Source organism: Narcine bancroftii, chromosome 12 (assembly GCF_036971445.1).
Source record: "Narcine bancroftii isolate sNarBan1 chromosome 12, sNarBan1.hap1, whole genome shotgun sequence".
NCBI classification, from domain to species: domain Eukaryota; kingdom Metazoa; phylum Chordata; class Chondrichthyes; order Torpediniformes; family Narcinidae; genus Narcine; species Narcine bancroftii.
In genome coordinates, this window is record NC_091480.1 from 7,905,362 (window position 1) to 8,049,540 (window position 144,179).

At 44.8% G+C, this 144,179-nt stretch overlaps 2 long non-coding RNA genes across 3 annotated transcripts; one reads left to right on the plus strand and one right to left on the minus strand.

The window, feature by feature from the left end:
- The first annotated feature begins 21,637 nt into the window (after nucleotides 1-21,637).
- Nucleotides 21,638-52,022, plus strand: LOC138746929 (uncharacterized). Its single transcript, XR_011347192.1, has 5 exons — nucleotides 21,638-21,811; nucleotides 40,314-40,604; nucleotides 41,734-41,843; nucleotides 43,704-43,804; nucleotides 51,690-52,022. It is a non-coding gene; the product is annotated as an uncharacterized lncRNA (long non-coding RNA).
- LOC138746930 (uncharacterized) lies at nucleotides 38,464-78,435 on the minus strand. Of its 2 annotated transcripts, none has more exons than XR_011347194.1 (3): nucleotides 78,362-78,435; nucleotides 41,518-41,589; nucleotides 38,464-38,687 (listed from the first exon to the last, which is right to left on the minus strand). It is a non-coding gene; the product is annotated as an uncharacterized lncRNA (long non-coding RNA). The 2 variants fall into 2 exon arrangements; XR_011347193.1 differs by lacking the exon at nucleotides 78,362-78,435 and adding an exon at nucleotides 55,053-55,359.
- Nucleotides 78,436-144,179: the final 65,744 nt, after the last annotated feature.

A 144,179-nucleotide genomic window follows, 5' to 3' on the forward strand; every position in this document is an offset into this window, starting at 1 on the left:
TGCCTGAGGAAGCAGTAGACGCTGTCTCGTTACATTTGTTCATGACACAGGTAAAAACATTTTAGAAGATCAGGTCAGTTAATGGTTATGGGGAAGGGGTGGGTAAGCGGAGCGGAGTGCATGGCCAGATCAGCCGTGATCTTATTGAGTGGTGGCGCAATCTTGGTGGGCCAGACTCTTCTTCTTAAGCCAACAGATCCCTTTTATCACATGCCCTCCCCAATTTACAGCGATGCCATTCTTGCAGTATCCTCCAGCTCGGTGAGGGTCATGTAGTTTAGCGAGTCCAGGAGAAGCTTATGAAAGGAAGCTTTGAAAGACTCGGTCTTTGAAGAGAATTGGATGGAGCAGTGAGGCGGAACATTGTACTCCCACCTGTAGCAACTCTGTCTGTATGCAACCCAGTCAGGAATGTTGGTGGGTTACTCTCCTATCTGAGATAGTGGTTAATGGTGTGCTGTGAAATGACTGTGGCCTGTTTCAGCCTATTACTCAATGCCCATTAGCTCACAGCATACGGCAAACTTCAATTCCATACCTATTGACCCCACAGTTCTGCTCTTAAAGCATCTGAAGCTGTTAATTCATGCCATTTTCCATTCCTCCCCCACCATTATTGGCACTGTTCTGATCTTAAACAGTCTTGTATTGTGTGAATCCCACAACCTGTTTAGGCGTTCCTCTGTAGATCTCTCTCTGTCTCTCTTTCTATTTCTCTCTATCTCTGCCTCTGTCTCTCTCTCTCTCCCCCCCCCCTGCCTCTGTCTCTCTATTTCTCTCTCTCTCTTTATCTCTGTCTGACTCACTCTTTTATATCTCTCTCTGTGTTTTTAACTACCTGTATCTCTGACTCTTTCTGTCCACCCGTCTTTTATCTATCTTTCTCTCCTTCTAGCTCTCTCTCTGGCTCTTTTTCTCTCTTTCTCTCTCTCTCACACACCCTCCACAATGTCTCTTTCTCCCTACATCTCTTGCTCCCTTTCTTCCCTTTAATTCCCTTTCTGCCTCTCTCCCAAATCTCACTCCCTGTCTCTCCCTCTGCCCCTTTCCCTCCCCTCCCTGCATTCTTTCTGCCTCTCCCCTCTCTCTTTCCCTCACTTTCTCACCTCAGTGAGTGGTAATCGCATTTCAAAGGTGGGGAGTTACGTCCTCAGCTTCTGACAAGGTGCTACAGAAAGGCATGGGAAGTTCTTGTGCTTTGTTTTTAACCCATGCTCTTGGCAAAACAAAGAGTAAACATGGGAGAGAAGGATTTGCTTTTATTTACAGTGGTATCCTTAAATATTTCAGAATGAAACACAGACAATGCATTACCTGGGATGAACATTAATCAAATAAAAAGTAATCTGCTAGACTAGTGTTGCTCAGGGTTACAAATCATCATTTCTGCTCTCAGACTTTTTCTTGCAAGGTATATTTTGCAAATGCTCTTGTCAGCTCCAATGCTCAAACCACCTCCACACCCCAAAGAAAAATATAAAACACAAAAGTCTGCAGACATTGTGCTTGAAGTAAAAATGCAAAGCTGGAGTGATGCACAGTACATAACTCAAGAGACCGAGTCACTAATCTACAGGCTTTAATTCACAATGTACTAGGACCTCGTCCTGTGCTGTGACCCAGGCCTTTCTGGGGAGGTGTCAAGGTGTGAGAGGCTTTATACAAGGTCAAAGTAGGAGGAGCCACAGGTACGGGGCAGAGCCAGGTAATCAGGAATACAGCAGTTCACCACATGGAGAAACTCAACAGTGAACTTTATATGGCAAAGATAGCTACAGAACCAGTGTTTTGGGCTGGAGCCCTTCAGCAAACCTGCTGAAGGGTTCAAGCCTGAAGCGTTGGTTCTGTATCTTCATCTTCGCTCTATAAACTTCACTGTTTGACCTGCTGAGTTTCTCCAGCTTTGGGTTTTAAAAAAATATAAAACTTTGATGTTAGATCTGTTTTAATTTCAGCCAGTTGAAATGGGAGTTAGAGAAGAATTTTAAATCTCTCTGGTAAGCAGTGATACGAGTACAGTGAGGTTGGGATAAACAGTACAATATTTGCTGGCATGTGCTTCTATTAACAGAACATTATGAGTGGCACTGCGGGGACTAAGGCATTTGTAAGTAGGCTACGATTTAATTTGAAATTGAAAAATTAATTTTTGATTGCTTAAGATAATTTAATCTCACTGTGCCATCCATTTCCTGGGATCTGTGCTCCACATCAGCTCAACTCATTCACCGTTTTATAGTAAGATTGGGCCATTTACTGTCGAACATCTGAAGTTATTAAAGGATTGTAATCTGCATGGCTCGCTGGCCATATTCACCTTCCTGTCGGGGGTAAAATGGCACAATCTTAATTAGCTGGTACATTTTAATGGGTCAAGGAATGTAGCATAAGACTTGTACATTGAGCATTACAACACAGTGCAGGCCCTTCTGCCAAAGAAGTTGTACAGACCTAGTCTACAATAATCTAACACTTCCCTATCTCAGCCTCCATTTTTCTTACATCCATATGTCTGTTAAGAATCTTTTGAATGTCCCTATTGTACCAGCCTTCACCACTACACCCAGCAATGGATTCCAGGCACCCACTACTCTCTATAAAAAAAAAACTTACCTCTGACTTCTCTCCTCAGCTTTTCTCCACTCACCTTAAACAGATGTCCTCTTATATTGGCCACTTCCACACTGGGAAGAAGGTGCTAGATGTCCACCTTATCGATGCCCTTTATAATCTTATATTCTCTATTAAAGTCGCCTCTCATCCTTGGTCACTCCAAAGAGAAAAGCCCTATCTCTTTCTGCTTTGTTTCACATTGTTCTCCAATCCAGGCAAAGTCCTGGTAAATCTCCATTGCACCTTCTCTGAAGCAACTACATCCTTTCTGTAAAGAGACATCAGGAACTGAATTTAATACTCCAAGTGTGGTCTTACCAGAGTTTTATAGAACTGAAACTACCTCACGGCTCTTGAATCCCCCAACTAAAGGTGGCCACCAAATCATACGTCCCTATTAACATGCACGGTATCCTTGAGGAATCTATGGACTTGGACCCTAACATCCCTTTGTTCCTCCACAATGTTAAGACTCTGCCTTCAAGTTTGATCTTCCTAAGTGCAGTACTTCACACTTAATCGGGATTGAACTCTAAAGTTGTGTTGTACAATTAGAACCATAGAACATTATAGCACAGAAACAGGCCCTTCTAGTCTGTGCTGAAGTATTATTCTGCCTAGACCCACTGACCTGCACCCAGTCCATAGCCCCCCATACCTCTCCCATCCATGTACCTGTCCAAATTCTTCTCAAATGTTAAAATTGAGCCCGCATTCACCACTTCAGCTGGCACTCATTCCAGACTCCCACAACTCTCTGTGTGAAGAAGTTCTTCATCATGTTCCCTCAAAACTTTTCCCCTTCCACTCTTAACCCATGACCTCTATTCTCAGTGGGAAAAGCCAACCTGCATTTATTTTGTCTATCCCCCTCAATTTTAAATATCAAATCTCACCTCATTCTTCTACGCTCCAGGGAATAAAGTCCTAACCTGTTTAATTGTTCTATCTTTCTGATATCTTTCCTCTAGTTAGGTGACCAAATCTGTCCACAATACTCCCAAGTTTGGCCTCACCAATGTCTTAAACAACTTTATCATAACAGACTAACTCCTGTACTCAATATTTTGATTTATGAAGGCCAATGTGCCAAGAGCTATCCACCTGTGACGCCACTTTCAGAGAACAGATCCCTCTGATCTACTGCACTCCTCAGTGCCCCACCATTTACTGTATATGTCCTACCTTGGTTTGTCTTTCCAAATAACATTAAGTTCAAGTTTATTATCATCTGACTGTCCATATAGAACCAGATGAAACAGCAAAATGTTACATGCAACATGGATTGGCCCTTCACAGATCAGTTTTTGAACACTAAGGGAATGGAGGGCTATGGAGAATGGGCTGATAGGTGGAACTGAGTCCACAGCTAGGTCAGGCATGAACTTATTGACGGCAGAGTAGGCTTGATCGAACAGATGGCCGACTCCTGCCCCCGTTTCTTATGTTACATCACCCCTTTCATAATGTCTGAAATCAAGGTAAAAGTGTATAGAAATGCTGGAGGAACTCAGCTGGTCTCACACTGTCCATAGTGGGTAAAGATATATAACTGACACTTCAGCCTGAGCCCTCCTTCAAGATGTAAGCAAAAAGCAGTCAGGACTAGAGATTAAGGAGGAAAATAGGAGGGGGAGAAGTCCAGACCAAAGAGCCAAAAGGTGTTCATTGGATAGGATAAGAGAGGAGGTGAGAGTTGATTTTGGCTCTGTGAAAGGAGACAAAGGGAAAAGGAAAGAGAGAGAAAGGAAGCTAGGGGAAAGGGGACAGGTGGAGGAAGACACTGGTGACGTCGATGTTGATGCCATCCTATTGGAGGGCGCCTTTACAGAAGATGAGGTGAGGTTCTTCCAATTTGCGGGTGGTTTCAGTCTGGGAGTTCATGGGACCATGGATAGACATGTCAGCAAGGAAATGGGATGGGGAATTGAAATGGGTGAGGGGCACCAACCAGATATCTCTGCTTTGGTCTCCCGAACCAGGCTTGAACTTGTAACCTTCTGATTTAGGAACAAGGGTGCTGGAGACTGAGGTCAAGATCACATGCACGAGGGACACAGGTGTGCATGCGCAAATCCATGCAGAGATGTGCGCATGTACACACACACACACACACACACACACACACACACACACACACACACACACACACACACACACACACACACACACACACACACACACACACGGCTACTCTAACCTATTTCATTGTCCCCGCATTTCCTTTCAACTCCTCCCAGACTCACCCAAGTGACAATTTTAATTTGCCAAATGATCCCTTCACCCACTCATTTTTGGATGGGGAGGACACCAGAGCAGCTGGAGGGAAACCTACTCAAGGAGAACATAGAAAGCACCAGAGGTCAGGATTGAACCGGGGACTCTGGTGCTGTGTGACAGTGACTCTACATGCTGAGCCACCATGCTCCCCAGTTTGAATACTTGCCCATTTTCCTGCCACTTAATGATGACAATTCCTGCCTCCAACTTTGTGACAGATCGCTTCAGGAAGGTACACCTACATTATGTGAAGGAAGATTATGGGACCTGTGTTGCTTGGAAGGTTTGCAACAATAGAATATTTCTTTATCCTTCTAATTGATCGTCTTACTTATGGTTTGACCCATGCCGCTCCCTCTTCTGAACTCCTGATTAAGTTTCCACTATGATGAATTACACTCTCTTTTCAAGGTAGTTCAAATAAAAGACACATTACACCAGAAACATAATCCTTTTATTAGTGTTGGCAAAGAACAAACCTGGTCAGATTATACAAAGGAAAGGAGTGGCAGATTTGTATCGAATGTCTATTAAATATGTTTATGAAACTTGTCCTTTTAATTTGCTCACCCCTGTGTTTGATCCTTGGACCTTCTGGCAGTGTCTGCAACTGACAGTGAGATGCCTCCCATAACTGCTCAATATCGATATAGTTCAGCGAAGGCTTTGATTAAGGGGAACAGCAAACTTGAGCTCCAACCTGTAACTGTTCAGAGCTGGCACTTGTCAGATATCCAGCAGAGGCAATCTAGTCCCAACCATCTCCATCAGAATACGTGGACAGCACATGCAAAATTCTTAAGGAGCAGATGGATGCAGGCCAGACTTTTCTCTGGGCTGGCTTGTCGAGAATCAAGGGTCCCCGTCTCAAAACAAAGTTCAAGTTTATTATCATCTGACTGTATATGTACAACCATTGGGCGACACGGTTTGCGTAGCGGTTAGTTTAACGTCTTTACAGCGCCAGTGATTGGGACCAGGGTTCTAATCCCATGCTGTCTGTAAAGAGTTAGTATATTCTCCCTGTGTCTTTGTGAGTTTCCCCCGAGGGCTCAGTTTCCTCCCACTGTTTGAACCGTACCGGGGGTTGTAGGTTAATTGGGTGTAAATTGGGCAGCACGGACTTGTGTGCCGAAATGGCCTGTTACCGTCTTGTCTGCCTGATAAAACACATGTGCATATATAATCAGAATGGAGAAGAAATGTCTTCATCCAGAGTACAGTGTACCTTTGTAATGTAGTAGTCAAAGTGAACTAGGGGATCAAGCCTCAAGATTCAGGCGGGTAGACATCCGACAGGGACTAGGAGGAACTGCTTCTCCTAGAGTGAATCAGTTGAACTGTCTCCCAATGAAGCAATAGTGGCTGTCTCATTAAATGTATTTAAGACAAGTTAGATTTTTGAATTAAAAAAAAAATTTTTAATGATACAGCTGGGTTAAAGGCCCTTCCAGGGCCCAATTAGACCCAATTACGCTACTGATCACAAGGAGATGAGGAGCTTGAATGTGACTTCTTTTAAATAAGTTACAAAATCAAGCAAAAAAAATTGAAATTAAAATGGTGTCATAAGGTACACCAGGATGATTCCAGGAATGAAAAGGTTTGTCGTATGAGGAGCATTTGACAGCTCTTGACGTGTATTCGTTAGAATTTAGGAGAATGGTGGGGGGGGGGATGGATTTCATTGAACCATTTTGAATGTTGAAAGATGTGGACAGAGTAGATCTAGAAAGGGTGTTTCCCACGGTGGGAGAGTCTAGGACAAGAGGGCACAACTTCAGGATTGAAGGGCATCCAATTAGAACAGAGATGCGGAGAAATTTCTTTAGCTAGATGGTGATGAATCTGTGGAATTTGTGGCCACAGAGGGTTGTGGAGGCTGGGTCATTGGGTGCATTTAAGGATATAAACAGAATAGAGAGAGCAGAGGAGATTTACAAGAATGTTGCCGGGGTTTCAGGGTTTGAGTTACAGGGAAAGGTTGAGTAGGCTGGGACTTTACTCCCTGGAGCATAGAAGATTGAGGGGTGATTTGAAAGAGATATTTAAAATTATGAGGGGGGCAGATAGTGTCAATGTGGACAGGCTTTTCCCATTGAGAGTGGGGGAGATTCAAACAAGAGGATATGGATTGAGATTGAAGGGGGAAATTTTTAGGGGAAACATGAGGGGGAATTTCTTCACTCAGAGGGTGGTGGATGAGCTTCCGGCCAAAGTGGTGGATGTGGGCTCAATTTTAATATTTAAGGAAAAGGTGGATTGGTATATGGATGAGGGAGGTGTGGAGGGTTATGGGCTGGATGCAGATCATTGGGAGTAGGTGTTCAGCATGGACTACAAGGACTGAACTGGCTTGTTTCTGTGCTGTAATTGTTATATGAATAGATTTTTGATCAAAGGCTGTGGGGTGAAGGCCTGGCAGTGGGGCTGAGTGGGAAAGTGGATTGAATGGTGGGATAGACTCGATGGACTGAACAGCCTATTTCTGCTTCTATGTATTTGCAAGCAAATCTGCCAATGGCCTGCCCTGGCTGTTGCTATTAAGTGGAATTGGTTATCTCCCCTTCTCTGAATCCCTTTTGATTCACTTGCCTGCTCCTTCTGCAGGATGGCAAGTTATCATAAGTGATTGTTCAGCAGGAAATCCATGGCACACCCTGCCTTAACTGTGCTTGTACAGCCAGTGGTTTAACCCACTGACTAAAGATCCTCAGCATTGCTGTGTCTTGTTTTGACCCATCTTGACAATCTGCATCAGGCAGTAATGACTGTCACCCACCTCTTTGTTGAATGCAGAAGGATGCAAGGGTCCTTGTCACGGTTCATCCCCAGCAGCAAGGTGACAGAGGACTCTCTGATCTCGGGCTGTTCCTGGGGATGCACTCAAAGTCAGACATCCAGAACAGCTGGAAGACCATCATCTGGGTGGAAGGTGCACTTTGGTCTGGCTGAAACTTGTTGGTCTTTCAGCACGCGGAGATATCAGTGAGGAAACTGCCAAATGGCACATTCCAGGCTGCAGGAGTTCGTGCTGAGGGGCGCACTGAGGCCTGGTGCAGCCAATATGAGGGCACTATGGGGAAAGACCACAGTCTTGAGTCCTCCCAGTACTAGGCATTGAGGGGCTGAGACTGAGGGCAAGTCCATCAACCAAAAGAGGGGAGAGAAACAACAAGGTGCCACAGGGGTGGTAATACTGTACTTACAGAACAAAGGTAACAATGTTCATTGATGAGAATGCATAGATACGACTGACATTATGGGTGCAAAAAGATGAAGTTTTCTTTTTATTTTTGGTTAAAAAAAACAGGCAGTAATTCATTCAGTGATACCAATACCCCCAAGTGGCAAGATGCCAAGCGTAGAACTGAAATACTCTGAGCAGCAGAGAGTTTGCAGACACCGTGGTTGAAGTAGAAACAAAATGCTGGAGAAACTCAGCAGGTTAAACAATGTCCTTCATAGAGTAAAGATAAAGATACAGAACCAATGTTTCGGGCTTGAACCCTTCATCAAGGTCTGTAAAAATGTCGGCAGGTGCCATAACGAAAGTTTCGGACTTGAGCCCTTCATCAAGGTTTGAGCAAAATAGAGGCGAGTTCCCAAACCTCAGTCACCTGTTGACATTTTTCTGATATTTTAATGAAGGGCTCAAGCCTGAATCATTGGTGACGTATCTTTATTTTTGCTACATAAAGTCCATTGTTTGACCTGCTCGGTTTCTCCAGCATTGTGTTTTTACTTTAAGATGTTGCTGGGAGGGCTGGCATGACAGTAGCCACGGTTTAGAGCTCACAGTCGCACTCTCTTTAGTTCCCACCTGAGGAGGAGGCCCAGAGCAGATTCCGCCCGGTCTCCTCAGGGGAGGTGAAATCCTTCAGTCATCACGGACCCATCAGCCGGATCTCTCCTTAATTTTCCTTTTACGCTAAAAGACGGAATTCTTACTGGTGTTCGGAAAGTTGGGTAAAAGTTGCTCCACTTCCAAATCAAGCCATCTGTTAGGTATTGCTGTTCCATTCTCGGAGGTATTGGGATGAATGCACAGAAACTGTTATAGCGTACCGGCAGCTTAAACATTCATGCACCAATGGGGTATCTCATTACGCCAACTATTCAACCTTCCAGCCAATCGTTTCCATGGGAAGTTCTCTCACAGATGGTGAAGATGCAGTTCAGGGTATGAATCCATGGATTTTGGCATTTTCCCATCTCCTTTCTGCATTTTTTTGCACTTCTTAGAACAGTGGATTTCAACCTTTATTTTCCTACTCACAAAACACCTTAAAATAATCCCATGCCATAGGTGCTCTGTGGTTAGTAAGGGATTACTTAAAGTGGTATGTGAGTGGGAAAGAAGGTTGAAAACCACTGTCTTAGAACATTATAGGACAGTACGGGCACTTTGGCCCACACTGCTGACACATTTTTTTTTCTTTGGCTTGGCTTCGCGGACGAAGATTTATGGAGGGGCCAAAGAAAAAAATATGCTTACCAAAAAAATACTAAACCCTCCCTACCTTATAACCCTCGATTTTCCTTTCATCCACATGCCTGTATAAGAGTCTCTTAAATGCCCCTACTGTTCCAGCCTCCACCACCAGCCCTGGCAAGACATTCCAGGCTCCCACGACTTTCTGGCTCAAAAACCTGCCCCTTAAAGCAACTTGGCCATCTCTCCCATGTTAAGATGCCCCAAGCTTTTTATAGGCTAGTCAACAAACTACATCAGTGGTTCTCAACCATTTTCTCTCCACTCACGCACCACTTCAATTAATCCCTATGCTATCTATCAGTGCTCTGTGATTAGTAAGGGATCGCTTACTATGTGGGTGGAAAGAAAAAGTTTTAATTGTCCCTCATTGACTCGTTATGTGCACGGTTTCATAACTCCAAAGGAAATGGGCCAATGACAATTTTTCTCAAGCAAAATCTTTCAGTAACAATTGGATCTAGAGCAGTGTTTCTCAACCTTCTCTTCCCCCTCACGCACCACCTTTAGAGAGAAAGAGATAGGGAGAGAGAGCTACTGAAAGGAGACATAAGGAAAGGTGGGGAAGTGATGGGGCTAATGGAAACCGAAGTCGATGTTCATGCCATCCGGTTAGAGGGTACCCAGATGGAAATGTTGTTCCTCCAATTTGTGGGTGGTCTCAATCTGGCAGTGCATAGGCAGACATGTCGGCAAAGGAACGGGACAGGGAATAGAAATGGGTGGCCACTGGGAGATCCATGCTGTTGCAGCAGACAGAACTGAGGTGCTCAATGAAGCAATCTCCCTGACTGCGCCCAGTCTCTCCAATGTAGATGAGGATTGCTTGCTCCTGCACTCAGTGCCCTGACTGCTGAAGGCAAGAGCATCAATCGTGTTCTACAGCACCCTGTCTGACAGCGTTGTGTGATGACTGTTCAAAGGCCATGCATGAAAGAGTGGAAGGGGTGGGGGAGGCACAGTATCCCAAAGGAACCCACCCTCTCAGTCAGACATCTGCCCCCCTTCCCCCCACCTGCTGAAATCACACTGCCATCTTCAGCATGCCTGGAGCCCACAAAACAAGCCACCTTTCTTCCTGTAGAAGTTTCTGCCCAGTTTGTACATTTTTTAGACATACAGCACAGTTACTAGGCCCTTTTGGCCCATGACCCTGTGCCGCCCAATTACACCCAATTAACCTACAACCTGTGGGAGGAAACCTTACCCCCCCCCCCCCCGGGGAAAACTAACGCAGACATGGAGAGAACATACAAACTCCTTACAGATAGTATGGAATTCAAACCCCGGTACTGATTTCTGGCGCTGTAACAGTGTTGCGCTAACTGCTACACCAACCGTGTCACCCATCTTGGACATTTATCACTCTCTCCTTCGTTGTTGGTCCATCAAAATCCTGAAACATCATCTCAGCTCCACCTCACCCCCTCCCAGGAGCACAGCACTGACACCTATCCCACTCAATCAACTGAGGTTCAGGCAGGAGGCATCATCTCAGGAAATGGGAGATAGATGCTGTCCTTGACAATGACGCCCACATCTCATGAATTAATGATAACAAGAAATATTACACAAAATTATTTTTTCTGTTACTTTGCGTATTGATGTATTCTCTGTCTAACAAGACATCTCCAACCCCATCAATTATACATCTGACAGACAGTTATCTCAGTGTGGAGTGAAGCATTTCAAATCTGTCTCTAAATGTGCTTTGGAATGCTTAATGAAGGAAAGTAGTTAGATCTGTATCTGAACCTCTCCAGACTATGTACTCTCTCCAGTCAGAGAGACAAAGACCCTGCCCACTTTCTCTTATGAATCTTATGAGACAAGGTTAGTAGAGCTGGGACTCTTCTCTTGGTAGCTAAGAATGATGAGAGGAGACTTAATAGAGGTCAACTACAAGATTCTGAGAGGCATAGGTAGGGTGGACAGTCAGTGCCTGATTCCTAATAGCAAACACCAGAGGACATCTGCAGAAAGTAAAGGGATGAAAGTTCAGGGAGACAGGTTTTTTAAAGCAGAGAGTGGTGGGTGTCTGGAATGCCTTGCCAGGGATGGTTGAGGAGGTTTAAACATTTAAGGGCATTTAAGAGACTCTTAGACAGACATATGTTGGAAGAAAAATAGAGGGTTATGAGGTAAGAAGGGTTTAGAAGGTGCATAATTCACTTGGAAGTGACACCTCAGTGGACAAGGAGGTGAAGAAGGTGTTTGGAACCCTGGTCTTCACCGGGCTGGGTATTGAGTACAGAGGTTGGGACCTCATGATTCAATTGCTCAAGGCATTGATGAGACAACATTTAGTGTACAGTGTGCAGTATTGATTGCCCAGTCACAGGAAAGGACATCTATAAGTTGGAAGTGGTGCAGAGGAGATTTACCTGCTCTCTTGGGCTTGTTTTGTCAGGAGAGATTAGATAGGGTCTTTACTCCTGGATTGTAGAAGTCTGACAGTTGACCTTATAGAGCTTTAGAAAATCATGAGAAACATGGATAAGGCAAATACTCAGTCTTTTTCCCAGGGAAGATGATTCTATCATCCCATAGGCCTTCTTAACTATCCAATCAACCTGCGTGGTAATTTGGAGAGATGTATGGATTTGGACTCCAAGGCCCCTCTGTCCCACTCACTGTTAAGTATCCAACCTTTAACCCCATACTCAGCCTTCTGGTTTGACCTTCCAAAATGCATCACTTCACACTTATCTGGATTGAACTCCAACTTCCTCTTTTCTGCCCAACTCTGCATCCTCTCTCTATCCAACTTTCAGCTCCATCCACAACTCTTCCAACCTTCATATCATCCACAAACTTACTGATCCATCCTTCCGCTTCTTCATCTTGGACATTTATTTAAAAAATCCACAAAGAGCAGGTGTCCCAGAACAGATCCTTGTGGAACTCTACTATTTGCTGGCAGAATATTTTCCTTCCACTACTATTCTCTGATTTCTACATGTAAGTCGATTCTGTATCCACACAGCCAAGGTTCCGTGGGTCCCATGCCTCATGACTCTCTGAACGAATCTATCTGGGATGGGGGGAGGGGGAAACGACACCTTGTCAAATGCCTTACTAAAATCCATATAGACCACATCTACCACTCTATCCTCATCACTTTCTTCTGTTACCACCTCAAAAACTCAATTAGACTCACGAGGCCTGACCTTCCCCTCACAAAGCCATTCTATCCTTGAGCAGGCTGTACTTATCCAAATGCTCATAGATCTTATCCTTAAGAATCCTCTCCAATAGTTTGCACATCACTGACGCAAGACTCACTGGTCTATAATTCCCAGGATTCCCCAGTTACCTTTTTTAAACAAGGGGGTCACACTTTCCTGCAGTTCTGCCTCCCTCTCTCTTCCCTTTTCCTTCTGTCTCACAGAGCCAACCTTTCTTTATTCCATCCAATTAACACCTATTGCATTTCACACTTTTTGGTGGTCTGGATTCCTCCCCCTCCCACTCCAGTTTTTAATTTGACACCTTCCTGTTCTTTGCTCAGGCCCGAAACATCAGTAATATATCTTTACCTCATTTGGATGCTGAAGGACCATCTGAGTTCCTCTAGCATTTCTGTATGTTTTTACTCCAATCACAGTGCATGCAGACTTTTGTGTTTCACTCCATTATCGTTAATACCCTCACTTTGTAACACCATACCCTGTCCTCTTTCACTCACTGGAACACTGCACTCTACACCTCTGCTTTATTATTGAATGTCCTGTTGTTCTAGAGTGCAGGTTGACTTGCCTGGATAGCACACAGAACGAAGTTTTTGACAGGATCTCAGGACAACAAACAATTTAATTAAATTTGATAATCTAACTGGAAACTCTCAGTGGGTCAGCCAGGAACTGTGAAGAGAGGAAGAAGATTATTTTTGTTAAGATGCAGGATTGGAATGGGCCAGGTCTGGATTAACCATTAAGCAAAATAAACCTGTGCTTAGGGCACCAAGGGAAGGGGGGAATCCTTCCAAAGCCAGATTTACCATGGAGCAGCTGAATTTGGGCCCCACAAAAAGGGGCTCCCCATAATAAATATATACATACCAGTTATATTTAATATAGTTGTGGGTTCTGGCCTGGAATTTTTAATCTTTTATTTCACTTTCAGCATTTATTGAGTCTTAATGTCATCAGTCAGACCATGGAAGGGTTGAGGGGGAACTATTGTTGGGCTGTACTTAGGGCATCACTTGACCTTAATTTGGCCCTGGAATGGGGGCTGTGATTGAGCTGCTACCTATAGCCTTGGCCGTGTGATTCCGGTAGACAGGCACATCACCTAGTGGATTCTGAACAGAGCTGAAAACTCTCATGGGTTTTGGGTAATGGGTCAACTTTACAGGCTTCTGTCTTTTTTTTGTGTGTAATATTTTATTTGTCAGTTTAAGAATATTTAACAGTCAACAACTACACTAAATGTCGAAAACACATTTCCCTATCTCCCTCCCCTCACTTGTTCAAGTCTAATTAAAGAAAAAATAAAGAAAAATCCCATTGTCAGTGCATACAGCAAAACACATGATATTACCACAGTGTTATAGTCTTTACAGATGTCTGCTGGCTAGTCAGAAGTGATTGCAACTCTATGTTGGTGTCAGTGAAGTGCCTTTATGTTCTAGATAAGCCTACCAAATTTTTAGGAAGCTGTTGTATCCTTTCCTAAGACTATATGTGATATTTTCAAGAGGAATGCAGCTGAATGCAGTGAAAGGTTAAGACCTAACGGGGAAGCTAAATTGAGTTAAAAATTTCCTGCCTGCTATCTCATCAATAATTCAGGGTGTGACAAAATCCATTGTAAGCGGAAAGTGGAAGCCATGCTGATAGGCATATAGTGTTCGACAAACTTAACAGCAGTTCCAGTCTCTCCGACGAGCAAGCATGTTAAATCCGTCAGAGCGTCCATGCATTGGAGTGATACGTCCTTTCCAGCGCAGCCTAGCTGGTCTTGAAGGGCTTTCCCCTCCCCACCTCTCATGGCATGCTGAGTGCCTCTGGCACACCGGTGTCATTAGGGGGGTGCGGGCAGACCACACCAGGTGACACCATCAGAGGGGGTGACACCAAAACAACTGTCTATAAAATTTTTGTGCAGTGTTTTAGCAGAAATGTACTATTTTTAATAAAAAATATCCCTGTAGTTATAACAGCAAAAACATTTTTTTGTAAGCTCAGCTTACATATGTATTGTCTCACCACTAGGCAGGCAAATCGGCCCCACTAATAAGCCACGCGGCGGGGCAGCCGGCCAAAATGGCGCCATCGGGGGTGTTCCCTTCCTCCCAGCACAAGGTTCAGAAGCCCGCGCTGGGGGACCACGTGACGCCTGGGTGACGTCAGCGCCCTCCAGCGCAGTTCTCAGCCAGGTCCGGGCTGGGAGTATTAAGTACAGCCCAGCAGCCTGCAATAAACCAGTCTGCTCACTGAGCTTGTGTGTGTTATTGCAGGAGCAGTGGAGCTGCCACTGCAATCCCAACTGGTTCAAACGTCTTTGAACCCATCATGAGCGAGCCTGGGATCAGCGCTATAGCCGTGAAACTGCCTGAATTCTGGGTTCAGTAGCCAGAGACCTGGTTCGGCCACACGGAGGCTCAGTTTCACCTCCACCAGATTTCATCCGACACGACCAAATTCTACCATGTGGTCGCTGCCCTGGACCAGGCCACCACCAGACGCATGCTGCACCTCGTTCAGCACCCACCCACTGAAGACAAATACGAGACCATTAAGCGAGTGCTTCCCGAATCCTTCGGACTATCCAGGCACCAATGTGCCGCTCGGATGCAGCACCTCGGCGCCCTGGGCGACAGGTCCCCGATAGAGCTGATGGACGAGATGCTCACGCTCATGGGTGAGCACACCAACTGCCCACTCTTCGAGCACACTTTCCTCGATCATATGCTCGGGGACATCCGGCCGCTGCTGGTTCAGGAGAGCTTCACTGACCCGAGGGAGGTCGCCCAGAAGGCCCAAGAGCTATGGCTCGCACGATTCCCAGAGGGCTCAGCGGTCCAGCAGGTCATGAAGCACGGGCACGACCATACCAAGTCCGCCCCTAGCGCTGCGGTAGAGCATCTGGCCCCTGCAGGGGCCCCCAAGAGCATAACCAAGACCACAGCATCCACTCCAGGCCTCTGCTTCTACCACCAGCGCTGGGGAGCCGAGGCTCGGAAGTGTCGTCAGCCCTGCTCATTCCAGGGAAATGACTAGGCCAGCCACTGTTAATGGCTACAGCGGCTGGCCAAGGACACAGCCTTCTCTATCTGCGGGACTTGGTCAGCAGCCGGAGGTTCCTCGTTGACACTGGAGCCCAGATCAGCGTCATTCTGGCCATGGCCGTTGAGTCCAGGAACCGACCTCATGGACCTCCCCTCTGTGTGGCCGACGCAACAGAAATCTAGATGTATGGAGACAAGACAGTCCACTTCCAGATCAGCCAACAAAATTTCGCATGGAGGTTCATCATCTTGTCCCTCCTGACTACCATCCTGGGTGCAGACTTCCTCCTCACACATGAGCTTCTGGTGGACATTCGAGGTAGGCACTTGATGGACACCTGTACCTTCCAGGCCGTTCGCCTTGACGCCTCCCGCTTGGAGCAACCGCAGATGGCCACGATCAGCACGCCCAGAGATGAGTTCCAGCAAATCCTGGACGAGTTCCTGACATTCCTCAAGCCACAGTTCTCCACTGCCTCGCCGCGGCATGGGGTATTCCACCACATCTCCACCCAGGGCCCACCAGTTCACGCCAAGGCACGCCGGCTCCCGCCTGACAAGCTCCAGGTGGTGAAGGAGGGGTTTTCGCACCTGTTGGAACTGGGGATCATTCGGTGGTCCGACAGCCCATGAGCCTCACTGCTCAACCTGGTCCCGAAAGCCTCCGGCGACTGGTGTCCCTGCGGAGACCATCGATGGCTCAACAATGCAACAGTTCCTGGCTGTTACCCCATCCTTCACATCCAAGACTTTTTGGCCAACCTGCACGGTGCAAGGGTTTCCTCCAAGGTTGACCTGGTGCGTGGATATCACCAGTTCCCGGTGCACCCTGAGGACATACCCAAGATGGCCGGGATGTGGATCATAGGCATATATGGCAGGGAAACCGGCTCTTCAGCTGTCATCTTCATGCTGATCACTCTGGACAATGAAGATTTTGCTTCCTGAACACCTTTGGGTGTATTTTATGGATACTGGGCTGCTGATCACGAAAATCACCTGAAAATTTTCCTATCATGTGCCATTTCTTTAGATGTAACCTATTTTTGTAATTTCCTATCCTATTTTAAGTCTATTTCAAGTATACAAAACCACGAAGTGCAACATGTCATCGAAAATTCATTTTCTGCATTTTCACTTGAACTTCTTCCCGGCTGATCTTGGTGCCATCATTTATGCTTCAGCAGGACATTGCGACCATGGAAAAGCGGTATCAGGGCAACTGGAATCCATGACTGCTGGCCGACTATTGTTGGACACTGACATGAGAGGCATCAGATGCTGAGTACAAATGAAGATGAGCAGCAAAACATTTTTAGGACAGTTGAACTGATGCAACGTGTCGGCATCATTATGCGATTAAACACTCTACATTCAGTAACTGTTCATTTCATGTTTCTCCAACTTCCTACTGACACAGCCAATGTGAAGTTATCTTTGTTCAGCTTGAAGTTCTCTATCATATCCCCAATTAATTTTTAGGAAGCAACCCTTCTGAAAAAATGTGTTGTCCGGCATTAATCCCATTTTTTAAAATTCACCCCACATTCCTATCTACTCTCCACTCATTTCTGCAATTAAGATTTAACCCACAAACTGGTACTTCTTGGAGATGTGAGAAGCCCTCAGGGGAAACCCATACAGTCACAGGGAATGTGCAAACTCTGCACAGACGGTGGTGGATGCCCGGATCTTCATTGCCGTGAGGCAGTAGCTCGACAAGCTGAGTCCCTGTGCCACTACCCTTGTGGTCAGTGGAAGTGAATGAATGGGACGGAGGGCTCAGGCTCACACATTGGAAGGTCCAGGGGTAAGAACGGCAGCTGAAGGGTTAACTCAGTAATCCTGGGCTCCTGAATTCAGACAATAACAGCCTCAAACAGTTTATAGCAATGAAACAAGACAGAAATGTTAGGATTAAATTTTGAAAGACATTGATGCTCTCCAGACACTTTACATAAAACTGGTTTTAACCCGCCTGACATTTTCTGTGCAACATCCTTGCTCATGTTGGCAATGCTGAAATGATGGGCCTGTCCCAGGCTCTTCATCCCTCTGGGCCTATTCTAGCTTGTGCTATCACAGCCGTTCAGGATGAGGTCTTTGAATGCATTGGCTTCATGGTTCACATATATAAGGGCAGATTCCACCAACTCCATTGCCTCTCCAGTCTTGTTCAAAGTTCAACACTGGAAACACAGATGGATCCCACAAACAGCCCTGAGCTAAACCACAAGCTGATCGAAGAGCAGATTTTAAAAATATCACGTGGTAGAAGCCGATCCGGCCCTTGAAACTGGTGCCGCCCAATTGCAACCAAATTAACCTACCACCCCGTATGTTTTGGAATGTGGGAGAAAATCCAGGCGGAAATGGGGAAAATGTACAAACTACTTACAGACAGTGCCAGATTTGAACCCGGTTCACTGACACAGTAACCGGTTGATTTTGTTAAAGGTGAATTCTGCTTCATGCTTGCAGCATGAGCCACTCTTTTTCATGCAATAGACGGGCCAATTTGCTGCTTGTTTCTGGATTCTCAAACTAATGCGATTATCCACTAATAGAATTGGGCTCCAGTTCCTGAAACAGAACTAAACTGAGGTTGACATGCCAAGCAATTCCATCAGCCTCATTACTGAGACACATTCCTAAGCAGTACCATTTCCTATTACTGGAAGACCTGCAGGCGTGCCAAGAATGTTTGCTACCCATCTCCTAATTCCAGTGCAATGTGTCTGGTTAACTAACCTGCCCATTACCCCATGACATGTCCACGCAGAAGAACATAAGAAATAGGTTCGTTGAGACTGCTGCACCATTCAATGATCTGATGATGGCCTCATCTGCCTCCCTTTTCCCCAACTATGTAGACATCTATCCAACCTTGTCTTCAATATATTTACTAAAGTAGCCCCCACTGGTTCAATGGGTGGTGAATTCCATAGATTCACCACCCTCTGGAGGAAAGCAGTTCCTCCTCATCTCCATCCTAAATCTATTCCCCTAATTCTTGAGACTATGTCCCCTAGTTCTGGGGAAATAATTTACCTCCCTCTATCTTATCTATGCCTTTCATAATTTTATACGTTTCTATAGAATACCCTCCCATTCAAGTACAGTCCCAAATTACTCAATATTTCCTCATAGGCTCATCTCTGGAATCAACCTGGTGAACCTCCTCTGCACCGCCTCCAAAGCCAGTACATCTTTCCTCAAGTCAGGAGAGCAGAACTGCAAGGAAGGAGTCAGTTCAGAAAGGTGTTGCCTTCATTCACTTGACAAACATCAATATACCTGGGTTGGGGGGGGGGGTTTGCTATTGACCAGAACTGGATGAATCACTGAAATATCTTATTCAGGTAGTCAGCTGGTGGGTATCCTTTGGTGAATGGCTACTCTACCCTCTGCTCAAATCATTTTACACTTATGACAATGTGGCCCAGTAGCACAACAGCACCATCTACAAATCTACTGACAATACCACAGTATAAAAAGGGCCAATGAGTCTCTGAACAGGAGGAAGATTGAAAACTTGGCCGAACAGTGCACCAACAACAACTTCACACTCAATGTCACCAAAACCAAGAAGCTGATTGTGAATTTCAGGAGGGGAAAACCAAAGGTGTTCATTGCACTGATCTTTGAGGGAACAGAGGTGGAGAGGGTGAGCAAATTTAAATTCCTTGGAGTCACTCTCTCGGAGGACCTTTCCTGGACCCAACACACAAATGGCATCGTGAAGAAAGCTCGGCATCGTGCCTACTTCCTCAGGAGTTTACAGAGGTTTGGTATGACACTGAAAACCTTGGCAAACTTCTACAGATATGTAGTGCAAAGTGTGCTGACCAGTAGCTGCCTCACAGCCTGGTATGGGGGTGCCAATACCCCTGAGTGGAAAGCCCTGCAAGACATAGTGGACACAGCCCAGGACATCACAAGCAAAACCCTCCCCACTATCGAGAACATCTACAGGGAACACTGCCATTGGAGAGCAGCAGCGATCATCAAGGATCCACACCTCCCAGCATGCGCTTTGTTCTCGCTGCTGCCATCAGGAAAGAGGTATCGGTGCCACAAGACTCACATCACCAGGTTCAGGAACAGCTGCTACCCCTCCACCATCAGACTCCTCAACGACAAACTCAATCAGGGACTCATTCAAGGACTCTTACTTTGTGCATTATTTATTACTGAATATTTATTTTCTCTATTGCAATTATTTTGTTTTCTTTCTTTGTTTAGATTTTTCTTTTGTGTACAGGGTACTGATCTTTCTTGAGTGCATTTATTTTTGCACTTCTGATAAGTAAAAATTCTGCCTGACTCACAGGAAAAAGAATCTCAGGGTTGGATGTGATGTCATGTATGTCCTCTGGGAATAAATCTGAATTTTGAACCTCTGATCACTCTGAGGGCTAGCCACCATCCACAAGGCACCTCAGAGGTGTGATAGGAGACTCTTGCCTGGATGAAGTCCAGTTGCCCAGCTATGGGAACAAGATCTTCTGGCTAGAAAGGGGGGAGAAAAAATTCACAAGGGCGCTGGTGGAACTGGAAGGCTGGAGAAATGAGAGTCTGGTACTTTTGTCCCCGGATTTACAGAAGTGATCCTATAGAAGTTCATAAACTCAAGAGGAGTATATATAAGGTGAATCTTCAAAGTTTCGATCCCAGGGTAAGGGGAGTCTAAAACTAGAGGTGAGGGGGAAGTCATTCAAAGAGACCAGTTGAGAGGCAACTTTGTTGTACAGTGTGTGTGGAATAAGCTCCCAGAGGAAGTGATAGTGATTACAGATACAATTACAGCATTTAAAAGATATGTGCATGGACTGGAAAGGTTGAAAAGAATAGGGGCCAAGTGCAGGCAAATGAATCACCAAGAAGATGAGTGGTTGACAGTGTTACGGGCCCAAAGGACCCCAAAACCCAGCAGCATTAGACATTCACCAAGACAAGTGGCTTTCAAAACAAAAGTTATTTTTAATCAACTTTAAACATGAAAATAGAATCAAACATAACTCTATACTTAACTAACCCAAATTAACCACCTTCTAATTCTAAGCGCACGTGTATGTATAAATTCAAGAAAACTTATTTGGTTCACAGTTCAACCTCACTTCTTCCAACTTCTCTGGTTGCAGGCAATCACCATTCTGTGCACAGAATTTAACATGTATAAAGTTCACCAGGCTTGGTGCTTGAAAGGTAAATATTTACTGCTCAGGAAGGTTCTTGTAGGGTTTGCAGAGAAAGATACTTGTGGCTCCAGGATTTCCACAATTGAGGGACCACCACTAGTCACCTCAGGGTCTCGCTGATGAAACTTGTCCCATCAGGGTCTTCTAGATAATAACCTCTTTCTTCAAGCTACCAGAGAGTTCCATTTCTTCCTCTATTTGAAGAGAAACATCAGACAGATAGCACTTCCAACCATCTATTGCTTTGGAACTTGTTTTCATCAGTTTTCCCTGGATTACATTTTTCATTTACTCATCAGTGTCCCACACACTGACGGACTGACTGAACTGTTAACTCTCTCTCTCTTTTCCAACTGAAACTCCAGCATGTGACTCACCTCCACCTTCTCCAACAAACATCAGGAGTTCTTTCTTCTGCTCTCATCTGTTGTTAGATAAACAAAATCCAGGAGTGACCTTTCTGTGAGCACTTTGTAGAAAGGGTACTGATAGACAGCATGACTCCAGCAAGACAATGCAAGCATTTTATGACATCAGATCAATTAACACCTACTTGTGAAAGGTGCTTAGCATTCTCCAGAGATCTTGCAGTGTAAATTCTTCAGTCTTTCAAATAAGATCTGTTTTAAAATGTGTATATGTATGTGACCTACTCTAAATCTTATAAAATTCTCCCCAAATATTAATATTGTTACAGCAGGTGAGTGACAAAGGTTCCACCGATGAGAGCACCGAATGCAGGATTACAGTGGTTGGCGACACATCGTGGGCTGAAGGGCCTGTAATGTTCTATGCTTATGTTCCAGCATCTCCAAGTTCCACTGTGAGAGGCATCGTCTTCCCCGAGGGTATACCGCCACTCCTTGATCAAATCCTGGAACACCCTCCCCAGCGGCCTGCAGGGGGCATCTGGACCTGAGAGATTGCTGCGGTTCAAGGAGGTAGCTCCCCTCCACCTTCCCAAGGGCAACTCAGGATGAGCAACAGGTACTGGCCCCTACCTCTAATGTCCACTTGCCTCAATGTCCACTTGCCTGATCACTCTGCCTGTCACGATCATTGTGCTCTTTAGAAATCTGTGATTTCAACCATGTTGAATAATGAAAGAATGCATTGTTAGGACGATGAAACAAACCCTCTCGTCTCTGGGTGCTTTGGGTAGTGCATTTCCTATGAATAATTTAAAGGAACATTAAGGGACAGATATAATGATATCAGCATTCAACAGGCTGTGTGTATTTCAAAAACCCTCAAGGGACAGAGCTGACTCATTTAGTGAAAGCACTGTCCAAAATCATATCATTTTTCAAACATCTTGTCTAACACAGAGAGATAGAAAACAGGAGCAGAAGGCCATTCAGCCTCTTGAACTTGCTCCACCATTCAGTACCATTATGGCTGATCACGCGACTCACTCCCTTATTCCTGCTCCCCTTTAGGCAGTAGGGCCACATCCAACTCCTTTTTGAATATATCGAATGAACCAGCTTCAACAATGTTCAGTGGCTGGGAGTTCCAGAAGTTCACAACTCTCTGGGTGAAGAAGTTTTTCCTCATCTCACTCTTAAATGGCTCCCCTCTTATCCTCCAACTGTGACCCCTTGCCCTGGACTTCCCCAACATCAGGTGGGCACTTCCTGCATCAAATCTGTCCAGTTCTTTCAGTATTTGATACATCTCTCTGAGATCCCCTCTCATTCTTCTGAATTCCAATGGAATTGGAATTTAATGCAGACAAGTGTGAGGTGTTGCATTTTGGAAGGGCAAACCAAGAAAATAGTGGGGAACTGAGGAGAGTGGTAGAACAGAGGGATCTGGGAACACAGACACATTATTCCCTGAAAGTGGCATCACAGATGGATAGGGTTGTAAAGAAAGCTTTTGTCATATTGGCCTTCATAAATCAAAGTATTGAGTATAGGAGTTGGGATGGCATGGTAAAGTTTAATAAGACATTGGTGAGGCCAAATTTGGAGTATTGTGTGCAGTTTTGGTCACCTAACTACAGGAAAGATATCAGTAAGATTGAAAGAGTGCAGAGGAGATTTACTAGGATGTTGCCGAGACTTGAGGAACTGAGTTAAACAGGTTAGGACATTATTCCCAGGAGTGTAGAAGAATGAGGGGAGATTTGATAGAGGTATTTAAAATTATGAGGGAGGTAAACATAGTAAATGTAGATAGGCTTTTTCCACTGAGGGAAGGTGAGGGCATGGGTTAAGGGTGAAAGGGGAAATGTTTAGGGGGAGCGTGAGGGGAAATTTCTTCACACAGAGCGTGGTGGGAGTGTGGAACGAGCTGCCAGCTGAGGTGGTGAACGCAGGCTCAGTTTTAACATTTAAGAAGAATTTGGACAAGTACTTGGAGTTGAGACTAGGCAGAATTATAGTTCGACAGAGATTAGAAGGATAGAGAACCTGTTTTCTGAGTTCTAATCTTCTATAGTTGTATAATCATGATCTTATCCAGTCTCTCTTCATCTGTCAGTCTTGCCATCCCAGGGATCACTGATAAACCTTCACTGCACCCCCTCAAAAGCAAGAATTCTGAGAAAAAATTCCAATGCGATGTTCTCTGCATTTGGTAGGAACTGTTCCCTTTTCCTCCTGTTGCATTGGCCCTGCTGATGGCTACAAAGAGAATCGTAAGATCGTACGCTGATTACTGTTGAGAAGGAGGTTGTTCCAGATCATCATCCAGCTACCACCTTAGTTCCATTGCATTGTCTTCTTCCGCAAGTTCCTAATCAGCTCTCCTTTTGAAATACCTCATTGATTTTGGCCCCATCTCTCCCCTCAAGAAGTGAGATCCATAAACACTCATAGATCATGAGGTGGTACAATTAGTGCCTCGCTCTCACAACACCAATGACCCAGGTTGGAATCCAGGGCTGTCTATAAGGAGTTTGTATATTCTCCCCTTGTCTGCGTGGGTTTCCTCCAGATGCTCCAGTTTCCTCTCATGATCTAAAGACATATGGGGGATTGTAGGTTAATTGGTCATTTGGGTGTATTTGGCAGAGCAGGTGCGTGGACAGGAAGGGCCTTTTACTGCTCTGTATGTCTAAATTAAATTAAATCAATAGAGTTGGTGTTACGATCACTCTGGCCCTGTTGGGTATAATCTGGGGGGGGGGTGGGGGGGCAGTTGGGGTTATCTTTTCACCTGTGGTTTATATACCAGTTTTCATTAATTTTTAAATGAAAGGTGTGCCCTCGCGTGCCAACTTCAACACGAGCTGGCTGGATAGCACGCACATCTTGGCTTTTCATTTCACCATTGTGGCAATGTACAGGCCCTACATCCCACCATGTCTGTGTAGGCCAGCACTTCATCAGCAAGGCTCATTTCATTTTATGACATTCAGCTTTCAATGGCACATCCTCAACTGTATAGTTCTTCAGCACATGAGAAACAGGAGCAGGAGTCGGCCCATGGAGCCGGCTCTGCATTCCAATAAGGTCATGGCTGCTCTGACTATGGATTCAGCTCCACCTACTTGCCTCTTCCCCAGAGATCTTAATTCCCCGACAATGCAAAATCAACCTATCTGCACCTTAATCATTGAACATTACAGCACAGAACAGGTCCTTCAGCCCATGATGTTGTGCTGACCCATACAAGCCTAATCCAGACCACACAAGAACTCCCTATTTTCCCTGATGTATCGAACAGCTTTATCATTGAGGGGAGGTTTGCACTTTGAGAGGAATTGATGCACTATCAGTGGGAGTGTATGCTGTCAGTGGGACCGTTGCACTGAGAGGTTTGTACTGTCAATGGGACCGTTGCACTGAGAGCATTGAACTGCTGTCAGTGGGACTGTTGGACTGAGAGGTTTGCACTGTCAATGGGAGCGTTGCAGTGAGAGCGTTGTACTGTCAATAGGACTGTTGCACTGAGAGGTTTGTACTGTCAATGGGAGTATTATACTATCAATGGCACCATTGCACTGAGAGCATTGTACTGTCAGTGGGAACGTTATACTGTCAGTGGGAACGTTGTACTGTCAGTGGGAGTGTCGTATTGTTAGTGGGACCATTGCACTGAGAGGTTTGTATTGAAAGTGGGAGCATTGGACTGTCAGTGGGAACGTTGTACTGTCAGTGGGAGTGTCGTATTGTAAGTGGGGCCATTGCACTGAGAGGTTTGTACTGTCAGTGGGAGCGTTGCACTGGAAAATTAAATGTATTATTTCTTTTGCAAATTTATTTAAGGAAGGTTGTTTAATATATTTTGAACATCTGGCAAGTAAAAATGACTTACCAAATATTCATTTTTTTAGATATTTACAGATTAGAAATTTCTTAAATACCATGTTACTGGACCTTCATTTGTATATCCACCAGATCTAGTGGATAATATTTTTCAACTGAATCCTTCGTAAAGGATTAATTAGAAATATATAGATCATTGAATTTATATCCAGTATTTCACGATAAGATTAAAAAGGCTTTGGAATTTGAACTTGAAAGACTCTTATTGGAGGATCTATGAGACAAGATTCTTAAATTGGTGAATACATTTTCAATATGCGCCCGACATTCATTAATCCAATTCAAAGTTTTGCATTGTATTCACTTGTCCAAAGATAAGATAGTTTGTATCTTTTCTAATACTTGTGACAGATGCAAATTTGATATTGCTACATGGACACATATGTGTTGGTCTTGTCCATCCTGAGAAATCGATCGGAAAGAATTTTTAAAAATCTTTTCAACTATATTTCAGGTGGAGCTACAACCCAGCCCAGTAACGGCTCTTTTTCAGGGTTATTGACCCAGACATAGGGAGTTTTTCTGTACCTGCACATTGTTGGCTAGAAGAGCCATCTATTTCAAATGGAAAGACTCTAGACTTCCAACAGGGTTTCAATGGTTCTCTCATATTATGTCCTGTTTAAGTTTAGAAAAAAATTGGATATCATGTATTTGAGTCATCAGTGAAATTCGAAGATACATAGTGACCTTTTATGTCTTATTTTCATTTGATGGAAATGTTTTTAATGTGATTAGATGGACTCACTCTTCCAGATGAGATATAGTCAAGGATATAGTTCACGGTCTGAATCAAAAGCTACAAAATATATGTAGCCCTCAGGATAAGATGCTCAGATGGGGTATTTTTTCGGTTAGTTTTCTTTTTTTTAATACAGTGGATTAGATGGGGTTTTATATATATGTATATCCATTGGATATACTAACGTCGAAGTACTCGAGATGGCAGAGGTCGACAGCATCGAGTCCACGCTGCTGAAGATCCAGCTGCGCTGGTTGGGTCACGTCTCCAGAATGGAGGACCATCGCCTTCCCAAGATCGTGTTATATGGCGAGCTCTCCACTGGCCACCATGACAGAGGTGCACCAAAGAAAAGGTACAAGGACTGCCTAAAGAAATCTCTTGGTGCCTGCCCCATTGACCACCGCCAGTGGGCTGATCTCGCCTCAAACCGTGCATCTTGGCGCCTCACAGTTTGGTGGGCAGCAACCTCCTTTGAAGAAGACCGCAGAGCCCACCTCACTGACAAAAGGCAAAGGAGGAAAAACCCAACCCCAACCAACCAATTTTCCCCTGCAGCCGCTGCAACTGTGTCTGCCTGTCCCGCATCGGACTTGTCAGCCACAAACGAGCCTGCAGCTGACGTGGACTTTTACCCCCTCCATAAATCTTTGTCCGCGAAGCCAAGCCAAAGATATGTATGTATATATGGATATATATAATATTTTTGATGTCTTTGCCGTCTTCAACCAGTGCAGTGGAGGGGGGACTGAGTTCATACTGTTTGAAGTTTTATCTTGATATACACACACATATGTGATATTGTATTTCAGTTTTGTTGAAAAAGAAAGAATGAGCTGATCTATTGCCCTCCTGTATGCTTCCACATTGCCGTTTGTGATTCTGCCGACAACAGTGGTATCATCTGGCCATCCACACTAGTCCCATTTACCTTCCTCAAGGCCACCACCTTCCGCACCCTGCCTATTTCTGCGCCGGTCTGATCCAAATCCTGTAAGTGATTCCACTGCCTCTTCTGACAGTGAGTTCCGGATATCAACCACTCTCTGTGCAAAAAAAATCTTACTCCTCAGGGTAAGTTTTAAAAATCCTTTGTCTCACCTTATACCTATAATCTCTCGATTTTGATACCCTTGCTTTTGAACATTCTGCAGTTGTGAGACATTGCAGAAATGCAAAATTAATTCTTCACATGAATATCTTCTTTGTTTACTAATCCAGTAAATAATTCTACAAGCAACACCTGTGCTGTTTTGCTTTTCTGCAATTAATCTCACTATTGAATTTAAAAAAATTTGGCAATGATTTTGTCTAATTGATGTATTGCATCTTCAGGCATAATCTTCACAGTGTGAACAGACTAATGCATAGAAACTGGTGCCAGCAGAATGATTAAACAAACGGTGTGAAAAATGATGTGGTTGAAAATATTTGGAGATGCATTCAAGCGAAGAGAAAATTCAAGGATGACACTTTGTTATAAACTGTCCTCTTACATTCTGAGTTGCAACTCATCTGCTCTGCAGTTCCCCGTCTGTTCATTGCTTTGAATAGGAAGGTATGGAGTCAGATACCTTGCTTTCTTCTTAGTGGAGAAGCTGCATTACTCCATTGGTAGTTCAAGTTCACGTTTATTTGTCATCCGATTGTTCCATAACAATCCAACGAAACAGCGTTCTCCAGTCCACGGTGTAGAACAGTGCAAAATGTGTATAGGCTTGACACGCGAACAACATATACACAGTACATATGTACTTGCTTTAAAATAAATAGTATTAATAAACAGTAGAGTCATGGAGAGTTGTTTGAGCAGTCATTTAGCATTCTCACTGCCCGTGGGAAGAAGCTGTTCCTCAGCCTAGTGATGCTGGCTGTGATCCTCCTGGATCTCTTTCCCGATGGATGCTGTGAGCGGGGTGGTAGGGGTCCTCCTTGATTTAAACAATAATCCCATTAAATCACATTGATGGATTGGGGGATTGGGATGGTGGGAGACCCCAATAATCTTCTCTGTTGCTTTTATGGTCTAGTGGATTGACCTCTGATCAGGTGCTCTGCAGCAATCGTGACGGTCTCAATAGAGCTCCTGTAGAAAGTTGACCAAAAGGTGTCCGGTCGCCTTGCCCGCTTCAGTCTTCTCAGGAAGTGCAGTCACTGTTGTGCTTTCTGACAAGTGAGGAGATGTTGTGCGTCCAGGATAGGCCATTTCTTAAATGGGGTTATAGTTTTGGATTATTGATCCAGACACACATATTCAAATCTTGCCAAAATATCTTGAGGATTAAGTTAAATAAAATTTGAAAAATTAATTAAAAAGTAAACACAAAATATTTTGATAAATTTTTAAAATCTCAGCAATGGTACAGATGAAACAACTGGATGGATGCAAAAATAACCAGTTTCCTCATGAAGTTTCCCAGCAGAGGGCCCAAGCTTGAAACGCTGGTTACCCTTTACTTCCTGTGGATGCTGCATGGCCTGCTGAGATTCTCCAGTGTGTCTAGTTTCTTCATGTTGTTCTGGAAAGAAACGATACCCAACCTACCTTAACCCAAGATCCAAATGGAGCAGGATAGGATGGACAGTGATGTGTGTTCAAGTGGGGGAGAGTCTAGTGCGAGCAGATGTGGTTTCAAGATACTGGACTTGTAATTTGTAGAGAGATGTGCAGAAGATGTGCTGAAATTCACTTCTCCTGAGCAGTGAGAGGCAAGCTCATTATTGGCACTTAAAGTGGAGATGAATTTGTTTTTGAAGGATTGGAGGATCTGGCGCAGAGAAGGAGATGAGATGGAGGACAGATCAGCCATGGATTGGTAAGAAAAGCCTGAGTGGCCAATGTAAAAAACCCCTTTAAAACTCATTGCTCTCACCTTAAACCGATATGCTCTTGTTTTTAATCCCCCAGTCATATCTCCTGTATGTTACAAAGGAAGGATTTATCTTATGTCAGACAAAGCTATCAAACAGTTTTGGAGCTGTTATAAACCCATTCCAGCATTTCAAGTTCACTTCCTTGAATGGGCGTTCTCTGTTGGGTTCCCCTCTGATGGTGAGATTTGGGCTCCAATCCCAGGCTGAATGATATTGAGTTAGTTGTCATACACATTGTACAGGGTACATATGCACCATAATTCTTACTTGCTGCTGTGACACTGACCTCTGGGTTTGAGATCAGTAGCTTCAGAGTCAGAAGAAGAATTTGATGTTTTGTGGCAGCATTTGCAGGTGCAAATATTGCTATAAATTTTATTTTTTTTTAAATGTGGAAAAGAAGAGAAAATGAGATGGTGTCTGAAATTCATTGTCCATTCATAAGTCTGATGGTGGCAGGGAAGAAGCTGCTTTTCTACCACTGGGTGTTCATCTTCAGGCTCCTGTACCTCCTTCCGGATGATAGCAGAGTAAAGGGGGCATGGACTGGGTGGTGGGGGTTCTTGAGGATGGAGGCTGCTTTCTTGAGACACCACCTCTTGTGGATGACCTCAATGTAGTGAAGGCTGATGCCCATGATGGTACTGGCTGTGTTCACAGCTGCCTGATATCTGTTCCTGTCCTGAGCATTGGCACCTCTTTAACCTGCTGCAACCAGAATGCTCTCTGTGGTAGAAATTCGCCACCCATGTTGTTATGATGAAGGCAGCCAACACCATCAAGGATCCCCATCCCCCTCGTCACAACCTCCTCACTGCTGCCTTCAGACAGAAAGTACAGGAGCCTGACGACCAGCACCTCTAGGTTCAAGAAGTTTCTTTCCAAAGGCTATCAGACCCTTGAGCCTCCCTTTGCTGCACTAATCAGGGACTGCTCTGACACCACAAAGGTTTCATCTGCACTAATGCTCATCATATTTTTGCACTAGAATTATTATGAATTCAGATGCTGTGATTGTAGTAAAAACACAGAAATGCTGGCAGAACAGATGGCGATAGCCTTTGTAGCACCAGCGATCGGGACCGCGGTTTAAATTCTGCGCTGTTTGTACGTACTCCCCGTGTTCTGCATGGGTTTCCCGCAGGAGCTCCGGTTTCCTCCCACCCTTCAAAATCGTACCGGCGGGTGTAGGTTACTTGGGTGTAAATTGGGTGGCACGGACTCGTGGGCCAAAATGGCCTGTTACTGTGCTGTATGTCTAAATTTTTAAAAAAACTCAGCAGGTCTCGCGGCGACCATCAGAGGTAAAGAGTTCTGACATTTCGGGCCTGAGCCCTTGAGTAAGAATTAGGTGGGATCCTGAATAAACAGCTGGGGAGAAGGGAAGAAAGAGTGGGATATGGGGAATCTAAAACGAAAGGGCATAGAATTAAAGTGAGAGGGGAAAAATTTACTTCCTGAGGAGGGTCAGGCTACCGGCCAGCACCATAACAACGTTCTGCAGAAGTACAACGGAGTGTCCTCATTGGCTGTGATATGGTAGCTGCAAGGCATCAGATCGGAGGTCAGTATGGAGAGTGATTAAAACTGCTGAGAAGATTACTGAGGTCTGCTTTCCCTCTATCAACAACATCTACAGGAAGTGGTGCTTAAAGAGGGGCCAGAGAATCATTGAGGACCCTTACCATCCAGCCCACAGAATCTTTGAAACATTACATTCAAGGAAGAGGTCCAGGATTATTTAAAAAACAGGGGCTGGGAGATGGCTTCTTCCTGCAGGTGGTGAGACTGATGAACAATCCTAGGAACCCATAAATTATTTTTCTCTCTATTTATTTTGGATCGCTCTGTATATATGTCATTTGTGTGTTGGGTGTACTGTGCGTATGCACTATGGTCCGGAGATGCGCTGTTTTGTCAGGTTGTAGATGTACAATCAGATGACAATTAACTTGAACTTAAAAGGAAGCTGAGGGGCATCTTCTTCACACAGAGGGTGGTGAGTGTGCAGAACAAGCTGCCTGAGGAAGTGGTCAAGGCGGAGTCAATTGTGACGTTTAAAAGACAGTTAGGGAGGTAGATGGGTAGGAAAGGCTTCGAGGTGTATGGAACAGAATGGGACTCACTGGGCCAGCATGGATGATGGGCTGAAGGGCCTGTCTCTGTGCTGCAGCACTCTAAGTCACAGAATTGTAAAGCACACAACAGGCCCTTCAGCCCATCTCATGCATGCTGACCAATTTGGCATTCTGGGCTAGCCCCGTTCGCCTGTGTTTGGTCTATATCCAACCCATCCATGGGTCCAAATGCCAAAGTTGTGCCCCCTTTACACTTCTAACCACTAACTCTGCTGCACCAGTGACAACACTCCAGCCTGCAAAGCAGGCACTCGATCCCTCACTAAACTTGCACAAACTTTTTCCCTGAACAGAATGAAACGTTTCATGCTGTCTCTCATACACTTACAAAGTGCCGTTACTCTGTAGCCTGATCAAAAATTCATCAATGGGTCATTAATGCGTTGGAGGCTGAAATTGATTACGTGATTACAGATTTAATAAAAGAATAAATGATACAGGCTGACGCCATAATAATCCTTGTGGTGAGAAAGGGACACGATATATTTTGCCCTTTGTTTCGATCCAACACAGGCTGACGTTTGTAAGCAAACTAATTATGATTTGATTTCAGCTCAGATCCATTCTAAAGAGGTTGCCTACAGGAATCATTAGTAATTTGACTAAATTGATTTTTGGGTCCTGAATCTGGCTGTAATAATGCTCCGATTCACAATTCCCACTGCATCTCCTGATATCTAACCTCTGCTTTGAGTCAAAAATAAGTATGCAGTCCTTTCAAGGTAAATAGTTTTTTATCAATTGATAGCAGAATTGATGACATGATTAGTTTCTTAATACGAGAGTAAATTATAAGCAGGGAGGTTGTAATGGACTTGCCGTGATGCCTCTCCCTCAGCTAACATCATTGCTGTTTGAGGGATTTTGCTGTGTATATCCATTCCAAAGTTGTCCACATTGAAGTGGCTCATTTGCGATGGGCTCTAGAGAAATGGAGGTCTTTCTTGTCTCTTGCAATCCACTGCCTAATGATTTGGGCTCTTTTTTCTGATGGATGCTCCTGCTAATGCTCCTCACTTGGGCCTCAGACATGGCCCTCCCACACCCTCACACTGAAGCCTACACTGCACCCCTCACACGAACACACAACGACAGACCCCCCATCTCACTCAGACGCACACAAGCATGCAAAAAATGCATTGACGCGCCCACACAACTAGAGAAACACCATCTTACACACACGTACACAAAACATGCATATATGCATGCACACAACTACAGCAACACCATTTTCTCACATTACATGCAAAATGTGCATCTACACGCATACACAACTGCAGAACCACCATCTCAGTCACACACACACACACACACACCCCCACAAAGCACGTGCATGCACAAACACAAAATGTGCAGAGTGCTCCAACCAGCACATAGGCACAGAAAAAAAAACACAAATACAGATGCACACACCCACACAAAGATCATCCAGAAGAGAAACACACACGGATATGTAACCACACTCAGGCACAGCTCCAGTTGAATAACTACTCTCCCTGTATTTGCATGCACACACATTGCACACAGTCTTCTTCTTTGGCTTGGCTTCGCGGACGAAGATTTATGGAGGGGGTAAAAAGTCCACGTCAGCTGCAGGCTCATTTGTGGCTGACAAGTCCGATGCGGGACAGGCAGACACGATTGCAGCGGTTGCAAGGGAAAATTGGTTGGTTGGGGTTGGGTGTTGGGTTTTTCCTCCTTTGCCTTTTGTCAGTGAGGTGGGCTCTGCGGTCTTCTTCAAAGGAGGTTGCTGCCCGCCAAACTGTGAGGCGCCAAGATGCACGGTTTGAGGCGTTATCAGCCCACTGGCGGTGGTCAATGTGGCAGGCACCAAGAGATTTCTTTAGGCAGTCCTTGTACCTTTTCTTTGGTGCACCTCTGTCACGGTGGCCAGTGGAGAGCTCGCCATATAACACGATCTTGGGAAGGCGATGGTCCTCCATTCTGGAGACGTGACCCACCCAGCGCAGCTGGATCTTCAGCAGCGTGGACTCGATGCTGTCGACCTCTGCCATCTCGAGTACTTCGACGTTAGGGATGAAAGCGCTCCAATGGATGTTGAGGATGGAGCGGAGACAACGCTGGTGGAAGCGTTCTAGGAGCCGTAGGTGGTGCCGGTAGAGGATAATTATAATTATGTATTCCACATATAAGTCCTCAACTCTGCAAGAATCACACAGTATTCACATGTGTACGTACATGCATACCTCTATAGACGACACTTTCCTTATTCTAATATATCCTAATTTTAGAGGATCATCTTCCAAGGTGTGAGCTGCGAGATCCAAAATTTTGATCTCTTTAATCCAACAAATCAAACTCTGTGGCTGTTACTTTATGTAGTTTTAATGTGTTGATAGAACGGATAAACATTTTGCACAGGTTCGCAACAAGACTTTCATAATGGTAAATAACAAAGCATTTACTGTGTAATGGATACAAAGAGATAAAAATACTTAGAGATACAAAAACCAAGATATACAAAATTTAAAGAAAAATTTCTTGTGCTCACGCTTCCTTCACATCTTGTAGAAAAAGAGCAAGCCTTTAGCCTGGTGGATATTATGACATTGCATCATAGTCACTTTGGTAACACGACAGACAATAGTTCTCTTAAAGAGACAGGCACAAGATTAACTACAGAGTTAAAAAACACAAGATTCTTATTTGTATGATACACACATGTACATACACAAATAAACACATGCACACAAGCGCATATAGATATATATATATAGATATATATATATATATATGTGTGTGTGTGTATGTATATGTGTGTAATATACATCTGTCAGGTCATTGGTCTGAGTGCTACCAGTACTATGTAATACAGTACTACCTGTCGCATGGTCGGGTGGTCAGCGACTAAAACAGCTCCCCTTGTGTGGAGGGTGGCTCGACACCCTGCAGGATGAACCCTCTCGTGGGGTCAACGCCCATCTAGCAAACACGTGCTGTGAAGTGTGGAAAGGGCATCCCTTGCATCGAAGCTTGGTCTGGACATTCACTGCAACACAATTTTCCTCCAGTTGTCTTGGACCTCACCCTGCCACTGGATCAAGGAGGGGATGTCGAGAGGGTGAGTCTGCACCTGTGCAAACCCCTACTCACCTAAAATCCATTCACGCATGCTGTTCCTTTCTGCGGAATGGTGTATAAACCCCCCCAACTGACTGAAAGGAACCATCATCTTCCTAAGGGATGGATAACCAGAATGTTTATATATACCCACACACATTTTTCTTATATATAGATAGATATGATATGAGATTATATATATACCCACGCACGCATTTACACACTCACATGCACCTTTTCCACCTCAGGCTAGGCTGCACTGCGGTGCTACTTAAGCTTCCTTTGTATAAACACCATCCTTGATGTCTTGATTGATGAGTTTCTTTAGCACAGTTGGGGATGACTCAGAGCTAAATAGTTTAATTCACTGTCAGTCAAACCGGCAGAGCCCGCCTGAGATGCTATTGAGTAGAGCCACACTGGAGCAAGTAAAAATCTGTCCAGGATGTAGCCCCCTCTGCCATCCATCCAGAACCTGTGGCCAATTATTGTGCATTCACTCTTCGAAGAGATCATTTGGGGATCGGAGGGGGAGAGGGTGAGCAAATTCAAATTGCTGGGAGTCACTATCTCGGACAATCTTTTCTGGACCCAACACACTCATGTACTTCCTCACGAGTTTGTGGCGGCTCGGAATGTCATCAGAAACCTTGGCAAAATGCTGCGAAGTATATTGTAAAGTGAATCACACCCTGGTATGGAGGCACCAGTACTCCTAAGTGGAAAGCCCTGAAAAAGGGAGGACATCTCAGGCGGAACCTTCTCCACCCTCTAGAACGTCTAGGGGGAACACAGTCATGGGAGAGCAGCAGCGATCATCAAGGATCCCCACCACTCAGCACACGCTGCTGCCATCAGAAAAGAGGCCACAAGGCTCACCCCACCAGGTTCAGGAACAGCTGCTCCCCCTCCTCCATCAGACTCCTCAATTACAAACTCAATCAGGGACTCATTTAAGGACTTCCTTTCCACTTTTTTACTGAATATTTACTTTTTCTTCTGTATTGCACAGTCAATTTGTTTGCATTTCTCTTTTTACATTTCTCTCTTTTGATATGTATTGTTCCTTGAGTCCAGGCTTCTGCACAATCAATAAGTAAATGTTCTGTCTGCCAAAGGAAGAAGAATCACAGGGTTGTATGTGATGCCATACAATAACAATAAATTTGAACTTTGAAGGATGAGTATGTTTGCCCAATTGCCAGCCATCAGAAACTCCCAGAGTAATTAATGGTGTTGACTTTAAATGGATTGTTATACTCCTGAATGATGAATCATCGATTTTCACAACCATATTTAAACACACACAAAAAATGTGTTACTTCAAGGTTGCAGTGCGTTGAATCGGAATGTGGAGATGTTAGGGACGTGTATTTATGCACTCAGCATGCAAAGCTCCCAATCCACCTGCCTTCATTATCCATTGTCAAAGCTATTTAAGGACTACGTTTACCAAATCACTTTTTTCATTCTGTCCTTAGAAGGGGTAAATTTGTCAAAAGTAACAGTATTTTGAAAATAATATTTATACAAGAAATGGTTTATCGTGTCAGAAAGAAAAGGCAATCTTCTCTGCAGCAGATTAACAGGTTGATATGGAATTACTTCAAAACTAACAGAAAAGTTCAAATAGAAATGACTTGAAACTGTCTCAAATCTCATCTGGAGATTTGAGTGTGAAAGTCTCGGGCGAAGCAATAGAAATTGTCCACGGGAACTGCTCTGCCAAGACCGCGAGAAACTGCAGGGAGTTGTCAATACTGATCAGGGCAACATGAACGGCCCTGCCCCCATTTATCGACTCCATCTACATTTCCTGTTATCTAGGGAAAGCAAGACTCATCCTACCCCAGTCACACTTCCCTCTCCCTCTTCATTCATGAAGAAGGTACATGAACTGGAAAATCCAAACTTCCAGATTCAAAGGCAGTTTTGCCCCTGCTGCCATCAGATCATAGAATGGACCTCTCATGAGTAAAATGCTGCCCTTGCACCATTTGAACTGAATGTTTTCTCTCAAACACCATACTCGGCTCTTTTATTTTATGATTGGACTATCTGTTGTACAGAAGATTGAGTCATTGTCTGGGTAGTACACCAAATAAATATTTTCAATACAATCGTGTGTCTTCAGAACCCACTTACTCTTCATACCCCAGAATCCCTTTAGCCACAAGGACCTCATCCAACTCCCTTCTGTATCTATCAAACAAACCGGCCTCAACAACTTTCTGTGGCAGGGAGTTCTATGTGAAGAAGTTTCTCCTCATCTCAGTCTGGAATGTTTTCCTCGCGGTGCACGTGACAAGGTACAATTCAAATGAGTTTGATTTCATTCACCATCAGAGGGCATTTGAAGGAGGGCCACACTTCTGCTGGAGCTGTCATTACCCGAGTCTTTGGGCTTCACCCATTGGATGGCAAAGAAACAGATCACCAGTCCAGAGTGGTGCAGAGACGCAGCGGGTAGATCCACTGCTTTGTGGCCTCAGGAACCCCAATTCAATCCTGACCTTGGCCTCTGACTGCGTGGAATTTGTCCGTTTTTCCTGTGACTGTGCAGATTCCCATAGGAGTTCCAAAGTTTGTGCAAGATAGTGGGTTGATTGTCCCCTGTAAGTTGTCTCTGTTGTGTGCATCAGTGGTCAAATCCAGGGCAAAGTTTATGAGAAGGCGTGAGAGTATAAAATGTGAAGATGCCTTTGCACTTTACCATCTCTATACCCCACATTTTCAGATGGCAGATTTACTGTCAGAGAACATACATGACAACACATACAACCCTGAGATTCTTTTTCCTGTGGGCGAGGCAGAATGTCTACTTATTGGGTAATGCAAAATAACTGTACTCAAAAAGATATGTATCAAATCTATCATAGGTAATCCAAAAATTGCAGTAATGGGATGTGGTTGTAAATCAATATTCAAAACAGTAGATATAATGAAAAAAATTTCCTTCCAATAATTCTGTAAAGAGGGACAGGACCAAAACATATGTGTAAGGGAAGCTATTTCCAATTGACATTTTTCACATATAGGATCGATATGAGAATAAAAGCGATGGAGTTTATCTTTAGATATATGAGCTCTATGATCCTGAGGATCGTATGATTGCTTTTCTTAAGATCTAGAAGATCTATACTATTGAATTGGAAAGAGGTTAATCCTCCCACTGTTTTCCAATGGTTTACCCAAACTATACTATGTTTAAATTTAGAGAAAATTAGAAACTCTGTCTATGAATCCCCTTCTAAGTTTGAGTTAACCTGGCGACCATTTATTCAATATTTTCATTTGTGGTGAGTTGATCTGGCTCTGATTTCTTTCTATGATTATGTATGATAATTGGGCTGTAAGATGAGATCGGAGTGATCGGCGTGGTTTAGCTATATCTGTAGGTTTTTTTTAAGTTTTTTTTAATTCAGATTTGTTTTTTCTTCTTTTTTGGGGTTTTTTTTCTCTTTTTTCATATATTGTTATTAATTATATCTTTTTTTTTAGAGATAGTTCACACCCTAAACTGATCTAAAAATTTTTTTTATGATATATTTTTATTCTGTAATATTATTGTTTAATATCTCTGTATTAATTCATTACTTACTATGTATTTTTTATATCTCTTTGAACTGTATGTGTTTATAAATTATAATAATAATAAAAAGATTGAAAAAGAAAAAGATATGTATCCATGTAAACAAATAAAAAAATGCAAAGAAACTGCAATACAGAGAGACAAAATTAATAATGTACAAAAATGAGTCCCTGATTGAGTTTGTCATTGAGGAGTCTGATGGAGGAGGGGGAGCAGCTGTTCCTGAACCTGGTGGTGTGAGTCTTGTGGCACCGAGACCTCTTCCCTGATCGCAGCAGCGAGAACAGAGCATGTGCTGGGTACCGTGGATCCTTGATGATCACTCCTGTTCTCCAACGGCAGCGTTCGCTTCAGATGCTCTCAAGGGTCAGGAGGGCTTTGCCTGTGATGTCCTGGGCTGTGTCCACTACCTTTTGCAGGGCTTTACACTCAGGAGTATTGGTGTTCCCATTACCAGACCATGATGCAGCCGGACAGCACACTTTCTACCACACTTCTGCAAAAATCTTCCAGAGTTTCCAAGGTCATACCAAACCTCCACAAACTCCTGAGGAAGTAGAGACGCTGACGTGCTTTCTTCATGATACCATTAGTGTGTTGGCTCCAAGATAGTGACTCCCAAGAACTTAAATTTGTTCACCCTCTGATCCCCCATTGATCACTGGATTGTACACCTCTAGTTTTCCCTTCCTGAAGTCAAAATGGTTTTGATGACATTGAGTGTGAGGTTGAGGGCAGAACTTCCAAGGTTTTATATTTAAAATAAAGACTCATTTGTGCCTTGAAAAAACCTTGCTAGCTTGAATTATATCTGTACTAGTCTGAAGATATTAAGAGGAACAGGGGTGCATTGGTAAGAATGAAGCAAACATGAGCAATGAGTCGGCAGTGTAATTTGATTTATTACATTGTATCCTTCCATATTCTGTGTGCAGAACAATCTCATCAATAGAACATAGAAGAATGCAAGACAGCTCGTGTTCCTTTGAGTCTGCTCCATAATGATGTCAAATTAAGCTAAATTTCAGCTGCTTCCTCATTATACATATCCCTCTATTCGCTGCACATTCATCTGTTGGCATAGAAGTCTCTTTATTGCAACCATCGTATCTGCTTCCACCACCACTTCTGGCATCTGGTCCCAGGCACCCACAACTGCCTATGTAACCAAGAAACAAAATTTATTGTCGTGAACATGTCACGAAATTCATTGTTTTGCGGCAGCGTTACAGGTACAAGTATTGCCATGAACCTCGGTGGCCACTGCAGGAGGAATGGCAGCAAATGAATGGAGCAGAGGCAGCACTGGGATGTTCAAGTTGATTATCCTCAGATCATACCAGGACAATGCAAATAAACTACATTCTCCAGTCCTCAGTGCAAAATATTGCAAACACACACAGACAAACGATACATCTACACCAGTGGTTCTCAACTTCTTTCTTTCAACTCACATACCACCTTAAGCATTCCCTATGCCATAGGTGCTCTGTGATTAGTAAGGGATTGCTTAAGGTGGGATGTGGGTGGAAAGACGAAGTTTGAAAACCACTGTTTTAATCGTCCCTAACTGACTCGTTATGTGCACGGTTACAGAACTCCAAAGGAAATGGGCCAATGACCATTTTTCTCAAGCCAAATATTTCAGTAACAATTGGGTCTAGAGCAGTGATTCTCAACCTTCCCTTCCCACCCACATCCCACCTTAAGCAATCCCTTACTAATCACAGAGCACCGATAGCATAGGGATTACTTAAAGGGAGATGTAAGTGGAAAGAAAAAAGTTAAGAACCACTCCTCTACACAGAACCTATATACATATATTAAAATAAATATTATTACAAATAGTGGAGTCTATTATATAGACTATAGAAAAAATCTATATATAAATATGACATCTATATTATGTATTTCGAAAACACACACACACACTAGTAGATAGGTGAATTTTTCCATGGCTTAAGATTACGTGTTGCATGGTGACTGGCAAACTAATGGCGAGGTGTGCCAATTTAAAATTTCCGTATTTTTTTTGGCGGTCTCTTGAGGCTGCCGGTTGCTTGAATTCTGGATAACAGGTATTTTGTTGTATATGGTTTTTTTAATGTGTATGTGTGTGTGAGTGTATGTATATATATATAGAGAGAGAGAGAGAGAGAGAGAGAGAGAGAGAGAGAGAAAATCAGAAATCATATATGTGACAAAGCAACAAATAATCTGTTGGAGAAAATCAACAGTTTGAGGAGCATCTGCCAGGAAAATAATGTTGGTTGGGAGGTAAACATTGATGCGGGTACCAGTAAGGATGGCTGTTCAGCAACTGAGGAAAATGGTGCTGGCTGTCCACCCTACCTCAGCCCCTCATAACCTCGACTTGGCTTGTCACTCGTTGACAGTTTATTGAGAGCACAAGGTACTTCCAGCTCATTAGTTGGAATAGTTTTGTCAATACCTACATTGGTCACTTGTTAGATTTGTAACAGCGACAGAGCACATGGCCAAAGACCTGAGCACTGTGCTGTCCCTCAGGTAAAAGATATTGATTAGGGAAATTACTGGGGTTTTCAATTGTTTAATGTGTAAATTTAGCTGAATTGATTCAGGTACTGATGAGTTTAATTAATTCCAGTTATCTTATCTTCTGCACGGTCTCATTGCTCATCTCTGTTCTGGAGATTTGCAGCTTGTTTGGTTTAACATCCAAGAGCAGGGAGCTGATTAAAAAAACCATTTGTACAAATATATTTCCTTGCTATTTAATTTTGTTGTTCATTGTTCTCAACAGGATGTGAGGAGCCAAGTGAGGAGACCTCTCATTCAAAGATCAGATTTATTATCAGAGTCTATACATGACATCACATGCAATCCTGAGATTCTTTTTCCTGCAGCCAGGAGGTCTTTCGACTTATCAGTAACTGTACACTATACTCAAGGAAAAAGGATATGTATACAAAAGAGAGAAAAGTGATATCAAAGCAACTGGAATCCATGACTGCCGGCCGACTATTGTTGGATACTGACACGAGAAGCATCAGATGCTGAGTGCAAATGAAAATCAGCGGCAAAACATTTTTAGGTCAGTTCAACTAACGCAATGTGTCACCATCATTATGCAATTAAACATTCTAAATTCAATACAAGTTAATTTAAAGTTTCTACAAGTTCCTACGTGATCACAGCCAGCACCAAGGGGGTCATTCATGGGCATTGGACACCCTCTGAGTTATTGTGCCCCCACCCCCCATCCGCAGCACTGGCGTCACAAGGCTCCATGCAATATAAGCAGCATGTTTATCTGTTACCTCAGAAGGAGGGGGAAGAGTGACGGTGGTGCACGGAGGTGGTTCATGGCAGGTAGGTAGGCACCACCACTCCCCCCCACCTTGCTGAGCGAGTTTTTGAACGTCCAACCAGATGACATAAACATCAACCTCTGATTTCCGTTGATCTCCGTCCACCCCCCCACCACCACTTCTTCCTTGTCTCCTAATAGTTCTCTATCATTCTTTTCCTCTCTCTCCCCCCCCCCTTCTCCTTTCACAGACCCAAATCAATTCTCGCCTTTCCTCCTATCTTATCCAATGAACTGTTGGTCTGCACTACCCCCCCAACCCACCCCCCAATCTCCCCCCTTTCTCTCCCCAGCCTTTAATTCAGACACGTGTCGATTTTCACTCACACCTTGAGGAAGGGCTCAGACCCGAAATTTCATTAATATATCTTGACCTCCTATCGTCGCCGCCTCACCTACTGAGTTCCTCTAGCATTTCTGAGTTTTAACTATCTGTTCAGAATAAAGGTGTCAGAGAGGGGCCTGTACCCACAGTTTTCCATCCTTCACGTCTCCTTTTCCTCCTCCACTTCTCACTCCCCACCTGCCATTCCAATGAAATGACTTGCCCGAGATGAACAGACATAGGGCTTAATCTGGAGACACAATTTAGATCCTTTTACTTAATGAGACGTTGAGGGAACTTTGGTTTTACTACCTGCTGTCTTTCACTTTTCCTTATTACCAGCATGTGTGAGAACGTAGCCACTTGAGATTATTACACGAACACCTGTATGTAAGGATAAGATTAAGCAGTTAGCAGAAATGGCTCCCAGACTTACCAAGTCATAGAGTGCAGTATCTGACACAGTCATAAATCTGCAGCTTTCATAAGAGTTTTTATATTTTAATGACACTCTTTATTTCTATGTAGGTTCATAATATGGATTATACAACAATGTGGAACAGTCTCTTTTGTACAGAAGTAAAAACACAACGCTGGAGAATCTCAGCAGGTCAAATCGTGCACTTTATACAACAAAGGTAAAGAGGCATTAACAAACGTTTTGGGCTTGAGGCCTTCATCAAGGTACAAGCCAAATGTAAGGAAGGGCCTGAATAAAATGGAGGGGGGGGGGAGTGCAGGTGGTGAAGCACAATCCCACCGGCAGGAGGTAATAGGTGAATTAGGGAGGGAGGGCACCCCAGCAAACTGGGGGAGAGGGCAATGGCTCTGTGATTGGAGAGGGAAGAGGGTGGAGAGAAGGAGGAAAGGAGAAAGAGGGATGGGGAAGGGAGGGAGGGAGAATGGGGAGTGGTCTAGCAGGAACTGGAGAAGTTGTTAGGGGAGGGAGAATGCCCATACGGAATATTAGGTGTTGCTACTCCAGTTTACACATGGCCTTGGTTTGGCTCAAGACTCGCCCCACCAAGTTCAGGAACAGCTGCTACACCTCCAGCATCAGACTCCTCTACAACAAACTCAATCAGAGACTCATTTAAGAACTCTACTTTTGGCTTTTTTTCTCTCTGTATCACAGTCAGGTTGTTTATATTTCTTTATTTGTTTACAGGTATGCGTATCTTCTTGAGTATAGATTTTTGCCCCACCAGTAAGTGATAATTCTGCTGAGAAAGAATCTCAGGCTTGTACGTGATGTCACGTATATACTCTAACTCTAAACCTGAACTTGATTTTGAGAAATCTGAATTTGAAGAACTAGGACAACACCTTGTGTTCTGTTTGCCCACAGCCCAATGATGTATACATTGAATCTTCCAATTTCAGGTGACCCGTTCCCCCAGTATTCCTGCACCACTCCCAACACTCCGCCTCGGCTCTCTCTTTTTATCCACCTTCCCCTTCTCCCCGTTGCATGACATTACCCTCCCCCAACTTGCTTCCACCTGTCCTTCACTCCATCACATCCATCTGACCAGGTTTCTTCTCCCTTGGCTTATCCTTCCTGTTCCCTCTCCCATCAGTTTCCATCAACCCTCCCTGACATGTTTCCTCCCATCGCCCACCTTCCTCTATCTCCAGACTGTTTCTCCCCCCTACCTCATCTACCCATCAGCCCCTGCCTCTCCCCTCTTCCAACCTATCATGTTGAAGAAGAGCTCAGGACCAAAATGTCACTACCTCCTATAGTCGCTGCGAGACCTGCTGAGTTCCTCCAGCATTTCTGTGTTTTTACTGTCAGCACATCAAATCCTCCTGATCAGTTCTCCCTCTCCAACTCCCTCACAAGGGACAATTACAATTACAGTGCATGCTTGCAGGAGCTGGCCAGGACACTTGGAGCTCGGCGATAAAAGTCTTGGCAGCTTCCTTGGGCCTTATCTACGAAGCCAGATATCACTTTTGTACAATCAAATATAGGGCATTAATGAAACCTTACAGAAATTAATTATTATCGAGTCAGTTTAGGAAATGGCTTTATGGTCTGTATTCTGCAGAAGATTCCATTGCAGCTATAAAAATCTCCAGAGGTCATTCAGTTATTGAAGACACATTAATGAAGACATATCTCAAGTCATTGGGCTTGCGGGTTTTAATTATTTACCTCGGTTCCTATTATTAAATTCAACCTCCCTCACATAAACTCTGCAATTATAAAGGAAAATTGAAATGTTTTGTGGATGTAATATTCAGACTGAAAAAATGTGAGCCATTGGTACGAAGCCGAGTTTCAAACCCGTCATAACTTTAAAGCCCACGAATTACAGGGAGTCCCCGGGTTACGAGCGAGATCCATTCTGAAGTCTGTCTTTAAGTCAAATTTGTAGGTAAGTTGGAACAGGTACATTTAGAGTCAGTTAGTCAAATGTTTGTTTTAGTATATAGTTTATATTTGGCATTTCTATGCATAAAAAATTACTGGAGTCAATTTCTTGAAATAGGCATCAAGCAAGGCGACGTGATCCAACTTAAAATGGTGGATGGTGTTCTCCTTACTTGAGCCGACGAACCGCTGAAGCTGTACATAGTCCTCAAGTTGTCTGTAAGTTGGACATTTGTAATCCGGGGACTGTCTGTAAATACATCTGCAGATGATGGAGAAGGGGTGTTGCCACTTGCTGGATCAGAGAGGGAATGGAAATATTTGCAGCGTAGAGTTTAATATTAGATGTCAATGAATAAATAAAATTACTCCAAATAAAATTAAATCATTGTTTGCCAGAGGGAAGGACAGTGATTCCCAGGGGGAAGAACGATGACTCCCAGAGGACAGGATGGTGATTCCCAGGGAGTGGACAGTGATTACCAGGGGTTGGGGGCGGTGGGGGGGCAATGATTCCCCAAGGAGAAGAAAAATGAATCCCAGGGAGTAGGACAGTAATTTCTGGAGGGCAGGACATTGAATCACAGAGGGAAGGAGTGTGATTTCCAGAGGGAATTACTTCTTCCTAGAGGGAAAGATGAACCCATACCTCCTTCCTGCTGTCCAGTGTCATTGTTGAGTGGACCAGGAGGATGTGAATCCATTCCAGCAGCATCACCACCAAGCCCAGCCCTTGTTATGCCAGCTACCTTCTCAAGCCGCATATTGATGTAGAATCTCAACATAAAATGTTGAAAATACCTCCCCCCCCCCACCCCGCTCTCTGATGCACCTCGATCCCATCATGATTACCACCAGCAGATTTATTTCTACTCCAGATTCCAGAGTTTGCATTCTCTTGTGTCTGCATTGTAGATTAGCTGGAATTAATGTGTTCCTCAGACATCCCGCAGCATTTCATTGTGTACAGCTGTTTCCCTCAACACCAATTTGACACTAGACAGAAAATCTACGTTGGCTATGTTGAGCAGGTGGTGTCACTGCTTGGGGCAGGAATGTTAAGACATAGGAGTAGAACTAGGCTATTCAGCCCATAGAGTCCACTCTGCCATTTAATCAGGAGCTGATCCATTTCCCCATTCAGCCCCACTGCCTGGCCTTCTCCCCATAACCTTTGATGCCCTGGGCTAATCAAGAACCTATCAATCTCTCCCTTAAATACACCCAATGACCTGCTTCCACAACTGCCTATGGCAACAAATTCCACAGATTCACCACCCTCTGGATGAACAAATCTCTCCACATCTCTGTTCTAAGTGGACATCCTTCAATCCTGAAGTTGTGCCCTCTTGTCCTCGACTCTCCCACTGTGGGAAATACCCTTTCTACATTTACTCTGTTCACGCCTTTCAACATTCAAAATGTTTCAATGAGATCCCTCCTCATTCTCCTAAGTTCCAACGAATATAGGCCAATTAATGTTAATAATGATGAGTTTATTGTCATATACAGAGTACAATGCATGGCTGCACAGAAATTCTTATTTGCTGCAGCCAAACAGGTACTGGTAAAGTAAAACTGATTGTAAATTTATTGAATTATAATAAAGGAACAATAAACGTGTTAGATAATCCATATTCACAGTAATTCTAGTGTTAAAAAAGTGACGCATCAGTGCAATCGGTCCTTTTGTGGAATCAGAGCAGACCCTGATTAGTGTACCAAGGCAAGGTGTAAGAGTCTGATAGCAGTTGGAAAGAAGTTGTTCTTGAGCTCAGAGGTGCTGGTCTTCAGGTTTCTGTACCTTCAGCCTGAAGGGAGCAGTGAGAAGAGATTGTGACCAGGGTGATGGGGGTCCTGTACGATGTTGGTTGCCTTCTTGAGACAGTGTCTCACACAGATGTCAGAACCTGTGATGGACCTGGCTGTGTTTGCTACCTTCTGCAGCACTCTGTGTTTCTGGACCCTTGAATTCCCAAACCAGGCTGTGATGTAACCGGTTAATATACTTTCCACAGTCCACAGAGTATCTTGCCATGTGCCAAATTTCCTCAGACTTTTTAGAAAGTAGAGGCTTGGGTGTGCCTTCTTCATGGTTCTGGCTCCAGGAGTGGTCCTCTGCAACATGGTTTCCCAGGGGCTTGAAGGTTCTGCCCCATCAATGTGGACAAGTGCCTGGTCCCTCAATTTTTTTTACAGCTCTTTGTCCTTAATGATGTTGAGAGCAAGGTTGATGTTCTGGCACCACCTGACCAGGTTCTTGATCACCATCCAGGAAACATAATATTCCAGAGAACATGATGCTTGCTCGTGTAACAAGCAATGTTGAAACTTTAGACTGGCATGACTACGTACATTGACACCTAATCCAAATCAGATACAGAACCGTGAAGCCCAAATCTTTAATGCAAAGCACAAAGTCCCACTATTCTCTGCAGCTCATTTCAATTGGGAGTTTTGCTAAATAATTAGAATTATAGTTTACAGTTGCAGAAACAGCCCCCATCTGCAGGCTGACCTCTTTGTCCATCTGCACTAAAGCAATTTTCCTTCATTAGCACCACATCCTCTCTATTTATCTAAATACCTCTCAATTATATCTGACCCGTCTCCTCTGGCACCAATTTCCAGTTATCAAAAATCCTCCCTGTCCAAAGAAAACCCCCTATGCCTCAGATCCCCTTTAAAACTCCAATCTCAAAACTTCAGCCGATGCCTCACATGTCCCCTTGTCATCTTAACCAACATTCATTGGTTCATTAATAGTGTGGTCAACCCCTGGATAGGAACACGGACATTTTACCTTGACCCCTGCGGTCAAATAGAATTCTCACCCATTCTGTGCGTCTGATTTGAACTCAGTTTGAATTTTTGCCCTACACCATGGAGACACCGAACACGGAAACAGGTTCTTTGGCCCATCTTATCCATGCTAGCCATCCCATTAACATGGACCCTTTGGTTTCTGTTAACCCCTCTTTTCCTTATGTCTCCCTTCCTCTGGTTCTCTCTCTCTTCCCTTTTCCCTGCGTCTCCTTGTCCCCACCTCTGCTTCCGCAGAGCCAAAATCAACCCCTTCATCCACCTATCAATTCTCACCTTTCTGCTCTCCTGTGTCCCATCCTTAGCTGATCAACACTTTTTGTCTGTTGGTCTGTGCTCCTCCACCTATCCATTCTTCTCTTCTCCCCAGCCTCTTAGTTCAGGCACCTCCTACTTTTTACTTATACCTTTAAGTGGGGCTCAGGCCTGAAACATCGGTTAGATATCTTTACCTCGTATGGACACTGCAAGACCTGCGCATTTCTGTGCTTTTAGCCATGTGCTATTGCTGCTCTGAGCACAGTCAGCTGATGAAGGCAGCTATCAAACATGTGAGCCAACTTGCATGGTGCTGCTACCACTGTGAGTCCTTTGGAATTCTTTGCCTGGATACATATATAATATCACCAGGAGCATGGATCAGGAATTTAAAGCAAAAGGCCAGCACTTCCATGGTGCTTCACAAGCTTCAACTTATTGCAAGGCTCTTTACAGAGCATAAAATGTTGTGGAAATGTGGACACTGCAGTACTGAACGACACACAGAAGAGTGGTCATGATAGGTCAACACCAACTTTGACAGATGCACCTCAAAAAGTACCCTATCCGGATGCGCCACAGAGTGTGAAAGGAACCACTCAGACTCAGACCCCAAGAAACTGCAGAGCTTTGTGAACACAGTTCAGGCCATCACGGAAACACCACCCCACCCCACCTCCATCGACTCCATCTGAATTCGTGCTGTCTCGGGATAGCAGCAAAAATATTCAAGGACCCTGTCCCATCCTGATCACCTCTCCTCTCTGTCTCCTTCCATCAGACAGAAGAAACATGAGCTTGAAAGCACAAACCTCCAATTCAGGGACAGTTTCATTCTGACTGTTATCAGACTCTTAAATGGACTCCATTGGTAAAAGATGTTGGGCTTGTGCTGTATAACTGTTCTTTCGTGTATATTCTGCACTTTGTCTTTATATCACCGCACCCTCCACTCTGTCCCACTGTAACACCTCACCCTGCGCTCTGGGACTCACTGTAAATCCCACCCTGCACTCTGTGACTCACTGTAACACCCCACCCTACACTCTGTCCCACTGTAACACCTCACCCTGCGCTCTGTGACCCACTGTAACTCTGCACCCTGCGCTCTGTGACCCACTGTAACACCGCACCTTGTACTCTGACCCACTGTAACACCTCACCCTGCGCTCTGTGACCCACTGTAACTCCGCACCCTGCGCTCTGTGACCCATTGTAACTCCGCACCCTGCGCTCTGTGACCCACTGTAACTCCGCACCCTGTGCTCTGTGACCCACTGTAACACTGCACCTTGCGCTCTGTCCCACTGTAACACCACACCTTGCACTCTGACCCACTGTAACACCTCACCCTGCGCTCTGTGACCCACTATAACACCACACCTTGCACTCTGACCCACTGTAACACCTCACCCTGCGCTCTGTGACCCACTATAACACCACACCTTGCACTCTGACCCACTGTAACACCTCACCCTGCGCTCTGTGATTCACTGTAACACCTCACCCTGCCCTCTGGGACTCACTGTAACACCGCACCCTGCGCTCTGTGATTTACTGTAACACAACTCCCCATACTTTTATTTTATTATTGCACTACCATCTGTAATTAAGAATGAATTGACTTGCCTTGAAAGCTCTTGACTGTATCTTTGTGTACACAACAATAAACAATTCAATTCATTGAAACATTTTTTTTCCTGGCACCCGGGGACTCTGTGGCATTATCTAAGAGGCAGGAAAGGCTTTGATTTAATGTCCCGTCCATAAGGTGACATTTCTCTGAGCAGCACCGCATGTGCACACAACGGAAATGCTGGTTTACAATTGCAGGCACCAATATGAGGATGGAATCTGATCCCACAATTTTCCCTCTTCAAGCAAGAACATGATCAACTGCATTAATTACTGCAGTAGATTCAATGCATCATCTTTCCCCAGCATTCCATTAGATCCCAGTGAACATCCACCTTGACTATTAAATGCTCACTACAGCAATCTTTCATTTTCCATTTGACCCCTGGATTCAATAGCAACTCCAGCAATAGTTAGTGTTGGCCACCATCAATGCCTGAGTCCACAGATTACGGATGTTTAAACCAGAAATGGTGTGAGACTGTCTCCACACTGCTGTGTAACCAAGGAACTATGTGAGACAGTCTTCATACACTGGTGTGTAACTTGAGTAAGGATGTACTGGCTTTGGAGGCGGTGCAGAGGAGGTTCACCAGGTTGATTCCAAGAGAGAAGATGGAGGAGAGATTGAGTCATCTGGGACTGTACTCGTTGGAATTTAGAAGAATGAGAGGGGTTCTCATAGAAACATAAAATTATGAAAGGCAGAGATAAGGTAGAGGTGGGTATGTTGTTTCCATTGGTGGAGGAGACCAGAATTCAGGGTGGTAGATTTAGGACAGAAATGAGAAGGAACTGCTTTTCCAGAGGGGGGGGGGGTGAACCTGTGGAAATCACTGTCCATTGAAACAGTAGAGGCAACCTCAGTAAATACATTTAAGACAAGGTTGGATAGATTTTTACAAAGTAGTGGAATTAAGGGATTATGGGAATCAGATCAGCCATGATCTCATTGAATGGTGGAGCAGGCTCAACGGGCCAGATGGCCGACTCCTGCTCCTAGTTCTTATTTTCTCACTTAACAAGAATGGTGTGAGATTGTATCTCATTGGTGTCCAGTGCTGTATGCAGTACTCCAAGTGTGGTCTCACCAACACTTTGTACAGCTGTTCCATGAAGTCCCAATCTTTTCACTCACCACACCGGCCAACAAGGGTGTCCGTGACAAATGCTGCCTTCACCACCTGGTCCACCTGAGTCACCGAGTGGGAAGAGGGCATTTGGCATGCCTGTCTTGAATTGTCCTGAGGTTCTATAGAAATACAAAGCTGCCAGGTGAAGGGAGATTGATTGGGAAAGTTACTGTGGATCATGTAAGATTAACCAGTGATTTCTACAGACACAATGTTGAACTTTCCTCAATAAACCTGATAAACTGTATCCATCAGTAAAAATGGCACAGGGGAGAATAAAATTAACACTAAAAATGACTTATTGGAAAAATGATCTTACACACATAAATATTTGACACATTTATTGAATGAACAACAATTTACTACTCGACCAGGCTAAAACCCACAGCCAGATGCAGTGCCGGCAGTGGATCAGGGAGATGGATTCTTTCTGTGTACTTAGGTTGGGGGTGGCGCTGTAAGAATGATAATTGGATCAGTCAGTGCCAGGATGGGGTGAGGGGAGAGTGTGGAGTGGAGTAGTGTTGGGGGAGTGGGGAGAGTGTGAAGTTGTGTGGGGAGATTTTGAGAGCAGTGTGTGGAGGGGGAATTGGGTGTATTGGGGGAGAATATGTGGGGAGACTTGGAGGGAAGTGTAGGGTGGGTGAATGTGTGGAGAGAATATGGGTGTGTGTGTGGGGAGGCTTGGGGAGAGTGTGTGGGGAGACTTTGGCAGAGAGTGTGGTGATTTGTGGAGGGGGAGAACGTGTAGGGGACGGAAAGAAGTGTGTGGAGAGAGTGTGGGGAGACTTCTGGGAAGAGCATTGGGGGGGGGAGGGTGTGGAGGGAGAGTGTGGGAGTAATGAGGCTCGGCCAGAACTAAATGGGTCAGTTCTTTGGATTGAAGGATGGTCTACACTTATCCTTTAAACAGAGCTGTCCAGGAAACTTTCATTGGGACAACATTCTTCCACACAAGCAGAGTGACAATGACTGACATGAATATATGATCATGAATTCACAGGGGAGAGCAGAGGAAGTGTGCTCCCAGTGGGAATAGGTATGGTGAACTCCTCAGGTACAACGAAGGCCAGCGGGTATTTGTGGGAGAGGCAGCAGGAGGATTCAGTGTTCAGGTCAGAGGGAGAGGAAATAGAAAGAGGCTAATGAGAGGAAATAGGTTAATAGAGTTGTAAAAGCCCTTTGGCCCAACTTGTCCATACCAATCTGGTTGTCTACCTAGGCTAGTCCCATTTGGCCCATTCTCTTGCAACATTTCCAATCCACGTACCTGCCTCAAAGTGTTTGCAAGACTCCCCACCTTGACCACTTCCTTGGGTGGCACCTATCTCACACCCACCACCCTCTGCATCTAGATCTTTTCCCTCTCACCTTACCTTGATGTCCTCTGGATTGAATGAATGAGGACAGGTATGATGGAGAGGGGAACAGGGAAATGGAGGGAAAGGAAACAAGGGAGGGAGAAATATTATGAGAAGATGAGAGGAGAATCGAATCGAATCAGAATTTATTGTCATTAGGATGTCACAAAATTCATTGTTTTGCGGAAACATAGTGCAAATTAGCTGTAAGTTACATTTTTTTAAAAATTCAGTGCCCTGCCATCAGGATGCCTTGTGTGAGTTCACCTTCTTGAAAGATGTTCTGACATTGGTCTGAGAGACAGATATCACAGGGTTGCCATTTTCTGCAGGGATTCTCCTTTTCAAAGTGAGCGTCAAAGAGGGAGAATGAGAAATGGGGATAGAACCATAGATCCATAGAACATTACAACACAGAAACAGGCCTTTCAGCCTATCTTGTCTGTGCCAAACTACGACTCTGCCTAGTCCCTCAACCTGTGCCCGGACCATATTCCTCCCATTCCAAATCCAAATGTTCCTTAAATGTTAAATTCAAGTCCACATTCACCATTTCAGCTGGCAGCTCATTCCACACTCTGACTACTTTCTGTGAGGGAATTCCCCCTCATGTTCCCCCTAAACCTCCCCTTTCGCCCTAAACCCATGTCCTCTAGTTCTTGCTCACCCAACCTTAGTGGGAAAACTGAGAAGATCAAAAGAGATGGGAAAAAAGAGCTAGAGGAGAATAAAAGAAAGAGGGAGAGAATAGAGCAGGAACGTAGCTGCAATAGTGGAATTGGCATGTTTTCTTCTTCATTCATTTTGTAATGACATTCTGTATCATGTGACATACCAGTATTCACAGATGTTTTTAGTACTACCATAATTATAATATGATCTTTTTTTTTCCAGCACGGTTGAAGCCGATTCCAACCATTGAGACCCGTTCCGCCCAAATTAAACAACAGCCCTGTACGTTTTTCAAGGGTGGGCAAAAGCTGGAGCACCCACGTCATCACCGGGAAAACGTACAATCTCCTTACAGACTGCGCTGGACTCGAATCCAGGTCACATACGCTGTAATTGCGTTGCACTAACCGTTCCATGAAAGGATCGAGAGGTTGGTGTGTGCTGCCCGTAGTGTGAGTTACAGAGGAATCACCATTTTTATAGCGTGTCTATATACAAAGCAGATCAGGTTTAGAATATATTTGGCATGTCCTGCAGAGTAAGGGTCATGGAGAACAGCCACCAGCAGTCACCAAGGTCAGGATTTTCTGCTTATCTGAAATTTCAGTGAAGAAGTTCTTGGAAACTAAGAGCAGTCTGGGCACCAGACCTTCAGAAAAACACATTAGCTTTGGAGTCAGGATGGTGCAGGGTTGACCAGGTTGCAGTTGGAACTCCATACTGCGCCTCTAATTAAAGTTCAGAGTTCAGATTGACCATCAGAGGACGTACATTACATCACATACAACCCTGAGATTCTTTTCCTGGGGGGGGGGGGGGGGCAGGCAGAATTTCTACTTATTGGAAGTGCAAAAAAGCTGTACTCAATGCACACGTAAACAAATAAAGAAATGTAAACAAACTGACTAAAATACAGACAGAATAAAAATCAATCGCTAAAATAAGGGGTTTTAAATGAGTTTGTCGTTGAGGAGTCTGATGGTGGAGGGGGAGCAGCAGTTCCTGAACCTGGTGGTGCGGGTCTTGTGGCATCTAGACCTCTTTCCTGATGGCAGGAGCGAGAACAGAGCGTGTGCTGGATGGTGTGGATCCTTGATGATTGCTGCTGCTCTCTGACAGCAGCGTTCCCTGTGGATGTTTTCAATGGTCAGGAGGGTTTTGCCTGTGATGTCCTGGTCTATGACCACTATGTTTTGCAGGGATTTACTCTCAAGGGTATTGATGTCTCCAAACCAGACCGTGATGCAGCCAGTCAGCACAGTTTACACCACACATCTGTAGAAATTTGCCAGAGTTTTTGATGTCATACCAAACCACCACAAACTCCTGAGGAAGTAGAGACGGTGACGTGCTTTCTTCACGATGCCATTCATGTGTTGGGTCCAGGAAAGATCCTCTGAGATAGTGACTCCCAAATCTTATATTTCCTTGCCCACTTAAGAAGGTCAGATCTGCATGAGGTCAGGATTGGTGGGGCAAAGTGATGTAAGGCTGGACAAGGTTAGAGAAGATGAAATAAGGTCCTGAATTTCACTCAATTGTCCTGTCCTGTTCCATCTGCAGCGAGACCACACATGGAGCACGGTGCTCAGTTCTAGTCACCCAGCTACAGGAAAATACCATTAAGCTGGAAAGATTGCTGACAATATTCATGAGAATGTTACCGGGCTTGAATTATAAGGAGAGACTTTTTTCCCTGGAGTGTAGGAGGCTGAGAGAAGACCTCATAGAGGTTTAGAAAATGAAGGGCATTGATAAGGTAAAATGTCATAGCCCTTTTCCTTGGGTTAGGGGAGTCTAAATCTAGAGGGTATAGTTTGAGGGTGAAAGGGGAAAGATTTAAAGGGAGCATCTTTTTCACGCAGAGGGAGGTGGGTGTGTAATAATCTGTCAGAGGACATGGGAGAGGCAAGGACAATTACAATGCTTCAGAGGCATTTGGAGAGATATATGCAGATAGGGATAGGGGCCAGATGGGAGTAGATCAGGTAGGAGCATGGACAAGTTGGACCTGCTTCTGTGCTGTAAAACGTTGTAGGTTGGATGACACACCAAAGCCAATGTGATCTAGGCCAGGCAAATAAACCCGGAAAACAAGGATTTCCTTGGCGTTTTTGGTCTGCATTCAGAATTAGCATCAGAATCTGAATCTGAATGTGAATTTATTGTCATGAATGACTTGCGACAGTGTAACAGGTGAAAAAATGGCTATAAATTACACTACAAAAAAAAAAATCAACTAGTGCAAAGGAAAAGTGAGGCAATGTCTGTGGTTCATTGTCCGTTCAGAAATCTGATGGTGGAGGGGAAGAAGCTGCTTTTGTGCCATTGGGTGTTTGTCTTCAGGCTCCTGTACCTCCTTCCTGATGGTAGCAGAGTGAAAAGGGCATGGCCTGGTTGGTGAAGGTCCTTGAGGATAGAGGCTGCTTTCTTGAGACACCACCTCTTGTAGATGTCCTCGATGGAGTGGAGGCTGGTGCCCGTGATGGTGCTGGTCAATACACCTGTAGAAATTTGCAGGAGTCTTTGGTGACGTACGAAATCTCCTCAAATTCCTAACGAAGTATAGCCGCTGACGAGCCTTCTTCATGATTGCATTGACATGATGGCTCCAGGATAGAGCTTCAGAGATGTTCATACCCAGGAATTTGAAATTCTTTACCCTTTCCACTGCTGACCTCTAGATGAGGACTCGTTTGTGTTCTCCTGGTTTCTCCTTCCTGAAGTTAACAATCAATTCCTTAGTTTTATTAATGTTGAACGCAAGGCTGTTGCTGTGACATCTTTCTCTCTTGCACACTTCCACATTGCCATCTGTGATTCTGCCGATGACCCCATATGTAGATGGGATTTGAATTGTACTTAGCCACACAGGGTGTAGGGAGAGTAGAGCAATGGGCTAAGCTCATATCCTTGAAGTGGGCCTGTGTTGATTGTCAGTGAGGAGGAGACATTGTTTCCAATTCGTTCTGACTGTGGTTCTTCAGATAAGGAAGTCAAGAAAAAAGCCAAAAACAGAATGCAGCTCAGTGTAGTTTATATAGCAAAGATAAAAGACACATAATCAACATTTCAGGGTTGAGCCCTTCATTGAGTTGTGAAAAAAATCCAGTTGTGGAGAGGGGCCCCTTATTTTGTTGACCAGCACAGAGGGGATGATGGTGTTGAAGGCTAAGCTGTAATTGATGAAAAGCAGCCGGATGTATGTGTTGTGTTGTCCAGGTGATCCTGGGCTGAGTGAAGAGCCAGTGAGATTGCATCTACTATGGAGCTCCCCTCCTCCCCCACCACCCCGACCACATAAGGGAAATGGTTGGGAGAAAAAAGCAAAAGGTACCAGGGTTGAGGGAACAGGATAACAGGGATTTCATTCCGACATGCAAAGATTTTGTTAAGGAAACCTGTGATTAACCACACAAGAAGCTGTGGTGATATGTAATTACACCACTAGGTCACCAGGGGTCATCCCAGTGACCTTGTCTATAAAGCAGTCCAGAACTACAGTCCAGCCTTCCAGGTTCGTCTTGCAGAGAGACAAGACCTCTGAGTGTACCTATTAGTTTATTAAAGCTGTCTTATACTCACACTGCTGGTGGGGTTAAATGTAGACAGGAGCCACACTCAATTCCCCAGGTGCTGGAGGTAGTTCCAATGTCTTCATGATTTATTCATTGGGCCACTTACAAAATCAGTTGACAACATTCAATAACCAGTTGAGACAAGTAACAGAGGAGACCAACAAAGGTATCCAGTGACTGCCTGGGATTAGCCACTGTTGACCAGATTAGGCTCGATTTCCAATGAAATTCCACAATAATGAATATCCTTTCTCCTTGATTTGTTGAAACGATCCTTTCCTCACTTGGCGTGGGGTGCGGTTGAGTTGGTTGGAGTTCACTGAAACAGATTAGACCACATTAGCTTCAATATCCACACTTGATGTTACTCTGGCTTGGTGTGTAGAAATGTGAGCCTAGTGTAGGGTCTCTCAGCTATAATCCCACTACCTCTGAGCTCCCACTGCTCAGGTGGTGCTTCGTTCCAATTTGGAACAATTTGGAGACAGATTTGAAATCACAATTAGCCAGTTGGCATTGTTCCAAGCCATAATTACAAGGAAGCTTGTAGATGAGCTTGTGAGTTTAGCCATTATGAACGGCACAAAGAGACACAGAATGTGCAGTGAATAGATTCACAAATGGCATTTGTTAGTTAAATAGTCTTGAGGTGTGCACCTTAATGTAAGGGGATAGAAGTAAAACACAGAGGTCTGCAGATTGAAGTAAAACCACAATGCTGGAGAAACTCAGCAGGGCAAACAACGTACTTGCATAAGAAATAGGAGCAGGAGTCGGCCAACCGGCCCGTCGAGCCTGCTCCGCCATTCAATCAGATTGAACAGTGAAATACATGATTTCATCCCAAATCTCCGCGTTAAAACAATTGATGGTGATGTGTTACGGCTGCTGCAGGGATTTTAATGTTCGAAACTGTCTGCGAATTTGGTGGTCTGCCTTCTCTGCACCTGCAACTCTGGAAGGGTCTGGAGAAGTAAATTCCCAGAGAATAAGGTTGAATCCTGCTTCAGCATTGGTGTGCACCAAGTGTGACCGAGGGCAGTACTGGCTTTAAAGCCCTTTCCCCGCATTGCCAATGAGAGGGATATTGGAGTAAAGACTACAACCTTCTGGGATTTCTATCTGCTGCATTTGGCTGAAATTATCTGGCATTGTGAGCATAAAGGAAATACGAATCCCATCAGGAAGAAGAGTCCGTGGAGGCTGTTTGAGAGGAAGGATAAAGGCAGAGTTAGATGCCTCCTATCTGATGCGACATGGAATGAAGCACCACTTCCGACCAACACAGCTCTTGATCTCTGCATTCAATTGAACTGAATAGCATTGAACTGTTTATTATCACATGTACCGAGATACAGTGAAAACTTTATTTGGCTTGCCGTCTAGGCAAGTCAACACATACTTATCCCTTTGGACTCTGGCCATTTTTAAGCTTTCATGACATATACTCCTGACTGAGTCCATGGGTAAATCGAAGTTAGTTGATCTGTTCAGTCACTGATACCACATTATATCTGACCAGTCACTGTCCTGTTCATACCCTACAAAGCCATAGATATACAACAATTATGAATGTTTTTACCTTTCCTTCCAGTACTTTTCCTTCTTCTGAAACTTGGCAAAGCCCCTATTTTTACCCCAACCTTTGCAAAGGTACACTTTACAGTATGAACAAGCTGGTGGTTGGGTATAAAACCTGAAAAACTGGGGCACAGAGTAGATGTGCTTGTTGGTAGACCTGGAAAAATGGGACACAGACTCCAAAGGGTTAAGGATTGTAAATTGATAATACTAAAACTAGAGTTCGGAGCATAGTGTTACAGTAACAAAGACAATGTGTGGGGTATAGAGAAAAGGGCATCAGTTTTTACCAATGAGAGGACCATTATTCCAGTGAAAACAAACACAACATAGAACAAATGTGGAACGACAGCAAACTGTATTTAAAAGGTAACATTTACAGGTGTTCCTCAATTTCCGTTCCAGAAAATCCATCGAAAAAGAATACCGCACCTGCCATTTTTTATAATTAAATTTTGAATACATTTATTTTACACAGCTGAACGCAAACCGTGCATGAAAAATGTTTGAATCATTGAACTAAAATTAATTCCTGGATGGTGATTTGCATTCCGCATCTCGCAAGCACAGGAACAGATTGGAATTCGAAATTAAAAGTACAGATTTGAACCATTGTAACATTGAAAAATCGTAAGTCGGACCGTGTTAAGTAGGGGAGAACCTGTATAGTACAGCAAAATATTTGAATGGATCCCTCATTAGGAAAAGATGATCTCTTGATTTCACAAACCTTAGCTCATCATGACCTGTGCATTGGAACATAGAACATTAGAGCACAGTACAGGCCCTTCAGCCCACAATGTTGTGCTGACCTATATATATATATATATAATCTACTAGAAAAAAATCTTCCCTGCCTCATAACGCTCTATTTTTCTTTCATCCGTGTGCCTGTTTAAGAGTCTCTTAAATGCTCTTATCTCTTTCTGTAACACTATAGATTCAAGATTCCTTTATTGTCATGTAATAGTACAAAGCATGAAATTGCCTTCTGCCAGCCATCAGGCAGACAAAGGGCTGCCATTAGTGTCACCCAGTTCTTCTTACAGTCAGTAATGGAGTTTCCATGGATTCGTCCTGCAGCCTCTGCCAGCTGCACAGACCTCACTTCAAACCATCAGTGATCCGAGCCTCATATTCAAATGACCACACAAATAGGGAGATCCTTCAACAGCCAAAGCCTGACGGGAGCCCTTCTTCCCCTCAGCACCCTTTCCAATACCAGGTTTCCCTAAGCCCAGTCTCCAGCAACCCGCAGCCTGTGTAGGTCCCTCAGCCTCTGAGCCCCTCACTGGTCTGCTGCCATGGTCACCGCCCATGTAGGGTCATCTCCTCCTTCCCCATTTCTGGTGCCCTGCGCCTGTCCACTGCTACTCGGAGTCTACAGTCCCTCGTGGCCACTCTGCTGGATTCTGCATTCTTATTCTCTTGTTGCCCTACCTGATGTATTTAAGTATGTGTTGACTTGCCTGGATAGCATGCAAAACACATACACATAGTAATAAATAAAGAAAAACAACAAACAAATCAATAATGAAAGAATAAACATTTTGTCCTCTCTGTTTCTGCATCTTCTCACCAGGGTCTAATACAGTAGTTCTCAACCTTTTTCTTTCCACTCATATCCCACTTTAAGTAATCCCTGTGCCATCCGTGCTTTGTGATTAGTAAGGGTGGTATGTGGGTGGAAAGAAAAAGTTTGAAAACCATTGTTTTAATCGTCCCTCATTGACTCGTTATGTGCACGGTTCCATAACTCCAAAGGAAATGGGCCAATGACAATTTTTCTCAAGCAAAATATTTCAGTAACAATTGGGTCTAGAGCAGTGATTCTCAACCTTCCCTTCCCACCCACATACCACCTTAAGCAATCCCTTACTAATCACAGAGCACCAATAGCATAGGGATTACTTAAAGGGGGATGTGAGTGGAAAGAAAAAGGTTGAGAACCACTGCTCTAATAAGAGGTCGTGAATGTGAAACCCCAGATCTCTCTTTACCACCCCACAAGCTGAGGTTTTCCATCATATTCTGTTTTTGGTTTGGAACTTCAAACAACGAGCAAGGGGAGAATGATTTCATTGAGGAGATAGCTGAGACACAATTGCCCCTTGGAGTGGTCGGACATCACACCCCTGTGTTTTGGCATTCAGGAAGGCTATAAACGAGGACAGCAGTGACTTCAGTCGAAGATTGCATACTTGGTTGGTGAGGTGAAGCAAACTCTCGAAAAAGTTAAATACTAACAGCCAGCAAAAATTTCCCCCTCGTAATTTTAATGACATACTTTCAGTTTACTTAAAACTTTTTAAAAAATCCACGAACAGTCTTACATTACTTAAGTCATTAAATTTTGGCTTCACCTTTGAAAAAATACCACATCCTTGCATATTCTTTTCTATTAATGAGGTAATTTGAGTGTCCCCTAGGATTTAAATTATTCAACAGACTCATTTTGTTTAAACCTTATTTTAAGTCCGTATGGTAAGAAAGAGTTTAACATTACTGAAGAGTTCCATTTATAATCCAATAATGAAGTGACTCAATTTGTATGCGATCTGTTCTTTATTAAAACCCAGACTTATCATTGGTTTCAGACGTATATCCTTCAAAGTAGATTATCATCTGATGTGGAGGCAGGGATAGGGATAGAGGAACAGAAATGAGGCATCAACATTTTTTTTACTGTCTTCAGTCTTCAGAGGGCTCCTGGAGAGTGGCGATTCAGGTGGACAGGGTGCTGAGGAGGACTTTTGGCATGCTCACCTTCACCAGGTGGGGTATTGAGTCCTTATGACTCCACACTGTGGTTCTTCCCCTTAGCGCCCTCGCATTGGCTCAGCGCTTCCCTCAGCACGTACTCCTGTACCCTTAGCCTGCCCAAAACCTGTTGGTCTTTCAGCGGACGGAGATGTTGGTGAGGGAACGCTGACGACTGGCACATTTCAGGCTGCAGAATTAAGTGCTGAGGCCTGGGTGCAGCCAATGTGTGGGCCCTGCGGGGAAGGACCACAGTCCAGAGTCCTTCTGTTATCAGGGATTTTTTAAAAATAAACAAAATATTTATTGCAAAAACAACATGACAAAACACAAACTAAATGCAGAACTAAATCTAGATAAATTACTTATATTAATGCATAAAAATGTTATTTAGTCAGAGGGTCATAAGTCTGTGGGACTTGTTGCCACAGGTGGCTGTGAAAGTGAGGTGTGAGGTGTGGATGTATTTAAGGCAGATTTTGACAGATATTTGATTAGTCGGGGCATCAAGGGTTTTATGGAGAAAGCTGGGGAGTGGGGTTAAGTGGGAGGATGGTGGAGTAGTCTCGATGGGCCTACTTCTTATATCTTGTGTCTTGTGATCTTGTGTCATGGGAAAAATAATTGCGATAAGCAGTAAATTATTATTGCCCCTCTGGTACATACACTTTACATTTCAAATTAAAGCCCCATTTGTTGAGGATGGAGCGGAGACAGCTGTCTCCGCTCCATCCTCAACATTCATTGGAATGACTTCATCACCAACATCAAAGTACTCGAGCTGGCAGAGTCCGCAAGCATCGAATCCATGCTGCTGAAGACCCAACTGCGCTGGGTGGGTCACGTTTCCAGAATGGAGGACCATCGCCTTCCCAAGATCATGTTCTATGGCGAGCTCTCCACTGACCACCGAGACAGAGGTGCACCAAAGAAGAGGTACAAGGACTGTTTAAAGAAATCTCTTGGTGCCTGCCATATTAACCACCGCCAGTGGGCTGATATCGCCTCCAACCGTGCATCTTGGCGCCTCACAGTTCGGCGGGCAGCAACCTCCTTTGAAGAAGACCACAGAGTCCACCTCACTGACAAAAGACAAAGGAGGAAAAACCCAACACCCAACCCACCGATTTTCCCTTGCAGCCACTGCAACCGTGCCTGACTTGTCAGTCACCAATGAGCCTGCAGCAAACGTGGACATACCCCTCCATAAATCTTTATCTGCGAAGCCAAGCCAAAGAAAGAAAGAAGAAGAAGAAAGCCCCATTGTTCTTATCGATGATGCACTAAAATCCCCTGAGGGGCCCATCGTTCCCGGAACTCAGCCACTGTTCCCTCAGACACCAGGCCCAGACATAACCCAGGAAGAGGGGCAGGCAGTCAGCTCGCCCTGAACCCTCGACTGCCCGCCTCCTCGACCTGTGAATGGCCAGCTTGGCCAGACCCAGCAACCACCCCACAAGGAGATACTCCAACTGCCCAAGGGCGGCTGTAGATCAGCAGCGTGGGCTGGTGTGCCAGAACCTGAGGAGCAGTCCATTACCAGGCATTGAGGGGCTGAGACCAAGAGGGAGGAGGAACAACAAGGTGGCAAAGGTAACAATATATAATATAAAGGATGAGAAATGACCTGATAGCAGTTTATGTCACATTAAGAGGGGCATGGATAAAGTGAATGTTCATAGTCCAGTGAAAGTTTATTGTCATACTTATGTACAGTGTAAAATGGACTAAAGTTCTTACATGCTGCAGGCACACAGGTAAGTAAAATTCACCCACTAACAATGCAATATATTAAATGACTACAATATGCCAAGACAGAACAAGAAATAATACGTAAATATTAAAGAGATAAATATTCACAATTGCAGTTGGTGCAGGAATTTAAAAAAAGGTGATTTTAAAATAGTGCAAACAGACCTTTCGGGGTGGGGGAGCGTCATTTGTGCTAAAGTTAAGGTAGGGAGAGGTGGTTCAGTAGCCTGATAAGTGCAAAAATTGTTCTTTTGAATTGAATATGAATCAAAATTTCTTGTCATCGTCTCCCGATATTTGTTGTTTTGCAGCAGTATCACAGGTGCAATTATTACCATAAATTACATTTCAAAATAAATAAATTAGTGCAAAAGAAAAGAAAGTGAGGTCATGTCTGTGGTTCATTGTCCATTAGAAATCTGATGGCGGAGGGGAAAAAGGTGTTTTTGTGCCGCTGGGTGCTCGTCTTCAGGCTCCTGTACCTCCTTCCTGATAGTAGCAGTGTGAAGAGGGCATGGCCTGGTTGGTGGGGGTCCTTGAAGATAGAGGCTGCTTTCTTGAGACACCACCTCTTGTTGATGTCCTTGATGAAGTGAAGCATTTCCTCCCCGTGCACCATCAGTGATCTGCCCAGACACGGTGGCCAAAGTGTCTTCTGGTGCTGGACTCTTCAATACTCTGTGTTCCATCAGGGGAAGTTCCTTCCTGCACATGCAGGCCACGTGGTTGCTGTAAATTGCCCCTAGTGGGTCAGTGAAGTGGGGTCGATGGGAATGTGGGGAGAACGAAAGAGGCCTCGTACAGCAATGGTGTAAATAGGAGCTTAGCAGCCAGCATGGATTTGGAAGGCTGAAGTGCCTGCTTTCACATTGCATGGCCCTTTGGTGTGGGCCCAGTATTTGCTTTGGTCCAGATCAAGTGGAAGCAGTGGCCTCTGCACCCATCTGATGCTTTGCTGAAAGCTTTGAGGAAATCAGATGCCTTTGGCTTTAAGTGACACGAGTGATTGGCCAGCAGTGAGCATGGCTCCATAAAAGTGGGTTAGCTGATATTCTGTCCATATCTCCTTTCAATCTATTCTTTCATATCCCTACAACTCAGCCTGGTCTGATCTAATGATCACAGAGAGGTTTAATTAAGATTCAGATGAAAGACTTTCTTTCAGAGAACACCTTTTATCCAACGACGCCAATAAACGCACAATTCAACGAGAAAACAGAGACGTCTCTTCACCATCTCCTATGTGGAGCTCAGTGTCAAAGATTTGGATCCAATCATGAATTTATAATTAAAATTAGGGATCTAGGACATTGAATGATGTTGGAAGCCATTCCATCACTCTACTGCCAGCACTTTCAAAGAGCTAACTAATCAGTGTGGAAGGAGCGGGACTCACTCCCTTGTCTGCATCAATGGTACTGTGGTGAAGGCACAGTAGACTGCTTTAAGTTCCTAGGTGTAAGCACCTCCAGTGTCCTACGGACATCAAACCAATGGTCACGGTGCCAGTGCCTCTGCTTCCACAGATACCTGAGGAAATTCGGCATGTCACATGCGCTCCTTAACAACTTCCGCGGTGCAACATTGTAACCATCCAGTCAGGATTCATCACTGTGTGGAACGGGAACTTTAGGCTGAATGTGTAGTGTAGTGGCTAGCGCAACGCCATTAGAGTGACCTGGGTTCGATCGACGCTGTCTGTAAGAAGTTTGTACGTTCTCCCCGTGTCTGCGTGGGTTTCCTTCGGGTGCTCTGGTTTCCTTCCACTCTCCAAAAAAGTTCAGGGATCATAGGTTAATTGGGTTTCATGGGTCAGAAGGGTCTGTTACCATACTGTATCATTTGAAAAACTGCTCCGTCAAGACCACAAGAAACTGCAGAGGGTTGTGAACAAGGCTCAGGCCATCACTAAGCTAGGAGGGGTTGTGTGCATGGAAGAGGGGGTCAGGAAGCTCCAGTGTGATTTGGATAAATTGAGGGACTGGGCAGATACAGGGCAAATGCACTACAATGTGGATCAATGTGAGGTTATCCAGTTTGGTAATACAAACCGGAGGGCAGATTACTATTTGAATGACAATAGATTAAGAGATGGGAAGTGCAGAGAGACCTAGGGGTACTTGTACACCAGTCTCTGAAGGCGAGCATGCAGGTACAGCAGGCGGTTAAAAAGGCAAATGGTATGTTGGCCTTCATATCAAGAGGGTTTGAGTATAGCAACAAGGATACCTTAATGCAGCTGTACAGGGCCTTGGTGAGACCCCACCTAGAGTATTGTGTGCAGTTTTGGTCACCTTATCTAAGGAAGGATGTTCTTGCAATGGAGGGAGTGCAGAGGCGTTTCACCAGGCTGATACCTGGAATGGCAGGAATGACTTAGGAGGAAAGATTGCGCAAATTGGGATTGTACTCGCTGGAGTTTAGAAGATTGAGAGGGGATCTCATAGAGACCTATAAAATTCTGGCAGGACTGGACAGAATGGATGCAGATGGGATGTTTCCAATGGTGGGGGAGTCCAGAACCCAGGGCCATGGTTTGAGGATAATAGGCAAGCCATTTAGGACCGAGATGAGGAGGAATTTCTGGATCCAGAGGGTGGTGAATCTGTGGAATTCATTGCCACAGAGGGCAGTAGAGGCAGGTTCATTAAATATATTTAAGAGGGAATTAGATCTATTTCTTCAGTATAAGGGTATTAAAGGTTACGGAGAGAAGGCGGGGACGGGGTACTGAACTTTAAGATCAGCCATGATCTCGTTGAATGGCGGAGCAGGCTCGAAGGGTCGAATGACCTACTCCTGCTCCTATCTTCTATGTTTCTATGTTTTTATCATAGATCTCCACCTCCTGCGCATCTCTAACTCCAGCTATCTTGGAAAAGAGTTTGTGCTGCCCAATTTACACCCTATTAACCTACTCCCCTGGTACATTTCAAATGGTGGGAGGAAACCAGAGCCCCTGGGGAAAACCCACACAGACATGGGGAGAATGTACAAACTCCTTACAGACAGTGCAGGATTCAAACCCCGGACCCGATCGTTGGCACTGTAAACTCATGTCTTTGGATCAAGGGTTCAGAACTATGACTGCTAGCCCCAAAACTTGGCCACAATACCACTGTCCTTGTGGACAAGCTCCTTCTTGTGCTGGTCTTCCCCTTTTGATTCTTTAAAGCAGCTCCCGGGGAAAACCCACAAGAACATACAAACTCCTTTCAGACAGCACCAGATTCAAACCCGTCCCGATTCCTGGTTCTGTAACAGCGCACCACCCTGAAAGAGTCACCACCCTCCCACCGCGCCCCTCTTCCCGTCAGGAAGAAGATTCCTGAGCATGAAATCTCGCACTGCCAGCTTCAAGAACAGTTTTTTTTCTCACCACAATCAGACTTCTGAAAGAACTTAAATATAGTAAAACTATACTGCCTTTGCTCCATCCCATCTGATCTCCATCTGAAACTCTGCACTTTAATACTGAATCTTACTTGTACTTTGTATGGGATGTTCTGCTTATCTGCTCACAAAACAACTTCTGGCACTGCATCTTGGTGCATGTGATAATAAACCAGAACTTGAAACTTCACCATCGCCCTATAAGATTTCCTTCCTTTGAGAGTTTATCTAAATCCCTTTTGAGAATTTCTCCTTCATCTCGTCACACTTTACAGCTGTGAATACTTCCATAAACCATTCCATTTAGCTGCCCTGCTTCAGAAACTAGCTCTGATAACTTAAACACTTCAACACAATCCAGGACAAAGTTGTCTGCTTGATTGCCACCCCAAAAACCATCCAAAACATTAATTCCCTCCAGCATTCATACACAGTAGATCCAGTGTGTACTATCTACAGAAGGCATGGTTAACATTGTGGTGAGTGCAGCGCTATTACAGGCCAGCGACCCTGGTTCAAATTCAACACTGTCTGTAAAGAGTTTGTACGTTCTCCCCATGTCTGCGTGGGGGTTTCCTCCAGGTACTCTGGTTTTTAAATTTTTTTAAATTTTAGAAATACAGCGCGGTAACAGGCCCTTTTGGCCCATGAGCCCTTGCCGCCCAATTTACACCCACTTGACCTACAACCCAGGTAAGTTTCGAACGGTGGGAGGAAACTGAAACCCCCGGGGAAAGCCCACCCAGACACAGGGAGAACGTACAAACTCCTTACAGACAGATTCAAATCCCACTCCCGAACTCTGCCGCTGTAAAGGCATTGCACTAACTGTGCTGCCCCTCCATACCGACTGTGTGACTCCCACCCTCCTATGGGTTTAAATGGCTGGAATCGACTTCCACTGTGTTGTAAATAAATTTTGAAATTTAATGCACGGTAGTTTCTTGCACAGGCAGTAACAATATACAAAGTATATAGCAATAAATTCATGATCGCTGGTGACCTGGCTGTGTTGTGAAGTTTACCACTCTTGATTACAGGCCCCTACCATCCAAGTATGAGGTCTTTGAGATCGGATTTTCAATTCAATACAAAAGGATTAATTCCGCTTTTTAATGTTCCTTCAAGGAATGTGGGCTTGTCAGATTGAGGGAGCATTTAGTTGTCCGTCCCGAACTACCCCTTGAGGAGGTGGTAGGGAGCAAGCTTCTCGAACTGCTGCAGTGCCTGAGGTGTGTTTATGCCCATCACGCTGTCAGGAACATCCTGACCGGTTGCATCACTGTGGGGTACAGTTGCTGCAGAGAAATGGATCAGAGGTCAGTCCCCACGACTATAAGAGAGGCAGAGAGGATCACTGGAGTCTCCCTCCCACACCCCCCCCCCCCCCACCCTTTGACTGGGATTGTTGTCTGAAGAGGACGCGCAAAACCATTGGGGACCCCATCTTTCAGCTGCTCCCGTCGGGGAAGAGATGCAGGAGTATCGGAGCCAGCACCACCAGGCTGAGGAACAGCTTCTTCCCATGGGCTGCGAGAACGCTGAACGTCCAAAGGAACTGCTTGCACTCACTCTCCAAGACTCAAAGGAACTGCTCATACTAATCATCCAAGACTACTATTTACAAATCAAAATGTATTATTTGTCTGTATGAGTGTTTATTTTTTTGAACTTAGACATACAGCACAGTAACAGCCTTTTCAGCCCATCAGTCCATGTTGCCCAATTTACACCGAATTAACCTACACTCCTGGTACATTTTTGAGCGGAGCTCACAGGGAAAATCCATGCAGACAAGGGGAGAAGGTACAAACTCCTTACAGACAGCGTGGAATTCAAACCCCGGTCTGGTCCCAATCGCTGGCACTGTGAAGGCCTTGCACTAACCAGTGCACCAACTGTGCCTGGTTGCATGTCTGGATCTTTTGCACTGAGGACCGGGTTATACTTGTGCAATCGGATGACAATAAACTTGACCAAATTACAGGGATATTGGCGGCTGTTCAATGGATAGTGGAAATGTTTGAATTCGCCTTGTCCTAATAGGACACCGAAGGCAAAAGCAAGACTCCTATTCCCAGCAGCGTTCGAGCTTTATTCTCACCCTGATTGACAATGCATCCACATCCCATTGTGATGCCTTTAGCTATCCTGCTTGAAGCCCAGTTCTATCAAGGGGGAAGTGGAAAGAAATGAAGACTCAAGGACAACTATGTTCTTTGCTTCCAGTAGCTGCGTCCAATTAAAATTCTGACAAAATGCCCAGAAATTTTAAATAATGTGCATTCTCTTTAAGGTAAAAGTAAAGCTCACCTGTCAAGATGATAGTTACAGACAGGTGGTTAATTACTAATCACAGTACCTGATTGCTTGGAATTAAACAAGGGATGCTCTATATCTGCATTGAGGGATACAGAGCATTGCTCATCACACTGAGTACTGGCACTCCTCAGGGCTGCGTGGTCAGCCTGCTCCTTTTTACACTGCTGACCCACGACTGTATCGCTAGAACCAGCTCCAATAGAGCCATCAAGTTTGCAGATGAGACGACTGTAGTTGGCCTCACCGGCAACAACGATGAGTCGCTCGACAGAGATAAGGTGGAAAATCTCATGAAATGGTCCAAGAATAACAACCCAAGTCTCAAAGTGGACAAAGCTAAGGAGATGATTGAGGACTTCGGGAAGACCAGGGACGACCACTCTCCACTACACATCAACAGCTCTGTAGTGCAGAGGGTGGAGTGCACCAAGTTCCTCGGAGTCCACTTAAAAAGTGATCTTTCCCGGATACCAAACATATCACTTGTCAGGAAGGCACAACAGCAACCTCAATTCCTGAGAAGATTGAAGCGCTCAATTTTCTACAGGAGCTCTATCTCCGCCTAGGTTCAGTCCTGTCTTGGCCAGCTGCATCACAGTGTGGTACAGTTGCTGTAGAGCAGTGGATCAGAGGTCCATCCACAAGAGCTGCAAAGAGGATCTCTGGGGTCTCCCTCCCACCCCCCCCCCACCGAAATCATTGTTTGAAGAGGGCTTGCAAAATCCTACCACCCACTCCCATCCGGAAAGAGATACAGCACCACCAGGCTGAGGATCAGCTTCTTCCAAAAGACTATAAGACCTAGGAGCAGACATAAGCTCTTCAGTCCATCGAGTCTGCCCTGCCATTTAATCATGAGCTGATCCATTTTCCCACTCACCCCCCTGCCCAGCCTTCTTCCCATGGGCAGTGAGACTGCTGAATGACTAAAATGAACCCTCCAAGACTCTACCATTGATTAAACAATAATGGTTCTATTGAGAATAAATTGGATGGGGGAGGTCTGGAGGGTTTTGGAATGGATGCAGGTCAGTGGGAGTAGCAGAATGATGTTTTGGCTGAATGGCCTGTTTTCTGTGCCGAGGTGTTCTATGGTTTCATTTATTCATTTATGTATTTCTGTATATGCATGTGTAATGTTTGTCTGTAAGTGTTACTTGGTTTTTGCACCGAGGACAGAGATTTTGTCAAGTTGAACTTGTACAACCAGATGAGAAATAAACTCAAAATTGAACTTGAGTTCAGGTGACTGATGCCAATATTGTGGCCACATAATCAATGGTCTGGTGAGGGGATTTGTGATTTTCCTTGGCATTTTGATGGCAACGGATGAGTCCTCTCTTGATTTGGCCTTGTAGTCATTAGCCTGCACAGTGGGAAGGTTTATTTAAACTCACACAATGACAAACGTCAACTGTTGTTGAAATGTAGTGGTGCAACCGTGAGAGTGAGGCCTCAGCCCCAGAGATCAAGGTTCAGTCCTATCCTTGGGCTCTGTGAGTTGAATTTGGAGTTAACACGGCCTCCCTTTGCTAATCAATTCAATTATTTGTCATGTCTGCCTAGATACAGGAAAAAAAAGCTTTGGTTTGTGTGGTAAATCAACTCATAGTGAAATAATAAGAAATAAACCAGCAATGAAGGGAGTTTTGGTCAAGTAGTTTAGGGTAGGGAAAAAGTATTAAAGCAGTAAAAACACAAACAGTGTACTTTATATAGCAACAAGAAAGGTACATAACCAACGTTTCGGGCTTGAGCCTGATTTACTTGATTTAAATAGGCACCCTTCGATCCTGGTCACGTGACATCTTGTCCTAGACTCCCCGACCACAGAAAACAACATTGCTGCATCTACTCTGTCCAGGCCTTTCAACGTTTGAAATGCTTCTATGAGGTCCCCCCCCCACCCCCATTCTTCTGAACTCCAAGGAGTCCAGTCCAAGAACTGTCAAATGTTACACATGTGCGAATCCCTTCTAGTAAATCTTCTCTGAACCCTCTCCGATGCCAGCACATCCTTTCTTAACTAAGGAGCTTAAAACTGTTCCCTGTGCTCCAAGTGAGGCCTCACCAGTGTCTTAGAAAGTCTCAGCATCGCATCCACTGTGTACCGTGGGGGTGTCCTGTTCAAGACTATAAGAAACTTGCAGAGAGGTGTGAATATAGTTGGACCATCTCCTAAGTGCCTCCTCCCCTTCCATCTGCACTTCTCAATGCTTCAGAAAAGCAGCAACGTATTTTAAAAGGCTCATTCCACCCTGGATTCCCTCCAGGAGGTTTGTGAGATTTGAGAATGGGGTGGGGGGGCTGCCGAGAACTGGGGAGGAGATGCCGAGAACAGGGCTGGGGTCTGCTGAGCATGGGGAGGCTGCCGAGAACAGGTGGGGGAGGGGGCTGCTGAGAACAGGGTGGGTTGAGAACAGGTGGGGGGGGTTGAGAACAGGTGGGGGTTGAGAACAGGTGGGGGGCTGCCGAGAACAGGGGGGGAGATGCCGAGAACAGGGCTGGGGTCTGCTGAGCATGGGGAGGCTGCCGAGAACAGGTGGGGGGGGGGCTGCTGAGAACAGGGGGGGTTGAGAACTGGTGGGGGGGGGGCTGCTGAGAACAGGGGAGGTTGAGAACAGGTGGGGGGGGCTGCTGAGAACAGGGGGGGTTGAGAACTGGTGGGGGGGGGCTGCTGAGAACAGGGGAGGTTGAGAACAGGTGGGGGGGGGGTGCTGCCTCTGCTTCTGCTGCCACAATGTGCCGGAGCGCTTCGATAGCGGTCCAGAATTGGCCCGGTGAGGTGCGGGAGTGGCACTCCGGTGAGCTCTAGCAGCACTGCCCTCCTGATGCCCTCTCTTCTCCCTCGTCCCCTCAGGAAGAAGGCTTAAGCAGGTGAAAACATGAACCAATAGTTAAAGAAAGCTCTTGAATGAACCCCACAATATTGCTCTCATGCCATCCTTGCTTGGTGGTAAATGGTTTTCCCTTTCATTATATCCTGAACTCTGTAAATTATGTCCTATACACGTCTCTATGAATGTGAGAGATAACCCGTCAGACAGCTCACAGAAGTCAAGTTTATTGTCATCTGATTGCACAAGTGTAACCCGACAGAACCGCGTTCTCCGGTCCTCAGTGCAAAATCTGCAAACGCACAACTAGATGTAACACACATACAGTGCTGGGGAGAGGGTTGATGGTTGAGGTCTGAGCCTTCTCACACAGGGAAAGTGCACGTGCAAGACATCCATTCTCCTTCCTCGGTGTAGGGATCGTCGCCTGCCCACTGTCTGGCTCGCCAGGCCGGAGGTCACCGCAAGCGGTCTCTCCTCCATGACTGCATCTGTAGCAACATCTTCTCGTCGGTGACCCTGTTTTCACTGAGCTTGCTATGTCATGGTGCATCCAAGTGTCTGGCGGTATAACTGGACGAGCAGGCTGGACTCGTTCGGCTTGGTTGGCAGCCAGCCTAAGAGAAGGAAAACTCTGATTTCAAACCCAGGCAGAAGAGGCTCATTAGCCTCATCAGGACATCCACCTAGTGGACGGACACTCCAACATAACACCCACAACCCAAGGACATAGCTGTCACCATCGCAGCCATCTGGGCCGTGGTGGGTATAAAGGGTGGGGCCAGTACTGCACACACTGCACTCCACCTAAAAAGTCCAATGCGCAGGCTCGAAGAACATGCCCACGTCTACGATCCTTCCTGGATCTTCGTTTGCGAAGTCAAGCCATAACTGATGCAGTGTTTGGTACCTTGCAACAAACAAATATTGGGATTAAAAACTGCAGGGTATTTGAACACACATCACTCGACTGCTCATCCTTCGACCGTTTTTAAAGATCACTTTTGTGTCTCTTTGAACTTCCCTGCTGCATTATTGAGAAATTCCTTTTCCTTCTCTCAGCAGGCTCAAAGCCAAGTGCACTGCGGGTGACATGATATGCCTCAGCTCTTGAGGAACAGTTGCAGTCCAGTGCTTCTTGGTTGACTTTATGTGAAATACAACACATTTCTTCGCTAATTGATATCTGGTGATCCTTCGTCACTGAATCTTCACCCATCAGGATGCTCTAATTAATGAGGATCAGAATTATTTTGGTTTGAAATGTCAAGGTAAGGTTTTATGCATTGAATTTGGAATCCAAGGCTCTGCACAGAGTCCGTTCCTCTTTCACAGTATGTTTGTAATCTCAATCCGAGAGGTGACAGGAAACTTGTTGTGGAAAAAAACGCTGTCGGAGCTGCTGTCACAGCAGCGTTAGTGCTGCACCGAAAGGTTCAACATCCCATCTGGCCTGGTAAATGGGGTTTTTAATGTAAAATCCTGCAACCACTGGATGGCGGCGCCTGTCCTGGGCAGGAGCCACGAGGGGTTCTAGACTCCAGGGAGCTGCAGACTGGCGCAGGGTACCAGAAACTGGGAGAACACCCCCCCCCCCCCCCAGCAGAGGAGACGACCCTGCAGGATGGTGACCACGGCAGCAGGCCACCGAGGGGCTCAGTGGCTGAGGGACCCACACAGGGTGCGGGCGACTTGCGGCTAGGGGACCCGCATGGACTGCTGGAGGCTGGCTCACGGGAACCAGGTAGCGGAGCCAGGATTCGAGAGGGTGCTGAGGGGCAAGAAGGACTCCTGAAGGGCCTCGGGCGCTGAAGGCTTCCTGATCGTGTCGGAGGTTTGGATCTGGAACTTGGGTCACTGGTGGATCGACCAGGAGTCTGTGTGGCTGCAGAGGCTGTGGAAGTGCTGGAGACGAATCCACAGACATTGAATCCTCTGAAGGGACTCTCTTTTGCTTCTCATTCTCTTACTATAAGGGGCACCGGGCAACACTATTAGCAGGCAGAAGAAAATTTCATGCAATATTACATGACAATAAAGGAATCCTGAGTCTTGAAAATAGACATTCGCTCAGCAGGGAGAGAGAGTGTTTGTTTGATAAGCCATTGGGTTGTGGTAAAGTAGGATCGAGGCAGTGTTGTCGAGTTCTACAGCCAGATGCATGGATGGATATAGGCTGGGTGCGGTCGGAGGTACGAGGCAGAATAATATTTCGGGTCAGAGTAGAAGGGCCAAAGGACCTGTTTTCTGTGCAATAATGTTCTATTGTTCTATGACGAGATGAGTAACAAGGAAATGAAAAACAATGCTTTAATTAAGCCTTGTGTGAAGACATGCTGGGAATCACATAATAATTCTGATGCACTCTGTGAAGGGAAGAGACAGCTTGGTCAGGAGCCAAATCCGTCAAAGATGGATTACTCCACCGATGTTTCCGCATTCATACAGATCACTGCAATTATCAGGGAAATACTGAACCAATAAGAATGATCTAAACAGGACTCATTTTAAATGGGATTGGCTGTCAGATCAGACTGGCCCCAGCTTCATCTGGGAGACCCCCTGAAGTGGTGAGGAGATTCAGATGAGAGCTTATTGTCATATGCATAAGCCTCAGAGGTACATAAAGCACACTAATAAACAATAAGTGTAGGTTAAATAATCACATGTGAGATAAACAGGTAAATATATAAATGGACAGATAAATTTTTACAGGTACAGTTGGTGTACGTTCCGATTCTGCAGAGAAATTCTTTGGCCCAGTTAGGATAGGTTCAAGAGCCCAATTGATATAGGAGTCAGATTTCAGATTTATTGTCAGAGTACACATATGGCATCATATACAACCATGAGATTGTTTTTCCTGCAGGCAGAATTACCACTTATTGGTCGTGCAAAAAAATGACCTAATGTACACGTGTAAACACAAATAAAGTAAACAATTGTGCAATACAGAGAGAAAAACATCAATAAAGTGCAAAGTCAGTCCTTAATTGAGTCCCCGATTGAGTTTGTCGTTGAGGACTCTGATGGTGGAGGGGTAGCCACTGTTCCTGAACCTGGCGGTGCGAGTCTTGGGGCACCGAGACCTCTTGCCTGATGGCACCAGCGAGAACAGAGTGTGCGCTGGGTGGTGCAGATCCTTGATGATTGCTGCTACTCTCCGATGGCAGCGTTCCCTGTAGATGTTCTTGATGGAGGGGAGGGTTTTGCCTGTGATGTCCTGGAATGTGTCCACTACCTTTTGCAGGGCTCAGTGGTCCTGGTGTCACCGTGATGCATCCAGTCAGCAAACTTCCCACCACACATCTGATATCTCTGAGGAAAAAGAACACTCTTGAACCTGGAGGTGCTGGACTTTAGACTTCTGTACCTTCTGCCTGAAGATAGCAGTGAGAGAAGATTGTGACCAGCCTGATGGAATCAGAATCAGATTTATTGTCATGAACATGGGTCACGAAATTTATTATTTTGCGGCAGCAGGATTGTACTTCACAAGTGCAAAACTGCTATAAATTACAGTTCCATTAATGGAATATTTACAAATAAATACAGTGTAAAAAGAGGAAAAAGTGAGGTCGTGCCCATAGGTTCATTGTCTATTCAGATGGCAGAGAGGAAGAAACTATTTTTGTAATCTGTTAGTCTTTAGGCGCCTACACCTCCTCCTGATGGTAGCAGTGAGAAGGGGCAAGGCATGGGTGGTGGTGAGGGTCCCTGAGGGTAGAAGCTGTTTTCTGGAGGCACTGCCTCTTAAAGAAAATCCTTAATAGAGTGAAGACTAATGCCCATGATGGGGCTGGCCAAATGTTCTTTTTGAGACTGACAGCTCTCTTGCCTCACTTCGATGTTTTTAATGGACATGGTTTTCAAGGGACTCATTGCACCCTGGCCACATTCTCTTGACTTCACCCCCTAGCATCGGGAAGGAGATTCATGAGTATGAGATCATACACCATCAGATCCAAAGCCAGTTCCCTTCCTGCTGGGATCAGACTCCTGAATGAACCTCAAAGTATTTTTCCTCTGCTACCTTTCCTCCATCTGAACTGATCTCTCTGTAACTCTGCACTTCTGCACTCTCTGGCCTGCTGTACTATGTATGAGGCATCTGGCTGAACTGCTCGCAAATCAAGTGCTATCACATACAACAATAAACTTGAACTTGCACCTCTGAAGCCATCATAAGTCATTTTTAATCAGAATCAACAGAGTCCTGGAACAGGAATGTGAGTAGTTTTTTTCCCATTGAGAAATGGGAATCACACAATCTGCAGGAGGAACTCAGCAGGTCGAGCAGCATCCGCGGGGGAAAACGTACGATCGAGGTTTTGGAGGGAACCCTTCACCTGTCTTCGTGCCTACAGCGAGGAATTCAGTGTCACATCTGAAAGCAAGCTCCTCTGGCCATGGCGCCTTGCCTCAGTCCAGGGGTGGAGTTTGGGCTGAGGTTTTGGTCTGATCTCTGAGTCGGGTGATGCCTGCTGTGCACCAGTCAGCTGAAATATTTCCTTGCTGCAAGCTGAAGGACATCTTAAAAGGGATTTGAAAGTTGCTGTGGAAATATAGGCATCTTTTTCACCCTGTCAAAACCTTTCATTTCAAAATGAAAGGAACTAAACAACTGTAGCAAACTGACGTATAATTTCTATAGCAACTGGCCTAATTTAAAAATAAAGGTATGAATGCTGCTAACATCATCTTCAAATAGAATACACATGCAGGATGGTTGACTGACAGACAGATAGGCACACACACACACACACACACGTGTGCCCACACACACTTGCATATACGCACTCACTCGCACGCGCCCACACACGCACATGCTCATACTCACGCGCACACACACACACAACTTGCAACCACGCTCACACTTGCTCGCACACATACACCCATATATACGCACACAGGTTCGCTTACACACACACATGCACACACTCACGCGCACACCCACACACATGCACACACGCTCATGCACCCACACATGCACGCGCGCACACTTATACTCGTGTGCACACACGTGCATGCACACACACACACACACACACACACACACTTGTGCGTGACATACCATTTGCCACTCCTTGACTCAATTGATCCAGATCCTAGATGGGCAGCAGAAGGAACGACGTTCATAGCGGATCCTTACATCCTGTCCCCGCCAAACCTCTCCCCCTTTACCCCAAACCACTGCCTTCTGCTTCTTGATACCCCTGATGTGGGGTTAAGTATCCTTTTATAGGTTGATTGCTGCCCAGCTGAGGAAGTACGTTGTCCCTGGTTGAAGATTGTTAGCTAATGTACTGGCTACCCTTCATTGTGTTGGAGAGAGGTAGTGAAATATGACAGGTTGAGAAGGAACTCCAAAATTTAGATCTTAGATGAAGGAAAGGTGATATCAAGGGGAACTACTGGTGGTGATGTTCCCATGTCAGCAGTGTAGAGTATTCATTGAGAGACTGCCGTGGGACCCAGAGCTTCTAGTAACCTGTGGCTTACTATTTCCAAACATGAACATCATGTAACTGAACAAATAATAGTGTTGAGGCTTATTGCCAAAGGAGGCAACTTCTAACCTTCAGAGGTTACGCTGCCCCCGGTCACTGTAACATAACCATGTTTTTGAAGGGAGATCAATGAGAGTCATCTCTTGTGATCAGGTGAGGTGCTGAACAAGTCACTTCCTCCTTCTCTCTGCCCATGCAGCTGCAGCAAGCAGGAATTCCATTGCATCTGTACCTTGTACTCATGTATATAACAATAAACTCTAATCATCTCTCACAGGCAGATGTTCTGGTGAAGGCAGCACAGTAGCACTGCAGGCCAAGCTGCTATCTCACTGCGCCATGGACACAGGTTTGATCCTGACCTTAGCCACTGTATGTGTGGAGTTTGCACGTTCTCCCTGTGACCCTGACTATTCTGGTTTCTTCCCACATCCCAAAGGCCTGGAGGCTTAGGTTAATTGGCCATTATAAATTTCCCTTGGTATTCAGGTGAGTGGTAGAACATGGGAGGAATGTGGAGTTATTGTAGGATTGGTGTAAAGAAATGATTAATGGGTCTGTTTCCAAGCTCTCGTCTACTACACCTATTGGAGGGATGGAGGTAAGGCTGCCCCTTACCCAATCTTATTTGGTTTATCCAAGCACAATTTAGTAATTATTGTGTTTCTCTTTGTGGGATGTTGCTGTGTAGAGATTGGATATTTACTCAAGTCAAATTTATTATCATCTAATTGTACAAGTAGAACCTGACGAAACAACGATCTCCGGTCCTCGGTGTAAAACACACTACACACAACCAGACATAACACACATACAGACAACAATACATATGCAGGACAAGTATTCAGATGTATAAAGAAATATTTTTTTGTGAATACGAGAGTCTCGGGTGGTTAGTGTGAGTTGTTCCTTTAGTCGTTCAGCGTTCTTTTGGACAAACTGTTCCTCAGCCTGGTGGTGCTGGCTCTGCTACTCCTTTATGCCCGACAAGAGTAGCTGAAAGATGCTGCGTGCAGGGTGGAATAGGTCCTCAATGATTTTGTGTGGACTCTTCACACAATGATCCTGTTGATGGTTGGGGGAGGGGGTATTGAAGGAAGGGAGACCCCAGTGATCCTCCCTCCCATTCTTATGATCCTGTGGATTGACCTCCGATCCATTTCTCTGCAGCAACCGGACCCCACTGTGATGCAGCCGGCCAGGACGCTCCCTATAGAGCTCCCCTGTAGAAGGTGGACATGATGCTGTTCTCAGGAAGAGCAGTCGCTGTTGTTATTTAAATTCCGATATTCCAATGGTGGCCACATTTTCAATTTGAGATTTAAGGCAGCTTGGGGAACACACATCACAATCCTCCTGGACAGCTTTAACCCCAATTGCATAAACGTTGATTTCTCTCGATTAAAGTAACCTCCTCCTCCAGTTAGTTGCACTGATTCCTTCTCTTCTTTACTTTCTCCACCTCTCATTGAAACAAAAAAAGCAAAACAGTTGAGTCACCCTTATCTGAATAGCCGAAATCCGAAATAATCCAAAATCTGAAACTTTTTTCGTCCATGGCCCCATGAGGTAATACATTATAGAGTTTAGAAATCCGATTGGAGAACAGGTTGTAGTGGATGTAAGTAGTGCATTTTTGAATGTAGATTTTTCAATATCTACAGTTAATTTGTGCATATGTAAATATCTGTATTGTAATGTGAATGTCTGTACCTTTAAGTTGAGTGAATGAGTGCATTTTTTAAATGGTGTTCCAAAATTTTAAAAAATTCACAATCTGAAACAGGCATTTTGGATAAGAGGTATGCAACCAGTATTACACAAAACTTCCTTCAATTTGCCAAAAGGCAGACAAAGAGTTGTCATTAGTATTGTTCAGTTCCCCTTATAGTAAGAGCAAAAGATCACAAGATACAAGAGCAGAAGGATGCCAATCGGCCCATCAGGTCTGCTCTGCCCCCCATGAGCTGAGCCCCCTTCTCAGCCCCACTCCCTGGCCTTCTGCTCATAACCCACGATACCCTGATTAATGATATACTTGTCAATCTTTGCCTTAAATACATCCAACGACCTCACTTCCACAGCCGTCGGTCACACCAAGTTCCATAGATTCACGACCCTCTGGCTAAAGAAATTTCTCCGCATCTCTATTTTAAATTGATGCCTTTTTATCTTGAAATTGTGGCCTCTTGTCCTAGGCTCCCCTACCATGGAAACAACTTTGTCACATCTACTCTGTCCAGGCCTTTCAGCATTTGAAATGTCTCCATGAGGCCCCCCCCCCCCCCTCAGCCTTCTGTTCTCCAACGTTCAGTCCAAGAGCCAACAAACATTCCTCATACGCTAACCCTTTCATTCCGGGTATCATTCTAGTAAATCTTCTCTGAACCCTGTCCAATGCCAGCACATCCTTTCTCAAATAAGGTGCCCAAAACTGTCCACAGTATCACCAGTGTCCTATAGAGGCTCATCATTACATTCCTGCTCTTACACGCTATTCCTCAAAAAATGAATGTCAACGTTGTATTTACTTTCTTAAAGAGAGTCCCTTCTGAGTCACTGTGTCCATAGATTCGCCTCCAGCACTTCCGCACCCTCTGCAGCCATACAGACCCCTGGCAACCTGAACGATCAGGAAGCCCTCATCACCTCCTCGAATCCTGGTTCCGATACCTGGTTTCCATGAGCTGGTCCCCAGCGGCCCACAGCCTCTTTGAGTCCGTTAGCTGCAAGTCGCCATCAGGCCACAGCCTGCGTGTGTCCTTCAGCCGATGAACCCTCTCCCAGGTCATTTCCCCATCAGAGACTTGATATTACTCCTTCTTCCTTTAGTCTTGATCAAGGATTTCAACCCAAAACAGACCATTCCGACCCATGAATGCTGGCTGACCTGTTGAATTTCTCCACCTTCTCATTGATTGCTTAAGCATTCCAAGGGCAATTAATTGACTGTGAAGTGACTTGAAGCAAATGGAAGTCTTGCACTGGAGATGGCAGCACCTGGTAAATTAATGCAGAATCCCCCTGTCCCCCCACTCCCCCCTCACGAATCTGGGTGTGCCCAGGGAGGTCTCATTTCTGCCTGGACAGTTTTTTTATTCAGAAACATGCTGATCTTTTGCTCAGCTAAAGAACGGCAATCTCAGGCTCTGCAAACTCACCTCACTGACCCTGCCTGAAGTAAATCGCCTTTTGGCTGACAAAACGAAGGCTTGTCATGGACCATTGAGCAGTTGCCCCAGCAACAATCCCAAAACACTCTGTGATATGTCCACACCTCACAGTCCTCCGCAATGAGTATACTCAACTCACTAACCTATCCTCTGTAAGCAGAAGGGCATCATGTCAGACCAAGGAGAGGCTGGCTTAGTATAATTTGATGGTTGAAATGAAGCCTATAATCTTACACCAATGGAACTGCATTCCAATTTCAATTCTGTTTTTGTCTCATGTTTAACTTTGGGATTAACCCTTTACTTCTTTACTATTTAATTCCACCTACGGCTCCTAGAACGCTTCCACCAGCGTTGTCTCCGCTCCATCCTCAACATCCATTGGAGCGCTTACACCCCTAACGTCGAAGTACTCGAGATGGCAGAGGTCGACAGCATCGAGTCCACGCTGCTGAAGATCCAGCTGCGCTGGATGGGTCACGTCTCCAGAATGGAGGACCATCGCCTTCCCAAGATCGTATTATATGGCGAGCTCTCCACTGGCCACCGTGACAGAGGTGCACCAAAGAAAAGGTACAAGGACTGCCTAAAGAAATCTCTTGGTGCCTGCCACATTGACCACCGCCAGTGGGCTGATAACGCCTCAAACCGTGCATCTTGGCGCCTCACAGTTTGGCGGGCAGCAACCTCCTTTGAAGAAGACCGCAGAGCCCACCTCACTGACAAAAGGCAAAGGAGGAAAAACCCAACACCCAACCCCAACCAACCAATTTTCCCTTGCAACCGCTGCAATCGTGTCTGCCTGTCCCGCATCGGACTTTTCAGCCACAAACGAGCCTGCAGCTGACATGGACTTTTTACCCCCTCCATAAATCTTCGTCCGCGAAGCCAAGCCAAAGATTTAATTCCATACATTTCATCAGCTAATGGTCTAATGGCTCCCCTCATCTCTTCACCCCTGGGTTTTCAGCTCAGCTACAAGGGCATGAGTTCTTCAATAACACTGGGAGAGAAAGGTGATAGCGACCCGTCAGGGAAGTAAGAAAGTATGTCACTGGACTAGGAGGGGTGTGTGAGTGTGTGTGTATGGTTGTATGCATGTATATGTGTGTGTGTGAGTGTGTGGGTGTGTGTGTGTGGGTGTATGCATGTGTCTGTATGTGTACATGCATGTGTCTGTATGTGTGTGTGCATGTGAGTGTGCGCGTGCATGCATGTGCCTGAGCAATAGTGAACATTAAAGGGCTAAGGTTGTTGTCACCCATCCAGGTGACTCCTGATCACTAGGGAAGGGGAGTTGTCACCTTTCTTTCTGTGCAGCACAAGCCCCAGCTGGAGAGTGTCTCCCAACTGTCTCCTCACCTCGGGGCAATCAGGGGCAGAGATTAAATGCTGGCGTTTCAATGGCCCTGAACAAACAGGTCATATGGAGACAGCAGCCATGGGCTTTTCAGACTCCTGCTGTTCTGTTTTCTCTCTCTTGTGTCTACAACGAGAATCTAAGCTTTCATCAGTGGGGAATGAGCCAATGGTTTATGTAAATATAGAAGGTCATAGCAGGAGTTAATTTTTAACTTCACCTGCAGGATGAGATCAGAGAAAATGTCCTTGGAGCAAAGGAAGAGGAATCTAGGGTAGATTCAGGATCTTCTGTGAAAAGGAATTCCTCTTTATATCCATCTTAAACGGATGAGACCTTGACTAAGCCCTGGGGCTGAGAGGGAAAATAAGCACTTAGAACCTATCCTTTCTGAATCATAAATGCTTCACCTTTCTCCCATTCAAAATGTTGCTGATATTAAGCCAGCCAGTGAGGTGCTGGAGGGACTCAGCAGATCAGGCAACATCTATGGGTAGAAATGGTCAGTCAACCTTTCAAGCTTGGCCCTTTATTGAGACTGTTAAATGGGTTAAATTAAAAATCCTGAACTATTTCCAAGTGAGATGGATGATGTGGCTGTCAAGTTGTGGACTTTAGAAATTAGACCCAAGGCACTCCACACAAAAGGAATTCCACAAAGTCCGACACCATCCAAAGGAGTATTGGACCAAATCAGTCGAATGGAGGTTTCAAAGAGTATGCTAAAAATGGAGAGAGGTTTGGGAAGGAACTCTTGACACGGAGTAGAACACGAAAAGTCTGCTGACGCTGTAACTGTAGTAAAACATCATTTCCATGAGCCCACCACCCCATCTCTCCTTTGTCTCATGCTTTCTCTCTCTCCCCTTTTCTTTCTGTCTCCTTGCACAGAGCCAAAAATACCACCCCCCCCCCCCCATCAATTCTCACCTTTCCTCTTATCCTCTATTCCTCTCTGTTGGTCTGGACTTCTCCCCCTTTCACTTGTCTTTTAATATAGGCTCCATGCCTGCTTTTTGCACATACCTTGAGGAAGGGTTCAGGCCCAAAACAACGGTAATAGATCTTTACCAATGATAGACTCAACTACGGCTTAGCTCCTCCAGCATTTCTGTTTTTTTCAGATAGGAAGGACACACAATTGTCGACTTGGCTGCCAAAAAAGGATCAAAGAAAACCAGGCTCATGAGAACTAGGTATCAGAACAGGACCTGTGAGGGTGCTGAGGGCCCTGGGGCTAGAGACTTCCTCATCGCATCCGAGGTTTGGATCTGGGCTCCGGTTGCCGATGGTTTGAACTGAACTGGAATCTTGTGCAGCTGCAGAGTCTGTAGGAGCGGAGCGCTGGAGACTAATCCACGGACACTTGGTGACTCTGGGGAGACTCTCTTTTGCTTCTCTTTCTCTGACTGTAAGGGGTGCCGGGCAATGCTAATGGCACAACTTTGTCTGACTTATGGCAGACTAAAAGCAATTTCAAGTAATAATTACATTTCTGTTTTATTACATGACAATAAATAGTATCTGATCTGATCTGATTTGCAATGGGAATTGAAAGGGTTAGAGGCAAAGGTGAAAAGTCACAGAAACGCTCCAATATGACTGGTTCATCCAGTTCCATGTCGAAAACTGAAAATGGCTTCATTTCTGATGGTGATCTTGTGCGGAGATTTTCAGTAACCCAGGGATTTCACAATCCTCTTGGATCCAAAGCCAAAGAAAGTTCTGGAAACTTTGCCTTGCTAAGCAAAGGGTGCTTTGTCCTGGCCAGGGATGCCTTGTACCATTGCAAACATCCACTCTGTGGCTCAGGGATGAGGACAGTTGGCACTGTGAGAATGTCGCTCGATCCCCGGCACCATTCTGAGACCATCGATGAAGGGCTTCAGCCCCAACCATCGCTGACTTCACCGATTGATTTAACCTGTGCGGAGAGTATGTATAGGAAGGGTCATCCGACAGAGAGGAGAAACTGGAGCCCATGAGGCTGAGAGGAATTCAGCTCATTTGGCTGATACAGACTTAGCAAGGATTAAGACTGGAATGGAGTGCTCTTCCTGTTCCTGCAAGCTTCCCCGGAGTGCTCTTTCTGTTCCTGCTGCAAGCTTCCCTGGAGTGCTCTTCCTGTTCCTGCTGCATTCTCTGCTTGCCTGAAGTGTCCCAATAAAACATAGAAAACTTATAGCACAAGACAGGCCCTTCGGCCCACAAAGTTGGGTCGAACATGTTAGAAATTACTCGGCTTTCCCGTAGCCCTCTATTTTCCTAAGCTCCGTGGACCAATCCAAAAGTGTCTTAAAGGACCCTCACCTATCCGCCTCCACTGCCGTTGCCAGCAGCCCGTTCCACGCACCCACCACTCTGCGTAAAAAAAAAAACTTCCCCCTGACATCTACTCCACAGCACCTTAAACCCATCTCCTCTTGTGGTAACCCTTTCAGCCCTGGGTAAAAGCCTCTGGCTCCTCTTCTCCCCCTTGTTACAGGAGTTGGTACCTACCTACATGAACTCATGGATGGTTCAATCAAATCTTTTGGCTCACAGTGGTCCCATTGCCCATTGGTGGACTCTGACAGGCTCTGCACGAAGGCTCCCCCCAGCCAGTTCCTTCTCTGCTCCTGTGGGGGGCGCTGCAAGGAACGCATCTCCACGCTCCTGTTTGCAGTCTATTGAATCCAGGGTGATGGGGAGAAGGCAGGAGAATGAGGTTGAAAAGAATAGTAAATCAGCCATGATGGAAAGGTAGGGCAGACTCGATGGTGTGAATGACTTAAATCTGTTCCTACATCTTTGGGTCTTTCCTGGTTTCCAGCTCCAAATATGTCTTCTTTTGCTGTCAATGTGGGGTTAAATATAATAAAACCCCTGGTATCTGGCACCCGCAGGGATTGGTAGATGCTGGATAAGCGAGTTTTCTGGTTGCTTGAGACTCACAATGCCTAACTAATACATCTGCATTAACAGTTTAAAAGACAAAACTATTGTACTGTACTTACACTGAACAAACTTCACTTGCATGAATATATAAACCTTAAAGTACTTTACTTTATTTTCAGTTACATCCTTCGAAGAAATTTCCACGTGACTGTATCTCCTGTCTGCAGTCATCTGTCAGGCATAGAATTGTTTCAGCAGGGAACAGAGGTCATTCTGCCCCCTGAGTTTATGTAAAAAGTCTACAGATGCTGGGGAACATACATGAAACTGCTGGAGGAACTCAACACATCACGGAGCATCCATGGAGAGCCACAGGTAATAGACCTTTTGGGCCTGAACCCTTCTTCAGTTGAGCTAGAAATCAGACACAAAGCCCATTGAGTACAATCTTCTCTCTCCCAACTCCTTCCACAATCCAAAAGACCCTAAAATACAAGAGTAGAAATAGGCCATTTGGCCCATCAAGAGCTATTTGGCCCTGCCATTTCATAGTGAGTTGATCCATTCTCCCACTCACCTGCCTTTTCCCCATAACCTTTGGTATCCTGACTATTCAGATACGTATCAACCTCTCCTTTAAATACACCCAACGACTTGGCCTCTACAGCGGCTCATTGTAGCAAATTCCAGAGCTTTGCCACTATCTGGCTAAAGTAATTCTCTGCATCGGTCTAAATGGGTGCCCTTTAATCCTAAAGTTGTGCCTTCTTGTCCTTAATCTTACAGATCGTTTCTCTCTCCCCTCCCATGTCCCCTTATCCTTTCTGCTCATGATTTCTTGGGCTTTGCCAATGAACTAATTAGAACCCTAGAACATTACAGCACAGAAACAGACTTCCTCGGCCCTTCTAGTCTGTGCTGAACTTTTTTTTTGCCTAGTCCTACTGACTTGCACCCAGTCCATAGCCCTCCATCCCTCTCCCATCCACGCACCTCTCCAGATTCTTCTTAAATGTTAAAATTGAGCCCGCATTCACCACTTCAGCTGGAAGCTCGTTCCACACCCCAACCGCTCTCTATGTGAAGAAGATCCCCCTCAACCTTTCCCCTTTCACCCTTAGCCCAATTCCTGAGATCCTCCACACAAGTGATGCCGGAAATTCTCTGCCCACAAGTGCCAACGACTGAATCACGCAGGTTCAGACTGGCACTTGAAACGAGAAGCCACGAGTCAAGGAGGCGACCACTCAAAAATGCCAAGCTGTCCAAGTTTTGGATGAATGTCCCCCTGTTACACTGTGGTGGATGGTTTATTTATATATAAAAGAACATTCTTGGCCATGTGCAAAGCAAAAGAAGTGTGGGCAAGGGTTAATCGGGTTTAATCTGGAATGGCTTCCAAGGAGTGTTGTATTCTCTTCTATGTTCTCCTGGCAATGCCATGGGGAACCTGTTTAAGCCACAAGGGAGCAGGATGGGTACATGTCTCGGGACTAGTTACTGCTCCACTGTCTGCTTGATAATAATAATAACAATGCGTTTATTGTTATACACATTGTACAATGTACTTATGTACCCATATGTATACGGTTAGTGTAGCAGTTAACTTGCATACACCAACCATCCTCTGCGTAATAAAGTTACTCCTCAGGTTCCTACTACATCTCCTCCCCCGCTCACCTGAAACCTATGTCCGCTGGTTACCAATTTCCCCTAGTCTGGGGGCAAAGGACTCTCTGCGTTCACCCAATCCATTCTGCACATGATTTTATACTTGCTGCAATTGAACAGGTACAGGTACATAATCCTTTATCCAGAACCCTTGGGGTACAGTGTGTTCCGAATTTTGGATTTTTCCGGATTTCAGAACAAAACCCAGCTGCCCCAGATTTAAGCCCACCCGAATTGTGCTGTCGTATCCACCCCCTTCCAGTCGCGCTGGATTCTCTTTCCCCCTCGTCCACCCGAGTCACGCTGCTGTCTCTCATGCTGCCCACCCCCCCCCCCCCCCCCGCCCAACTTAGCTTCACTGCTGTCTCTCTCTTTCTCCCACCACTGTACCAGCACCAGGAAAAAATATGCCGGTTTTTGGAGCTTTCTGGATTTTAGATGTCCGGATAAAGGATTGTGTACCTGTACTCCAAATAAACAGTTCCAATAGTGTACTTAACAGTAAAAAGAGATAATGAATACAGAAGATTGAGCAAGAGAGATTGTGCATGTGAGAGAGAGAGCATACATTTGAGAGAGAGCTTCTGTGAGAAAGAGATTCGCAAGGAGCAAATGACCTGGTGTTATCAACGTTGCCAATGTGTGTGAGGGATTTGTGAGAGAGAAATTGTGTGTGTGTGTGTGAAAAAGAGATTGTGTGAAAGATTTTGTGTGAGAGAGTGGGTATGAAAGAGAATGATTGTCTGTCTGTGTGTGTGTGTGTTTGTGTGTAAGAGAGGGAGAGGGAGGGAGAGAAAGAAAACATTGATTTACAAAGTCCTATGCTTCCTCCTGGATGACATGACTCATGTTATCGTCGGAAGCTGAGGGCAGGGTTAGTGGAGGTGGAACAGAGGGAGATGATTGGACTCCTTGTTGTCCACATGCTCCCACTCCATCATGTGATATTGGTCATCCTCCAGATTTGGTTTCCAACAGGCAAAGGTTCAAAATTCTGGTCAAGAAGATGTGTCATGGAAACATAACTCTGATTATGTGGTCTGACGAGCAACTGGAAAACAATTTTTTACTGTGCATTTTTTAAAATTTTGTATAGTTTGACAGTGACTCAAGCAAAATATAATCTGCCGTGGCTTTTCAAAGCCTTGATGTAAATAGGAAACATACTGGGTCCTTTGTACTGTGAGCTGGTTGGATAAATATTCCTGTTTCATCACCCCCTCTATCCCATATCCCACAGGCCTTCCGGGTACAAATCCTGGGCTGGGATCAGCTGAGGAAAGGAAGCTGGCTTTGTTGTTCCTGCCCAAAGAGTCGGACAGAAAATATAGAAATCTCCAGCACAGTACAGGCCATTTGGCCCACAATGTTTTGCTGGCATATTCTAGCAACAGCTTAGAATTTCCCTTCTGCAAGACCATTTTTCTCAGTTCCATGTACTTAGGTAATAGACTCTTCAAAGATCTTAATGTATCGGCCTCCATCACCAAGACCGGCAGAGCAGTCCATGTACCCACCAGTCTCTGTGTGGAAAACCTACCTCTTACATCCCCCTTGCACCTTAGAACTCTACTTCCTCATTTTAGCCATTTCAGGCCCAGGAAAAAGCCTCTGGTTGTCCACTCGATCACTGCCTCTCATCATCTTGTACACATCTATCAGGTCACAAAACGTCTGCCGCTCAAAGATCAAGTTTGCTCAACCTCTCTTGATAAGGCATGCTCTCCAATGCAGGCAGCACTGTAACAGGCTAATTGGACCCTACGAGTTTACACCCCATTAACCTATACCCTGGTACGTTTTTGAAGGGTGGAAGGAAACCAGAGCCCCCAGGGAAAACCCACACAGGGGAGAGTGTAAAAACTCCTTATAGACAGCATGGGATTCTAACCCCCATCCGGTCCCGATCGCTGGAGCTGTAAAGGCTTTGCGCTAACAGCCCATGTGGGGAAACATGGCAGCTGATTGGTACACAGTATGATCCCCTGAATGGCAACATCATAACACCAGGTCATTTGCTCCTTGATTTTCTGAGCAATAAATAAAGATCTGGGGAGAAGCCCCCTCACTCTTCTTCAAAGGGGTGTCATGGAAACCAACTGAGAGAGCACACTGGCTGATGGGTCAAAGGCACATCCAATCATCCCTCAATCACCCACATTCCTGAGGACACATGAGCTTGTAACTTCACCCTCATCCTGATGAGAAATAGGCTTCCATTTCTGGTGCAGGGGGATGGGCTCCATTGTGAGGGTGGGGACTAAATCCAAGACCCAGTTACACCCACACAAAGGGCTCGCTCTTCTCAGACAGAAGTTACACAAGTTTGGAGTCTGTTGCCCCCAGATTCATGAGCCGTTTATATCCAACAGCCATCAGACTCATGAACCTCCCCATACTACCCTAGCCCTACCACAACTCCGGGACCACCCAAAGACCTGTGTGCATTACTGAAACACCATTTTGTTTATCTTGCACTGAATATTCCTATAAATTAAATTTAGACCTTACGGCCCATGAGCCCATGCTGCCAAATTACACCCTATTAACCTACAACTCCAGAGCACCTGGAGAAAACCCATGCAGACACAGGGAGAACTGTCCTTACAGACAGTACCAGATTTGAACTCCAGTTCCGATCGCTGACACTGTAACAGCATTGCACTAGCCATTACACTAACCGTGCCTCACTAATGTACTTATTAGGCTATATGCATTTATCCTTACATATTTATCAACTCTTTTTCTGTCTTGGTATATTGCAGTGTCCCATTTTTACTATCGTAGATGTGTACATTAAATCTGTTTGGCTGCAGTATGTAAGAACGTCGGTGTGTCTTTAGATCGTATTTATGTTTATGACAATAAACTCATGAACATTGAATGTAATGTTAACACTTTGATTATTGAGAAGGACTGCAGGTGTTAAATCTTACGCCTACTTGGAAGAAGCATATCAGGCATTGCCTGTAGAATGCTAGAGTGGACTTAATTTCTTTTTGATTTAGACAGTACAGGCCCTTCCGGCCCATGCTGCTCAATTACACCCATGTGACCAATCAACCTACCAACCCTTTGGAATGTAGGAGGAAACTTGGGGCACCCAGAGGAAAGCCACACAGACACAGGGAGAAGGTACAAACCTCTCCTAGACAATGGGAGAATTGACAGGATTAGATGGGTGTTATGGAAATTGGGGCTATTGACTGGAAGGTGGGAGCCGAGGACCTTCGTGGCTGCGTGGGAAGGAAGGATAGGATGGTTGGCAAAGTGAGAGGCCCTTGGATGACAAAAGAGGTTGTGAATTTAATCAATAAGATAAAAGAGGTTATTAAATACTCGAATGGGCTCTGTTCCGGAAGTCTAAAATTCACACCTAATTTCTTTTTTATATATGATTTAAGTTGATAATATGAAAAAATAGTTTTATTTGGTATATTGTGTTTCTCTTTCAATTGTTCGAAAAGTCAAGAAAAAAAAACCCAAGAAACAATCTTTTATCCTCTTTATCCCATTATTGTGCCAGATATCAAAGAAAGGATCATTTAAAGTAAAAGGAATAAGTGGATTTAACTTCATCTTAGCTATTTGGTAATTCTTAATTCCGCTTTGTCTATGAATTCCATTCCATCCACGTCGTCCATAACAGCCGCTCCTCCCAATTAATGTGTGCAGGATAGAATAATATGTTTGGAATACATGAATAGTGAAAGATAAATAAATTCAGGTGTTTTCTCTTTTTCTTTTTCTCTTGGGGGAAGGGGAGGGATAAAAAGAAAAAAAATTGTTTCTCATTTTGTATCGGTTTTATTAAATTGCACCGTTATATGATGAAGAATTATATGTATGTATTGATGGAAATGAAAAATAAAATTTACAGAAAAAAGTAAGATAAAAGAGGGTTCACAATGCTACAATCAGACAGGGCCCTGGAGATTGCAGGAACATTTCATACTATTTGTTCCTTGACTGTTACAAACGCATTGCTGGAAGAAAGAGTGCTTACAGTGCACTCGTGGTGGAGTGTGGACAGGGGGACAGGCTGATGCATGGCACTAACATGTAGTACCATTAATCACCCGTCTTCCTTTGTAACTAAGATACTTGTAGGTTCAGGGGAAGCTGTGTGCTGTTGACACCAGGTTCACTGCCTCATTCTAAAGATTATTTGCTGGTGAATTGAGTCAAGGTCAGTGCAGTAGGTAAATATGCAGGCAGGCGGAATCTCCACAAAGATCCCTTACAGATATTAACAAGGCACAACAACCGCAAAGTAAAAAAATCTGCAGAGTTAAGAAGGCTGAATCAAAATTAGAACAATTATAGAAAAGGTGGAGAGAGAGAGAGAGAGAAAGAGAGGGGAGAGAGAGAGAGAGAGAGAGTGATTCAGAACAATTCACTTCAATTCAGTTCAGTGAAACATGAAAGTCTGCAGATGCTGAGATTGTAGTAAAAAAGACAGAAATGCTGGAGGAACTCGGCAATTACGGGCTTCACCATTGGAGGTAAAAATATGTCGGTAATATACCTTTACCTCCCATAGATGCTGCGAGTCCGGCTGAGTTGCTCAATTCAGTCAATTCAATTCAGGACGACTCTGCTCCTGGTTTTCTCGGAACGTGGAGCTAGTGATCTTCCTTCCCGTGTATCCTGCTGCGTGCTTCCAACTGTGGGAACAACCTTCCAGAACATTTCATTGCCTGGAAAGGACTTTGGAGATTCCCGTTTTCATGTACTGTGCTATAGAAATGTAATTTCTTCATGAAATTGCAGCTTAAAACTGCAAAGATAATTCAGCCAAAAATGAACAGTCATCTTTTATATCCTTGTCAGAACAGGGGGCCAGATCAGACAGTTTATAGGGAGGGTGTGTTATATTTGCAATGAACACTGCTGTGTGTGTGTAAGTGTGTGCGTGCACAAGATAGTGAGGGAGAGAGGTAGAGTGAGAAAAATACAAGTTGGTTTTCATTGTAGAGAACATTGAATAGCTTTTCCATCATTTTAAAACTACCAGTAACCTAATCCCAAAATAACAGCTCAGTGTTTATTAATGTCAGCTCCTTTTTGTGTAGGAAGGCTTGAATCTTCAATGTGATCCAAGTTCCTATTGCTTTGAGCAGCAGATTATATTTTTAGGGGATCCTTGTTGGGAGTTATTCCTGACCAGAATTCCGACGGTCCTCTCAATTGTTCTTGGCCAACGGGTGTGCACAATCTGTGCTGTATTCCCAGGGGTGCAGTGCTAATTTTTTAGGTGCCGGAGCTCAGCAAATATGGCGACAAAGAGGTGCCTGGAGCGGTGCTTCGGTAAGCTCTGGCATCATGGGACCCCTGTTTATGACTCTCTGACACCCAGTTACACAGCACATTCCCATCATCTCACCCCAGATCCCACAACCCACTAACACCATGAGGAAGGTCCCAGCAGCCAATTAACCCATCAAACTGCACATCTTTGGGATATGGGAGGAAACCAGCGCACCCACTCTGTGGTGGTCTGGGGGATACCCACGCGGTCACAGGGAGAGTGTGCAAACCTCACGCAGGCAGTGTCCTTGGTCAGGATTGAACCCCCCGGGTCCCCAGGACAGTGAGCCAGCAGGTCTACAAGATGTGCCATTGTGTTCGCCTTCCCATTCGTAAGCCGAATACAAAGAAGTGAAGAGGAATTTCCTCCCAGAGGCTGATGAGATACTTCACCCAGAGAGCGGTTTGAAGGCTCACTCCCTGTGGAGATTCAAGACAGGGTTTTGGAAGTTTGGGGAAGGCAGTGGATTTAGTGCAGCAAAATAGCATTGACAATCAGCTGTGTTTGTACTGAAAGCAGAGCTACAGTCTCCTCTTCCTAACTTCTTGTTCTGACAGTTTTATAACTTCCTGAACCACATTTTTTTCTGCCACTGCTTATTCTTTGCAGCCGGCCAGATTAATACAAGTCTGAAATTCTTTCTAAACGATTGGAGCCTTTTATTGAAATTGCAGCGCAGGAAAATTTCATATCTGCACATTTACATTGGTCTGGATGGGTTCCAATTGCACAACAGCTTTTGAGGGGAATTCAGGTCAAATAATTGAATTAATCTAGAATAACAAGTCAGCCTCGGTGCTAGAGTGAAACACAAAAGTCTGCAGATGCTGTGATTGTGGTCAAAACACAGAAACGCTGGAGGAACCCAGCCGGTGTTGCAGCATCTGTAGGAGGTAAGGATATATCACTGACATTCGCTCTGGTCGGAAACAACAACAACATATGAGAACTCCTATGGATGCTCTAAGGCCGACTGAGTTCCTCCAGCATTTCTGTGTTTAGCCTTAGTGCACGAACTGCCAGATCTCTGGGAATGTGGCTGGCTCAGATTGGTCCTTCCGGGAAGTGAAAGCACAATGCTGAAGAAACTCAGCACGTCCAACAGTGTCCTTTACAGCAAGGTAAAAATATATAATTGACATTTCAGGCTTGAGCCCTTCATCAAGGTATGGAAAAATGTCAGCAGATGTCCAAACGGCATACCTTGATGAAGGGCTCTAGCCTGAAACGTCGGTTAAGTATTTTTACCTTTGCTACATTAAGGACACTGTTTTACTGTTTCTCCAGCATCGTGTTTTTACTTCAAGCACGGTGTCTGCAGACTTTCTTGTTTTACTTCCTTTGGGGAAGTGAATCTGTGATCCTTACCCAGTCTGGCTGACATGTATCGTCACTTAACCCCACACCCTGCCCAAATCAAGCCTAACACTTTCAGGGGGTGATTATGGATAAGCAATCCATCTTGGCAAGATACACCCATGGCTCTTGTGCAAACAAATTGAGGAAGAAGCATCAAATTATATAGCGTTGGCAGTGAAATTCAGGACATTTTTTCCGTGTCACAATTTCTCCTTGTATCCAGGAAGCACAGATGTAAAAACTTTGGCTCCCTGTTTATTTACTCTCCGCATTTCCTTTCCAGTCCGATATTCCAGCGACTTTGGGAAGGGGCTGTAACGGAAAAGCACAAACTTGTTTGGATTCTTTGATCTGCAGTCCCATTGAAATGTCATCTCATTAGACTCAGGCTGCAGAGAAGGGAGCCCCTTGTGTAGCTCAGAACCAGCATCTGACTTTCGTGACATTAGTGCAGTAACATGTAATTGGATTCCTGTTATCCCAGCAGATGTTAACACAGTTAAATGGATTCTATTAAATTAGCAGAGAGAGAGAGCGAGAGATTGAACGTAAGTGAGCTGAGAGTGTGTAAAATAACATTGCTGGCTGAAGTATAATGGGAGTGAAAGTCTAGCCATAAAATTAATTGGTCCAATCAGAAAGTTCGTGGGTGCACCAATTTTGCTGAAAAGGTCACCTTCTGCTATGTCAAAGGTGAACATCAGCGATGTTCCCCCCGTGTCATTCAAAGTTAAGTAACTGTTGCAATGCAATTGGGATGCAGAGGATAAAAGCAGGCCATTCAGCCCCACCAGTTTATGGTAGTGTTTCTGTTCCATTCCAGACTCCTCTCTTTCTTTAACTGAATTTATCAGCAAGATTCTCCACTCCCCTTCTTCCAACTTCCTCTGCCCATCTCTTGAAGATCCAATCATGTCACTGCCGAAGGTCTCTTGGAAGGAGAATTTCCCGCACTTCTCTGAGTTGGACTGTGTCTGCCATTCCTCTGCCCAGTTGCCCATCCGGCCGAGATGCCAATGCAAACCCAGTTAACCTGCTTCACTCTCCACTGAGGCTCATGTCATCAACAAATGTACTCACCTTGCCACAAGCATTCTTGTCCAAATCATCTATGTACAGTAACCCCCCCCCCCACCGGAAAGCAACACCTGTGAGGATTGGTAGATGCTGAAGAAGCAAATTGTCCAGTTGCTTAAATTGTGTGTTGCGCGATTGGTGAGCTGACCGCTCTGTCTGTGTGTCTGTGTGTGTGTGGGGGTGGGGGGGGGGGTGGAATTTTAAACCTTTGTCATTTTTATCTTTTTATTTTCCATGATTTTTTTTGTTGGTTGCTTCAATTCCAGACAACGGGAATTTTACAGTATTACAAAAAGCAAGGGCCCCCTGTACTGAACCCTGAGCCTCTTCATTGGTCACAATCTTCCATCATGAAAAACTGCCCTCTAAGCCCACTCTGACTGAGCCAGTTTTTTCATCCAATTGACCAGTTAGCCAACCTACCATCTGAGTCCTTATCAAACGCTTTGCATGTAAATTTACTACATTAACTAAATCTAGATTTAGACACAAATTTAAATTTAGACACACAGCACAGTAACGGGCCATTTTGGCCCAAGTCCGTGCTGCCCAATTTACACTCAATGAACCTACACCCCTGGGACGTTTTGAATGGTAGGAGGAAACTGCTGTGAAACCAACCAAGTTCCTCCAGCATTTCTGTGTGTTTTTACTACAATCTCAGCATTTGCAGACTTTTATGTTTCACTCTGGGAATGGAGGGGCTGAGACAGAGGGGGAAGTCCCTCAAACCGTAGATAGGGGAGTAACTACAAGGGGCTACAGTGGTGTCAATGGTGTTAAAAAGAGAAGGAAAGTAACAATGTATAGTGTTACACTCTATTCTTTTCGATGATCATCCTAAAGCTAACAGCACTGTGGTCACTGGTCCCAAAGTGTTCCCCAACCCATCTCTGACGTCCGTCCGGCTTCACTCTCCAGTACAAGGTCCTATACTACCCCTTATCTTGTAGGCCAATCAACATATTGCCTGTGAAAGTTCTCCTAGTCCGACGACTCAACAAAGTTCATCCCATCCAATCCCCTAACACCGTCTGAAAAGGAGAAGCAGTGGAGATGACCCATGGGACAGTGACCATGGCGGCGGACTAGTGAGGGGATTCTGCGACTGTAGGACCCACAAAGGCAGCAGGCTGCTGGTGACTCGAGGCGAAGAACCCATGGAGATTGCGGGCTGCTGGCGACTGCGATCAAGGGATTCGCCCCAGGCTGGGGACCGCTGGAGGTTCAGATCTGGAGCTTGGGTTGCTGAAGGCTTGGACTGGATTCTGTGTGACTGTAGAGGCAGTGGGAGGCTGGAGGCGAATCCACTTGGTGACTCTGGGGAGGGGACTCTCTTTGGCTTCTCTTTCTCTGACTGCAAGAGGCGCTTCAGGCAATTTCTGCCAGTGAAAGCGAGGGGTCACATGATGGAATAGTGGCTGGTCAGGGAAAACCAGCCGTCCTCAGAGAAAATTTTTTTTTAATCAAAAGACAAAGCAGAAAAGAAAAATGCTAAAAAAATCATAAGATAAAAACCAAAAGAAGAATTTAAAGATGACATCAAAGAAAGAAAAGTTAACAGTATCAACTAAAGAAGAGTTAAAGAAATCACAAGGAAACAAAAGGCCTTATCGATATCTGGAAGCAGGGGACTCTCCCCAAGAAGATGGCCTGATCAACGAAGTTGGTGGACGGGCAATTGAATGGCAACATCCCCCAGAGCGCTCTTGATCAGTGGCTGACAAAACCTGAAAAAGAAATGCCAATGCGCACGCGCGAAGAGTCAAATGACAATAAATTGAATCTTAAATCTTGAGACATGAACTTTGCCATCCCAGTTAATGTTGGGAATGTACAATGATGGAGATCTATGGATATGAGACTAACGATGTGAAATGACTTTAAACAGTTTTCCTTTGTAAATAATTTTTTTGTAAAAAAAGATCGTTCTCTCCCCCGATGCTGCTCGACCTGCTGAGTTTCTTCTGCCGTCCCTCGTGCGTATCAAGACTAATTCCTCCCCTCTAACTGTGACCTGTGACCTCCTGAAGCAAAACAACACTGTCCCATGAAGTTGGGAGTCAGAAAATAAGTTGAGCAGATAGTAAAAAAAAGATAATTGATCTAAATATACTACCTCCGACAAGCTTAAGTACTTTACAACAAAATGTCAGTGGTGTGAGGTAGCAAAGTTGACAGCCAATTTGCTTCATGTTTAAATAAGCAGCACCGAACCTTTAACCAGAAATCTTGCTTTGTTTAGAAAATAAATGTCCCACACACCTAAGGGGCAGGGGGTGATTCCTTTCGGGATAAAACAGGTCCCTTCATACTTAGCTCTCAGGTTCACGTAGTGCCCTGATGTCCAACACTGGTAGGTAACGCTGAACCTGTTTCATAGAGGAACTAGGGAGGCAACTCAGTCAGCATGGATGAGTTGGGCTGAAGGGCCTGTTTCTGTGGTATATGACTCCATGACATTTGAAGCATCACCATGCAGTCTGCCTTTGCAGAACAGTTTCATTGACCTTGTCAGAATGTGGTTAGAAACAGAGTGGAGAATGCTGTTATACTGTTTGGGAAGAGTTTCCAGACATGAACTTTCAATCTTGCAGTGGAGATTCAATAAGATAAGATTTCAGATTTATTGTCAGAGTATATACAATGACATCACATACAGCCCTGAGATTCTTTTTCCTGTGGGCAAGGCAGAATTACCACTTATTAGCAGTGCAAAAAAAACTGTACACATCACACACCTGTAAACATTGCCCCAACCACCTCCTCGGGCAGCCCATTCCATACACAAAGTTACACCTGAAGATCAGGTTAAATCTCTCTCCCTTCACCTTGAACCAATGTCCTCTGGTTCATGATTCCCCTACTCGGGGCAAAACAGTCTGTTTGTTCACCCGATCTGTTCCCCTCGTAGCTTTTTTTTACAAATACCTGTTCGCCTGCAGCAAGTAAGAATTTCAGTGCATCTGTACATTGCTGAACAATAAATCCATTATCATTATGGAACATGTGTAGGCAAATTTGGGGCGGCACCGTTGGCATAGTGGTCAGGACAACGCTGTCTGTAAGGAGTTTGTACATTCACCCCGTGTCTACGTGGGTTTTACCTAGGGGCTCCAGTTTCCTCCCACTATTTGAAACGTACCGGGGAGTGTAGGTTAATTGGGCGGCACAGGCTTGTGGCCTGAAAGGGCCTGTTACGTGCTGAATGTCTAAATTTTTCAAAATTCTAAATTTTTAAAAATTAGTTAGATCAGCATTGTGGTCAGCACAGGCAGGGTGGGCTGAATGGCCTACTCCTGTCCTCTCCTGCTTTGTGTTTACATGGAACCTCCAGCATGGGACTTGAACCACTAACCCACTGAAGCGTGAGAGCATCTGTAGAGAGAAGGTTCAAGCAGATACAGCATGCACAGCGTTATTTATCACACCAAATTACCGCTTAATTGCACCTGAAAATTAGGCTGTTTAAAATGAACAGGGAGTGGAGTAAATAAAAGGCAAAAGAATGGCGAAGATGAGTGGTTGATCACGGAGTATCAGTGGTTTCACTGGTATTCACTGAAGCAGGTATTCATTATCTCATTACACTGTTCCACATGACTGACTTGTGCTGTGCAAAGGGAGAACTTCTCAGCATTTTTATTAACTTCTCGGTCTCACTCATTGATCTCCAGGATGTACATGAGGCATCACAGAGCAAGTCTTCACCCAACCTTGAAACTATCCAGCTTGGCACATTCCTGCTCTCTGAATGATATGATGGCTTGGGATCGAGGAAAACTTGCTGCCACTCTTCCTATATTCCCCTCCCCACTCTCACACCCTCCCCCCCCCCCCCCATTCCCACACTGTCCCGCTCCCCAATTCCCACCTTCCCTCCTACTCCCACATTGACTCCCCCCACCGGCCCCCCATCCTCCACTGTACCCCTCCTCCGCCCTCCACTCCAACAGACATTCATGAGGTGATGTCTCCTCCTGGTTCTACAGGAGGCACAGCTTTGTGATTCTTAATATCACCCAATCCCAGGAATTGGGTAAGTTTCAGTTTATTTGTCGCTTTGTATATTATATAGTGAGAAAATCGGGCAGCATGGTTACCCGAGTGGTTAGTGTAACGCTGCTACAGCGCCAGCGATCGGGACTGGGGTTCAAATCCCATGCTGTCTATAAGGAGTTTGTACATTCTCCCCATGTCTGCGTGGGTTTTGCCCAGGAGCTCCGGTTTCCTCCCACCCTTCAAAACATACCAGGGATTGTAGGTCAATCGGCTGTAATCGGGTGGCATGGCCTGTTACCGTGCTGTATGTCTAAATTTTAAAAAATCATTTAAATTTAATTTAAATATAAGCTTAAAATTTAAGAGAAGGGTCAGTCATGTGGTGCTGTAGATGAGACTACTTCACTTGAGTCCATGGTACAACAGGCAATATTACCAGTGTGGGTAAAGCATTGGCTGATTGTCAGGAAGCCAACAGTCGGAAGCCAGGGATCATACTCTGGTTGGCTGCGATGTTCCACAGGGGTGGGTGTTGGCGCTGCTTCTTTTTATGTTGTATATTCATGATTTCGATTATGAAATTTAATTTTAATTTAGACCTACAGCACAGTAACAGGCCATTTTGGCCCATGAGTCTGTGCCACCCAATTTACACCCTATTAAACTGCACTTCTGGTACGTTGTTTTTTGAAGGGTGGGAGGAAAACCCACACAGACACGGGGAGAACGTACCAACTCCTGACAGACAGCGCAGAATTCGAACTGCCGGTCCAGTCCTGATCGCTGGGGCTGTAAAGGCAAAAATCGCCTGAAGCACCTTTTACAGTCAGTGAAAGAGAAGCAAAAGACAGTCCCCTCCCCAGAGCTGTGGACTCGCCTCCAGGGCCTCCTGTCGCCACACACAGTCCAGTCCAATCCATCAGCCCAAGCTCCAGATCCGAGCCTCCAACATAATCAGGGAACCTTCAGTCCTGCCCCTTCAACCCGTTCTTGAGCCAGTCTCCAGCAATCTGCCACCTGGTGTGAATCCCTTGACCCCAGTCACCAGCCAGTGACGCCACTCAGGTTGGTATCACCCTGATAAGTGGTAACTTATGGTTTCACCTCCCCCACCCCCCTCCCACTATGGACCACCTCCTGTACCGGACCATCCAGAATCCTTAGTAATGTTTTTTGTACTAATGTTACTTGTAAATCCCATAGATCACTGAATGTAATGGCAACAGTAGTAAGATAAACCAACTAGCAAAATTAAAATGATCTTTAATTACAATATCATATGTACAGCAGCAATGAAAACAACAGCGCATGCGTATAACATATGCAGATGAACCATCGTTGTCATTGGGTAATAACAACTGGAGTGCATTAGAAGGTTCAAAAGGTAAATGAGCATCGTGTTTTAGCCTTGTAGGGATATTGATAAATGTAAGATGGGCTTACGAAAATTTTTTTCATTGTTATAACTAACTACATGGATTTTTTTAGAAAAACTAATACATTTCTGCTGAAACACTGCACAAAAATGTTATAGGCGGTCATTTTGGTCTCACCCCCTCTGATGGAGTCACCCAGTGCAGTCCGCACCCTCCCTAGTGATGCCAGTGTCACCACCGATCCACAGCCTGCGCAGGTTCCGCGCCTTGAGTCACTAACAGTCCACCCTGTGTGTTCTTCAGCCGCAGAACTCCTCATTGGTCCGTCACTGTGGTCACTGTCCTGTGGGTCATCTCCTCTGCTTCCCCTTCTCAAATGGGAGAGTGTTCTCCCCGTTTTCTGGTACCCTGAACTAGTTTTCTGCTTCCCCGGGGTCTGCAACACCTCGTGGCTGCTGCCGATCACAGGCCAGACCCCGCGGTTGAGGAATTTTCAAATGCCTGCACAGGGCTGAAGGCTGTTGGACTGGGCAGTTGGACCCAGAGGAAGATATAAAAGAAGGTCGATTACAACTTTCAAAGACATTTGGATAGAGATATGGAGAGGAATGGTTTAGACCAAATGTAGTCAACATCCTTGGAGATCAATAATGTTTAAATTATTCAGGAAAAGTGGAACAAGACAGCTTGCCTCAGATGCTTGTACTCCTGGAGCAGCTCCTGGCCTGTTAACAACGCATTTCATCGTCTATTCTCTCTGCCCTCTGTGTTCCTGTTTTGTTCAGCCTTAGTGCTCTTCTGTAATTTTAAAGGTTTTTTTTTCCTTTAGACAATAACATCTAATCTCAATATTCTTGGCTGAGTTGGACCCCAGTCTTAAGCTGAGAAATACTAGAAGCAACAAATGCTGGAATCTTGAGCAAACAAAGAATTGCTGGAGGAACTCAATGGGAGAGGGAGTATCCATGGGTAGAAAAGTTCAGTCAATGTGTCAAGTCTGAGTTTTTTCTCGACCTAAAGAATAGGTAAAATTACAAAGGTAAAGGGGAAACAAGCTGGGGGAGGGCATCATAAAACATAAGAGCAGAAGTAAGCTATTAAAACGAGCTTCCAGCTGAAGTGGTGAATGAGGGCTAAATGTTCATTTTTAAGAAATATTTGGGCAGCGACATGGATGGGAGCAGTCATGAAGGGCTATAGACTAGGTTCAGGTCAGTGGGACTAGGCAAAAAAAATGGTATGGCACAGACTAGAAGGGCCGAAGAGGCCTGTTTTCTGTGCTGTAATGTTCTATGGTTCTAACGTTTTTCTCCAAAGTTAGTAACACTAACACTGTATAATTACCCTCCCACCTGTATCTACCTCCTATTACCTCTTGCATGTGCTCCTCCTCCTCCTCCCTTTCGTCCCCCACCTTTTTATTTGGGCATTTGTCTGCCTGTTCTCTCTTGTTCCTGACAAAGGGCCAAGCTCCCGAAAGGTTGGTTACCCTTTACTTCCTGTGGGTATTGCGTGACCTGATGAGTTCCTCTAGCATCTTTGGGATGAACTGCACTGAACTGCACCTCCAATGTGAACCAGCTACTCCCTGCCATGCTGACTGTGGTCACGGGATGTTCCTGCCTCTTGATCTCAGGCCTTTGAGATAAATCCATCCTCCTCAGTGATCTGGGAGGTGTGCTGAGCTACTCAGTGGTGTGGACATTATAAAAATGATTCATGTTGCAAGGAGTATTTGGGTTCAGTTCAATAAGCCATATGGTGCTTGTTTGTTGCTTTGCCGCCCTGAATGAATTTTAATTCCTTTACATTATTCGTGATAATGATTAGATCTCACTGGGGGGTAAGTGGTGATCTCACTGGGGGGGTAAGTGGTGTGTGCATAAACAGCATTATTTCTGTTCACTTCCTTTCTTCACTAACCAGGCTGTTACATTTCCATTGTCCGCGTTGAAGCCCCTTGGGAACTTTGCTATGTTCCAATGACTACGTAAATGCAAGTTTGCTGATTCCAGGAAGTTAATGCCTCAGGAGCTGTCGAATTACCCCTTCTCCTCCCTGTCCTGAAGGAACTTGTCCCAAAGAGGGATATACTGCAAATCCCGCAGTTCCACCTCCTGAGTTTTCAATGGCTGATCTCCTGATCTCTGAATCTTGAGCTAAGACCATCAGACATAGGAGCAGAATTGGGGCATTCACTCTGACCCACCATTCCATCATGGTGAGATTTGCTATTCTGTTCAACCCCATTCTCCTGACTTCTCCCCATAGCCCTCCCTAGTCAAGAACTGATCTCCCTCCGTCTTAATAAAATCACAAGAATGCTGGAGGAACTCAGCAGGGCTTGGAGGGTCCATAAGGACACTGCAAAACCAGCTGAGTTCCTCCAGCATTTTTTGTGTTTTGACTACAATCACAGAGCTTGATTCCCCCGCAAGAGGAAACATCCTCTCCACATCCACTCTATCCAGGCCTTTTTGATATTCGGTAGGTTTCAATGCGTTCTCCCCTCATTCTTCTAAACTCCAGTGAGTATAGTCCCAGAGCAATCAAACGCTCCTCACATCTATATCCCTTTTATTTTTTAATAGTTTAAAGATGTAATATATATATGAAATACTTCGACTTTTGCCTGCCGTAAGGCAAACAATGAGCACTGCTTGTGCCCCTGACAGTCAGAGAAAGTGAAGCAAAAGGGAGGCCCTTCAGAGTCGCCAAACATCCGTGGATTTGCCTCCAGCCGCTCCCGGAGCCTCTGCAGCCGCATCATCATCATCACGAGCTCCAGATCCAACTCCCAACACAATCAAGAATCCTTCAACGCCTGAAGCCTGTCCGGAGCTCTTCTCACCCTCAGCACCCTCTTGAATCCTGGTTCCGATACCTGGTTCCCATGAGCTAGTCTCCAGCAGCTCGCAACTCCTTCGACTGCAAATCGCCAGTCGCCTGCAGCCTGTGTGGGTCCTTCAGCCATTGAACCCTTTCATCTTAGTATCATTCTGGTGAATCTCCTTTGGACCCTCTCCAATGCCAACACATCCTTCCTTAGATAAGGAACCCAAAACTGCTCACAATACTCCAAGTGTGGTCAGACCGATGTCCAAAGAAACAAACATCAGGGATGAGGAGACATTTTTGGAGAGCTGCCGGGCTGGTGAAATGGACAATGACACCAAGCCTGAGCCTCAGAATGGCAAAGGGAGCCAGATGGCAACTTATGAGCTTTGGATGCCCAACTCACCAGCCTTGCCTTGTTTCCATCAGTGGACAGGCCCACGGCCAGGCTGGTGAAGGACCTGGCAACTGCCTCAAGCTCTGGATGTGCGGCATGTCCTGTGGTTCCAGCCACTGTCTACCATGAGGAGATGGCTGATGGTTCATCAGTCGTCTGATCACACTGGACAACACAGTTTTTCAAAAGGTTTGCTTCCTGAAAATAAATATGAAAGACAACTTCAAGGTGAACACAAAGATCATTTCAGATTTGCTGTATCGTTTAGGAAGTTGGAGAAACATTACATTAAACTTTGATTGAATTTAGCCTGTTTAATCACATAATGATGTTGACACATTGTGTTAGTTCAATGGACCTAAAAATGTTTGTAGGTCTCATGTCAGTGTCCAACAATAGTCGGCCAGCACTGATGGATTCCAGTTGCCCTGATCCCGCTTTTCCACGGGCACAATGTCCTGGGGAAACCTCTCACCGTGTTCGTCACTGACGGCACCAGGATCAGCTGAGAAGACGTCCAATTGCAAATGCAGAAAATGGATTTTCAATGATATGTTGCACTTCATGGTTTTGTCTGCTTGAAGTCGACTTAAAATAGGACAGGAAATCATAAAAATAGGTTCTATCTCAAAAATGATGAACCCTGCCTGTAAGTTGCTCTGTTTGGTTTTTCTTGTGTCTCAGATGAACCTCTATCGGTGTCTCAATAAAATGTCTTAGCTTTTACTACACATTGATAACCAGATGAGCAATTTTATTGAAATGGAAAGGAGATCAGATATAAATTTATGAAATTATGGGGCTCATTCTTAGCATTTTATTCTAAATGGAAGAGTCAATAAGTATTACACGATAATTCTGGGGGTCACCAGTGATTCCACATCATTCGTGATTTATTTTTCTTCCAAAAAAAAAGTCATCTTGATTAGAGTGAGGGGATTAGATTCATTTAGTTTTAGTCCTTTAGGTTTTTCCTTTTTTTTTAATCCTTATTATTTTAATATAACGTGTCTGACGTGGCTACATTCATTGTTTATGACTAGACGGAGTTATTACAAGTTACAATTAATGGAGATATGCACATTTTATCACTTACTCTTTTTCCCTCTCCCTTTGGTGTGGATTGGCTTGTATACAATTGATTCATGATGTAATCGTCATCTATTATGTGTTCAGGAAGCAAAATCTTCATGGTCCAGTGTCATGGCCATGCACAGGAGGCTCTCACAGCACCAACTGCCCTGAGCCGGCTTCCAGACTCAAACTTGAATCGATTAGAGCAAGGTTGGACCAAACAATAGGCCAATTCCTGCAGAAAGACCTCTCATCAGATTCAGGCTCCTAGGCCCAACATATCTCTACGTTTGCCCATCTACTCCATTCCCGCTTTCCTGCATCACGACCGTGATCCTCAGAAGGGCCTTTCAAATACCCTTGTAAAATGGAGTTATCCGGCCAATTTAGTAGGTTGAAGAAACAGGTACAGGGCTATTTGAAAGGGCTGAACCAGGACCCGGTCCTATCTCGGAGGTGATCAGGGAACCCAGTAAAACTTATCCGGGCATCCTCCTCTGCTTATTTGAAAGGGGAAATAGCTCACCTGGTTACTCTGGAACTTTAAACAGAAAGAACACAGGGAACAGAAAGAACTCAGGATTCCCTGTGACTGGGTGACACGTCACTCACCACATCATCGCAGGTGCAGGATCCCTCTTTAATCGCCAGGTTGGTGATTTAACAAGGAGGTCAAACTGCTATTTGAAAGGTGCAGGAGGCGCACACGACCCAGTCATCTCACTCGGGTCCCAGGAGGGCTACCCAGGTGCTGCATTTTGAAAGCACCCAATGTCTTTTAAATGAAATGATGGATCTGACTCCAGCACCTCCTCGGGAGTTCCAGATTTCAACCGCTCTCTGCGTTCCACCCTCGGGTGTCTCTCATTTAACGTATGCCCTCTTATTTCTGGTACCATGCTTGTTTTCTTTACACAGATTTATCACCTATTATGTGATTCTAGGCTGTTCAGACGGGAGGCTTGAGGAAAAGGTGCAAATTCACTGTGTTACTCAAAGTCCTTCCCTGGGAACCCTATCCTTCCCACAGGTTCTTTCCCCTCCTGAGAGACTGCATCATTCCCTGATGCTCTGTACAGGGGGAAAAGGGAGAGAGAGAGAGAAAGAAAAAGAAAGAACAAAAGAAAGGATGAAAAAGACAGATACTAAAGCTTATAAGTAAGTCATCAAGTTAACTTTATTGTTATCTGATTGCACCAGGTCAATGTGACGAGACAGTGTTCTCCGGTCCTCGGTGCAAAACACGCAGACACACAGCCAATCATAACACATATACAGACAAATAATACGTCTGCAGGTCAAGAATTCCATCAATATCCAGATTCTCACTGCTCGTGGGAACAAACTGTACATCAGCCTGGTGATGCTGGTTCTGATACTCCTTCCTCTCTTCCCTGACAGGAGGAGCTGAAAGATGCTGTGTGTGGGGTGGAAGGGGACCTCAATGTTTTTGCGTGCTCAATGGGGGAGGGGGGTGGTGGGAGACTAGTGATCCTCTCTGCCACTCTTATGGTCCTGGGGATTGACCTCCGATCCATTTCTCTGCAGCATCCATAATGCCCTGCGATGCAGCTGGTCAGGACGCTCTCAATAAAGCTGCTGTACAGGTGGACAGAAAGAAAGTACAAAAGCAAGAATGAAAGAAAAAGATAGATGGAAAAAGACAGAAAAGGACAGATAGAAAGAAAGCAAAAGACTGATAAAAAGTAAAAGACAGAAAGGAAGATATAAATAAAGAAAGACAAATAGGTAGATAGAAAAATCAGACAAGATGGATAAATGGATATAGAGATGAGTGGATAGATAAATAGATAGATGGATAGATAGATCGATGGATAAATTACCATTGCATTACTGTGCAACTCCCTTTAAGGAAGTTGCTATTGCTGCTTTTGGGCCACACCGCAAACTCCCACCAACGGCAAAGCTTTAATGATCACATTATCTGCATTTGCCCAGAGTGGCAGGAAGTGTCATTTCTGAGCTTGTCCCCAGAGTGCGACTTGAAGCCACCTTCTTCTGAGAATCAAATGCCATTCTCCAAGCCGTGTGAATGTGGAACTTGGTTGTACAAGTACAGAAATTCAACAGAAAGGTCAGGCTTCTTTTCTTTCTTCACCTCATCTCAGAATTTTAAAAGATTTGTTTTGAATATGGAATGGGTTCATGTGGAAAGAGATATAAGGAATTATCAGTTGGCTCAATTGACTTTAAAACAAAATCAACTTCTTCCATTTAGAATGAATAATTCTTTATTTGACAATTGGTATGATAAAGGTATACAGAAAATACGAAATTGTTTTAGAGGTTCCATTTTTATGACATATGATCAATTAAAGGAGAAATATGGGATATTACAAAATAAAATATTTGCATATTATCAATTACGATCATATTTGAAGGAAAAAATAGGAATGGATTTGAGACTTCTGGAGCATAGTCAACTTGAATACATTATAACAGATACCTTTATTATTCAAAGATTCATAACTACTATGTATAATAAATTACAAGAAATAAAGGAAAAGAAGGATTTGTATAAAACTAAACTGAAGTGGGAACAGGATTTAAATATACAAATTCAAGAAGAAATAGGGATGAAATTGTGTAGAGAATAGTGGAACTAATACAATTAAATTTTTTTACATCAAATGTATTACACACCCTATAAGTTGAATAAATTGAATTTAAAAATTTCTGCTCAGTGTTTTCGATGTAAAAAAGAGATTGGTAATTTTTTGCATTAATTATGGTTGAGTGAAAAGATAAAAAGATTTTTGGAGAGAATTATGTGTTATCTTGGAGAAGATATTAAAAGTGAAGGTTAAATTAGATCCAAGAATTTTTTTTTGTTGGGTCACATATATGATGAAGATATTAAGTTGGAACTAGATAAATATAAAAAGAGATATTTGAGTCGAGCAACAGCGAGAAAGTGTGTCGCTAAAACGTGGAACTTGGAAAACAATGTTAGAATAGAAGAATGGTTTAATGAAATAAAATATTGTCTCCCATTAGAAAAAAATTACGTAATATGAGAGATGATTATGATAAATGTTGTCAAATATGGGAGCATGATATTTTCATCAAGAAATATATTATGGTATTATTAATGTGGGTCTAATTGCTCCAATAAATGTTCTTTTTTTCCATCCGTAGGGATTAGGGATGGTGGGAGGTGGGGGTGGGGGTGAAAATCAAAGCAAGTTCATTTGAAATGTATGAAGATACTAATAACATTTTCCAAAAAAAAAGAATTGCTCACAGAGCAACTATCCAACACAGCCAAGTCTATCTCAGGCTCTGACTTTCCATCCACTGCAGACATCTGTGTGAGGCACTGCCTCAAGAAGGCAGGCAACATCATAAAGGACCCCGTTCACCCTGGTCACAACATCTTCCTCTGCTGCCTTCGGGCAAAGAGAACAGAGGCCTGAAAACCAGCACCTCCAGGTTTAAGAAGAGTTTTTTCTTCCCAACAGCTATCAGACACTTGAACTTCCACTGGTCACACTAGTTAGGGACAGTCTGGACTATTGCAAGTCAGTTTTTTGCACTAGTGTAATAATGAATATTTATGACTTTTTTTGTATTTAACGTCTCTTTTTAAGTCAATTAACTATACTATTGCAGTATTTTTTTTTATAAGGTACCTGTTCAGCTGTAGTAAGGGTGACATGGTTAGCACGACATTATTATGGCTCCAATGACCGAGGTTTGAATCCAGCGCTGTCTGCGAGGAGTTTGTACGTTCTCCCCATGTCTGCATGGATTTCCTCCCACATTCCAAAGTCGTATGGGGTAAGTAAGTTAATTAGAAAGTGGGTATAATTGGGCAGCGTGGGCTCATGGGCCAGAGGGGACTGTTACCATAATGTGTGTCTGAATAGGAGGGAGGAATAAAACTCACCAGTTACCATGGATACTGAGAGATTATTGTCACAATTCCAGTGGAACGTTTGCCCTGAAATACCCTGCATATTGGGAATGCAGAGGGAACGTTTGATGCCATCAAGTTTTAAGAAAGAGTTTGTACAAGCTGACAACAGTTTTCTTTACACTCTGAGAAATTCCAAAAAATATTGTATTCAATTAGTGTGCATTAGTTGACATCACACCTCCCACGGCTGAGCTCCTGAAATAATACCGAGAGGAATATAGTAGACTTTGGGGGATTGTGATTAATTTCTTCTTTCTTGATTTACTGGCACTCTTTGTCAATTAATATCATGAATCGGTTTGGTGACGTGTGCCAGATTATTTAAAACAGGAATGCATAGAGAAGTCTTTGCAGAGAAAGGATGAATCTCTGGAGTGATACGTAGCAAGTAGTTAATGGGGAGCTGGATACATTTTTTGAAAGATTGGGTGAATTGATTATATAAGGGGACTGACACAGGAGGAGTGGATCAGATTACCATTATCAAAATGGTGGGCTAGTTTCAAGGGGATGAATGGCCAACCACTGTTGCTATTCTCTCATGGCTCTTGTGTTCCATCAAGTGCCATTGAGTGCTCGTCTTTAGGCTCCTGTACCTCCTTCCCAATGGTAGCAGAGTGAAGAGGCCATGGCCTGGGTGGTGGGGTCCTTTGAAGATAGGCTGCTTTTTTAAGACACCACCTCTTGTAGATGTCCTTGATGGAGTGAAGTGTGGTGCCTGTGATGTCGCAGGTCGAGTTAACAACCCTCTGGAGTTTATTCTTATCCTGAGTCCTGGCATCTCCATACCAGGCAGTGATGCAACCAGCCAGAATGCTCTCCATGGTACACCTGTAGAAGTTTACGAGAGTCTACGTTGACATACTGAATCTCCTCAGACATCTCACAAAGTATAGCTGCTAGTGAGCTTTCTTCATGATTGCACAAATGTGGAGGCTCCAGGACTGATCCTCGGAGATGTTGAGACCTAGGGATTTGAAGTTCTTGACCCTCTCCACTACTGAGCCCATGATGAGGGCAGGGTCACGTTCCCCTGACTTCCTCCTGATGTCCACAATGATCTCCTTGATTTTGCTGATGTTGAGTTCAAGGTTGTTGATGTGATACCACTCAACGAGCTGATCTATCTCCCTCCTGAACGCTTCCTCATTGGATTTATTATCTTGAGGAAGATTCAATGCAGCAGAAATGTCACAACAGCTGTGATTTATTCTGTTACATTTGTGGCAAGTACACGCTTAATGCTAAATTCAATCAAAGTTCATTTAATGTTTCTCCATCTTCCTACGTGATAGAGCAAATCTGAAATTATCTGTGTTCAGCTTGAAGTTGTCTATCATAATCCCCAATTTTTTTTCAGAAAGCAAACGAAACCGTTTGGAAAAAAAGGTATTGTCCAAGATTACATGTCCATTTTAACAAACAGCAACTCATTGATAGCAGGATCAAGGACAGCTTGAACCCATTGGTTTATGTGGTACCGAGAACACTGAGCCACACCACAGAGGAGAACTAGGTCAGATGTTTCCGCGACCCTCATTAACAGGTTCCTCCTGCTGATTAGCTGTGGGTCATCCGCAGGACAGCACCTTGCTTTGGAAAACTCTTCATATTCTGCACTTGAAATTTAGTGTAAACAGCAAACTGCCATTTAACCTGGTGCTGACGGGCACACAGTCAACATCTGGTGGCTTCACCTCCGTCTGCTGAGCTCAGGGCTTAATTAAAAGTTGTCCCAATGAAATCAGGTCTCCGCCGTATTACCTAACATCCTGGGCAGACAAACCCCGTCATTCTAGTCCCTCTGCTACAAGCCGACTGGGTCAGTAGGAAATTGTTTCCTCAATTTACTATGTTTGCCCAGTGCTGACTACACAACATATGCCACAAATTGAAATGGATTGCATTAGTTTTCTGCGTAACCCCTATTTACTCAGTGTAAACACTTACAGAGTTATGAATATCCAGATTCTATTTAATCTTAGCCTGGTGGCCACTTGAATTTTATTTCACTCTTTTAATATCTGCCAACTTTCCACTGGAGTTACTGAAAAATAATAACATATGAAATGAGTTTATTATTCATTTCCAGACTTTAGAATCTAAAAATCTTACTTGCTGCAGTCACGTAGGTACTTGTAAAGAAAAAACATTGAATTAGATTAAAAGGGACAGTAAATGCATAAAGATGAATAGATAATAAATGTTAACTGTAATCCCAGAGCAATGGCGTACAATACAGCAGATAGTCCTTTTGTGTTGTTGGAGCATTCTATGGTTAGTGTAACAAAGGGACATTCAGGAGTCTGATAGTGTTCGGAAAGGAACTGTACTTAAATCTAGAGGTGAGTGAAACATGGAAGTCTGCAGATGATGTAATGGTAATAACAATACCGGAACTCTGATCTCGCAACATCCTTAGGAAGCAAAGACGTAGAACTGGCGTTTCGGGCCAGATCCCTTCAAGGTATACCTGGAAGAAGGGCTCAGGCCTGAAACAATGGTTCTCTCTTTACCTCCTCTTAATGCTGCGAGGCCTGCTGCATTCCCGCACCATTCCTGTTGTTTGAACCTAGAGGCTTTGGTTTTCAGGTTATATCAGTAAGAATTTCGGTGCATTGTACAATGTATATGACAATAAATGCATGATCGGATTCTAAAGTCTGGAAATTAATGGTTTATTTTTGACATTAAAGCAAGTAACTGTTTTAGGTAAACGCTAGGAACTGAATTCTTATTGGTGTCAACTTAGAGCCAATCAAATGGTCTAGCACTACTTGAAGAAAGATGGGTGGTGTGTGTACAGAAAGATCAAACAACCAGACGGTGCGAGAGAATCATCAGTGTGGTATGATTGGCTGGACCCGCCTCTCAAAACCGATGCTACCCATTCTACTCTGCCTCAACCAGTCAATGAGGTTGACGGCTGTTCCAGTCTGTAGCGAATAAAAGGCCTGTCAGCTTCACAACTTCAATCTTCTGTGATTATTGACGGTGCATCAACCAGCACGTCTATTTCAGAGCTGTCATCCAGTACTGCCTCAAATCCATTAGATCCTTTACATCCAGTAGAGAGGGTACCAGGATTTGGAATCCAACCACATCATACTCCCTCAATACAGCACTGTGGCGACAGCTTTACATGCTGAAGGTTCTCGAGTGGGATTTGAGCTCACACATTTTTCTACCAGCTGTGCGAATGTCTAATATTGTTTGGTTGGACAGCGAATTTATAAGGCGCATTGGCTTCTTAAAGGAATGCAGACCCAAATGATTGAATCTGACAGTGTGTCATGTGCTCGTGAATCTTCCTCTTGAAGGGAAGGGAGTGTGGCCGGGGTGGGATGAGTCTTTTACTTTTCAAAGGCATCGGGAGGTGTAGACGGAATCAATGGAGGGAGGTGGGAGTTCGATGAGGTTGACGGAGGGGAAGGGTGTGTGATGGTTTGAGCCATTGATAATCCTCTGCAGTTTCTTGCGGCCTTGGGCGGAGCAATTCCCGTCCCATGCAGTGATGCACCCCATCGAGGTGCACGTGTTAAGGGATGTAGATGACTGACGGATTTCCTCAGACTTCTGAGTGAGGTGAAGTAGAGGCACGGGTGCACTCTCTTGGCCATTGCATTGACATGGGTGGACCAGGCCAGGTCACTGGAGGTGTTCACACCTCGGACCCTAAAGCTGTCTCCCACCTCCACTTCATCACCGGGGAGTGATCTCCACCCCTCCTCCAGGAAGTCTACAACCAGCTCTAAGAATGAGGCAGTGGTGTTTGTTTTGGCACCAAGCCCCCCCCCCCTCTCTCTCTCTCTCTCTCTCTCTCTCCTCTCTCTCTCTCTCTCCTCTGCCCTCCTGTCCTAATCGAATGAGTGATGACAGCTGTCTACTTCCCTGTCTACAAATGAGAAGTGGGCAGATCACCATAGTCATGTAACTGCAACACACCCTTCTCATGATTCCTCTGAACTGTCCTTCAACCACAATAACATGTTTACCCAGGCACACCAAGAAATGTTCACTGAAAATGGGCAGCATTCATTTGTGCCTTGGGTAACTTGTTCCTTCAGCACAGATGTTCACCAGCACTTTCGTCACAAAATGGTATGCATTTGTTTCAAAGAAAGGATTTTTAGTAATCAAGTTTATTGCCTTCTGATTGTATAGGTACAAGTTGACGAACAGCATTCTCTGGTCCTCGGTGCAAAACACGCAGACACACAACTAGATATAACACACAGACAGACAAACAATATGTATGCAGGACAAGTATTCATATACACAAATAAATAAATATTGTTTAGTCTTGGATGGTTAGTGTGAGCTGTTCCTTTGGTCGTTCCTATAACAAGTTTGCCACATATTTGGTGCGGGGACGAGCCCTTGAGGCCAAAAGGATTATAAAATCATGAAGGGCACAGATCTGGTAGATGGGCACAGTCTTTTCCCCTGGGTAGGAATGTCTAGAATTAGAGGCCAGAGGTTTAAGGTGAGAGGGGAAAGATTTGAAGGGGCATCTTTGTCACACAGAAGATGATGGAGATGTGGAACGCGATACCAGAGGAAATGCTGGAGGTGATTACAACTTGGGCAGGAACTCGATCGGAAAAGGTTTGGAGGGATATGGGCCAAACACAGGGAAATTGCTTAGTGGTTAGCGCAACCCTATTACAGCGCCAGTGACCTGGGCTCAAATCCAGCACTGTCTGTAAGGAGTTTGTACGTTCTCCTTCAGTCTGCGTGGCTTTTCTCCAGGTGCTTCAGTTTCCTCCCACCATGCAAAAACATACGGGGGTTGGGTTAATTAGAGTATTTGGGTAGAACAGACTCGTGGGCCAGAAGGAGCTGTTACTGTCCTATAGGTCTAAACTTAATATATAGCTCAGGTATGCAACTTGATCAGCATGCTTCCACGGTCGAGTCACTCAGATTCTTGGCTGATAAATGAAGCCTTTGGCAGTGATGTCTGTATCTCGGGAAGATGAGAGCCACAGAATCAGAATTTGTCAACATGTGTCACTAAATTCATTGTTTTATGGCAGCATAAAAGGTGCAAAATTGCTATAAATCATACTTTAAAAATAAATAAATTAGTGCAAAATAAGATAAAAGTGAGGCAGTGTCTGTGGATCATTGTGTATTCAGAACACTGAGGGCAGAGGGGAAGAAGCTGTTTCTGTACTGTTGGGTGCTCATCTTCAGGCTCCTGCACCTCCTTCCTAATGGGTGCAGCGTGAAGAGGGCATGGTGGTGGGGGTCCTTGAGGATAGAGGTTGCTTTCTTGACATTGCCTCCTGTAGATGTCCTTGGTGGAGAGGAGATTGATGCCTGTGACGGTGCTGGCCAAGTTCACAACCATTTGTAGCCTTTTCCTGTCCTGTGCATTGGCACCTCCATACCAGACAGGGTATGGTTCACCTGTAGAGATTTGCAAGAGACTTTGGTGACAGACCAAATCTCCTCAAACTCCTCAGGAAGTAGAGCCACTTGCGAGCCTTCTTCATGATTGTATTGATATAATGGCCCCAGGACAGATCTTCAGAGGTGTTGTCATCCAGAAATTTGAAGTTCTTTACCCTTTTCACTGATGTTTTTGTTCTCCTGGTTTCCCCCCCTCCTGATATGACCCGTTGAGGTTTCACTGAGAAGAGGAGATTTGGCCATCTCCAACCAGCCATGTCATAGTACCATGTGGATTCAACCATGCCTTTATGCTGACTTCCTCAAGCAGCGAATCTTTAAAAACAAGCCTCTCAAAAGCTCATGATTCACTTTAAATTTACAGGTCCACGAACATCACCATGGTAACTGGATTCCTTGTCCACAGTGGGAAAAGGCATGGCCCCAGCTCCCAACCACACAAAGACCCAAATTCTCCCCAACATTCATCCTCTGTTCTCTACTCTTAAAAATTAAAAATCTACATCCTTTTTTTTAACTACCCCTGTTTTTTTTAACTCCACAATTCTCTTGGGCAGAAAAATATAGAGATTCCTTTTCTGTGAGAAGATATTTGCTGGCGTTGTTTTAAGGGTCTGTGGTCAAGAGGACATACAGCACAGAGCAAGTCCTTTGACCTGCTTCGATGAGCACCTTCACTCTGTCCACACCAATGACAGAGACATCCCTGTGGCCAACCATTTCTGTTCTGCATCCCCTTCCCACGCTCACATGTCTGTCCATGGCCTCATCTACTGCCCCACCTGGAGGAACAACACCTGATTTTCTGTCTTGGCACTCTCCAGCTGGGCGGCATTTCTCTCCTTTCCCCCGCCATCCCTATGCCCTGTCAGTTTTCCTCCTCCTTCCGCCCCTATTCCCCCAGCCATCCCTCCTCCTCTTGCTTGCTCCTGACCCTTCCTCCCTTCTTCACTTATCACCTCTTGCCTTTCTGACCCCCTCCCATCCCCCTGACCCTTTTATTCAGACTCCTGCTGACATTTTTCCATACCTTGATAAAGACTTGAGCACAAAACATCGGTGATGTATCTTTATCTTTGCTACATAAAGAACACTGTTTAACCGGCTGAGTTTCTCCAGCTTTGTGCTGTTACTTTGACCTAATTCTTCAGTGTTGGCCAGGTGGTCAGTCTGACCTAGACCCTGGCTGTGTTTAGGCCTTATCCCTCTAAACCTTCCAATCCATGTACCCATCTAAATGTCTTTTAGATGTTGTAATTGTCTCCCATCTCTTCCACTTCCTCTGTCAACTCGTTCCACACACCCACCATCCTGTGCATCAAGGAGTTGCACCTCATGCCCTGTTTTCCATTCCGCAGAGGCTGGTGGAGAAGCTGTTCTCACTGGGACTCAACACTCCTCTCTGTAAGCAGATTCTGGACTTCCTAAAGGAAAGACCACGATCTGTCCAAGTCGGTAGCAGAGGGTTGAGCACTGTCACACCTCAGAGATGTGTTGATGCTACTGACCCACAACTGCATCACCAGCTCCAGCTCCAACAGTGTCATCAAGTTGGCAGATGACACAAGACTAGTCGGCCTCATCAGCAACAACAATGAGTCGCTCTACAGAGAAGAAGTGGAAAATCTTGTGATGTGTTGCGAGGGGAACAACCTGCGTCTCAATGTAGACAAGATGAAAGAGATGATCGTGGACTTCAGAAGGACCAGGAACGACCTCCCTCTACTAAACAGCTATAATTCTGTCATGGAGAGAATGGAGAGCACAAGATCCTTGGAGTTCACTTAACTAGTGACCTACGGTGGACACCTAAAATCTCCTCACTTGTCAGGAATGAGCAACAGCGACTGCACTTTCTCCGAAGACTGACCCGGGCGAGGTTACCGGCCACCATCACGTCAACCTTCCACAGGAGCTCTATTGAGAGCATCCTGGCTGGCTGCATCACAGTCCGGTAAGGTTGCTGCAGAGAAATGGATTTGAGGTCAATACACAGGGAGGCAGAGAGGATCACTGGAGTTTCCTTCCATGCTCCCCACCCCATCTAAGTGATTGGGATAATTGTCTAAAGAAGGCGCGAAAAATCATTGAGGACCCTTTCCACCCCATACACATCACCTCTCAGCCGCTCCCATCGGGGAAGAGATCCAGGAATATCGGAGCCTACACCACCAGGCTGAGGAACAGCTTCTTGCCACGGGCAGTGAGAACGCTGAACGACCAAAGGAACTGCTCCCACTGACCATCCAAGACCCTCATTCATGGAACAGTATTTATTTATTCTTTATATATATGTATTATTTGTCTGGTTGTGGGTCTACCTGTTTGCACCGAGGACCGGAAAATTTTATTTCGTCAGATAGCACTTGTACATTCAGGTGACAATAAATTTGACTTGAAATTGAATGTTTAAATCTTTCTTTTCTCACCTCGCATTTCTCTGAAAGAAACATTGCCCACCAGTGGAAGTATACATCACTAATGGGGCGGTTCTATTAATGTGCAAGGCTCAATTTGGAAGATAGCATTATCCACACACCATGTGTAGGCAGAACCTCCCCAGGCAAGGACAACTTTGAACAGCATGGGAGCTGGCTGTCAAAATTACTGTCATTTACCCATCACTCAATCTCTCTTCTGCACTCTGAAGCTTTCAACAAGATTGACATTGAGAATCAAGGGACATTTGAGTTTGTCTTACTTTTTATAAATATTTTTTTAAAAATGTACACTTACAGCACGGTCACAGGCCCTTCCAGTCCACAGGCCCGTACCATCTACAATTAGCCTGCAATCCCCTATGTTTTTGAAAGGTGGGAGGAAACTGGAGTGCCTGAAGGAAACCCAGGGAGAACGCACAAACTCCTTACAGATAGCGCTGGATTTGAACCCCGGTTGCTAGAGCTGTAATGGGGTTGCGCTAACTGCTATGCTGACCCTGTAGTGGTTAGTGCCCCGCTATTATATTCTGTATAGTCCTCATAGTTACAGTTAGACAACATGGAAACAGGCCTTTCTGTCCAGTGTTTGCATACTGACCACGTTGTCTACCCAAGAGAGTCCTATTTCCATTTGATATCTTTCCTGTAGTTAGGTAACCAAAACTGCACACAATACTCCAAATTTATCCTCATCAATGTCTCATGCAACATTACCATGGACATCCCAGCTCCTATACTTCATACCTTGATTTATAAAGGCTAGTATGCCAAAAGCTTTCTTTACAACCCTATCGACCTTGTGATTCCACTTTCAAGAAATTGTATATCTGTATTCTCCGATCCCTCTGTTCTACCGCACTCCTCAGTGCCCAACCATTAACCTTATATGTCCTTTCTTGGTTTGTCCTTCCAAAATGCAGCACCTCACACTTGTCTACATTTAATTCCATCTGCCATTTTTCAGCCCATTTTTCCAGATGGTCCAGATCCCTCTGCAAGCATTTGAAAAACTTTCTTCACTGTCCGCACACCTCAATCTTAGTGTTATCTGAAAACTTGCTGATCTAATTTTTCCACATTACCATCCAGATCATTGATATAGATGACAAGCAATAATGGTCCCAGCATCATTCCCTGAGGCACACCACTAGTCACAGACCTCCGTTCTGAGAAGCAGTCATCCACCACCACTTTCTGGCTTCTCCCATCCAGACATTGTGGTGTCCAATTCACTACTTCACCATGAATACCGAGCGTTTGAACCTTCCTGACTAACCCCCCATGTGACACCTTGTCAAAGGCCTTATTAAAGTCCTTGTGGACAACAACTACAGCCTTTCCTTTCATACTTTTATGTGTTTCTACAAAGTCCCCTCACATTCTTCTAAATGCCAGCGAGTACAGAGTAAATCTGCACTCATAGGAAGGGTTTAGAAGGATATGCCCAGAATACCAGCATGAACAAGATGAGCTGAAGGGCCTGTCTGAATGACTCTATCACTCTAATCTGCCTGAGAGACACTCACTCACTCACTGGCTACAAAACAGATTAAAAAACTGGAATGAAAACCCAGTTTATCGTTTCCGAGATCTTTAAATCGTTTATAATAAGATTATTATGCCTTACCTGAATTGCAAATGTGAAATGTATCATTAATGGTAATTAATTACTTCGGCTGCAGGCTTAAGATTTAGCAGAGAATGTACGGAACGTGTCTCACCGAGGGAGTGGGACTGAGCAGCAGATGTTGAACAGCTGCCTGAAGTATGACTCGTGGCGTACCTACACGGCAACTCCGTCCCCTCCCGCCCTTCCAGAGTTCAATGAGCTACCCATTCCCCAGAATCCTTTGCTTCATCCAGAGCGGTAATCCATTACAACTGTGCCTGTAGGAGCAAGTGGGTTTGATGGGCAAGAACAAGTGTTGTCTCTGGCTCTGGGTGTTCTGCAAACAAAAAGTCAAGAGTGTGCCATCAATGACGACATTATCCGCTGCACAGGCCATCGCTGCTGAGAATTCTTCTGGTGGCAATGATGGCATTATCTGCTGCACAGGCCATCGCCGCTGAGAATTCTGGTGGCAATGACGGCATTATCCGCTGCACAGGCCAACAATGTAGCAACGTTAACTTGAATTTGAATGATACAGTGCCACAGAAGGCCCTTCCGCCCCATGCTACCCAAATAACCTGCAAACCCTGCACATTTTTGGAGGGTGGGAGGAAAGCAGAGCACCTGGGGCAAGTCCATGCAGGTCAAGGGGAGACAATAAAAACTCCTCACGGACCACCGGATTCGAGCCCGGGTCACCAGCGCTGTAATAGTTAACCATGCCACCCATTAAGATAAGCTTGTACAGTATTTCTGTCGTGCCTCCCCAAGACGCCAGTGCCATACATTTTCTGTGACCTCAGAAACAGAGCCATCAGTTTGGGCACAGCAAGATCCCACACACAGCAGAGCAATGGCAAATAGATTTGACATGCCGTTAAGTATCCTGACTGGACACAGTTGAGCACACCGGCTTGGTCCACCACAATAGTGTGGACTCCCTGTGGCCACCCATTTCAATTCCCCACCCCATTCCCTTGTCGACGTCTGCCCGTAGTCACATGCACTGTTAGATTGAGACCACCTGCAACACCTCATAATCCGCCTGGACACCCTCCAACCTCTTGGCATTAACATTGACATCTCTGGGTTCCGTTAGCCCCTCTTCCACCTTTCTGTATGTTTCTTTTTCTCTACCTCTGTCTCTCTCTCTCTCTCCCTTTCCCCTCTGTTTCCACAGAACCCCCCTCCCCTGATCAATTCTCACGTTGCCTCTCTCCTGGCCTATTCTCAATATACCTTTTGTCTGTTGGTCTGCAAACTTCCCCCTCCCATTCCTTTTAATTCAAGCACCTGCCTGCTTTTAACTCATACTTTGAAGAAGGGTTCCGGCCCAGAACGTTAGTCATGTATCTTTACCTCCTATGGGTGCTGTGAGACCTGCTGAGTTTCTCCAGCATTTCTGTGCTTTTACCAGAAGCTCCACAGCTACTTACTGATCTTGTGCCTTTGGGCTCAGTCCAAAGGCAGCACCTCTGACAAGACAGCGCCCCACTGGAGATGAGGGACAGGGGTTAACCACAGGTGCTGACATAGGACTTGAAGTGATGGCTGTCTCGCTCTGAGCCCGATTGCCCACCCCTCAACCAATAAGTGATTGGGCTCAGAGAATGTGGTTACGTCCCGAGTTCAAATTTCAGATTTATTGTCAAAGTAAATACATGAACTCACCTCCAACTGACCAAGAGCAAGGTTTTAAGTTAAAATTTATTGTAAGGTGTATGGAAGATGCAGTGAGATGCAGGGTATTTTGCGAGCAAACCAGCAGACATCTCATACATAGTACAAGAAAGACAGAGTACAGAAGTACAAAGTGCAGAGTGACAGGGAAAGATCAGATGTTACGATGCAAAGAAGATAATTTCAGGATTTTGAGGTTACTTCAAGATAAAGATGCAAAATAAACTGTCCTTGAGTAATCTCATGCTTATAAATCTTCTCCCTAATGGGAGGGATGTGTGTGCGTGTGATGATCTGAACCGTATTCACAATTCTCTGCAGTTTCTTGCGGTCTTGGGTGGAGCAGTTCCTGTCCCATGCAGTGATGCACCCTGACGGGATGCTCTCAGTGGTGCACCTGTAGAAAATGTTCAGGGATGCTGGTGACATGTTGAATTTCCTCCGAAGTCTGGGCTAGGTGAAGGCCAGGCACTGGTGTGCTCTTTTTGGCCATTATATATCGGCGTGGTTAGACCAGGACAGGTCACTGGAGATGTTTACTCCCAGGAACTTAAAGCTGCCTGCTCTTTCCACCTGAACTCTGTTGATGCGGGCTAGGGAGCGAGCTCCACCCCTCCTGCAGAAGTGTATAACCAACTTTTTTTTGGTCTCACTGATTTTGAGGGTGATGATGTTCTGGCACCAAGCCACAAACCCCTCTATCTCTCTTCTGATTCATTGTTAATAGAGATTCTATCTATGATGGTGGTGTTATCTGTGAATTTATGGATGGAAGGAGGCTTAGAGAAATAATGATGATGAGGTTTATGGTCATATACATACTGTAAAGGTAATGTTCAGATGTTCTTGTTTGCTGCAGGTTTGTGAAACAAACTCAAACAATAAGCATAAATTATACAAGAGAATAAAAAAGACAATAAAATCAAAGGAATAGATAAATATTGACAGTTGGTTTCAGTGTTTGTGATGTTTCAATGTTACAGATAGATTTTTGTTGGTCCTTGAGTAATGTTATGGTTAGGATAAGGAGAGAACAGGGCAGTTCAAAAGTCTGATAGCACTCGATAAAATATGTTCTTGAACCTAGAGGTGATGGATTTCAGTTCTCCCGAGAGAACGCGGAGTTCACTTCCAGGAAAAAAACAGTCAAGGCAGATGCAGGAGAGAAGCCAGATAAACATGGGAGAGGGAATCTGATGACGGTGGAGAGGTGAACATAGAACATGTTGCGGACAGAACATGCCTTTCAGCCCTCGATATTGTGCCGACCTTTTTATCTCTACAAAAAAAGTACTAAACTCTTCCTACCTTGTAACCCTCTATTTTTATTTCATCCATGTGCTTGACTAAAAGACTCTTAATGTAACAGCCTCCACCACCACCTCTGGCAAGGCATTCCAGGCTCCCACAACTCTCTGTGTAAAAAACGTATCCCTGATGTGTTCCCTGAACTTCCCTCCTTTCACTTTGTACAGTTGTCCCTGGAGTTTGCTGATCCTGCCCTGACTGTCCACCCTCTCTTTGCATCTCAGAATCTTGTAGACTTCTATTAAGCCTCTTCTCATCCTTCTTTGCTCCAAAGGGAAAAGTCCCAGCTTTGCTGACATTGCCTTGTAAGACTTATTTTCTAATCCAGGCAACAGCCTGGTCAATCTCCTCTGCTCCCTCTCTGTAGCTTCCACATCGTTCCTGCAATGAGAAGTAGAAATACCAACAGAGACCAGATGGGCTGAACAGCCTCCATGAAACCTCTGTGTTGACATGTCAAGGGTGAGAGTATGTGGCTTGATGTTGGCATTCCCTCCAGAGTGCCGCTTGCATTGCAGGAATGTTGTTTTTAATGATAAACTGATAAATCAGCTTTTACAGCCAGCAAAACAACAAAATCTTGAGCCAGATGGTTGATAAAAGATAAATCAACGAGTCTGCATTCATATCACACTTTACATAGTCATCCACTATGCTACTAATCTGATGCACAGACCAAAGTTATTGGGGGACAAGCTCGGGATGGTTGACTGGCCTGAAAGTTCATTCAGAGGATCATCAAAATGGCCGAGAAGGTCGCTAAGGTCTCCCTTTCCTCTGCTGACAACATTTACCGGTTGTGTTACTTGAACAGGGCTCAGAGAATTATTAAGGACTCTTTCCATCTTTGACCCACTACCATCAAGAAGGCGGTACAGGAGCAACAAAATCAGGACAGCCAGGCTGGGGAATATCTTCTTCCCGCAGGCTGTGAGAATGATGGATGGTATCCTGTAACCGTGTAAACCAGACATTCCCACCCATGGGGGCCACAGCACATTTAAATAAAAGCCTAATTTTCCTTTTCACCTCACGTGATGCAAGTATTTTTTTCTGTAGTCGTAAAGCTATGGAACAAACGCAAACTTGACTGCTTCACATGGAAGGGGGCCCATAAACTTTGAGCAAAATCCTAGGGGGGGGGGGTGGGGGAACAAAAAAATGTTGAGAATGGCTAGTGTTGATCATCCCAAATGATGTATTTTACTTGATTACTATGTGCTGTGTATTGTTTGTGTCTGTGTGTCTACCGTGGTCCAGAGCAATGCCATCTCGTCAGGGCATGCGTGTACAATCAGATGGTTAAAAAGCTTGAATTTGATGCTGTGTCAGCTCGTTGACCAGATCTGTTTACCAGCTAGCCCTATAGCAGAGCAGAGACTGACCGTTCAAGTTCATTATCACCTGATTGCTCCCAGTACAATCTGACGAAACAGCGTTCTCCGGGCCTCGCAGAAAAATATGCAAACACACGTCCAGACTAGCACACAGCAATGCATATGCAGGGGACAAAATATGCATATAAAATGATAAATAAATAAATATTGTTAATTAAAGTTACAGCATGAAAAGAGAGAGAGAGAATGCTGGAAGTACTCAGCAGGTCAGGCAGCATCTGTGAAAGGAGAAACAGAGTTAACATTTAATCCTTTTATTAGAACCCCATCAATGGTCAAAACCATTCACTCGGCCTCTTTCTGTGAATTCTTCTAATGGCATTGACATTGACTTTGTTTCTCTCTCTACAGATGCTGCCTTACCTTCTGAGTCTTAGAGGCGTGGGATACAACCCATAGCACGTGAGTTAAGGGTGAAAGGGGAAATGTTCAGTGGAAACATCGGTGGGGGGGGGGGGAATTTCTTCACACAGAGAGTGGTGGGAGTGTGGAATGAGTTTTCAGATAATGTGGTGAATGAGGGCTCAATTTTATGAAAAATTTGGACAGATACGTGGATGGGAGGGATATGAAGGGATATGAACTGGGTGCAGGTCAGTGGGACTAGGCGGAATAATAGATCGAAGACCAATCATCCAAAAGATCTGCTTGTCCACTCTCACCAAAAACCGAAGCATGCTAAAATGATTGATTTTCTTTTCAAAAGCCTTCATGTTTGATTCCAAAGACCGTGCTGATTCCAGGAACGATCCCAGCACGGAGGCGAAACCAGTGTTTTCCATTTGTTACAGATGTTGGGAGCACTGTAGGCAGGATGCATTCCCTCATCTTCCTCTGAATCATTAGATTTATGTTGCTCCTTCCTGGATTCCAGTGACCACAGCAGGTGCCTCGGTAATGATCAAGCTGTGGGTTCTGAGGCAGAGCGTGTGGAGCCGATGAATCACCGGCTGTGGGTGTTATTGGCAAATGTGAATGCTCAGTTTTGATTCTGTTGCATGTAAAATTCCTCTTTGCTATTAAAACTCTCCCAAAGGTGACCGTAAATAAAGAGCAGCTATAATCTACCTCCAATGTAAAGTGTTGTGTGATCTGTGTAATATTAACACAGAGAACCACAAATAACACATAACACATTCCTCACTTTGGTAACTTACCAAAGTCCAACTGTTCAGTGACTGAAATCTTGTTGCCTCCCACAAGATGAAGCATCTTTACATTACCAGGAGATGCACAACATTCCTCTAGTTGTCTAAATCCACCCTACAGGGGTGAGCAACCTTTTAATTTTTAATTTAGACATACAGCACAGTAACAGGCCATTTTGACCCACAGGTACGTACTGGGGGTATAGGTTAATGAGGTGGCATGGAGATAGATAAACTTATGAAAGGAAAAGGGAGCAGACAAAAGTGCTGGAGAAACTGAGCAGATTACGCAGGCTTCAATAAGGGCTCAGCCCCAAAGGGTTGACTATGGACACTGTATGACTTGCCAATTTCCAGGGTTCCAATCCCGCATTGTCTGTAAGAAGTTTGTACGTTCTCCCTGTGTCTGCGTGGGTTTTCTCAGGGGGCTCCGGTTTCCTCCCGCCCTTCAAAACATACGGGGCTCATGGGTCAATTTGGTGTGATTGGGGAGCAAGTGTTTCATGGGCCAGAAGGACTTTCCACCATGCTGTATCATTAAAATTGAAATTCTATACACCTGAAGCATACCCCCTCCAAACCAGCTCTTTTAGCAGACAATGTATGCACAGAAAGATCCCAAAAGGCCAAACGATGGTGTCTGGATCTCAAACAAGAGGATTTATTTAGCATCCACTTGTGTAGGCAGACAGTACAGCCCTTCAGCCATGTTGTTGTGTCAACCTACAGAAACCTACTCCACAACAATCTAACCCTTCCCTCCCTCACACCCAATAACCCTTGATTTTCTCTCATGGGCCAGAAGGACCTGTTACCAGCTGTATGTGTAAATTTTTTAAAATTAAACCCCCCCCCCCCACCCCTCCTCCTTCTCAAGTCCAATGAGTAGCTTACCCCTTCATTTCCAGAATGATCTGAGCAATAGGCCTTTGTCCGGGAAGGGTTTTGGGCCCAGCCAAATGGAGCCAAGGTACGAACCAGTCTTCTCATAACTGAATGGGAGGCTCTAAGAAGCATTGTCTTGTTCTTCTTGTCCCCGTGTCCTCGCACAGGTGTTTGGCATTCAGAGTCTTTGATGAATTTGGTGTGCGTTTACTTCGTCAAGAGATGGCCGGTGTTACTTAGGAGATGAATTAGTGAAATGCACAATTTAGCAGAGAATATAATCTGGAAGGCTCATCACCAGCAAGCATCGACTGCTGATCTTTGAAACCGGGATCATTCAATTCGATTAATTTCAGGAAAGTAACGAGCTAAAAAAAAAATCTGTCCCCAGCCACATAACTAAAAATCAGATTTAAAACCAACTCACTACGTGTTTAGCCTTAAATAAGCTGGGCTTAAAAGTCTCGATGTAAATGAGGCCAACAAATGCTAATTAGTGCTATCAACTATCTGCATATCAAGGGTCGTCACAACATCGAAAGAATGATGATTGGTGCTGCATCTTGTTCATAGTGCACACCTGGTTTATGAAGGGAAGATGTAACGTACTCTTCATGCACAGGTTGTTGTCAGCACAAGGAATAGGAACATATTACACTGCAATATCAGTTGACGCTTGCGAGTGGATTCGCAAATCCAAAAGGAGAGGGGAGATGTGGTTGTCCGACAAGGGATAAAGGACAACTCAGGAGGGGAAGGGGAGATTGGGGATAAATAAGATAGAAATAGGAGAATAAGGAAAATGTTGGATGTTGTAGGAATGTTGTCTTGTAAAGAGTTGAAAATAAGAAAACAGAAATGGAAAAGGAGGAAAGGTAATGATGGAAAAACGGAAAGAGAAGATAAACAAAATATAAAAGGGCTACGCTGAACTATATGACTTTAAATATTAATGGAATACATAACCAAATTAAAAGGAAGAAACTACTAAACTTAAATGAATAAATGTATTCCATTAGAAAAAATAACATATAGGTTAAGAAATAATATTGAAATATTCGAACAAGTATAGGAGCCTTACATTAAATACAATAGTGAAAACCTACCGGGGACAAACATTACCTAAGTTGATGGAAGGAGAAGGAAAGAAAAGAATGGACTCAGTAGAATTTCTGGTGTATTTTTGTTGAATGACAACATTGTCTGACTGGCTTAATGCAACCTAGATTGTATACCTAAAATGGATGAGAGGGGGGGGGGTGGGGGGGTGGCTTGGGAGGAGGGAGGGGGGGGGGGGGGAGAAAAAGTCTCTGTATATGTGTGAAAAAGAAATAGTGTATATCATGGCTAATGTGATTTATGGTGTGAAAAAAAAAGGAATAGGAACATATCGGATAGAAAAGGGTCCCTATCAAGCCTGATCGAGTAAATAGTGTCGTCACGTTTTGACAAAAGTAATTCGTGGCCTGATTAAAGATCTTTACCGTGAGATCAATTTATCACTAAAATTTCCTTCACCAAAGCACCAAGCATTCTTCTTTATCTGCAGCAGCGAAAATAAATTTCTCCCATCCGCACAGCTCCTTTAGTGTAGCAATGGCACTGCAAAGGGAAATGACTAAATAAAATCAATCTTTGTTGCTACACATAACAAGATGCAGTTGGACTCGACAACATAGCGCCTCTACGTCCTCAGGGGTCTGTGGAGGTTTGGCATGACATCGGAAATCCTGGTGAATTTCTGCAGACGTGTCGTGGAAAGTGTGCTGACTGGCTACATCACGGTCTGGTATGTGGACACCAATACCCCTGAGCGTTAAGCCCTCAAAAAGGTAGTGGACACAGCCCAGGACATCACAGGCAAAACCCTCCCCACCATCACGAAAATCTAAAGGGAATTCTGCCGTCAGAGAGCAGCAGCAATCATCAAGGATCCACCCAGCACACGCTCCATTCTCACTACTGCCATCGGGAAAGAGGTATCGGTGCCACATAACTCGCACCACCAGGTTCAGGAACAGCTGCTCCCCCTCCACCATCAGTCTCCCACAAAACAGAATCAATCAGAGACTCATTTAAAGATTCTTTGCACATTATTACTGAATATTTTTTTCTGAATGGCATAGTCAGTAGGTTTACATTTTTTTTAACATTTCTCTCTTTTATGCATACCTTTTTTTCTCGGATACAGTTACAGTTACCAATAAGTAGAAATTCAACCTGGACCACAAGAAAAAGCTCAAGGTTGTATGTGATGTCATGTACATACGCTGACAATAAATGCAAACTTTATCCAGTGGTTCAATGATGTGGTATCTGGCTGACTGAGGGAGAGCTAGATTTCTTTAATTTGCAATTCCTTTGAATCCACCAGGTCTCTGGGTGTCCTCTTGTACAGCAGCGTGACAATGGCAAGGTTCATTTACTGAAGTACAACGCCTCGCATTGAATTCCATTTGCCCCACCTTCCCAACTGGTCCAGATCCTGTTATAAACAGAGGTGTCCTCCTTCACTGCCGACTGCACCATCAATTTTCCTGTCTCCTGCAACATTTACCTATCGTGTATTCAACATTACTACTTTTCACCGCAGTAAGTATCTGCTTCATCAGAAGCATCGGGAGCTTTGATGGGTGGGCGGGCGGTTGGGACTGGGTGGGAAATTAGCATTCAAGGTGTTAAGGTTACAGGTGTTTTTCCATTGAATCCTGCATTATTGTTGATGGGAAATTTTGAGAATATAACTCCTAAATTATCTTTATTAGATTTTCAATTGAAATTTGTTAAACTTACTCTGGCGAGGAAATGTATTGCTGTAACTTGAAATCAAATGTTTCATTGACACTGGGAAGATGGCAAACAGAGGTTCAAATTTGTATTCCATTAGAAAAAAATACATATAATTTGAGGGGTAAATATTCGTTATTTGTACAGATTTGGAGCACATATGCTCGAACTTTGGGCTTGAAATTATAAATAATTCCTTTGAATCTTCCAGACTGCAGAAGTCTTCACTTAAAAATAAATAGTTTTTCAGAGAAATGTATCTTTTTGGATCTTTGAGCATCTTCTGAAGCATCCAATTCAATATATAACTCTGTTTAGTATGTGTTTTAGATGGTTTTTTTAGTAGGGGTTGGGGGTGGCGAGGGAGGGATTAGTTTCTTAGTAGTTTTTTTCTTTTATATAAATCAACATGTATTTATAAGTTCTTTAATATTGCGATATATGATTTCATCAATTGTTATATATGCGTTGACTTTAAATAAAATATTCCAAAATAAAAGGAGCTGTGATCTCCGATGGGCAGCCGGGGGCCGAGGTGCGTGTCCGTGACAGAGGCGGGGGGGGGCTGAGGTGCGTGTCCGTGATCGAGGCGGTGGGCGGCTGGGGCTTATAACCATATAACCGTTTACAGCACGGAAACAGCCATGTCGGCCCTTCAAGTCCGTACCGGTTCACTTGAACAACTCTGCTAGCTCCTCCTCAAACTCCTGAGGAAGTAGAGGCTTTCTTCATGATGCCGTTGGTATCCCTTGAAATAAATGCCAGCATTGCATTTGCCTTCTTCATTCTCCCAAAAAGATTTCTAAAATAGTTTTCAGAGAATTTCTGGAACAGTAAAAACACAAGATATATGGAAAACTCCAGATTTTTTGGCTAAAACTAGGGGTCGAGTTTTGCACAAGTACACATGACTAGGACCTGTTGAGGTGAAACAGCTTTGAACTGTATTCTTTTGTATGTCGTTTGTTTTCTGGTGAATAACCTCGTACACTGGGTCAGCCAAATCACGCCAGGTACAGAGAAAAGTGCAGCTATAAAGAACAGCTCAGGAACATCAGTCCAGCCAGACAATGATATGTGCGGCCGTAGTTGCCTGCTGCAACTTTGTCCCCAGAGTTAGCTGCGATCGTAAGTCTTGGGCAAATCTTCCACAGATCACAAATCATAAAACACGTAGTTTGTCGAAGCAATGCATCCGCCCACCACTTTGTGGTTCCCTTGATTTAGTTCAGCGTTTACAGAGACAGAGTTCATTGAATTTTAATCACCAATCTGAATTGACTTTGGCAAACAGAAAACAAAAATAAAAGAACTCACCCGAACTGCTGGAGTCGTAAAGAAGACGGCAGCGATGAGGCTGCAGCCCAGATTCCAGCAAGTAGGATGAATCTGGTGAAAGCCAACTGACAAGACAACTTCCAAATCGCATCACTGACATTTAGGTGCTGCTGCAGGGAAAATATCTGGGAAAACACGTTTGAAAGATCGCAAGTCTGCCAAGATTGCATTTATTTCTGTGCAGTGTTGAACTTCAAGTTGCCCATTGCTGATGCAGAATTAAAATGTGCGAGAAAGTGAGCGGACCCTGGAAGATTTAAAGATCAGCTCATTGTCTTAAACTGACAAGGTCCTGCACATCAGAAAAAAATCTTCCCAATCCAGTCCATAAATCCTCTAAATACAAGTTCCTTAGCTTTTTTAATAAAAAGATTTCTTACGTGCATTGCATATATGAAACAACATCTTTCATGTACAAAAGTTGATCTTCAGATGCATGGTTCTTGTTAACGAAACCCGTCCAGGAGGTATAGAGGTTTATTAAATCAGAGGGAGCTTAGATAAGGAGAACAGTCACAGTCTTGTTCCCAGGATAAGGGAGTCTAGAACTAGAGGGTACAGGTTCAAGGTGAAAGGAGAAGATTTAAAAAGGACCTGAGGGGAGCCTTCTTTAAAAATAGACAATAAGATAGATAGATCATAATTATTCACTCACGCCTGAAAAATAGAAGTGACTTTGCAATAGTGCAGACAGTCCTTTTGTGGTGTCTGAGCAGTCCCTGATTCGAGAGGGCGCTGAGGGCAAGAAGGGCTCCAGAAGGGCCTTGGGCGCTGAAGGCTTCCTGATTATATCGGAGGTTTGGATCTGGGGCTTGGGTAGCCGATGGATCGAACAGGAGTCCGTGTGGCTGCAGAGCAGTGGGAGTGCTGGAGGCAAATCCGCAGACACTCAGTGTCTCTGAGGGGATTCTCTTTCTCTCATATTGGAAGGGATGTTGGGCGACATGAATAATGACTCTTTGTCTGCCTTACAGAAGGCAAATTTGTGTCATGTTACTTGTTCTGTACTATTACATGACAATAAAGGAATCTTGGATCTTGGGTGATCAGTGTAACAAGGGGAGGTTAAGTGCCTGATAGCTGTTGAAAAAAAATCTGTTTTGGATGAGGTGTTTTAGTCAGGTTTATTGTCATCTGATTGTACAACCCAACTGAGCAGCTTTCTCTGGTCCTTGGTGCAAAACACACAGACACACAACCAGACATAACACACATACAGACAAACCATAGACGTACAGGAGCAGCATTTTCTGAATGGTCAGTGTGAGCAGTTCCTTTGGTCGTTCAGCGTTCTCACTGCCTGTGGAAGGAAGCTGTTCCTCAGCCTGGTGATGGCTCTGATACTCCAGTAACTCTTCCCCCGACAGGAGCAGCTGAAAGATGCCATGTGCAGGGTGGAAGGGGTCCTTAATTATTTTGTGCACTCTCATCAGACAACGATGCAACAAACGGGTACATGGAGAGGAAAGACTTGGAATGATATGGGCAAATGGGATGAGCATGGGTGGGAATGAATGTGTTGGGTTGAAGGGCCTGTTCCTATGCTGCGTAACTCCATAACTCTCCACGTGCCCTTTGAGCTTAAGAAGTTAAAGTTTTATCTGTGTACACCAGCCGCAGCAGCTGCTCTCTGACATTTAATAAAAATACAATGCAGGAAATGGGTTTTCATTCATTCTCCTCAAGGTTGAATATTGGATTCACTGCATTTTTAATATAACTTCTATCTTGACAAGTTTTCCTGATGCACCTGGGAATTGTCTCCTGTTGCAGTGTCAGGAGCTCAGATGTTATGGAAAAGTTGTACAAGACATTGGTGAGGCCAAATTTGGAGGATTGTGTGGAGGTTTGGCCACCTAATTACAGGAAAGATATGAATCAGATAGAAAGAGGGCAGAAGAGATTTACGAGGATACTGCTGGGACTTCAGGAACCGAGTTACAGGGAAAGGTTAAACAGGTTAGAACTCCCTTTAAGCCTCAAGTTGTGTCCTAGACTCTCTCATTATGGGAAACAACCTTTCTCGATCAACTCTGTCCATGCCTTCCAACGTTAGAAATGTTTCAATGAGATTCCCCCTCATTCTTCTAAATTCCAACAAGTACAGGCCAAGAGCCATCAAACGCTCCTTGTATGATAACATTTACATCGCCAGAATCATCCTAGTGAATCTCCTTTGAACCCTCTCCAACGTCAGTACATCAGTTCTTAAATAAAGAGCCCAAAAACTCCTCACGATACTCCAAGTGAGGTCTCACCGGTGCCTCATAAAGCCTCAGCATCACGTCCCTGCTCTGATATTCTATTCCTCTTGAAATGAGCGCCAACATCACATTCACCTTCTTTACCACCGACTCAACCTGCAAGTTCATCTTCAGGCTACTCTTCATGAGGTCTCCCAGGTCCCTTGGCATTCTCATTTTTCTCCCCATTTTAAAATAGTCGGCCAGCAAGAGCAGGGTCAACCAGGAAAGGTCATGACATTTACATTTGGCAAATATATACAATAGTGGTTTCACCACAGTTCCATCTATTAAAAATAATCCTTGCTTCTTTCAGAATGGGCAGAATTTGTAAACAATTCAAAGAAATCAGATCATAAAACTCCAGGGTGTTTTAGTTATTGTAAAATTCTTTGAAATTTAGTCACTGTCGTTTTGTGGCTAACACAGCAGACAACCTATACAGCAAAATCCCAGTGAGGTAGATGAGTTGCTTGATTATTTTTGTTATGACTGGGTGCGGGAAAATTCATCGGTCATCTTTAAATCCTTTGATAGCGTTTGACAAATCCTCTGACCCTTTCACCAGATCTTCAAATCCTGATCTCTGATATTTAAGTCAGATATCTACAATGTGAAATGATATTAAAGCTAGAAACAGGCAAAACACGATTTGGATAACTGTGCTCTGTGCCTGAATTCAAATCAAATCTTAGGAAGCGCACAATATGACCAAGTGTACAAGGTACACAAAGTGATTAGAGTATCAGCCCATCATAAAGCACTTGTCTTTCGAATATGGACACAATCTGCCTGATCATCTTGCGCCGGCAATGTTTCCCAAGTTCATCTCTTGGGAAAATCACTGAATGGTTTGTGCTTCTAGAAGAGAAACATGAAAGTCTGCAGATGCTGTGATTGCAGAAAAAAACACACAGAAATGCCGCCGGGATTCAGCCAGTTTTGCAGCATCCACAGGAGTCCTTGGCCAGATTAGCCATGTTGAAACAGGCTTGATAGGATGGATGGCCAACTCTTGTTCTGCTTTCTTACATTCCTGGGCATTAAGCTAAGGTGTATGATCCAGTGATCATTGGGTTCTTGTGAGTCAATATCTTGGAGGATCTTTCCTGGACCCAACCCTCTAATGGCATCGTGAAGAAAGTACATCAGTGCCTCTACATCCTCAGGAGTTTGCAGAGGTTTGATATGACATCAGAAATCCTGGCAAATTCCTACAGAGGTGTGGTGGAAAGTGTGCTGAACTGCTCCATCACAGTCTGGTATGGGTACACCAATACCCCCTGAGTGGAAAACCATCCAAAAGGAAGTGGACACAGCCCAGAACGTCACAGGCAAAACTCTCCCCACTATTGAGAATATCTACAGGGAATGCTGCCGTCGGAGGGCAGCACCAATCATCAAGGATCCACACCACCCAGGACATGCTCGATTCTCGCTGTTGCCATCAGGAAAGAGGTCTCGGTGCCACAAGACTCGCACCACCAGGTTCAGGAACAGCTACTCCCCCTCCACCATCAGACTTCTCAACAACAAACTCAATCAGGGACTCATTTAAGGACTTGTGCACTTTATTGATTTTCTTTTTGTTCTCTCTGTATTGCACAGTCAGGTTGTTCACATTTCTTGTTTGTTTGCATGTATACACTGTGTACAGGTTTTCTTTGCACTACCAGTAAGTGGTAATTCTGCCTGGCCCACAGGAAAAAAGAATCTCTGGGTTGTATGTGATGTTGTGTATGCACTCTGATAATAAATCTGAAATCTGTATCAAAGGGATTTGGGTAATATGGGAACATGGTAGATTTCCAGGATGGGGCAGGAAAATAGCAAGTAGGTCCAGGGTTGGCCATATCAGGGAGGAATGGTGGAGCAGGCTTGATGGAGCAGATGACCTGCTTCTTGGCTCATAAGAACACAAGCAGGAGGAAGCTACGGCCCTCAAACCACCCCACCCTTCAAGATGATCAGAACCAATTCCACTCACCCCCCCCGCTCCCCCAACCTGGGTCTCAGCTCCCCCTCCATGTAAGGTCCCCACAGCCTTGATCTCTCCAAAATGCCTCGACGTTCACTTTTAAAGACCTCATTGATGCAACCTCCATCTTTCTCTGGAGTGCAGAATTCCAGAGATTCACTACCTTCTGCGAGAGGTCACGTCATTCTTAGTTTTAAACAATGGCATGGATAGCGCAGTTAGTATAGCGGTTAGCGCAATGCTGTTTCGGCACCAGTGACCCAGGTTCGAATCTGGCACTGTCGGTAGAGTTTGTACGTCTGCATTAGCTTCCTGCAAGTGCTCCAGTTTCCCTCCACCCTTCAAAGTGTACGGGAGTTTCGGTTAATTGTGTAATTGGGCAGCATGGGCTCGTGGGCCAGAAGGGGCTGTTACTGTGCTGAATGACTAAATAAAACTCAGTCATTAGCAATATTGTAACTCAGCTCCCTCGTCCCACCCCCCCATAGTGAAGACTTCTCAACGTCCGTCTGGTTCTTCCACATTTCAATAACGTCACCCACCATCCATCTAAGCTCCGAAGACAGTACGGGGAAGATGGGAGGAGGTTGGGGTAGAGCAAAGGAATGATCCAGTCGTGCCGAGCTGCGGCCAACAGATGAGGGTGGTCATCGGCAGGAGAACTGAGGCTGGCGCTGTCACCAGCCCTGTGTGGAACTCTGATCCACCCTCTCCCATCTCATTGCTGTTGGCAGGCTGTGTGAAATGAATTATGGGCCCACTCATTCCTCAATCCAAGTAAATGCACTTTAGATAAAAACCAAAAGCATTTGCAGCCAAAGATGATCTGTAAATGGATAAAAAGCCAGCTCATAATGTAAAACTGATATTATCTCGTAGGTCTTCTATCGATCAAGATATGATGGTATTCCACACCATTATACCCCTGCTCAGGAGCTGATGAAGTCTGATAGCTTATTGATGCATTCAGTTACAGAGACCGTGCTGTGGTAGAATGTTATTGGTTGCGCTGGTCTTCCTCGTGCCCTTGGGGCAAGTAGGGCTGATAGACAAGACAGCATTCCAGATGGGATTTCATTTAATTTAGACACACATGCCCTTGCAGCTCACAAGCCCTTGTCATTTAATTACAACCCCCCCCCCCCCATTTGTTGTGAAGGGTGGGAGGAATTTGGAGCACCTGGAGGAAACCCACGCAGACATGGGGGGAACGTACAAACTCCTTACAGACAGCGTTGCATTCAAGCACTGGTCCCTGGCGCCGTAACAGCGATGGGCTAACTGCCTCGCTAACCGTGCTGGGCTTCAGGCACTCAGTTGGACAGGCAGCATGACAGAGGTCAGATGTGGGCGGACCGATCCTGAGACGTCGGTCCCTGTTCCATCTCAACCTCATGTTTACTGACATTGGCCTCCCTCTGCCAGCCCCTTGCCCAATCACTTCACATAAGCTTTTGGTCTCTGTTGTGAATGAAATCAATGATTATTCACTGCCCTCCAGATTAGTGAATTCCAAAGTTTCTCTGCTCTCAGACTGAGGAATTTTCAGCCCGGAGTGTCCTCACATTATTCTTAAAAAGCACTCCCTGCTTCTCTATTCCACCGCCTCAGAGGAAACCTGCGCCAAGCATGCTCGTTAGAAATTCTATAACTCCAGAGAATACAGTTCCAGTCCATTAGTCTCACCTCACAGAGAAATCCTGCTTCAGGGGAATCTCTGCCCTGCACCCTCAGTGACAATTCATCCTTCAGCAGGTAGGCACCCCAAAACTCTACATCCCGGAATGTAGAACCTTACCGAACAGACCATTCTGTCCCTGACCCTGTGGCAGCCACAATGCCAATTTTAACAAATTCTTGCTGCCAGCATGACAGGCAGTATAGCAGGAGATCCCTGGCTCTACCTCATCACACAGCTGTGTTTTGAAAAGCTTGACCTTCCCTTCTTTGTTTCCTTTACATCCTGTTGCAGTTCCTGAGCATGAATTCTCCTGAATTCCTCCTGGAATTACCAGCTGCCAACCTGTTTCCCTCTATTTCCTGCTTGTCACACATCATTATTGTATCTGCTTTCACCATTGCCCCATTCCAGAACAGATGCGTACCCCTCTCTATGTCAAAGAATTTCTCCCACCCATCTCCTTTAAACTTTCCTCTGGTATTTGTCAATTCCATCCTGGGAAAAGGACTCTGTCAGGTATGACTTCTATCAGGGCACATTTTAGCCTCAACTCTACAAGAGAAAACAATTCAAGCTCCTGCAGCCTCTCCTTCTAGCTAATGCTTTCCAATCCAGGCAATATCCTGATAATCCCCCTTCTGCACCCTCTCCAAAGCCCTCCACCAACCAGAACTGCACACTATGCTCCAAATGTGGCCTAACCAACATTTTATTCCCCAGCTGTCATACTCATTGCCCGTCCAATGACGACATTTATACCCCAGCTGTCATACTCATTGCCCGACCAATGACGACATTTATACCCCAGCTGTCATACTCAGTGCCCGGCCAATGACATCAGCCTTCTTGTGTTGTCTCTTTCAGGAAGCTAATGACTTGCATACCTCAATGATAACAGCCATTATAAGAGTTTATTGTCATACACATTGTACAATGTGCATATACACTGACATACTCAATCAATCCAGCTAAACAGGTATTTCCAAAAAAGAACAACAGAATTGAATTATTCAAGGTTCTTTTATTGTCATGTAATAGTACAGAAGATGTATCTTTCTTTTCTTTCTTTCTTTGGCTTGGCTTCGCGGACGAAGATTTATGGAGGGGTATGTCCACGTCAGCTGCAGGCTCATTGGTGACTGACAAGTCCGATGCGGGACAGGCAGACACAGTTGCAGCAGTTGCAAGGGAAAATTGGTGGGTTGGGGTTGGGCATTGGGTTTTTCCTCCTTTGTCTTTTGTCAGTGAGGTGGGCTCTGCGGTCTTCTTCAAAGGAGGTTGCTGCCCGCCGAACTGTGAGGCGCCAAGATGCACGGTTGGAGGCAAGATCAGCCCACTGGCGGTGGTCAATGGGGCAGGCACCAAGAGCTTTCTTTAGGCAGTCCTTGTACGTCTTCTTTGGTGCACCTCTGTCTCGGTGGCCAGTGGAGAGCTCGCCATAGAACACGATCTTGGGAAAGCGATGGTCCTCCATTCTGGAGACGTGACCTAACCAGCGCAGTTTGATCTTCAGCAGCGTGGATTCGATGCTGTCGGCCTCTGCCATCTCGAGTACTTCGATGTTGGAGATGAAGTCGCTCCAATGAATGTTGAAATTGCCTTTTGCCTGCCGTAAGGCAGAGTTGCCATTAGTGTCGCCCGGTGCCTCTTATAGTACGAGAGAAAGAGAAGCAAAAGAGGGTCCCTTCAGAATCACTGAGTGTCCGTGGATTCACCTGCCACAGCCTCTACAGTCACACAGGCTCCTTGTTCAATCCATTGACAACTTGAGCTCCAGGTCCAAACCTCCAACATGATCAGGAAGCCTTCAGCGCCTGAGTCCCTTTGGACTCCCTTCTTGCCATCAGCACCCTCTCAAATCCTGGCTCCGATACCTGATCCCCATGAGCCAGCCTTCAGCAGTCACAGTCCATGCGGTTCCCCTGACCACAAGTTGCTCGCTGCCTGTGTTGTTCTTTCAGTTGTTGGCCCCTCGCTGGTCAGCTGCCGTGGTCACCGTCCTATGGGGGTCAACTCCTCTGCCTCTCCTCCATGATGGTGTGGAAGAGGACATTCTCCCCCATTTCTGGTGCCCTGTGCCGGTCCACTGCTCCCCTGGAATCTGCCAACCCCTGTGGCTGCTATGGATCACAGCCACCGCCATCTTGGGAGCAGACCTCCGCAGCCCCTTTAACAGGACATTTAAAGCCAGTATAGGGCCACCAGCATTCAGACTCTGCAGTTGAACTCTTCAGAGCAGCGCTGTGTCTCCGCTCTCCTGGGTCTGCATCAACGGCAGCACTGGCATTACATCAGCTCCGACAGTGCTGCCATTTTTGAATAAAAGACATCAAAGAAATACAACAGATAATAAACATTCACATAACAGGTCCAACCCTTTTGTGGCGTTGGACCAGTCTATGATTAGCGTATCAGGCTCAAGAGTTTGACAGATGTTGGGAAGAAACTTTATGAACTTAGAGGTGCTGGATCTCAGCCTTCTGTACCTTCTGTCTGAAGGGAGCAGTGAGAAGAGGTTGTGACCAGAGTGACGGGGATCCTTTATGATGTTGGCTGCCTTCTTGAGGCAGCGCCTCCCATAAATGTCTGCAATGGATGGCAGGTCGGAGCCTGTGATGGACCTGGCTGTATTTGCTACCTTCTGTGTTTCTGGACAAATATTCTTTATACTGTCTAAATATTCCAGGTCCGATCCCACCGAGGCCCAATACAATGGCAATAAGACTTCTTTTAAAAGTCCTTTTTAAAAAACACTCCCATACCATTTGGTCTCCTCTCACTTGCTTCATCAGTGGAGGCTTGTGAATCCTTTACCATTGAATCACTCTGTTTTCTGTTCTGTTCACCCATGGGAACGACCTCACAATTTTCCACATTATTTTCCAGTGTGCCCACTCACCCAACAACATCCTCCTGAAGCCTCCCTTCATCAGGAGATCCCTGGTTTCACCAGTAAAATCCTCATTTCACGGTGTGCTTTGAAAAGCTCGATCTTCCCTTTACATCCTGTTGCATTTTCTAAACATGAGTTCAGAGATAAACTTCACCTGAATTCCTCCTGGACTTACCAGTGACAACCTCCTGGCTTCAGATCCCTCCACTAATGGGAATATAATTGCAGCACAATTAGCATGACGCTATTCCAGTGCAAGCGACCTGTGTTTGAATGCATTGCTGTCTTTAAGGAGCTTGCACGTTCTCTCTGCGTCCATGTGGATTTGGTTGGGTGCTTCGGTTTCTTTCACATTCAAAGGACATACGGGGGTTAGTAGGTTCATTGGTCACATGGGTGTGGTGCAGACTCGGGCCGGACGGGCCTGTTATCAAGTGGAATCTCTAAATTAAGAAAAATATCATCGATATTTGCAACCTTTCACCATTTAAAAAAATTCTGCAGGCCACTTCCAGACACGACCTACAGAGAAAAAGACACAGCATATTCAATTTTTCCTGATGAATAAAACCACTCAGTCCTTGGAATATTCAACTTGATAGTTTTATTTACAGCTTTTTTTGGGAGGCTTTACATCATGTAATGTTCTGAAGCTTCAGTTCACAGCAAGTTTAACATTGTATCTCTACTTTCTTTTCCTGTTGTGGAAATGGCCCTCATTCCCTTCTTTTCTCTTTTCATGTCCTTGTTAACCTACTGTAAATGATTTACTAATGTGTTGTTCATGTTTACTCTACTCCCTTTCCACTTTTGGTTTGTGACACACTGGAGGACACTAGAAATACTCAGCAGGACGGAATCATCCACTCCTCCCTCCTCATCAATTGTTCCCTGATCACCTACCCCTGTGACCGCAGGATATGCTCCACCTAGGCCCACACCTCCTCCCTCATCACTGTCAAGGCCCCTTTCAAGAGAAGGAACGCTTCACTCGTGAATCTGCAGGAGTCGTCTACTGCATCTGGTGCTCTCATTGTGGTCTCCTCTACATCAGAGAGACTGGGTGCAGACTGAGACTTTGCTTCGTTGAGCCGCCTCAGCTCTGTCTGCTGCAATACCATGGACCTCCTAGTGACTAACCTTTTCAATCCCCTGTCCCATTCTCTTGCTGATGAGTTGGTCCATGGTCTCACGCACAGCCATTCTGAGACCATCCGCAAATTGAAGAAACAGCACCTCATCTTCCATCTGGGCACCCTCCAACCAGATGCCATTAACATCGACTTCTCTGGTTTCTGTTAAACCTCCCCCCCTCCCCCATCTCCTTTCCTCTAGTTCTGTCTCTCCTCCTCCTTTGATTGAGCCAAAATCAATTCTGGCCTTTTCTCTTATCATATCCAATTAGCACTTTTTGTTCTGGATTCCTTCCCCTCTCATTTTTACCCCTTTCGCTCTCAGCCTGCCTGCTTTTTGCTTATATCTTGAAGAAGGGCTCAGGTCCGAAACGCCGGTGAAACATCTTTACCCCCTATGGACGCTGCAAGACCAGCACAGTACCCATGGAGGGAGAAATAGAATGAACGATGACCTTACGCAGAATTAGGAAACACGTATGATCCCCACTGAGGGCCGTGCACTTTTTGGAACAGCTGGCTGGACTTCCATTGACTTATCTCTCTCAAATTTTAGAATTAGAATCAGCATCAAAATCAAAATTTAATGTCATGAGCAAGTCACAAAACTTGTTGCTTTGTGGCAGCGTCACAGAGCAGACATTTCTCCACAGGCACCTCCATCCACATCTGATGGAGGCGCCGCAGCGCCACCCGTCATAAATATGTGATATAACAATGGCCATCTTTCCTACCCGTAATCCCCCACGCAGGTGGAACCGCTCTTTTCTGGCCGCCAGAAAGAGCCCTAATGAATCAAAGACTTCCTTATTTTGACTCTTCATACACTATTTTTATTTAATAGGCCCTTTCAGGTGGAGCAGGCAATGCTGGAGCAACCTTTTAGGTCTGCCACCTGAAAGGTGAGTCTTCAGGTTGGGATCCGCTCCTGCCGCCACCCTCAAGGCGGAGGATGCACCTGAAAGCGACTATTGATCATTCAGGAATCTGATGGCAGAGTGGGGCATTTCCCTAAAATGAGAAAACAGATGGAGTCAGATTTTTTTTAAAAATTAGAAATACAGCACGGTAAAAGGCCCTTTCAGATCTGTAAATAAAATTTTAAATTTAAAAAAAATTGCAAAAAACAATTTGGGATGGACAATAAATGCTGGCCTCACTATCAATGCATACGTACTGAAAGAGGAATAAATGATTTATCTGTGTCAGATCTTTGTGCTATACCCCAATCCTTTCAGATTTCCCATGACTGACCCATGTGATGTCATGTATGTACTCTGACAATAGATCTGAATCTATGATTCCCCTTTCATCACAAGCTCCAGTCCTTAACACAGGCCAGGCCACACCAACTCTTGTCAATGCTGATGAGAGTTTATTGTCATACACAGACACGCCACGGTTGGTGTAGCAGTTAGCATAACGCCTTTACAGCGTTAACGATCATGACCGGGGTTCGAATCCCACTCGGTCTGTAAGGAGTTTGTACGTTCTCCTCGTGTCTGCGCAGGTTTTCCAATTTCCTTCCACCATTCGAAACGTACCAGCGGTACAGGTTAATTGGGTGTAAATTTGGCGGCACAGACTCATGGGCCAAAATGGCCTGTTATGTCTGTTTTTTAAGAAATTAAGAAGTGCAATGTACAGATGAAGTGGGATTCTTGATCATGGCAGATGAACAGGTATTGGAAAATACACTTGCAAACAATAAGTTAGATGACCTTTTTCAATATTTTTTCTAATAAATACAAAGAAAAGGGAACAAAACTGACAGCCTTTATGGGGAAGAAAGGGGAGGAGCCGGCCAGTGGAGCAGGGTCAACAAGGAAAGATCAAGTCATTTACATATAACAGATATATATGATAGTAGTTTCACCACAAGGACATCTAAAGGAGGCAGTGGCTTTTAAGGACCCCCCACCACCCAGGCCATCTTCTACCATCGAAGAAAAGGTACAGGAACCTGAAGACAAACACTCAATGGCACAAGGACAGCTTCTTCCCCTCTGCCATCAGATCCCTGAATAATCTTTCTTTGGCTTGGCTTCGCGGACGAAGATTTATGGAGGGGTAAATGTCCACGTCAGCTGCAGGCTCGTTTGTGGCTGACAAGTCCGCAGACACGGTTGTAGCGGTCGCAAGGGAAAATTGGTTGGTTGGGGTTGGGTGTTGGGTTTTTCCTCCTTTGTCTTTTGTCAGTGAGGTGGGCCCTGAATAATCAATGAACCAAAGACTCTACCTCACGTTGTTTCATTTTTACACTAATTTATTTATTTTTGAAGTGTATTTGGCACTGTGACGCTGCTTCAAAACAACAAATTTTGTGACCTATTCATGGCAACAAATTCTGATTCCGATTTTGATTGTCTGTAACCTTCAGCGTCACGGAGAGGGAGCTGAGAAGTAGGATTAGACTGGATGTCAGTAGCTTTCACTCTACAATCCTTTATTCTTAGCAATAACACTTCACCAAGGAAAGGCAAGGATGAACTTTAACCCAGCATTTTATTTATGATTCTTGATCAAATATTTTTATCAGTTTGATAGGAAGAAAGGTTACATGTATATATTGTTTAGATATTAATTAATTATACATCTTTTATATAATGCAATACAGAATATGAGTCACTTATCAATTATATGTCATAGAATTCTCAAAAAAAGTGGAAAATCTTTGAGAATTTCACCTCATGTTCTAATATTAAGATATACATTGTAATTATCTAAACACACCTAGTTGTAAAAACACAAAAGATAAAAGTAAAATAATGAAGAACCCCTCCCCTGTAACCCCTCCCACTAAACACAGTAACTAGTGAATTACTAGTTTTGCTTGTTTAAATTAAGTCACCTCTCTCCAACACAAAAAGCCAACTTTACCCCGTTCTCAGGAACAGCGTGACTGCTCATCTGAACATCAGCTTAGGTGCAGAATTAGGCCATTCAGCCCATCGAGTCTGTTCCACCATTCAAATCATGGCTGATGTAGTTTTTCTTTCAACCCAATTTTTGTGTGTTCTTCTCAGGACCTTTGAGCACCCCCTCACTAATCAAGAACCTATCAACCTCTGCTTTGAATCTGCTCAATGATGTGGCCTCTACAGCTGCCCACGGCAACGAATTCCACAGCTCCACCGTCCTCTGGCTGAAGGGACGTCCTTTGATTCTGAAGCTGTGTCCTCTGCTCTTAGACTCTCCTACTATTGGAATCGTCTTCTCCACATCCACTCCATCCAGCTCTTTCAATATTTATTGAGCTTCAATATGATTTCCTTCCCCCCCCCCCCACCCCGCACGCATCCTTCTGAACTAAAACTCTGCTGCTTGCACATGCTACATGCTCTTAGCCTGTACTCACTGGAATTTAGCAGAATGAGAGGAGGAGAGGTCTCTTTGAAACACTTTGAATGTTGAAAAGCATGATGGAGTAGATGTAGAAAGCTTGTTTCCCCATGGTGGGAGAGCCTCGGACAAGAGGGCACAACTTCAGGATTGAAAGGCGTCCACCTGGAACAGAGATGGGGAGAAATTTCTTCAGCCGGAGGCTGGTGAATCTGTGGAATTTGTTGCCTCAGGCGGTGGTGGAGGTTGGGTCATTGGGTGTATTTCAGGCAGGGATTGGTTAGCCAAGGCAGCACAGATTATGGAGAGAAGGCCGGGCAGTGGGGCTGAGTGGGAAAATCAGCTCACGATTGAATGGCAGGGAAGACTCGATGGGCTGAGCAGCCTATTTCTGCTCTTATGATTTTATGGTCAATTCCTCGCATCTTCCGAATTAAGGGATATGGGGAAAAGACAGGTAGGAGGAGCTGAGTCCACGGCCAGCTCTGGCGTGATCTTACTGAATGGTGGAGCAGGCCCGTCGAGCCGGATGGCTGACCCCTGTCCCGCTTCGAGAAAACTATTTTTTAAAATCTGCTTCCACCACTAGCCCGTTCCAGGCACCCAAAGCTCTCGGCGTAAAAAAATCTGCCCTTCATGTCTGCTGGAAACATTCCCCCCTCTCACCTTAAATGTCTGTCCTCTAGTATTTGACACTTTTATGCTGGGAAAAAGATTCTGAAATAATAGAGGACACACATTGAACCTTCATAGGAAGTTGGAGAAATTTAGCATTAATATTCGTTACCTGTCCCTTCCTCTGTTGAACGTTCAGTGGCATCCTGAGGATGGGGCAAACACAGAAGAAGTGTTATAAACACCTTTAGTCAGATGCCTTTTTGCACTTGATTAAATATTAAATCTATGCCTTTCTCTTTTGATATGTTCTGCATACTGGAAAATAACATTCTGAGATTTATGCTGCATACAAATGAGATTTTGAGCTTAATCTTTCTGTTTTGAGGTTGTGGGTTCTGCTGGGATATGAGCTGAGCTTTGGCATTAGCAATTTGAAGATTCTTTTTTCTTTGTTTGTGGATTCTTTTACTCTGTAGTTCGTTTTTCAGATAAACCTTCCTTCACGGAAAATATCACAGCACGAAAATAGGCCCTTCGGCCCAACTCACCCATGCCGGCTAAATTGCCTACCTGAGCTGCTCGAGTTGCCTGCATTGGACACATTCCCTCCTGGTCCCTTCCTGTTCATGTACCCATCGCATTGACTTTTGAATAGTTGTCAGCATCTCAGACACAACCTTGCACTGTGGAGTTGATGAGGGGGCTGACCACTGACTCGGAGACACAGCAAGGGTTATAGAGCCCAGAGCAAAGAACAGGACAGCACAGGACAGGCCCATCGGGGTGGGTGTGTGTGTGTGTGGGTGTGTGTGTGTGGCTGTGTGTGTGTGTGTGGGTGGGTGTGTGTGGGTGTGTGGGTGTGTGTGTGGGTGTGTGTGTGTGGGTGTGTGTAGGTGTGTGGCGTGTGTGTGTGTGTGGGTGTGTGTGTGTGTGGGTGTGTGGGTGTGTGGCGTGTGTGGGGGTGTGTGGGTGTGTGTGTGTGCGTGTGTGTGTGTGTGATAGAGAGAGACGAGAGGGAGAAAGCATAAGACAAACAGGAGAGAAAGTGACTCCGAGAGATAGAGGTGGGTAAGTTGTTTCCATGGTGGGGGAAACCAGAACTGGGGGACATGATCTCAAGAGAAGGCAGGTCGGGGGAGATCAGCCACGATTACATGGAGCGGGCTTGACGGGCCGGATGGCTGAGTCCTGCTCAAATTTCTTATGTTCTTATCTCCTTATGAGACAGAGAGGAGGGGGGATTTCATGCCCTTGATTAAAAGGTGCATGTCTAAAGACAGGAGTACAGATATACAGAATGAATAACATGAAAATATTTCCTTTGACATGACTACAGATACAAACCTCTCCATAACCCAAACAGCTGCAGTTCACACTATCCACAGGAGAAATATTTTGCAACAGGTTGACTCTGCAGGAGATGAACTAGTCCGGTCTTTGTGAAGCCCTGACACTGCCACTTGGAGGAGGGAGATAATTAATTGCTGTATCGGTCTGCTGACCAGTAAGGTGGATGGGTGTCGTGAGATGGTTTGGCACCACATGCACAAGGTATGCCTGGTTAGTCAGCTTGTTGAATTGCCCCTCCTCTCTCCAGGAGCCAGATGCCCGCATTACTTTGTAACTATGTTTTGAAACAAAACTGAAGATAAAATCAGTAAGAAAGAAAGGAATTTCATGACATCAGGCACTTAAACATCGAACTTCCACTCTCCTGACACAGACTGCATTAAAAAACAACTTGGCAAAGATGTTTCCCATGGTAGGGGAGTCTAAGACAAAAGAACACAACCTCAGGATAAAAGGGTGTCAATTTAAAGCAGAGATGCAGAAAAATTTCTTTAGTCAGAGGGTCATGAGTCTGTGGAACTTGTTGCCACAGGCGGCTGTGGAAGCGAGGTCGTTGGGTGTATTTAAGGCAGAGATTTGATTAGTCAGGGCATCAAGGGTTACGGGGAGAAAGTTGAGGAGTGGGACTGGGTGGGAGGATGGATCAGCTCATGATTAGAATGGTGGAGCAGACTCGATGGGCCGACTTCTGCTTCTTTATCTTAAGTAAGTAAAAACAGAGGGGTGTGAACATGGCTCAGACCATTCACACCTACACACCCCTCCCCTCCACGTATAATACCGCTGCCTATGAAAAGCAGCCAGTGTATTAAAGGACTCATCCCATTCTGGCCACTCTTCCTTCACCCCTCTCCTGTCAGGGGTGGCACAGTTGGCATTACAGCGCCAGCGATTGAGACTGGAGTTCAAATCCATGCTATCTGTAAGGAGCCTGTACGCTCTCCTCGTGTCTGCGTGCATTTTCCCCGGGGCTCTGGCTTCCTTCCACTACTCGAAACAAAGGTTAATTGGGTGTAAATTGGGCAGCATGGACTCGTGGACAGAAATAGTCTGTTACTGTGCTGTATGTCTAAATTTAAAATTCAGATAGAAGATCATACACAGGATCAAGGACAGTTTCTCTCCTTCCAGGGACAGTGGGTGTTCAGTGGGTGTTCTAGGTTCCTCCCACCCTCCAAAATGTAGGGGTCTGGTGGGTTAAATACAACTTCAAGTTTAGTTATCATCCAATTGCAGAACTGCAATCTGATGAAACAGCGTTCCCTGGTCTGCTGATCATTAGGCAGGCACCGTACTGTATCGTTAAAATGTATCTGATGTCTGAATGAACCTCAACATAGTTAAATGGTGCTGCCTTTGCTCCTTACCAACTGATCTCTCTCTCTGTCACTCTGCACTCTGAATTGTACCTTACTTGTTGTATTATGCATGAAATGTCAAACTGGACTCCTTGCAAAACAATCTCTATCTCTACACCTTGGCACATGTGACAATAAACTTCACAGGGAAAAGATGTCCAGCATGAAGCTTCGCAGAATATTGCCAGACAATTCTGGGTGGCACGGATAGTGTAGCGGTTAATGCAACGTTGTTACAGTGTCAGTGACACAGGTTTGAATCCCAGGCTGTCTGTAAAGAGTTTGTACATTATCCCCGTGTCTATGTGGCTTTGCTCCGGGGGCTATGGTTTCCTCCCACCGTTCAAACCTTAATGGGGTTGTAAATCAATTGGGTGTAATTGGGCAGGACGAACTTGTGGGGCAGAAGGGCCTATAACCGTGCTGTATGTCTGCATGTCTAATTTGATGCTGAGCAACTGGGACAAAGATGAAGGTTGTAGAGAGGAAATAATTCCACAGTATGATTTTGAGCTTGTTGATAACTTGGGCTGTATTTTTACATCCGGTACCGCATGGATGGCAGTTTCTTCAATCTGAGGCGCCTGCAAGCTCACACCAAGACACAAGAGCAACTTGTCCGTGAACTATTCTTTGCAGATGATGCCGCTTTAGTTGCCCATTCAGAGCCAGCTCTTCAGCGCTTGACGTCCTGTTTTGCGGAAACTGCCAAAATGTTTCGCCTGGAAGTCAGCCTGAAGAAAACTGAGGTCCTCCATCAGCCAGCTCCCCACCATGACTACAAGCCCCCCCACATCTCCATCGGGCACACAAAACTCAAAACGGTCAACCAGTTTACCTATCTCGGCTGCACCATTTCATCGGATGCAAGGATTGACAACGAGATAGACAACGGACTCGCCAAGGCAAATAGCACCTTTGGAAGATTACACAAAAGAGTCTGGAAAAACAGCCAACTGAAAAGCCTCACAAAGATTAGCGTAGACAGAGCCGTTGTCATACCCACACTCCTGTTTGGCTCCGAATCATGGGTTCTCTACCGGCATCACCTACGGTTCCTAGAACGCTTCTACCAGCGTTGTCTCCGCTCCATCCTCAACATTCATTGGAGCGACTTCATCCCTAACATCGAAGTACTCGAGATGGCAGAGGCCGACAGCATCGAATCCATGCTGCTGAACATCCAACTGCGCTGGGTAGGTCACGTCTCCAGAATGGAGGACCATCGCCTTCCCAAGATCGTGTTATATGGCGAGCTCTCCACTGGCCACCATGACAGAGGTGCACCAAAGAAGAGGTACAAGGACTGCCTAAAGAAATCTCTTGGTGCCTGCCACATTGACCACCGCCAGTGGGCTGATCTCGCCTCAAACCGTGCATCTTGGCGCCTCACAGTTCGGCGGGCAGCAACCTCCTTTGAAGAAGACCGTAGAGCCCACCTCACTGACAAAAGACAAAGGAGGAAAAACCCAACACCCAATGCCAACCAACCAATTTTCCCTTGCAACCGCTGCAACCGTGTCTGCCTGTCCTGCATCGGACTTGTCAGCCACAAACGAACCTGCAGCTGATGCGGACATTACCCCTCCATAAATCTTCGTCCGCGAAGCCAAGCCAAAGAAAGATTTTAACTTACAACCAACAGGGGGCGTGGGACAGGGTGGTCTCACTGCTGGAGGGGAGGGGTCACTGGACCAACTGAACCAACAGGGGGGGTGGGACAGGGCGGTCTCGCTGTTTGGAGGGGAGGGGCCACTGGACCAGCTGAACCAACAGGGGGTGTGGGACAGGGCAGTCTTGCTGTTTGGAGGGGAGGGGTCACTGGACCAGCTGAACCAACAGGGGGCATGGGTCAGGGCGGTCTCAGTGTTGGAGGGGAGGGATCACTGGACCAGCTGAACCAACAGGGGGTTGTGG